This window comes from Periplaneta americana, chromosome 17, assembly GCF_040183065.1.
Source record: "Periplaneta americana isolate PAMFEO1 chromosome 17, P.americana_PAMFEO1_priV1, whole genome shotgun sequence".
Lineage (NCBI taxonomy): Eukaryota > Metazoa > Arthropoda > Insecta > Blattodea > Blattidae > Periplaneta > Periplaneta americana.
In genome coordinates this window covers 105,132,175-105,252,336 of record NC_091133.1, presented here as the reverse complement: position 1 = coordinate 105,252,336, position 120,162 = coordinate 105,132,175, and the positions used below count along the sequence as shown (strand labels likewise).

Here is a 120,162-nt window from a genome sequence, read left to right as displayed (position 1 = left end):
ACCAGGGCCAACTCGCTCGGTTTGACAATGTCTGTTACCGTACACTGAAATATTTATATTTGCTGTACATGCTATAACTATTTTAGTAAACAAAATTATATTTGCTAACAAAACACTGAAAACTACGCCAATAAGCACACAGGACACCTGACTTTTTAACTGTAAAAAATCAAGAAAATAACTACCTGTAAATGTACATATAACAATTTATTTTAGTTATTGAAAAGTCATATCAAATTGAAATATAATATTATGTAAATAAATTATATTTTTTTTTTTAGTTTAAAAATCTATGAAATGTCTGAGGGGGCATCCTGGAACCCAGGGTGGAATCCCCTCCACGGTGACCCCATGAATTCATAACTGGTCGTTATGGAATTTGTGAACAAAGCAGAGTTTTCTCGGGGTACTCCCATTTTCCTCTACCACTCCACCTCTCCCTCATTTCATCTATCTACAATATTAAAAGTAGACTAGGGTGAAGTCATGGGGGTAGTACGAGTTTCTGATGCTGATATAGGAAGGACTTGGGGCTTATCAGACTACTCGTGTGTGAACAGGACCTAACTCTCGCAGGGCTGAGGCAGGATGTCGGCCAATGATAACAGGAAGAGCTTGGAGATGCGGGCCCCTGGGGCTCATAAGGCTACTCGTCTGTGAAACGAGACCTGGCTCTATCAGGGGCTGAGGCAGGATGGCCCACCTGTCTACATCAGATTCACAAATGCCACCCAGACCAGCTGTCGGACTTGAACGACCATCACATATATACACTAACGTTTGTGAAAATTGCAACACCAAAAAGGATACATGTGACTGAAATGAAATTGATACCACAGATTAGGTACATGACAATATTTATTTATTTATTTATTTACTAGCCGTACCCGTGCGCTCCGCTGCACCCGTTAGAAATAAATATAGATTAATTACATAATTAAAATAGGACATTTGACCCAGGGAACATTCGTGTTTGATAGAAGGATAAATCGTTTAATATGTTACTTAATTTAAATTGCATCCAAATAATTAAAATGCGATCATTTTGGTCCATTTAGATTTAATGTGTATATTTTATTTTACTTGTTATAGGTTTCCATTGAATTATGGTACCGGTAATAACTTAATTTGAACCCTTGTTTTCTACGTATTCAGTAAATGGCGCTTGGCCCACTATGGTTCTGAAACCTTCAAATAATTTAAATTATATTACATAATATTACATATTATATTATATTATATATCAGAAGTTACTGTAATAACATTATGTCCATCTAGAGAAACTACACTTTCCAATGGTGAAATAATAATTAATTATACAAATCGGTTAATTTAGCTTCCGATATTACTTCATACAAACACAGAAACATTCTCTGTAGGCTATCTTTCATAGCTTTCGATTGTTGCTGTCCAAGGCCCCTTACAGACGAAGTCATTTGTTTTTTAATTCATTACACGGCCTTAGATGGCAGTTATTTTAATTTTAAAACTCATTTATCTCATTAAATATTAGTCCTATCAAAATTTTTCAAGGAATAAAACTTATCGCAAATTATTTTTAAAGAAACTTTTGTTATGTAACATTTTTCACAAAAATCAATAATAAGCGAGGTATTTCGATTTATTTAATTCAGACCCCCTTATAACTCCCCTTTTAAATAATGTATTTTGAATGCCATATAGCCTAAAATTTAAGTTACAACGAACTTAATTTATATTCCAATTTTCATCGAAATCCGTTCAGTTATTATCGCGTGAAAAGGTAACAAACATACAGACAGACATACAAACAAAAATTAAAAAAAATGCGATTTTCGGTTTCAGGGTGGTTAATTATATATGTTAGGACCAATTATTTTTGGAAAATCGAAAATTACCAGAAAAATTTCGGCTACAGATTTATTATTAGTATAGATTTAACCTGGTAGAGATAAGACCATCAGGCCCTCTCTTTCCCTTCCTTTCTGACAATACACAAATGATTAGAATTACAGAACTGTACCTGGTCTGTGACTGTGAGATTTCAGTATGGTGTGAAGCCTTCATGTGCTGCAATCAGAGCCTCTAAGCGTTGTGGCATGGAATCAAAGAGGGCCTGGATATATTCCTGGGGAATCTCCTTCCATGCAGTTTGTATGCGAGTCCACAAAGCGTCAAGAGTGGGTGCTGGAGGACCATGAAGAACAAGTTGCCGACCAACCATATCCCAGACATGTTCGATGGGAGACATGTCTGCCGAACGTGCAGGCCAGGGAAGCAGTGTTACCCGTCATTCTTCGAAGAAGTCTCGCACAATCCTCGCCACATGTGGCTGGGCATTGTCCTGCTGAAATATGGCATGTGGAGTTGCCTGAAGGAGGAGCAGTACCTCGGGCTCTAAAACATCCCTAATGTAGCGGTTGCTGTTCAGATTGCTCTGAATAGGTAGGAGGCGAGAACGTATATTGTATCCAATGGTGCCCCAAACCATCACACTAGGCGTTTGTCCACTATGCTGCTCAACAATGCAGGCTCTCAGATTGCCTTCACCACGGTAGCGTCTAACACATATGCGGCCATCATTATAGGACAAGTTGAAGTGGGACTCATCCGAAAACACTACATTTTGCCACTCAGCACGCCAGTGAAGGCGTTCACGTGCCCATTGCAGTCTGAGGCATTGGTGGTCCACACCCGTTGCAGTACTCCAATGTCGACTCAACACTGTGGATGAAGCTGTACAGTCCGTCACGACCATGTGGACAAGATGGCCATCATCCTGTGCTGTGGTCACATTACATGGTCCAGTACCCGCTCGTCTCTTCTATCTGCTGGTTCCACACACGCATCACTGTAGTAGCAGGATGCCCTGTACAAGCCGAAATGTCACAGTATGACAAACCTGCTTCCCGGAAACCAAACATTCTGCCCTGTTCGAACTCACTCATGTGCTGATATTGCGCCCTTCCACGTCGACGAGGCATACCTGCACTAGCTTTCACGTTTCCACTTCGTTTGCAAGCTCTGCACTGACTGATTAAGGCATAACACTGACCTTGTTGGTGACACAAGAGACGTCACTGTTGGGTCTATGTGTACACCATCTCTCTGGAAACGTAATCAATTATTGGTGGTACACTGTACTACACATCTCCCGAGTTTGGAGTCGTTCGGGCCATTCTTTCTGGCTGTTGCACTTTTCACAAACAGTAGTGTATGTACCCTCATAAAGCCAAGTGAAGCTAAAGGAATCTAATGTGGAGGTGACTCATTACATCTTGTGATATTATTATTATTATTACACTAAGAATTAAGTTCGAAGAACTTACGTAATTAACTCGTGTTTTTATAACAGATGCAGCTCCAGACTACTGAGGTTGATAAAATTCTCTTTCTCCCCTCAAGTCAAAAAAATTATCTTCAAGTAGAGTTTTCCTTATTCAGTTGAGTTCATAATCGGTGTTTACTCATGAAAGAATATTCTGTGTCTGAAACTGTAAGGAGTTAGTTATAAAATGTCTGTAACAGTTAAATATTGAATAATGTTCCTTCCCATCACACTATCATAGTTCTTTAATAAAGTATATGATAAAATATTTTACCAATAAACCATATAAGATGGTTTATCAAAGATGAACTAAAATTAAGGAAAAAGAACCATTAGCCTCCATTTATAGTAAAATAAAATAAAATCTTTTTTCATCACAGATATGGTATGCATAAATGAATCAAGAATAGTACCGTTCTCTGCTTGTTTAGCTACAATTAGTTCAGAATATTACAATATGTATATTGCTGAAAAAGAAACAGAAAAGGAAATGCCTGTGGGTTAAACCATTGATTGCAAGATGAAACAAGAAAAGTATCCGTCAAAACTTACTAAAAGAGCTATAATGTGAGGACTTTTATAAAAGATCTTTGAGGTTATCTTTGATCATATGCCGGTATTTTATATAATGTAATATACTACAAATCCTATCTTTTATCACAGATCTTTGATAAAATATTTTATCATATGCTCTGTCAAAGAACTGTCATACCAGCCTTACACACTATAACAGCTGTGTGGAAGTGCATGGAGGTCAATTCTTTGCTAGTTTAACGAAACAGCACAGCTTCTCAAAGCAACAGCCTCATTATTTTCTACTTTGTAATCTAGTATGTTCTACTGTAAAGTGGGCAGAGGAAGAGCATACACACAACTGGTTCAGCGATACATTAAAGGGGTGACTAAAGGATATCATTCTGCAGGTCTTGGCTCTGAGAAGAGCATTCCACTCATGTAAGAATTATTTGTTAAAAACATAATGGTTTTATGGGCAAGAATAAAAGGCAGCCTAACATGTAATCTATGAATGTGATGAATTAACTTCAGAAGGTATGAATTTTTGGTATCACAAATCTAAAGTAAAGCATAGTACCAAACTGGAACTGATTTCAGGTCTATTTAATTAAAACGACTCCTTTAAGGGGAGAGGATGGTATTTTTTGGTGAAAAATGAGTAAATTAAAAAAAAAAAATCTTTAAAATACTCTGTGATGTGTGGAATGCATAGCATAACATTTTGTGGGTATTTGTGCCCTTATCAGATGTTGAGACGCCATTGTTAAACTTCCTCCGTTATGGATTTTTAAATCACTCGCCCCATTTTATTGTTGTTTCCGGTAAATTGAATTAAAAAAAAAAATCTTTAAAATACTCTTTGATATGTGTGGAATGCATTGCACAACATTTCGTGGGTATTTGTGCCCTTATCGGATGTTGAGACGCCATTGTTAAACTTCCTCCGCTATGGATTTTTAAATCACTTGCCCCCTTTTATCAGTTTACGTTAACTTCATTTTTTTGCTACGTTGCCAGACAAAAATGGACATAATTTCTGAACTATTAAAGACACATGTATGAAATTTAGAACACACATTCTTTAGACTATTAGGAAACTTTTCTCTGTAACAGCATTTTGTTAACTGATTTCATTTTAAAACTACGTCCGTTTGTTTGCAAGAAAGTGTTATTAAATTTTTGTTGTTTATTTTACAAACGTAGGGACTAATATAAACATTCTGTTACAGACAGTTTGTAGAGCATGCTTTTGCAAGTACATTGCAAAAAACTGGATGAATCTACCTTTAAAAATGGTTTAGATATATCGGTTTTAGTAAAATACTGCATTGGGTATATTTTTTTTAAATCTGGGCCCCCAATAATTTTTTTTTCAAAATATTTATTTTTGGTTGAGTTGCTACAGCTATGAGCTCTCTATATACAAAAAATTAATATTTTACACCAAATAGGAAAAAGGTTTAAAAAAATACCATCCTCTCCCCTTAATGCTGAGGAAATCGACACAATAAGATCATTGGGTTTAAATTGCTATAGGCTAATCATAGTGTGGAGATAGAATGATTTCCTTGGGGATGGGAGAGCAGAAGAGGATGATAAAATAAGCTAGGCATATGAATGAATCCACATGTATAACAAAGACAAATACACAATTTTTTTTTTAATCACTGCTGCTTTACAATCTGTTCCCAAAGGAACATTTAGTAAATGTGTTGCAAGACTGGGCATTAAATTCACAAAACAAAATGTCAAATCAAGAATGTGAATGTGTTTGAGGCAATACATTCTTTCACTGTTGTCTAGTAGGTTGATGGCCAGAGGATTAGGACGCAAGTTGAGTTGCTGTTGATATCGACAACTGTAGATGATTTCTTCCTTGGTGGTGGGAATTCCCAGGTCACGATGTATGTTAATATTGGACATGAACCATATACAGCAAAGGGATTTAACTTCGAATCTTCTTAAGATATCTATGTTGGAACTGCTGGCAGAACCGCACAATTGTATTCCATATGTCCATATTGGTCTAACTGCTGTTTTATAAATAATAATTTTGTTGTAGAGAGACAGCTGAGAGTGCATATTTAACAGCCATGATAGTCAATTGAACTTGAGTTTAGCTTCCATTCTCTTTGTTTTCATGTGATGTTTCCAGGTTAGATGTTAATCTAAATGGAGGCCAAGGTATTTTACAGTTGTCTAGTTGGACTTTGGGACATTTCTTCTTGTGCAAAGTGAACGTTGTTGTTGTTGTTCTTTTCTAATGCCAGGCGTTTGACAATAAAGTCATTTGACCTCTTGCACTCCAATATTTTTCAAAGATATTATCATGACCAGCCACTGAAGCACAGATTTTGAGGTGTTCCGAATCCATTTCTTGGTTTGAGTTGCACAATGGGCAGTTAGGTGACTGATATATTCCAATTCTATGCAGGTGTTTGGCCAAACAATCACGGCCTGTTGCCAATCTAAATGCAGCTACAGACGATTTTCGTGGTAAATCGGGAATTAACTGTGGATTTTGATGCAGAGAGTTCCATTTTTTCCCTTGGGATTGAGTTATCAAATTTTGTTTGTTGAAGTCTAAGTATGTAGATTTAATAAATCTTTTCGCAGAGTATTTCCGACAGATGGCAGCAAGCACTAGGCGTGAAGGAATAAGTCAACAGGTGAATGGCAGGTGTCAGCAGGAGGATGCACACGGAGAAGCTGGAGCCATCTTTCTTCCACTTGCTTCTGAGGAGTGCTATGGGCTGAACTTGCACGTGTGTGAGAGCTGTGGCAATCATTGTTCAGCGACACAGACGAGCAGCAGAAGCAGAGTTCTTTTAAATCAAAATAAGGCGGAACTCAAAAGGTGTCTTAACACATTATGCCTTCGGAAACCTATACCTTGCTTAGCAAATCGTTAACAAAATCCTAAGATCCTCGTGTGAACTAGAGCTGTGCTATCACTGATTCTGTAGGATGCTTCATACTTGTCCACTTCACTTGTATGGTCACTAGTTGTATGTAGAATGTCACCACCTGCAATATAACAGAAGCACTAACATTTACATTATTATCCATAGTACAGTAGGCTCTTCATTATTACTAATGCATTTACTTCCACTTTATTTTACAATACTTCTAAAAGTGGCTATCTTGCGAACTCGTTGCCACATGAAGTGAACTGAAAGAACTATCTCTAAAAAATGTTACAGGCTTGTACCAGTTCTTTCTTACCAATGCTACAATATGTCACATAATGAATGCCTGTAATGTAGAATGATTATCCGTGGTAATGAAGGGGAGGGAAGGAACGGTTAATCGAAAAAGATGGTTAATTCATTCTGCTTTTTCTTACTTCTATGTTCTTTTAAAGAATCCCATCACTTTTTTCTGAACTTTACTACCAGTAATTTTTCTGATCTCAGTTCTAATTCTCTGAAGTAAAACAATGTCCGGAAATAAAGTGTAATCTTCCTACTCCAAAAACCGCATGAGAGTCTCAGCTTAGACACTACCTCTTCTTCCTCACCACTACCGTCATTGGCACTAACACTTATAGCTTCACAGGCAGGATCAGCAATAGTCATCACTTTCATTTCCAGCCACAATGATTAATGGTTTCTTCATCCACAGCAAAGAATTTGATCATTTTCCTCCACCAACATTTGAATGTCTTCCATTAATATTCTTCCATTCTAATCATTCTCTTCAAACTCTTGAAATTCGTCTGCAAATTCTATATCAGAATACAGCTTCCTCAGTGATCGTATAATATTCTCGTATTTAATCATGTTCTATGCATTCTTTATTAACAAGATAGCCTTGCAAAACTGAAGCAATGGAATGTTTAACGTGCTAACATAAAGTTTTTTTTTTTTTAATTAATGGTGGATGCTTGTGTGTTTATCATTCATCAGTATGATGCCAGTTGTGTAGACCAATTTACCGAGTCTTGCCTAGGGTGTACCATAGGAAGCTTAAAAGAGTAATTGTACACATTTCCATTTGAAGTCTGTGCACAGCTAATACCGTGTATACAGTTGAGTAGTAGCCTCGCACAGAGTCTCTTGACACACTTATATTCAAGCATGCAGACGAATTTTATCTGGGTTTTCGTGAGGAAATAGCAGACAGACTGTTGGATAAATCCAATGATTGGTTGATCAAGAGATGGAAAAACGAGGTTATACTTTCAGAATTACACTTTCTTCACATCTAATGCCCCCTCTCTCACTTTCTTCACCTATGTAGAAATATTCTTTTCTAAATTTTCTTCTTTCTCCTCCTCTTCAGGGCTGTTTGTTACCACTGTCATGAATGTGATGTAAAGCTACTAAAACCATTTGCTGTAATTAAATACTGGTAAGGACAGAAGGAAATGAAGATTCAGCAGAGGGGTTCAAAATAACTTGCACAACTTCCAACATTCAAAGTTGTTTAATACCGATTGTAAGGGGCAGTGACAGTCAACCAGCCATACATCTTACTCCCCCACCCCTCCAGCATGGGGGGGACACAACAATGAAACAACCATCACTTCCAATAATTTAAACATACAGTGCAACAGGCCCCAACCACATGGTTCAAAGTGCGTTAGGACAGCCGAGAAGTGGACCAGGCACCACCGCCCCACCCTCAAAAGACCACGCATTGACACCACCCACTGCTCCATGGCTGCCAACTGTGCCATCTTGTATGCTCACTATAATACCATTATTTGAGGCTAGAGACTTTGAGCATATTTGAGAGTCCAATCTACAAAGGAAATTATTACCAAGAATGCACCAGATCATGGGAGCACTAACATCATCAAAGTGAAATAATCGAAGATTATCCCTTTTCTTCGTTTAATTTTTTTTAAGTAATCGCTTAAATTAAAAGACACCCACATGTCTGAGATCAAGATGTAGAAATCCAAGGTTATGCTGTTACCTGAATTTCACAGGATGTAACAAATAACACCTTTATATGATTCAAATTTCTCACCGAGAATCTGTAGGTCCTCTAGCTATGATGTAACAGTGGGAAAAGATGATGTATGAAAGCTATAGTCTCGGAAATCAGATTTCATGTTCATAAAGAGCCCAGATGTCATGATAAAGTTGGTTTATGTTGCACTGGATGAATGTAATTACTTTATGAAATAAATTTCAATATTCAATAAAAGCCCTGAGAAACTATGAAGACTCGTCATATATCCGAAACTTTCTATCAACATCAGAATTGCCAAAAATTAATGGAGAGAGCAGATAGAAATTTTCAGCTATAATTAGGGGAGATTGCGGTAAATGAATTGCTATTAAACCACGGTTTGAGTACAAATTCTTGAAGAATGAGGTAACTTGAAACAATTTTTAGATACTCTGGATAGTAAGTAACAAACCAAGACCCACTGCTTTGACCTGTAGTAACTTTTTCCTTTCGTATACACTTCTGATGCAATCATTCACTCTAATAGCACCTGACATTTTATCGAAAATACTTTACAGGCATTCAAAATTCGCTTCAGAATGGCACCACAATTTCTACGCTCGCAGTCATGGAGTTTAAAGCCACTTTAATCTGTTGGCTAAGACAATATATAATTCCAATTTGTTAACACAAACAGCAGGAAGACAAATACGTATTCAATCTACATTCGAGATTGGAAAACATTAGCAGGTTGGAGCATGGTGCATGGTTTCTTCTGAATAGTTATGCTTTGTACATAAGAACAGGGCATCCAATCCAACCAGCTACAGAAGTGCAAGACATATTCACAACTGACAGCTATGGGCGTTATGAAAGAGAAATTTTAAATCTTATGTGCGTAAAAATTTCCCCATCTACTGAATCAAACCCACACTCAAATGGAAATGTAAGGTCGAGTTTCTAAAGCGTAAACAGAGAAAAACAGTAAAAATGCAGTTATTTTCAAGAGCTTTAGGATTGCCAGTCGATCTGGACTGTCCCACTTAACAATTATACTGGTTATATTAAAAAGAATTAACGTGATTTCGAACTACTTTTATTTTACCAATAACAAAAATTTCACACACACGTTTTGACATATTTTGTCATATCACTCGTAATTGATTTGACTTTGTATTTCCATACATAAACGTACTTCCTTTTATATACAGTCGAAGATATTATGATGTATAGTCGTTTATATTCACTCGGAATATATCAACACCAAATTCGACTACTTACAGCTATTTTGTACTGCAGATATTCAAATAAACTAAGTCTGTTATTATGGTTGCAGATATAATGGTTAATAGTCAAAGAACAGGAAAGGAAAAGCTCATTTTTAAGAACAGAAATGAAATCATAAAAACAAACCCTTTTCTCTGAGTATAAGCCATTTCAGAGTCTTCAATAAAGGCAGAATTGGAATATTAAATATAACGAAAAATTGTAGAAATCACTTTAATTTAAAGTTGTGAATATTTAATTACAACTAAGAATGCAGAATGAACTTTCCTTTCTCTAAGAAGGGTCATTGGTTTGCCTATGAGGAGTGTGCGAGTCGTCTTTGTGCTCGAAACATGGACCTGTCAAATTCAAAGAATGTGTGAATGTACTGTACTGGACCAATCCTGCTCCATGAATGATGAAGTTTCAACATCACATCTTAAACGTAAATGTTACCTTACAACATATAGGAAATATATCTTCTTCAAGGGGAAAAGTTTTGTACTTAACAGAACAATTATTATTTCTCCCACTAATATCAACAAAACCACAGAAACGTGATCTATGAACTGCAAGTTAATAATCTTTTGCAAAATATACATCACGTCCATGAAAAACTGTCGATTCCATTATATTAAGTAAACAACAGATTATTGTTTAACATCGCTACTTCCAATTTAATGTAAAGTAGACACATCAATTACTTTGAAATTAAATTTGTTATAAAATCTTTTTCTTGTATTTTCTCTGTAACATTCTCAAGAAATCCGATATCTCTCTTAAAATATAATTATGAGAATAAGTTCTAATTGTTTCCCACCCATGAGATGAGCATCTAACACAATGGGCAAGATAACTATCGTACTGCATTATTATTATAATTATTTATACAATACTACCACTACTATCACTATTATTTTCTCTACACTGCCGCTGATCATATCTACCAAAGTCTTGTAAATTTATGCATACAGTTTTGTACACTTATTTATAAATCAGTATTTTCACTAGCCTTTGAAAGAAATATACATAAGAAATTATGAATGTTATATGACAAAATACAAACAATATAATTACAGTCCTCATGGTGTCCGAGGTGAATCATTAACTGAATGAGTTGCAGCAATGATTTTCCGAACCAAAAAGTGTCAGATTTAAGTCTATTGAAGGCAGAATTTTTTAATAAACAAACACAAATGATGGCAGTCTTTCTACAGTACTCCAGTTTCCACTGCCGCTATTACACTTGTTTTCCAACATTTATTCTCAACAATCTTGACAACCAGCATAACAGGACCTCCAACATATGACAGAGATCGACACTAGCAGAATATAGATTACGAAATAAACAGAAATGGCTAACTTAGATGCAAAAATTATGGGATGAGATGATGTTATGCTGCAACATACACAAAGAAGCATGACTTATCAAATTTGATTATGATCTGATGTGGTAGCTTTACAATAAAATAGCTGATGCACGAGATGCTTGGAATCTTAAAGACAAAACACTCACGGCAATGTAAAGCATGTTATGCATGTTGGTACAATTTCAACACAGCTGCAAAACGGTATCTGTCGAATATAGGGGGGGGGGGGGAGCCATTAATCCTTCCCATTGAAGGCTTTAAGGAACCAACCTGGACAAATACCCAATGTCCCACCCCTACCTTCCCGTGGTGCAGCTGTTAGTAAGCATAATTTTACAAGCTGAACTAAAGGGAGGGGCTACTCATCAATTAGCACTGGTCAGCTTGATGAGTTAATGACCGAATTTGGTATAATTTTCCTCTATTCAATACCTAATTCTCTCTTTACCCTTTCCTATCCAGTCCTCTGACTGAACTCTTACTTTCTTTGACCCCGACAGTATTAGAGCATTGGAGGCCTAGGGGTTCATTTCACTTTCCTTCCTACCCTTCCTACTTTTCTGTTCCTAGTGCTGACCTGCTATGGCACTAAAATCGTCCTTCAGTGGCTTAAGGAGGGAAAGTTGGTGATCAACAAGATCTCCCAACTAGGTCCAGTGGACTCTTCGACCAACAGCAGGTGTGGTCCTCCAGACATTCTGGGGGTTGTGTGTGAATGAAGTAGCCACCAAAACATTAAAATATGGTGTTCACTTAAATCGGCTACAACTTGCCATTTAACAACTATCTGTGAAAAATATTGGAGTGCAAGAGGTCAAATTACTTTATTATCAAATGCCAGGCATTAGAAAACAACAACAACAATTTCAACACATTTGACAGATGCCATTAGTGGCTAACAGTGGCTTACACACCGCTGTGATTTTCTTAATTTGAAGATTGCTTTAAAGTCAAATTCAACATTAAAAATACGTTCTCTCTCGCACATAAAATTCTGGTTATTATTAAAGTGATCAATGTTCATTTCAAGAGAGATGTTATATTTGAATAAAAAGAAAAGATAATTCCATCACTTTAATGACTTGGAAGAGGTAAGAATGTAAGTGTGGCACACAAAATGCATTGATGAAATTAGATCACAGACGTGAATAACTGGCCTCAAAAGTGTGCCATGACAGAACATAAAAGCAATGGAGGCAGCAAATTTTGAAGCCAACAGACGAGGAGAACAGCTGACATCCTCACTGCAGCAATTAAGCAGTATCTACAATCTAGGACCACTGGAATTGAGATTCAGCCGTGGCACAAAAGGGTGTCAGAGGACATTGTGCACCAGAACTCCTACGCCTATGCCAAGAGCATGCAGAGAGGCAGCATCAGGCAGAAATCCTGTCATCACCTGTGACTGAAGCTAACAACTACTGAGGTCATCGGACTACAGGAAGGCTTAGAAATGACCACGTCACCAATTCTGAAGTTGATGTGCCGGTGAAGGAGAACCAGAGACATTTTAACGACCATCATCAATGGATTGCAACATTTAGAAGAAACTGTACTCACAATTTAGATTCCAAAAGGATTTAAGATCAATAGAGAAGAGAGTCCCTTTCTTTTTATAGATGATGCTTCTATAATCTTTTCGCTGTAAGAAAAATCCTAATATAAACATTTACATATGAGTGAAGTTATATGTTTCATTGTATTTAACAACTAGAATTCAATTTTTTATTTTCAAATAATACAAGATGATAGTTTCCAAATATGGACTATATTTTCCTGCGTCGTGCTTGTGTTTCGACTGTGAGCCAATCACGGGTATGTCAGCCACGTGCTTGTGTTTACATTAGGATTTTTCTTACACCGAAAACAGTATATTGAGTTACGAAATGCGGAAACAACCAATCTGCTATTAGATCAGGGATTAGTTATAATACACAATCAACCGCATGAAGCATTCCCAACTACACCAGTTCTTCTATCTGCTGAAACCTACCAAACGTATCACAAAAGATTCTGTTCGGAAAGACTCAGGAACTTCCTGAAGCAAGAAGTATACAATAGAATTGGAACTGAGTTCACAGGAAGTGAATCAATTGAGACTTATGTTAACATGGTTCTGATCGTTGTGGTACCACAAGTAGCAGCATCTGTTCTAGAAGTCAGACCCGAAGTGAGAGCCAGAACAAACCAGTAATCGCAACATAGTGAACCACGTTTCAAGTGCCACCTCCCAATCCCCAAATAAAAATGATGGGCTGTTTGGAGGTCCATGTTGGCAGGCATGTCTCAAGATTTTGCATCTGAATGTCATTTTTTTAAATATAACAAATATGACTTTAAGGTGTTTGTAAATAAAACATTTTTGTGAAAGGTTTTCAAATAAAGAAAAAAAAAAATCAAAATAACAACATAAAATACATTTTTTATAAAAAATAATTTATAAAATTTTATGATGTGATATAGTTATATCATAGCCTTTAATTATGATATAAAAATCAGAAATTACTTTTAATGTTTTCATTAAAAAAAAAAAATTCATTTCAGTTAATAGCAGTTTAAATTCAAGAAAATTAGATAACGAGTTAAAAATTACAATTTGATTAACCTTATTTGGTAAAGACAGTTTGCACTATATACAAAACACCTACTAATAACTCACTCTTTAAAATGCTTGTTGTCTAGTGATCATTTTAACATTCTCCTTACGCTTCGTATTCTTATGACTGTCAACCTGTTCAGATAATAAGCTGTTACACCTTTCAAACACTCTTTACAAGTCTTGCGACTTCAGTGATTAACCTTGTAGGCAGTACAAGCAATCACATGTGCCACATCAACTGGAACACGTGTTCCACACAAATATATGATAATGACTTGGTACTTTGTCTACAGGTTTCTAAAACTGTAGCCAGACGAGAAGAATGCAATGCTAATTCTATAAAATATGTCAATTCTAATAAAATGCAAAATCGACTCTGAAGTCTTGTCAAAGTGGAGACGGAATACATCAAACCTAATACCGCCTTTCCCTCGTTCAAACATGGCTGTCAGTGTGAACAGGCCCAACAATAGGTCAGATGCCCCGTGTTGGTGGTGCCTAGTCCCTGGCAGTTACACCACTCCACTTCTCAGGCTGATGGCGAGGAGGGGTGTGGGGAGGACACGAGGGGGGATGACATGACATGAAGACAAGAGAAATTTATAACATGTGGCACACACACACACGCACACGCGCACGCCATGTTGCTATGTTAGCAAATGTAAAAATGAGCAAAACACGTTTATACAGCACTTACATTTAACACTCTCTCTCTTACTGTCTCTTCGAACACACGCCAACTGTTACAAATAAAAAAAGTAACATCCCTAATTGCACTTCCACTACCAGTTTCATTATTATTATTATAATTATTATAATCATTGAACTTTTATGTACTTCTAACATTTACATTAAAAAACTGAGAATTCCACTTGTTTTGGGTCTACATGTTCGAGGGTGGGAAAAGGGGCGAGTTCACTGGCGTCCACATCATGATCATAACCCGGCAGCATTCGTCCGTCGCAGTTATAAAATCTGTTAAGTAACGACGACAAAAGGAACCGACACTGAACAGAGGGATCTACAAACACCGAGATATCCAGAACAGGAAGGAGTCTGCCCCACATACGAGTATAGAACATTGATCACGATATTACAAAAAAATCAAGAAGAGGTACAATCTGAAGAGGTTGGTAGCATCGCTACGAGTGGAGAGGGAACGAACTGTTCATATTTACAGGAAGCTGCACCAGATGGTGAGGCTAGTTCGGGAAATGCGTGGGGGTCTACTGGCTAGTGCCAACACAAATGCTGGCAACAATGTGGACGTTATTTCCATACTGAATGGGGGGAGTAAACGACTGTAGACCATCGACATCATCACACTGACATAATACTGGTCTGCTGGGTATTGCTGCGTATACAACAAGCACCGTCGGTTGAGCAATGACAGCAGGCGTCCCCCCCAGCATTTCCCAGTGCTCCACCCCACTAGTTGAGGTTATCCCAGCTCGGGAACCCTTGCTGCTGCTGCTGCTGCTGTTGTTGCTGGCATCATGTTTTCCAGTTGTTGAGGGAATGCGGATGGGAGCGTGAAGGCGAGGGCTGGGGCGAAGGGATCATGTCGAGCAGGTACTGTCGCTGGAGGTCTGCTGCCTGCCGCTGGAGCTCAACCAGGTTGGCTGCCGCGGCCGCCACTGAACCCTTGCCACTCGCCGCCTGTGCCATGGCCAGCTGGTAGGGGTACAGCAGCGGAGAGAATGGGATCATGTGCGCGGGGAGGGGCTGGTGCTGAGGAATACCTCGCAGCAGCTGCTGGTGCAATGCTGCTGACGCTGCCGCCGCAGCATGGTGCGAGTTGAACTTGCTTGACTCTACCGCCAACTTGGCTAGTGGATGGTCGCGGTGTGGCAGAGGTGGCGTAGGGGCTGGAGGGGGTGCTGGGGCCGGAGGAGTGGGAGCGTGACGCGGCGGAAGAGTGGGGGTGGCGGGCTTGGGAGCTGCAGGAGCAGACATAATAACAGGAGAAGGGGCTGGGGGTGCGTGGATTGTGGGCTCTGGTACCGGTGGCGGTGGCGGCTGTTGAGTAGTCGGTGACGAACATGATGACACCTGTGCCAACCGCTGCTCTATCTCCTGTTCCTGCTGCAGTGCCTTCACGAATGCCGTCTTCAAGCGATTTGTGTGCTCTGCCTTCAGCGCCTTCTTCACATTGGTTGTCACACATTGCTCACATATCACCTTGGGCTCTTTGCCTGCAACATACATGTATAGTTTGCTTAATGAAATAACGATTGCTCGTAGAAAGCACTGCAAGAAGGATTACTTGGTTCCAATGCCTTCAAATGTGATTAACATGAGCTTTCTGGATGCTGCTGGTCTGAAATTCGATGCCAATTCATTTGGAGGCCCCTGTAAGGCAGAATTTATTACACTCAATGAAGGATAGATGAATTTGATAACTGAGGCGTTTCCTAGAATAACAACTTAACGTATGTTACACTGTTTCCAGCATATATTGAATCCTTAGTAACGCATCTTCCTCCTGACAAAACTACCAGTATTATTTCCCTGCAACAAACATAGCACCTTCTAGAAACATTTGAATATCATTCTGTGCAAAGATCTAAAATGTTTGATGCTCTATATAAAAAAAGTAGAAATTTTGTCTTTGAGACCTTTCATTCAAAAATAGAATCTTTCAGCATGTTGTAAATATAGGACAAACCACACTCAATTCAGGTTTCCACATAAAAACAGATATACAGGATTAGACTAAATGATCTTCCCAATTATAAATACGATTTAATGCAACTCAAAATGCATAAAACTGGTATAGATGGAAATAGAAACTCTCAAATTATAATACAGACCTAGGAACAAAATTTGGACACCTGAATTTTATTTCTGGGTCTATATATCACAAGTGTACTATGTGAGCCCTTCTTAGTAACTCGACACACATCTATAGTCTAGTTCTTGCCAGACACAACGCCATATAGCATGATTGTTTGTTGCTACAGTTGCTGTGATATGTGCTCACAAATCAAGCATGTGGTAATGGTGGTACCTAGATTCGATCTCTGACAAAACCCTAAAAAATCACAGTTTGCCAGCTCGAGTGAAAGTGGAGGTTAATATACACGTTCATTATATAAGTATGAAAGACAGTTTGAAGATGACCCACAATTAGTGATTAAAATTTTCCTGAGTTTTATAACTGTACTGACATATTTATCACTTACTTATCCTGACAGATAAATGAACTAATTGCTGCTAAAATAGTCACTATTTACAGAACACATTTTGTGTATTACCTAATCACACGAAAACTGCGTCACAATTCAAAACAGATCAGGATTTAAACATAAATTTTACACTTTTAACACTTTATATCACTTAGGAATATAGTTACAATAACCATTTTGTTGTGCTAATGTAACACAAATTTTATCTAGAAATTAAATACACGAAACAATTTTCTCAGGCAGTCACAGACCACATATAATACAACGCAGAAATTCACACTTGTTCTGACTCATTCAGCTGTGAATGCGTAGTAGAAAATAAAAGGGGAAGTACACAGATATAACAAAGTCGGGTAATCACAAACCACACACCACATTAATGATTTTCTTAACAAATAATATCTAATTATTTTAAAATGAACGTACAGACCGATTATTTAGTCCTGATAGCTCAGCGATGTGAAAGAAGGGCAGTAATAGAAGGAGTGGGGAGAGTTCCAGAGTAGAGATAAGGGTGAGCGGTCGGTAAAAGAATGCAGTATAGCTTAATTGTACTGGAAATATACTGCTCTACCGCACACATGACATCCGATCGCTCCGAAGGCAAGCAAGTGAATAACCCAAATACCCCTTGGTGTAACTAAATGGACTCACCTGTCCCAGGTGCACATCTCCGGCGACTGTCAGGACTAAATAATCGTACTTTATATGAGCTCCACAGGGAGAAAATATTATTGCCACAATTTAGAATAAATAATAAAAGTTCTCAGAAAAATATATTCATCAGGATTTGTTTCTTAATCACTATGACTGTTATAGTAAAACATACATGACAAAGATTAGACGACTTACAAGTTACGTTAGTTAAGCTGGTGGCTAATGGGGATAAGGGATGAGCAATATAAGTGCAGATCTCAAGGTTGTATGTTAAGATAGTGAAGAAAGCAACAATTTGATCATGCTGAAAATTTTCCAGAAAAATACATATTCTGCAGAAAATCATTCTCACATTCCTATCCACAATAATGGCATAGTCTTTGAATATGATGATGACCATAGCACTGAGAGTATCAATAATAGGACATCACCTTTGGTTGGGTTCTTCTCCCACTTCCAGACAGGAGTGAAATCTGTCTGACACTGCGAACATTTGAATGCGTCTGGTGGAGGTGGCGTTTTCTGGTCCTTGGTGATATAGTCCACTACGTGCTCCAGTCCCAGTAGATAGATGAATTCCGTGTTGGAAGGATTTGGAATGAAGTGCATCTCTGGTGGGGGAGGTTTTGGAGGTGGGATCTGAAACATATTAGTGAAATACAAAGATGTCATTCCTATACTGTATAAAGCAGCAGCATTCATCAAACTTTAATATAAGGTTACCAGACGTTCCCAATTTCAGGGGTCAGTCACCGAATTTTCCTTTTTGTCTCCGAACAAAATTCGTCACCAGAATGTCTCTGAATTTAATAATTTGACCCCAGGCATTCGCGGATTTTAAGTGTTGATTATTATAATTTTATGAACATATTGTTGAATATCACTATGCCTTTGATATTCATTCATAAGATAAAATATCTGTGGAATGTATATTCCTGAGATGTCCTACAGAAAGAGAAAAATTTGGAGACACACTCCATTATTTTTCTTCCAATGTAGATGGACTTGACATGGATGAAATAATTTATTTTATGAAATTTCTTGCTTGAATAAATATGTGACTTCAGAGAAAATAGCAAAGTGAAATGAAGAAAATGCTACTCTTTGCTCAAAATGAAGTGAATTTTTTTAAATTTTCTCCGAGAAAATGATTTTCTATGTACAATTCCAGATGTTGATCGAAATATCTCTATATCTTCCTGGAAGTAATGTACAATGAAGAATTTTTTTTCTTTTATCAAAATGTTGTAGAGATCCAAAAAATTCAGAATGAGTTTAGAAACTATTCGAGCCATGCTTCTATCTTAACCAACTTCAACATGACCTGCCAGGAATTTGCTGCAAAACTGGGATCCAGAGAAGATCTGCTTTGAAAATACCAAGAGTTTAAGTAGTAGTTAATAGAATGAATATTTGTAATGTGTACATAGAATGCGTATTTTAATTCTGTAAGGTACGTAAAAATAATAAGTGAATAGCAAACAGAAAATATGTTAAAGGTAGTTTTTTTTCATATATTGATATCTGTCCCCAGAAACTGTGAAAAAAAATCTGGTAACCTTACTTTAATAAGATACACAAACCAATTACTCAAAATCCAAATTACTTTGTTACGCCTAGGGAAAAGATTTCAAGGAGACTCCTTAATCAGCAATGTTGCATCAATTTATACTTCCCCCCATGTACAGTTTAAAAATGGTGTCTTGAGTTGTATTCCTTTGGGACGGCTAAGGTCTGATTACAAATAAGGTACAACACACGATTATTGCTCTCATAACAAAAATAGTGTAACTCTCACTTCTTGTTGAAAAGTCTATGTTCATCTTCAATTGATTCGATTTTTACTGGAGCTTGGCTTACATATTAAGAATTCCATTTATATGTCTGCAAATTGGACAGTCTTTCAATGGAATTCCACTCGGGTATAATTTTTTCCTTCAATTTTAAAACTAAATCATTCCAAGTTTCGCCACATTTAAAATTTTCTGCTAATTTTCTTTCAGATAAACCATTTTCACTTTTACGAATTACTCTGACTCGATCCTCCAACGATAATATATTATTCCTCATTTCACTGACCATATTTTTACTTGTAACAATTTTACACAATGTCAGAAGAAATGAAACTGTTAAACAAGAAAGCAAATACCATACAGGTAATCTGTGGTCAGATCCTGAAGGACGTGTGCATCGGTCAATCTTTAACAACCACCTCTTTCTTCCTAGAAATTCTCACATTCCTTGAATGATTAAAGGAATAGATGGACATTCAGCATAAATAGTTAAGAACATTGTCAAATTTCATTTTAATCTTGGAAGAGACAGTAAAGTACTCTTATGAAGTTCTCAGAATGTATTTAATGCATTAAACTACTTTATTGTAAAATTAAATACTATACTTCAATCTTTAAATCTAGTCTCTTAAAAGGGGGATAATTAAGAAAACGGCTATTCAATGACTGGGGAGTGGGGTTGGTCCTTAAATGGAGGTAAAAAAAATACATTTGCTTTAAGAGTTTTCAGATTGGTTCCAAGAAAAATTAGTCACTAACAGTGATGATCTCTTAACAGAAGTAGTCTTTCAGAGAGGATGCATTGTACATAAAAACACCACTTCTGAAACATGAAATCTCATTGCCACTGAACTTTGTGATATCATTTCTTTTTTCCTTCCGATATTGCATCAGAAAAGAAATATATATTTTTTTTGTTTTACTTTTCCAATAATTGTGTCTAGTTGTTCGGCATTCTTTTCCATTCCATCTTTTTTTTCTTTCTTTAATTTGCTTCTGTATTCCATGTCTTTATTATCCCAAAGAACTATTTTCTCTTTAGTCCAAAATTCTTACTAAATTTAGAAAAGAAGACAATAAAATAGCTTCAGCATGCACTATAATTTGTTTGTTGAAACATCTACACAAAACGAACAATGCACATTGTTTTTACGTGTTCATCAAATACTTCAATGGTCACCAGAATTTACTGAACTGTTGAGCGAACATTTTCACCTAACTCTTTCACCACGAATGACATAGATTTACACACACACACATACAGGTCGTATTACGGAACAAGTCTCCCACCTGTAGTAGAGTTTTCTCCAACTGCTTGCGCAATGCCAGTTTCGCAGCTGCCTGGCGTTGGGCCGGTGTCTGCGTCTCTTCCACACGCACCCGCTCCTGCACAATGCAGACATCACAATTCTGACTTATGTAAATGTTTTGTGAAAGTTAATTTTAATTATACTGTATACTTTTCGCGGAAATATATCTAAAATTTGTAAAATTAGTTCTGCCTTTTACTTGATGGACATACAACTCTATCGCAACCCATAATCTGGAGAACCACATAAAAATGATATAAAACTATAGTACTCCCAATCTTCTTGTACAGAAGTTAGCCTTAAGGTAATTAAAATATGTGACAAAAACAGAAAACAGACCGTAGAAATGAGATAAGTGAGAAAGATAAAGATTTATATTCATTATAAATGAAGACATTAACTATAGAGTTACTCTAGCAAAAAGAGAAGACAATGAAAATAAATGGACAGAATTTATATGCATTATGGCCAATGAAAGAATATCTAAATGTATCATTCTATACATACACAAAAGATGACGATATCAAGGAAAACCTAAGAAAAGAATAAATGGGTGAAATAAATAGGCCATAGCTTAAACTACGATAAGAAAAAAAGACGACAGAAAGAAGAAAAAGGAAAAAAGGAAATGAGGGGTGGGGAGATGAGATAAGAGGAAAGAACAGAAGAGAGGACGGGATGGGAGAGTAGAGTAGAGGGAAGGGTAAGGAAGGGAGACAAGACGAAGAGAGGAGAGAAAAAAGAAAAGAGTGGGGTGGAGAGGAAAAGTGTTTCATAATTTTAAGTATTTAAAATAGTTTATTGCTGTATTTACAACTACTGTTGTTAGGCCTTGAAAGTTAGAATTCCCACACAGAAACTTGTTGCTAGGGAAACCATTGTTCATAACATAAAACTATACTGAAATAGACCATTACATTGTACTTATTGTTACTTAGTTATCATTACAGTACAATTTTGCGAAGGCTATGGAATAATTTTGCTCTGATCAATATTAAAAAAGATTTGTCAAAGACTTTCATTATCTAAAGATTTGACAAGATTTTAAAACATGTGTTTCAAGTTCATTGTAACCTATGTAGAACTACTACCAAATATTACAATTTACTGTAAACATGTAAATTCTTTGGAGAATAACTAGACTATACGAAATAATATTTGTATCACTTAACTGTACGGTACCCTACAATGAAGAATATTACGATTACATATTGTTTTAAAACAAAATATTTACGAATAGTATTTTGCCTAGGATATAGGCTAGAATCTTCAATATAAAATATGTATTGGTACTTAACTCGAGACATCTGCCTTGCAATTTCTTCATAGGCATTACTTTTCTTCATTTTATTGTGATATTGCTCAGAAACCAAGACATACAGACACGGATTTAATTTATACACTGTAACTGAATTAGCTCGCAAATATTTCTCTTGGATAGGACACCATGTTTTTGTGATTCTTGGCACCATAATATTTTCGAATCTCATTGGTCAATTCCTTCAAAGAATTTTAACGTATTCATAAAATTTGTGAAGTATTGCCAAGTCTTGGAAGAGTCCTGTGAATTGTTGAATTTGACGAAAATTGTACAAGCAGCTTTATATTGAAACTAATCAACATTAGCAACAACAGATAGGGCTCAAAATTGCAATTGCCATTTAGGCCTAATATTACCAGCAATATTGGATTTATGTGTGTGTGTGAGAAAGAGAAAGACACAGATAAAGACAGAAAGAGGGAAAGAGAGAAGGATAATTTATCTAATTTTGTAGTTACAGTGAAGATCTGTATCCATAAATCCTCAATTTCGTTGTTAGGAGTAAAACAGACATGAGGAAACTTGACTTACGTAAGTCAGTATGCTTCACAATATTCATTTAAGACAATAAAGCTTAAAGCTTAATACAACCCTTTGTTTGCACTGTCAGCAGTATCAATGTGCTTCGGCAAAAGTTTCGAGTCAGCCCATCCTTGGAGTAAAACCTGGATTTACTGAATTTATAGTCACAATTTGAGCAAGTGTTGAAGACAAAAATTATTATTTTGAGAAAAAGGATGCGACACAAAACTTATAAAAAATAATTACAATTACAATTTTACGGATTCCTTTCATTTGCTAAGGCTAAACATTCTCATTGCCAGAAACCTGTATCTACTTAAATACCTACTCTAGATATCTACAATAAACAAGGCTGATACACTTCTAGTCTACACCTCAATCTTTAACTATGCTTGCTGATGCAGCAATCCAAGACTTCAAAGAATGTCTACTAAATTCAAATAAATCAATCTATAACTACTATAAACCAAACATTTTTGGGACTGTGCAGCTTAAAATATATATATTTTTTTCAATCAATGTTCCCCCCCCCCCACAAGAAGACAAAATATCAGCCCAGAGCAAGAAGACTGCATAATCCTGTAGACGGCATTCTAAATGGGTATGAAGTATTAAACAATCACTAAGGGGGGACAAAATTTCTCATTATACATTTTATACTTAGACTTCAACAAACAAATCTCAAGGGAAAAAATGGAACCCTCTGCATCATAATACACGGTTAATTCCCGATTTACCACGAAAATCGTCTGTAGCTGCATTTAGATTGGCAACAGGCCATGATTGTTTGGCCAAACACCTGCATAGAATTGGAATATATCAGTCCCCTAACTGCCCATTGTGCAACTCAAACCAAGAAATGGATTCGGAACACCTCAAAATCTGTGCTTCAGTGGCTGGCCATGATAATATCTTTGAAAAATATTGGAGTGCAAGCGGTCAAATGACTTTATTGTCAAACGCCTGGTATTAGAAAACAATAACAACATTTTAAGTAAGAGGTGTGTTTGAAAAGTTCGTGGCCTGACACATTAGATGGCATTGGAAATGTGTCAACAATGCCGCCATTGTTAGTAGCCATTTCACATTAGTTCAAGCACGAAAAATCACAATTTTCTGTTGACTACATTTTGTGTAGTTTAATTTAAGTTAGTGCGCTGAACAGATTGGCAAAAATTGAAAATATCGAGCTTCGTCCTGTCATTAAATATTTCGTAAAAAAGCAAATGAGTCCAACAGAAATTAAAGCAGACATGAATGCTACACTGGAGGAATCTGATTCAGTGTTTTCGACTGTGAAAAAATGGGCGGCACTGTTTAAACATGGTTGAGAGAGTGTGGAAGACAACTCCTGCAGTGGACGTCCAGTAACAGCAACAAGTAAAAAATTGTAGAAAAATACTGCTTGTATTTAAATTTGACATGGTGGAGCCTTATTACTTCATAATTGCTTCCCCATTCCGTGAGGTCTATTCTCGAGAAAACAATGCAATTTTTAGTCAAAACGATTCAAACATCAATATGACGCCACTGGGTTGCTTGAAACTAAAGTGAATAATGTCAATACAGAGAATTGGATTAATTTGGAAATTAATATCACAGTTAAGAGTTATGTACCTTAGAATTAGACTATTTTAATTTTTTTAGTGGATTTTGTAAGTAATCTTTACTATTTTAAATTGACTATTTGTCTTTATATTCCCCGCATTTATTAATCACTCCCATTTGTGTACGAATAATAACGAATTCATTTTGTCACATATTTCGTATGTTTCCTCTTTATATTTTATCACATCATAATTTCACCCATCCAAGACCTACTATAATTAATTACATTGCCGTATTAATGGAGAGTGTGATCAGATTTCTTTAATGGTAAGTACATAAATGTTTTATGTAAAAAAAAATCAATAAAAGATTGCACCCAAATAAACTCACGAACTTTCGTTTTCTGGATTGCACATAAAAAGAATTTTTTACAATTCCAAATGTAAAACATTTCACTTTATTTAGAAAATCTTCAGGCTAAGTAGATGTATGCAACTAATTTTGCGCAAAATTACATAAAATAATTTTCAACTACTTATGAAAATCGTTTTAAAATGAACTAGTGCTTTATAACGAGACAATAATAGATAACAATAAGCAACCCTTAACTACCTCTTTCTTACCAGAGGAAGTACAAAGGTAGACTAAAATTGCTACAGAAAGTAGAAATAATTCTATACATGATAATTAAGTTTTCTTAGAAAATTTTTTTTCCACTGATATCAACTTTACTGTCTCGTTTGCCAGTTTATTCTATGAAATACAGAATAATAATATAAAACCATATAATGATTCTTGAACTGAATTGCCATTGTGTTTTTTTATTTCAAATAAAGACAAATTATTTTTAGTACTAAACATTATTACATTTACGTGAATCATTCCTCAGCAAATTTGACTTGCAGATACTGAATATGAGCAAAATCGTCCACTGGTTTAGGAGAAATTGCTGTGCATAGACAATATGTTCAAAACTACTGTTTTGGTATCAAAAACATTGGAGAGGTGTATTTCCATGAAAATCTTGTAATAGATTTATTGGCAGAAGCACAATATTTTCTTATTTATATTTTTTATAATTGGAAAATGTAATAATTTTTTATTAACTGGATAATTTAACAAGGCAAGTAAAAGAAACGAACATTATCAAGAAACAACAAAATGTACAGTTGACTCCCAATAATTCACAGTAATTAATGTACGACCTTCCGTGAAATATATCATTTAGAGTCCAGTAAAAGTTATTCTGACATTACTAAAGTACACTTCAAAATTAAGTGCAAAATATGAAACAGTGAAAAAAATTTTGAAACATTACAATATTATACAGTTCTACAGTTCTAAAATCTTAAAACAAGAAACACAAGTTTTACAAAATATCATAAGCACTAGTTTAACAAAAATAAGGCCACCGGGTAGCTCATTTGGCTAAGGCACTTGCCTGCCAATCAAGAGTTGCACTTGGGCACGGGCTCGATTCCCACTTGGGCTGATTACCTGGTTGAGTTTTTCCCGAGGTTTTCCCAACCATGCGGCAAATGTCAGGTAATCTATGGCGAATCCTCGGCCTCATCTCGCCAAATATCATCAAGCTATCACGAATTCCATCGACGCTAAATAACCTTGTAGTTGATACAGCATCGTTAAATAACCAAGTTAAAAAAAAAACTGTATTATAGGCCTACATCAGGAAAAACTGCAGCCTGTGAGTTGAGACTAATGGTTCATAATGTTACATTTGCCACGCTCTCCTTAACATTCCTTGCTCTTCTCTGACAGGAACTCTAATAAACCCAAATATTTCGCATCATGTTGAACATCATAATGTGCGTTAAAATACAGCACTATCCTTTCTTTATATTTCGTATAATTAGGAAGTAAAAATTCAATAACAAAAGCACAGGAATAAACTACATAGAGTATAAACATCAATAATAGTCTCCTGTACTATCATTCGAAGTTTTGGTGCACAAATGCATGCACAAATTGATACAAATATTCATCTGCATATAAATCCAATGTTCAGTGATGAATCAATCACCTTTAAAATATGTTAACTATGGGAACTCAGGCATCAATATACCAAGTAACAGAAGTAAGTGTAACAGATTGTATAAGCAATCCAAACTACGTATGACATGGCTGAGTGACTGCATTCCTATAATTTTGAAATCTATGGTTGGCAACATAATCTTCAATCATGAACGGGTGCAATAAAATGTCTATTCAGAATGAGCTCTTGGTATAACTTCAAAATTTTCAAATACTAATCTAATACACACTTCTCTACAACAAAATAAAGCCAAAACATTGTAGTATGCAAGGAAGCCCAACAAAAACAAATGCAAACAGATGCAGGAATCATTTTAACCCTTTAACTGCTATTGGTACTAATAATTAATTTAATTTTGACTCACATTGTGTTTTTGAACTGAGAAGATTTTAAAAAATTATCGACTGTTGTAACATTTAAAAAAATACATGATGCTTCTTATTCAAGAAGGAAGGAAATCTACTCGTTGGTAATGTCTGAATCATCAATCTGGATCTCAAGCATAGTACGAGTATGACTAAAAGACCCTTTATGTACATCAATAAGCACGTCTTGGCCCCAATGATAACTATCTTAAGGAATGTGTTGGGTTTACTGACAGATCATTATATAACACATGTACAACAGCAGTCTTGCAAATAAGCACAGAATATTTAGAGGCCCACTTTCTTACCTGATTTATTGCTTCTTAAAGGCAGACCACAATATTTCAATTCTATTCAATACCTAATTCCCTCTTTACCCTTTCCTACCCAGTCCTCTGACTGAACTCTTACTTTCTTCGATCCCGACGGCATTAGAGCATTTGAGACCTAGGGGTTCATCTCCCTGTCCTTCCTCCTCTTTCTACTTTTCTGTTCCTAGTGCTAACCTGCTATGGCACTAAAATCGTCCTCCAGTGGCTTAAGGAGGGACCCGTCGACCAACAGCAGGTATGGTCCTCCAGACATTCTGGGGGTTGTGCGTGAATGAAGTAGCCACCAAAACGTTAAAATATGGTGTTCACTTAAATCGGCTACAACTTGCCATTTTCACTCCAATAGTGGCTGACCATGATAATATCTTTGAAAAATATTGGAGTGCAAGAGGTCAAATGACTTTATTGTCAAACGCCTGGCATTAGAAAACAACAACAACAATATTTCAATGTAAAGAAATATATATTTTTTATCTAAATTCCCGTATCGACAATAATACTAAATGTTACTTATTTTTTTTTCCCTCTAAATAATAACTTAACTAAAATAAGCTATCTCTGGGGGGAGGGGGAAAAAGCCAAGTTGGCAACACTGCTCAATCAGCATCAGTCCCATTTCTTTCTAATACAATTTAAATGCCATCAAAAACGCTGTTTGTAGAATCTGTGAAATTACACTGAAAAAAATAAGCCTTCTGTGCATGTAGCATATAGATGGTTGAGTCCATTGGGTTGTCAGGGCACAAAAGGAATTGCATGGAAAAGAAGGAACACAAATCAGTTGGAAAAAGAGAAAGGAAGGTATCAGACACTGTGAGCTGCACCCTCTCCTGAGTGACATCATGCGCAACCATACACTTCACAGATTCCAGGGACAGTGTTTAGTGATAGTGGCAAATGTTGTAGCTATGCACTTATCCCGTTATAACACTGTATAACGCTGAAAGAAATTCTCGACGAAATATGCTCTAAGAACAAATATAATATAAGAGAAAATGTAACAGACATTGCAAAATAATAAAACGTTTTAAAAATCTGAAATATTAATTGCATACAAATAACGTAAATTTTTCGGCGATTTTCTTTTAAATTGCAGTGCCTGCAAAAATAATTTAGACATCCGAAGTGTGTGGGCAGCATCTGCTTATTTGCAAGTCTGATGTACAGGATGTGCTCATGTCTAGACAGACTTACTGGGCTACATGGCATGTAATCCATGAATGTAATTAATAAAAAGCTCAGAAGGTACGAAATAGCAAAGAATGGTTAGCAGAGATGACAATAGTCAAAGGTGACGATAATCAAAGTTTCACTGTATTTACAACAATTATTCGGCACACTGAATAGATCTAAGAAGAATGCAAGTCAGCTTCTGGAATAGATTAACATTTAATTAACTCTATCCTGTTGATGAAAAGACAAACACAAAGAAACCAGTGAGACTGAAATGCTCAGGACTATCCAAACTCATATCTAATTCTACTCCCGTTTTATTTCTATTCTATTTCCATAATAGCAACAAATGAAGATGTGCACCACACTTTAGTACGACGATAACTTCAGAAGACGATGCTCTTTCTTGTAGAAAGTTGGGCTAAGGGCCAATTTTGTAGTTCCTACAGCAGGATGAAGGACAGTGGTACAAAGAGCAGGAAGAAAGTATGAAATGCTTCAGGACAGCTACATGAAAATTCCACAAGCAGTATGCTTACACATAAAGCATCACCTTCTTTTGAGGGTCACACATTCTTTGCTAACACACAATTAAAGCTAGCAGTGTAAGGGTTGACTGAATTGCCCTGTTTGCTTGATGTCGAGTGGATGAAATTCCAACACGAGGGAATGTTTTTGTGGGCACCCTACTGCAGCAGTGACACATCCTAATCAAGCAGGTGGCAGTCAAAAGAGAGGAACTTGCCCCACAGTATGTGCACGGTACATGTGGAAGTGTTTGTATAATAGTGTTGTTCATTTTTAATACGAGCACTAAATCTGCTCTTCAGTAATATCTATCACAAATTCATCTTAATTTTGTATAACATTCAATGTCCAATTTTTGTGTGTAGTGTAGAATTATTCATTTTAAAATGTGACAGCTCCTTGCATGATTTTAGTTTAAAGCAAACAATTTCACCTTCATTTTTTCAGGAGTACAGATGATATCAATATTTAGTACTTACGTAACTACCATACATGTAAAATATATACTTAAGTTATATCAAATTTAAATCTCAGAATTAAAATATATTATTTTTATTGTTAATGCCCTATAAATTATAACTGTCCTTGTTTGGAAGAAATTTCACAAGTCAGGTATTATCACTGATCAATATGTAAGATGGAACAAACATATAGCTTAGTTATGTAATAGGCTCTATAAAACTATTTATAAATTTGTTATTCTTCGAAATTATCTACCTATTCATATTTTAAGAATAATATTTTTATTATTATTACTTTTTTTTTACTACTGGCAGGTATTTGACTTGGGTCATTCATCCAAACATCCCCATCTAGTTGATGATGTGCCAAAGCTTGTAATTGCCCTTGATGTACCACACGAGGAGAACTATGTAACACCATATTGTGATGATTATCATTAATGGAGCACTGGTGGAATGCTGGTACGGGAAACATGAGTACCCCGCAAAACCTACCACCAAACATCATCTTTGTCCAAGACAAACTCCTGTTGGACCCACTAGGATTTGAACCTAGGCTACCAGTGAGGAAAGCAGACACACTAGCCATTCGGCTAACAGTGCTCCTTTTAAGAATAATATATTTAGTAATATTTTAAGTATGTACTTAAATATGGTGTAATTGATTGGGAAGTGCTAATTCATATCTTATTCCGTTGCCTTTGTTTCAAAAAAGAATATTGAAAATTTGTTTGTCACAATCTGTTGCTTACCCAACACACTTGTTCCCCCCCAGAATTTTGTGTACATAATATTGAACAAAGTCACAGTTTAACTCTCTTGAACTTTTTTTATAAAAATCATTTTAAGTATAAAGATGACATAGAAACTTTTCATAATACTAGGCGACATATATTATCTCTTTTACATGAACCGAAATACAATACAAAATCTGGGCGAATTCATTCTTCATATTACAGACCAAGATTATAGGCCTACAATGAGTTTATTAAAATAAATCCCAAATTAAGTAACTTTATGTTTGTTCCAGCATGATTCAGAATCGATTCTGAAGTGCCTGCTTATGCACAGTATCCTAAGGGGCGTTCCAACAAGACTTCTGATTCTGAACTCCCAGTTCCTTGTTCTGTGCTTTGGAACTCGTGAAATTGGTTCTCGATTAAAAGCAGGAACTGGGAATTCTAAACTGCTAAAATATGTGCAAATGGCTTAATCTCAAGTTGAAGTTAAAATGCTTCGAGACTAGGCACATTAAAATTAAAAAATAGTCGATCATGAGTGACTTGAAAGGTGACAGTGATGTATTTTATGACGAATTTATTTTGCTAATAATTATAACATAAAATATAATATAAACAGAAAAAAACTTTAGCTCACCCCTGAAAGAAAAGAACTCATGCTCAGGGGCGGATTCCTGAATTGAAAATTAAGAAATATATACTAATACAATTTGTCTTATGTCTAATACGCAATAAGAATATATAAATTTAAATTTACAACTTTTCATTATTTATAAAATCCATACATAACTTTTTAAATTTAATAGTAGCACTATTAGAATTGACAAGATTAGGATACTGAAATATAAATTTGTTATATATTTTTGGACCTAAATTACTACTATGATTAAATACGAATTAAGGTCGGAAGATGAATATAACTTTAATATGAGAAGAAACTCCAAAGGACGTGAAAGGACAGTTCAAGAAACGTTCCAAGAACGTAAAATCCCGAACTAATTTTGAGAACGTACTCAACTAGCATATGTGTCCAAAGATGTTCGGTATTAGTTTGTAACAGGTTCTGAATTGCTTGTTGGAACAAACCTTTTAATAACATTTTTATTAAGAGAATTAAATATTATATTTCTTTAAATTAACTGTCTATTATCTAACTTTTTCCTTATAGACATTTTTACTTTTCTTTTTTCGACTAGTGTTTTCCCCCTCAATTATTCCAAATTAAAATTTTAATTACGATATATCACTCAATTTCTAGTACCGGTATATTATGAAACTGGAACTGCACGAGCACTTGCTCTTCTGGGTGCAAACTGTGTATGTGAATACGTACATGTTGCCTAATTTATATAGATAAATTTAATTTAATTTTTTTTAATACTGTAGAGCACATAAGTTTCCTCTCTTTGTCTGCCCACAGAACAACACAAACAACAACAACGGCTACCACAACGTCTATGTCTGGCACTACTGTACCTGCTCTGGCATCTGCATGGGGGCTGAGTTCAGAGGAGCTTTGTTCTCCACATTGCCGAGGATCTACAAGCACAATACACGTGTTCCCTCAACACGGTTATCACGATTCTGGTGGACTTTCTGTGCTGTGAACTGTCTTTAAGGCTTCGGAACTCCTTACTAGTTTCATCTCCAGGCAGAGACATATGCTACATACAGCTCATGCATTTTGTCAAGACACTCGCAATGAGCAGTAGGGGAACAACGTTTCTGTGAAGGGGGTAGGAATAGAAGGGAAGGTCGGACGTGTGACTACCGAGTTCAAGACAAAGGCTAACCCATTCCCCTATAATTCATAAGTAGACTCATCCATGCGCAGCTCTGTAGGAAGAGTAGGGTGTGTCTGGACATAATGCATGAGTTGTACAAGATAATGACAAGTTGGCCAACTCGTGACATAGATGCCAGTACACCGCACAGTGCTGAGCTGGAGTGCAGTATTTCTATTCAGAGTGGTCCTCTTACCAGGACTTGGGAAAGAAATACAGAGTGGACGAGACGAAATACCACCATTCAACAAAGGTCTACTGGCTTCCGCATGCTACAGGAGTAGTATCCCCGACAAGCTGTGATCATAATTTGTAGCAACATAAACTCAAACAAAAGTGCTTTTTTTTCTTATCACTGTAAATGCTGGAACTGGTGACTTTCCACATTTAAGTATGCTTCAATCTCTTCAGCACTTTTCCAACACTTTCTGTAGTCCATTTTGACTTATGTTCTGTATTTCTTGTTAGGCATTTTTCTTTATCCTAGCCGAATTGTCTGGGAGCAAAAGTACTACACAGGGTTTGTATGGTTTTAATTTCAACAATTTAGCAGCATGTTGAACTGAGGTTTTAGACATCCCTACATTCTGAGTTAATCAAGGCAAAGATTTTCAAGGGCTTTGTTCTAATCAGAAACCTATTCCCTTAAATTTTTCCTCTGTTAAGACCTGTTAATTCACTTGAGGCTTCTTATTTTGAACCGAGCCTCTGTTGTTAATCATTTTAATTTTATTTTTCTTCTTCTTTCTCTTTCCCTTCTGCCTCACAGCGTCGGGTCTGCATCGATCCGTCTCCTTCATTCCTCTCTATCCCTCTCCATTCTTTAAGTTATTTTATAAGTCTGTATATTGTTGTCTTAAGTATATGATTATGTCTTGTGACCAGAATATTGTACGAAATGGAAATATAAAAATTGGAGATTTATCGTTCGAAGAGGTGGAAAAATTCAAATATCTTGGAGCAACAGTAACAAATATAAATGACACTCGGGAGGAAATTAAACGCAGAATAAATATGGGAAATGCGTGTTATTATTCGGTTGAGAAGCTCTTATCATCTAGTCTGCTGTCCAAAAATCTGAAAGTTAGAATTTATAAAACAGTTATATTACCGGTTGTTCTGTATGGTTGTGAAACTTCGACTCTCACTTTGAGAGAGGAACAGAGATTAAGGGTGTTTGAGAATAATGTGCTTAGGAAAATATTTGGGGCTAAGCGGGATGAAATTACAGGAGAATGGAGAAAGTTACACAACGCAGAACTGCACGCATTGTATTCTTCACCTGACATAATTAGGAACATTAAATCCAGACGTTTGAGATGGGCAGGGCATATAGCACGCATGGGTGAATCCAGAAATGCATATAGAGTGTTAGTTGGGAGACCGGAGGGAAAAATACCTTTAGGGAGGCCGAGACGTAGATGGGAGGATAATATTAAAATGGATTTGAGGGAGGTGGGATATGATGATAGAGATTGGATTAATCTTGCACAGGATAGGGACCGATGGCGGGCTTATGTGAGGGCGGCAATGAACCTTCGGGTTCCTTAAAAGCCATTTGTAAGTAAGTAAGTAAGTAAGTATATTGTTGTCTTATTCACTATAAGAAAATCGAAAAATTTAAGACAAAATTTTCCATTACAGTTTCATCCATCAAAGTATTCCAAATAAAAATGCGTTGTTCTCCAGCTAAAAAGCAGAAGCAGTATCCATTACCAAGCTAAAAAGAACCATAAAACCCGAGATAATGTAGGGGCTTGTACCTAACATTTCCTTGAACTGAGGTGGTGTTTTGTTTTGTCCACTCTGTATTTTAAGGTGGTGCTGCCACAGTGGTCTAGCAGCTAGGGTGCTGGACTTATAATCCCGTAGACTGGATTCGATCACTGGTATACCTCCAATTTATAACGTGTTCTGCAAGCTCGTGGTTCAGGAAACACAATGATTTTTTCCGGGAGCTCCGGTTCCCTTGTAGCATTCCAACAAATCTCCATCATCTCATCTCATCTCGTGTAGCATAAACCAGCCTCGTATGGCGCACCATGGCAACAACTCTGTCAGTAAATTGGTCTACACGATTGGCTTCTTATGGGTGAATGACAATAGACTAGAACTCCAATTAAACAAAAAAAGTATTTTAAGGCGAATTTATGGACCTACACATGATACCAAGATTAAACTGGACTGTACATGTTGTCAGGATGAATGAAGAAACTACGATGAAAAATCTTTGAAGGAAAATTAGAAGAAAAAACTTAGATTATGATGGACTAATGATATGGAGGATGAGCTGGGAATTAAAAGATGGAGGAATAAGGCTCTGGACAGTGAGCAATGGACATCAATCATAAAAGATTCCAATATTAAATTTAAAGGATCATACAGCTACAGGAGATAGAGCATTTCTTAAAAATTTGTAACAATTTCCAAACTCACTGTGTGTTATGGCTCTTAAAAATATTGTCAAAAAACTATCTTAACACATGACATTATTTCTGTTGAATTTGTGGATTACATACAAAGATCATTATTTATAATCCCAAAAAGTATTATATTTCATTTATAAATTGTATGGCTTAAGTACATTATGTTATAGTGGAATTAAAACAACAACTGACTTGTTACATTTGAAGGCAACTAAAGGTTTCCATGAACCATTTATCATCAAACCATAAATTCTTTCAGCAACTTGGACTTGAGGGGGAATATTTACGCACTCTGGCAGAAATCATTATTTTTGATTGTGTACCCAGCATTCACCATCATATTGATAAAATATTTACATTTAAAGTTGTTGTTTACTATATTTTGTAAATACGTGTTATTCATTTTGTTTTCATTATTTACACATTTATCCACTCAAGATTGAATAGGTACGCAGACTGTGTTATATGGTAACTTCTAATGATGTAAGCAACACTGTTTGTTCAATAAAATATATTATTGTTATTATTATTATTATTATTATTATTATTATTATTATGTGATTTCTGATAGGATGGAAGAGAGAAGACCCTATGGCCTCAATTTTGTCAGATTAAATAAATAGTGTACATTTTTCTTAACTAACACTGTGCATATTGACATGTAACCATTTGCGTCTCTGTCTACTTTTTGGCAACTATGATAAGAATCCTGCCTGTTAAGTCTCAGGACAGGAAGCCTTACGTTCTTAAATTCTCTATCACCATTAGACACCCATACTACCCCAAGGCTTCACACAAGCCTACCTTTTACTGCAGGTAATGAATAAAATGAGCTGAGATGGAGAGTGTTGGCAGAATGAAAGAAGGAAATGGAAATACCTCGAGAAAAATTCTCTGCAACATATGCTTTGTTCACCACAAATTCCATCACGACCAGGACGGAAATCGAACCTGGGCCACATGGATAGAATACCAGCATAGACGAAGCTATGTTTCGATTTATGTAGAATAATAACATCTACTTAAGTTGCGAAATATCCTTGCTTCGTATAATTAGAAAATAAATTATGGAAACTTTTTTTCGCAAATAATCTGAACAGAATGGAGTTATTGAATATATAGTGTCAATCTGTCAATAAGGGTTTTTATTGTTACAATGCTTTACGGTCCACACCTGTGAAGTAACGGTTAGCACATCTGATCATGAAACCAAGTGGTCCAGGTTCGCTCAGGGAAAGTTACCTGGTTGAAGGACTCATTTCACCAGCATTATCACCATTTCATTCAGACACTAAATAACCAGATATTGGTACAGCGTCATAGAAAAAAGCTTTAAGATGGTTGTTCATTTTACGTTTGTTTTTAAAGTTATTATTAATTTTAATATACCTAAGGAAAAATAATGCCGAGACAAAAGAAGCTTTTAATAGAAACCTCTGTGGACCTCTGGAAAAAGAAGTAAGGAAGAGCCTAGTGAACTGCTTTGTGTGGAGTGTGGCATTGTATGGGCAGAAACATGGACATTATGACAAAATGAAGAGAAACGAATAGAAGCATTTGAAATGTGGATATGGAGAAGAATGGAACATGTGAAGTGGACAAACAGAATAAGAAATGAAATTGTTTGAAAGAGTGGGTGAAGAAAGAATGATGCTGAAACTGCCTACTGAAGGATGCACTGGAAGGAATGATAAACGGAAGAAGAGTTCAGGACAGAAGAAGATATCATATGATAGACAACATTAAGATATATGGATCATAAGCAGAGACTAAGAGGAAGGCAGAAAATACGAAAGATTGGAGAATGATGGGCTTGCAGTGAAAGATCTGCCCATGAGCAGAACACGTATGTATGTATGTATGTATGTATGTATAATGCTGAGGTTTGTGTATGTTTAATTACTGCTCCCTTTCTATTCTAGTCCGTTTGCTCTCAAATTCACATTAACCCCACTATGTGCTGGGATCCATTATGTAGCTATAGTTTTCTGCATTGATGATTTTATTTTTATTAATTTCCTGAATATCAGTGTTACTGCCCATTGAGGGTTAGGAGGTTATTATGCAGACTGAAAAAAATTTACAGTATCCTCAGTGGACCACTCTGAAGGGGGATCAATCACTCCAGCTCAGTGATAAGGCATGTATCAGTGCCTATGATGGGAGTTCACAAACTTAAAATCATCTCTCTTAAGCTGCAATCATCAAGAATATTAGACCATTCAGATGGATCCATTACGCAAATTTAATCGTAACAGCTTCACCAATAAGAAGTTCCGAAAAGACGCAAATATTCAATTATGTTATACTCAATGTGAATGAATGGCTGAATGTGGTTGGTTATCTTCTGTGCAAGGAGAAAATGGATACAAAACTTTCTATTCAAGAAGGCAACTGGTACGTGAATCTTGGCAAGTATAGAAGATGGTTTGTTAGTTTAACTTTTTCCACATTCAGGTTGGGCACAGAAGTCAGTCTGTTATAACGCAGTTCACATCACTTCATATTTAAATCAAATTCTTGGTAAAATATTCTTACCATTGTCTTATAAAAAAGATCTTAAAATCTTACACAAATTAATGTAAGACATATCCAATGTCTGCTTAATGGATAAAAGTCAATATGATATATGCATGATTAGTAACAGTGACTGTTAATATAGATTCAATGTTTCTGCAGTCTTAAACACTTAATTTTTCATCTCCACTTTCGTACAAATTTAGATTACACTTCAGCTCTTTGTACTTAAGATGCCTTACACAATTAACCCAGATCTGTTCTCTTTACAATTTCTAATATTTTTGTTGAAGTTTCCAGAACCTGCAGATCAATGCCGTGAACTAATTTACGATTCCCTTGTTTGGGTAGCAGACACTGCTGTAGTCTTACAGAGTTGCAGTTATCATTCTGCAAACCAGGTAATCTGGGCAAGAAATGACTAGTAAATTTTATCCAGAGTCTTTATTTAAGGCCAGGGCTATTTTACATGTTTTCTAGCTTTACTTCCCCTCTAAAGAAACCCCTGCTGATGATTTCTATCACTGCTTAAAAATGCAATGATTGAGTTTGAAGCCATGAACTTCAGATCTAACAACATTTACATATTTACTCACTTTTAGTACAGTTAACTAAGAACAGATGTTATAGATATCTAGTGACGAAACTGAGGACTACATGCTTCATGACAATGGGCCATTTTTCAGGGCCAAAATGCAGGATTGCTCTGATCTAAGCTCAGACAAACATTTAACAATAACGATTTGTTATGTCGGTTTAGATAGTTTAGGCTGTCAAAGAATATGTTTATAGCCATTTTGTGCATTCAACTGGACATTTATGGTAGTGCCAATCTCGTGGAATTTGTGTAACTGATTATTGGCAGTGTTATTGGCTTGCTCCAAATAAAGAGTTAAATAGCTAATAGAATGATAACAGTCTGTTAAATGACACTTAAGAAACACTCTATAATTTAGTTGCTCACCAACTTTAAAGATTCGTTATCTAATCGAAGAATAATTTATTTATTATTTAATTTTTTGCAACCCAGCATATGTTATGTGGACAGTTTAAGTTCTGTTTTCTTAATTATTTGCACATTTACCAGATACTTCTGCAAAATAATAGTCTGAGAGACACTCAGGTATGTGAAGTGGAGGTATGGTTGAACTCATACAATTTTGCAATTCATTTTTTTTTTTTCTTTTCCAGAGAAGTCTGTATTGTATATTAAAAGTATTTCAGTCACTGACTTCACATCATATGTTTAAGATGTTAAACCTTTGCATTACATGTTTAAAAGACGTATGAACGTTTTCGTTGGACTACGCCAACATCATCAGATACGACGTACATTTCAGCAATATCAATAATCTCTACAAATACAAAACATAAAACATACTAAAAACCAACATGGTTATGATACGCATTGACATTCTTGTATGACATGATATAAAAGGAATAAAAAATAATAAAATTATTGGATATCGACCATATATTGCCATGTAAGTTTCTATCTATTTAACATAGTTCACAAATTAAATTTAAAATTGTTTAAAATTGGGTCATCAACTTACTGATTGCAATTATTTCCAGATTGGATGAACAGCATCATCGTCAAATTAAATATACTGTGACAGCTGCAACGGGGTTCGAACACGTGTCCGACGAAACGCTGGTACGGGGAGCATCTGCATGCTGAAGGGCAGAGGGGGTGTATTACGTCAACGCAGGGAGGGGAGGGTGCACGCGCAGCTGCTACTTGCAGAGTGAAGGGGGACGGACCCTCCCGAATCTTCTAGAGAAGTCCGTCGAAGTGGAGATATCCAGATAATTCGAGAGGACACCCGTAGAAATTTCTCGTAACTATGATTTTGCTATAAAAGAAGAAACGCGAGCGAACTTGAGCAGTTTTCAGTTTATTCAGCCATTCAGTGAGTAAGCCAGAGCAAGCAAGCCAGTCTTGTGTACCGGAGTTCGACTCGAGTGTGCGTCCGCAACTGTGTCAGCATCCAAAGGCCTGAGTTCGAGTGCAGTGGACCGCAGTTGGAGGGACCTGAGTTCGAGTACAGTGGACTGTCTCTGAAGGTCTGTGGTTCGAGATACTGTGAACTCGAGTGACTGAGCTAGAAGAACTGTGAACTGAGAACTGACAGTTCTGATTTGTAAATAGTGCTTTGTAAATATTAGTTAAGATTAACAGTTCATTGTTGTTCGTAATAGTCCAAGTAAATTGTCATTGTCGTTTGTGGAGTGCAATAACGAACGCTGTGTTGCTGTGCGGAGAGCAAATCCCATTGTTGACGGGAGTGAAGTTAAATTGTAGAGAGTGAAGAGTTTTATTGTTGTGACAATAAAATTACATTGTTGAGTTGAAATAAATTTATAATACATTACATTACTATCAACATTAAACAACCCAACTTATAATATATTGGCATTTGTAAGACAACCATATTAATTTGAAAAACATTCAAGACAAATTACGAGACACACACTATGATACACACGTTCTGAATGGTTGAAATATGTGCATTATTGGGAAACAGAAATATGAATATAATAAATGTAATTAAATACTGTAATTTGCAACTCTTCACACTCATAATACATAATTACCTTGGTTTTATATTTTATTATTTTTATTCCTTTCATATCATGTTACTTCATTATTCCATGTGTGAAGACTTGCAAACATATATATTTTGTAACTTACACGTGTATTTTAATTAACTGACAATAAGGGCAGTCATACAAGAATGTCAATGCGTATCACAACCATGTTGGTTTTTAGTATGTTTTATCTTGCATACCACTAAATATGTTTTGTATTTGTAGAGATTATTGATATTGCTGAAACGTACGTCGTATCTGATGATGTTGGCGTAGTTGAACGAGAACGTTCATACGTCTTTTAAACATGTAATGCAAAGGTTTAACACCTTAAATATATGCTGTGAAGTCAGTGACTGAAATAAATACTTTTAATATATCATACAATTTTGCTTACAACACGCCTTCGCTTACAATGTAAGGTTCATATCATGCAGTAAACTGATATTACACGAGATCTTCACTTTTATTCTTTTCACTCGACAAAATCTTTGGTCCAAAGAAAACTATTTCCTCGCTCTAGATCAATTGTTGTTACTTTACACTTTACAAGAAGAACCACAATGTTTATAACAGCTTGCCTTACCTGCTGTTGTTGCTGTTGTTGTTGCTGCTGCTGTTGCTGCTGTGTCTGAGATATTGGCTGTGGGGCAGGTGAATGATGCGACTCTTTAGGGACATTACGGTCCTGCGAGCCGACAGGGTAGCCCATTACCACGTTGGGAGGTGTGTTTACTGGAGGTCTGCCTAGATTGCCGCTTCCACCTTTGGAGACATGAAACATTTCACATGCTTTAAATGATCTGTAACACTTCCTACCATAAGGGTAACTTAATTTACCACGTACAGTTAAAAGGAATAACATGAGGTTGGCTACCAATGTATGTTCAATTAACTCTTCTGTATATTATCACCATTAAATCGAGAAAAATTCGTTCCGGCACCGGGAATCGAACCCAGGACCTCTCAGCTCTGCGCGCTGAGGGCTCTTTCCAACTGAGCTATGCCAGGACACGATCCACGGTGCCGGTCGAACTCCTCTCATAGTACTGTTTTACGGCCTACTACCTGCATTTAAACCTATGTAAGTCAATATGCAGGAGCGCATATTTAAATGACTTTATGGCCATATTCAACAACAGTTTGTGATAACTGTAAACATTTAATACATCACATATTCATTATATGAGGTCTCACCATCCTCATTGAATATTAACACGACTCCTATGAAGTAGTCAATGTGTATTACCACCATTAAATCGAGAAAAATTCGTGTGGATCGTGTTCCGGCATAGCTCAGTTGGAAAGAGCCCTCAGCGCGCAGAGCTGAGAGGTCCCGGGTTCGATTCCCGGTGCTGGAACGAATTTTTCTCGAATTAATGGTGATAACACACATTGACTACTTCATAGTAGTCGTGTTAATATTCAATGAGGATTGCGAGACCTCATATAATGAATATGTGATGTATCTTCTGTATATAATTCAACTAGACTGTGACTATAATTAAGACCTTGTACTACTATTGAAATTATTTGACATGTTCCATATTTTAGCTGTGAAGCGATGTATGAATATCATGAAATGTAAATAAATACAATACAAAACAAGAGAGATACACTTTGGGATAGACATATTTATGAACTTATTAGATGTACTAAAACATAAAATAAAGAAAGTTTTTTTGGGTTTATTTATTAGATTTAGAAACATTCCTCATGGCAATAACTAGTAATCAGGAATATAATTATTTCATCAATAAATCATAAATAATTAACTATACACAATTACTTTCTTTGTTACATTTAGACTTCCCTTTCAGATACCCAAAACCCGTATTTAAACAAAACAAACTCGCGAAATAACGCGAAATTTGAATCACTGTGAGAAATTTCAATAGTCACGAAATGTACCTCCTCTATCGTAAAAACTACAAAATATGCACAAAAATGTTATTCAATATTGTTGATTGCTTGGTAATGCCAATATCTTATTTTCTCGAATATGCCACTGACTTCCCCCCCCCCCCGAAATATACTAGTAAAAATACAGGGGTGTGACTTATTCCAAATGAAGTTGCAACAGTGCCCAATTTTCCACCTGCGCAACTCCTAAGGTGGTAGCACATGCCATTATCTTCATATGTGGTTATTTCAATTGTTAATATTGTTAAATGGCATTTGGATTAGCAGTACATGTTTCAGAATCAAGTTCAAATGTGACAAGTATATAGTTTGTGCATCTTATTGCATCTTATATTTTCAATTCTGAAAATGTGTATCACTAAAGGTAGAAGACTGCATCCTTTACTTGCAGTGAAAATCTTAAAATTATCAAAGATGTGGAGGAACATGGAAATCATTAGGCCTACACGTGTTATTAACGTTGCAGGATATCGTGCAAATGACAACTTATTAAGCAACACAACTGACATGCATGCATTACATGCACATAGGATGGGTTTGAAATGCGTCCTGTTCTAGGATAAAATTTATTGTTAACTGAACTGTTTTTGTGTTTAATTGTTTTTAATTTGTCGTTAATATTTGTTGAAGCTTTTTATTTTTTAATTTGAGTTTTTTCCCCTCTTTCAAAAGCGGATGCATTGCTCAATGTTATGAGTGACTAATCTATATGTACCCATTATGAATAAACTTACTGAAGCGAATTACTATTTCTTTTTCTTTCACTTCTCCACTGAGTAACCTAATCTCTCAATATTTGCACATTGTAGGAAATTCCACTTCTGATTTTCCAAAGTTATGGGTACACTGAAAAACATATTTTCAATCTATTCTCTGGAAGAAGCAAGAGAATACTACTAGGGTTACTCACCCCGCTGATGTGACTGCTGTGCCATCATCATGTTGGGTGGTAAACCTGTAGAAGAGCCCCGCCCTGGTTGTGGCGCCATCATCAGAGGAGGAGGGTGATGGATGTTCTGGCCTCTTGAAGGTGGCGGTTGCTACAAAACATTCAAGTTTCAACATAGTAAAAATCTCTTTACATATAAAACTCAAGTGTGTCCTCTTCAAAAAATGAAGTAAAATGTCATAGGGAAAATTTGTTATGAATGAAATTCTGTATTCTGGAGAAGTAATAGGTATAATTGTCAATTCTTTGCAAACTCAGAATATGAAGAACTGATAAGTGTGTGTGTGTGTGTATCCAATGCCTACCCACTTCACTTGTGTGATTCGGGTTCCGCATATTGTGGATAGATGGCAGAACTGTGACCCATTTTCTAGTTGTACACCACTTCGGCGGGTCACACTGTACATCAGGGTTGAGCAGAATTATGCACTCTGTGCTAGCACGGTGTACTACAGGAGGAGTGTTCTTATAGAGTGCACGAAAACCGGTTTATTCAAGTTGCGGTACGTACTGTATGTTTCAAAAGAAAATGTTATTCTACCACACTAAATAAGAACACAAAGTAATGAAACACTTCCTTACACACAAACCATATCTGTTGCACATTAATTCATATTACTCAGTTTCTCAAGATTTCGAGAAATTTTATTAGCACAAGCTATGCGAAGAACTGCCGTTAAAAGTCCATCTGCAAGCCGATTTCTTGTTTGAGATTTGTTTATTTTCATAATAAAAAATAACTGTTCACATCTACAAGTGGAACCAAGTAAACACAGAACTTTCGCACACAGCTTATGCAGATTTGGAAAGTGTCCTCTTGGGAATCCGTCATAAAACTGCATAAGACTCGACCTTGAATCATAATATTTCGCTCGCAATCTCTCGATCACATCGCAGTTCAATCAATTCACACTGTAATGAAGGGGGGACGTTATCAATAATCGATTTGGAATCAAAACATGTAGCAAAAATACGCAAATCCATTTCCAGGCAATCTACATCGTGGAACCTTGATGTAAATTCCTCTAATAGACCAGATAGAACACATGCGTACATTTCGAATTTTTCATTGTTCAACAATTCCATGCTCTTAGATAAGGACGGGAAATGATATATTTCGCCCTTTTGCATTTGACATATCCATAGCAACAATTTCTCCTTAAAAGCTGCAATTCTATCTGCAAATTGTATAATAAGAATTTCTTTTCCCTGAAGTCCTAGATTTAGCTCATTTAAACGCTGTGTAAAATTGTTAGAAATGTCAAATAGAAATCCAATCCGAATCACTCAACTCGGGAACAGGTTGATTGATGTTTCACTTCCATGTATGCTTTTATTTCTTCAATTAGTTTCAGGAAGCAATGCAACATTTTCCCCCTGCTCAACCATCGAAATTCAATAAAGTAAGGTATATTTCCATATGCAGTATCTACCTCAGTAAGGAAAGTTTTTAAATTGCCTGTGATTTAACGCTCGAAATCTGATGAAATTCACTATTCTCACAACAGTTGCCATAACATCTTTCATTACAATACTCTTTACACAGAGGTTCTCTTGATGAACAATGTAGTGAATCGGAATAAAATTGGGACTTTGATCTCCCAACTTAGCTTTCAGACGTCCTACAAAGCTAGTGATAGCCATCCTACAACAGACTGACTAGCTGCTAGCGTGCTGCAGTGCACGCACTTAGAATTCCCTGTGAGCACGGAGGGCAAATGCACTCAAACGCCCATCGCTGCTGTACATGATGTGTATCTGTGGAGAGTTATGTCGTGTACTAGGGTGAGTGTATGTGTAAGTCTTTGTGTAAGTGTAGTGTCTGGAATGAGTGATGATGAAGATGAAGGGAGAATGGGAAACCTGGTGCCGGCACGTAGCCTACTCCTGTCAAATAGCACCAAGAGGGCCACCAGGCTTAACGTCCCCATCCGACGGATAAATCACTATCAACAGTGACATATGCCTTCTCTTCATATGCACTGCGAAGAGATTTGGGATTTAACCCAGGCATATTGGTGCACTATCTAGTGATTAGAAGTTGTGCACAGCCATCTCTCCTAGTCCCGAGGTAGAAATTTTACATGAAAATTTCTGACCCCGCCGGGAATCGAACCTGGGCCGGCTAGTCTGGAGGCAGACATGCTACCACAGAGCTAACTCGGCAGACAGAACTGATTAGTATAGCGACCCATTTGAAATTTTATTTGTCACGCACACGCACGCACATCCCCCCCCCCCCCCGCAGTAAACAACAATACTGCAACCTCTATCTGGCTAATGTTTTCAAGTATGATCCTGTTCTCAGGTACCTACCCAATCCTTAATTTTACACATCTTCCTATACTGTAGAAATACCTCGCCTCTGGAATTCGTTACCTAATGATGTCAGGGACTGCCGGACTTTATCACAATTCAAAATTAAATTGGAAAATTTTGTCTTAGTTAATGTTTTTTAGGTATTGCTAGAAGTATTGATTTGTGTTTTTTTTTCTTTTTCTTTTTTAACCTAGATTAAAATTGCAAGTTTCTTGTTTATGTTAGTTAATTAGTTAGGATGGAATTAATTATGATACTTAATCACTCATTTAAAGTTTGTGTGATTGCAACCTGTATATTTTTGTGTGGCTTTATTTTGTTTATAGTGTTTTTTTCTCTCTCTTTATTTCTTGAGTAGCTTTACATTGTATATTATAGTGTATTTTTTCTGTTTATTTCTATTATTGTATTTGTAGTCCTGGTGTTGTGGAAGAGAAGGCCTGATGACCTTAACTACACCAGAATAAATAAATAAATAATAAATAAATAAACAATCTGGTCTAAATGTATATCACAATATTAATGAAATTTTAACAAATGTTATGTATTAACTAACACTCACCCCTCGTAGAAGAGGTGGGATGATGTTGGGAATGGGCTGTTTTGTGTGGTTGGCTCGCACAAGTGGAGGAGGTGGCTGCTGCTGTGGTGGGGGTGGCAGCTTGCCAGGGGGTGGCACCTTAGATGAGGGTTGTTGACTGGGTGGCACCACTGCGATGTTCTCCTTCATCTGCTGCGATTGCCTAAGCTTCTTGAGCAACACCAGTTTCATCTCCTCATTACGAAGCTCCTCACGCAGTTTCCGTAGTCCTCGCTCACGTTCTGCCAGCTCTGCAGGTGACAGTTCCTGTACAAACAAACAATAGCTGCAGGATCAGTGAGAGTCTTGTAGTTAGTTGTGCTGATATGGGAAGACTCTCCATAATAATATAGCATTTCATTGTGCTCAATGATATCAATACTATTCAATAAAACAAAAAATAAACAGAGGATTTAAGGAAATTCAAATGATCGCATGAAATATATATACTCAAATTAAAGTAATAAAATACAATATGTACTTTCTTTAACACTGTACGATGGTGTGTTTTATTTGATATTCCTGTATATGTCTATAACGTCATCATCATCTTCATGGTAGGCTGTCTCATGGCCTGTTCCGACTCAGAGAATCTCTCCATCTGGTTACCGGACGTCCTACGTCACGATAACCTTTTGGATTATAATTTAAAACCTGTTTTGTTATAGAATTATGGTCCATTCTTTGTATATGATTATACCAATTAATTTTATTTGTATATATTTTCTCTTTTAAGTCTATAACGTATATATCCAAAATTTTCATGACTGGTACGTGGAAAACTACGAGACTTGAAGTTCATCTTAACTGAAATTTCTAAAATCCACAATTTTTGAGCCAAAGAATTGAAAATTTTACTGAATATGCCTATCAACATCACAATCACACATTGTAAATTTCAGTCTTTTCTCATACTTACTCACTTTCTTACAAACGGTTTTCAGAGAACCCGGACGTTTATTGCCGCCCTCACATAAATCCGCCATCTGTCCCTATCCTCAACAAAATTGATCCAGTTCCTAGCATCATACCCCACCTCCCTCAAATCCATTTTAATATTATCCTCTCATCTACGTCTCAGTCTCCCCAAAGGTCTTTTTCCCCTCAGGTCTCCCAACTAACATACTATATGCATTTCTGGATTCAACCATATGTGCTACATACCCTGCTCCATTTCAAATGTCTGGATTTAACATTCCAAATTATGTTAGCTGATGAATACAATGTGTGCAAGATCTTTCCTCGTATACACATAAAAAAATTAAGCTTATTTTGTTTTCTTTTTCTTTTCTTTTCTTAGTTTTTGTAGTGAAAATCCCATTTCTAGGTGGGGGGGGGGGGAATATATATATATATATGTATATACACAGTATATATATATATATATATATATATAATTTAACCTAATTTTTTCTTAAAGGTAACAGTGCATATTGTGCACCGGAGCATTAGTAATGCCTTACTCTAATTTGTTCATTTGTAAAAATATATATAATTTCTTCAATGTTCAAACACTAATAAAAAAAATGCTACTTTATGTATAATTCTCTAGCAATAAAACTATGCTGAATACAGCCAACCAAATGCTCCATTTCACAACACAGATATTAATGAATAAGTATGCCAAGCTTCATCTCATGATGATGAAAGAACATATTTCAACTTTAAGGCGGTCAGGGCCGACAAACATGGAGCGTATCTGCGAGCAGCTTTCTCGGGATAACGCTTGACTGTCGCCAGACATTCATTGGATAGCCCTAAAGCACCGGACTCACATATGGATTAGAAATCATATGGGAATAACTATCACGCAGACAGCTAAAAGAGCTCGAAAGCCTGAAACCAAGGTACCTGAAAAGGGTGCTAGGAGTTTCAAAATTCTCTCTATCAAGATATGCATATGTCTTAGCCAGGGAAACTTTCTTGGTTGAAGACCTGAGACTGTGAATGCTACTGCCATCTACACCAGCATGTGAGGAACTGCTATGAGAGTTCCGAATGAAGAGGGACTCCATAAGTGAAAGCTTCTACAATACTGACGCCATGGTAAATAAGGAATGGATGCGAGCAGAATATGAACTGAGGCACGTAGTGACGCGTTTTGCAATCCATGGTTTCCACCATCGCATCTGCACCAGGAAGTCTTTCCACCAGGCCTGCCACGAATGTATATGTGTTCTGTGTAGTAAACAGTGTGACACTTACCATGCCTTGTATTGTAACAAGAGATCAGTATCGTTGATTGAATTTTGTAAACTAGAATCAGTGTAGTGTACAGTGTGACACTGTACATCTCAACAACCTTCTAAACTATTTCCAACTGAAGATTGAAGTAGACGTAAACAAAACCGAAATGTATTATTCTGCAATCACAAGATAGCTACCAAAGCAGCCACCAGGGCGCATTATTTTCAGCAAGTGAGCATGCAGGGCAGCCACCATCTGATATATTGCAAACATTTCAACACATTCATTGAACTAACCCGTAAAGTGCTCACAGAGGGTTAATATTTATTATTTCTCTACTGGGAATAGTGGATTTTCATTTTCTGTAGATTCGCGATTAAATGTTATTCTTTGAAGAGTGGAGAATTTCTTTAATTCTACAGAAATTTATTTGAGGTTGACAACACTGAATCTCGCACTGTGTTATACCAGCCGTGCTGATGTGCTCTGTGAAGCTGCAGGTCACCTTGGGAGGGATTTAATACCTATTACGCATGCGTGTTGCCATAATACAAGTTACAATGATTTAACACGCAATGTTTGAAACTGCTAATATAAACATGTTTAAATCGTAAGAAAGTGTTCTTATAAGCATGTTTAATTCACTCGTATTCCATGTATATTATACATTTTATTATTTTAGAAGGAACTATTTTAATATGAGGAAAAAGATGACAAGCATGAGTTTGGAGGCATTGTGCGTCCAATAGCCAATCAGGAACAATTATGCCACGTGCATTTATTTACATTCACTTCAATCTTTAGCTGGAAAGAGAGTTGACTAGAGTCATATGGACTTTTGTCCATTGGGCGCTTTACATTTTATTATATTTCAACTTACCTTGATTGGGGGCAACGGTGGCATCTCCCCTTCATCTGTGTCGCTGTCGAAGCCATTGGTTGCAAACCCGTTGAGACGAGGCTCCTCATCAGACAACACAATGATGTCAGGACTCTCTGCATAGTTTCGGTCAGTTCGGGGCCGGAGGTTACGCCGTGGGTAGCGGTCGTCGAACTCCTTAATACTCCGAGGAATCAAGCCGCGTGTTATTGTTTCAGTCACTCCACCAACATCATCCAAGATGGGCCTGTGTGAACGGGAGAGATCCTGTGGCACCTCACTTGCACCCACCACATTCCTCACTGCCGGCGTCGGCTGAACATCCCTGTCTCGCCTGCACACCATATTTCATTCACACACTTTGCTGTGATGCTTCTCACAGTCACAAAACTAAGAGGTCTACTTTAATGAAGAACTAAACAAATGAAAGGCAGAAACCAAAATTGTAAGAAAATAAAAGCTAGATCATACTAATCCCTCATACCACCACCTAAATCTATGCTACAGAATAGATAGCAGTTTTGAAGTTATACTTCCCTTCTCCAAATCATGATACAGATAGGTTTACTCCCCTTCTACTTTTAAAACTACTGTATATACATGTGTTACATGCTATGATATCACTAGGGAATTTTTCATATTGTCCCTATGTTCCTATATTTCAGAATAGGGTTGCCAGATTGTACAGTATGTCCAGTATTTGAGGCCTGAAAAACTTTTTTTTCTAATGGTGGTACTTGATTGTTCGTCATTCACCCACAAGAAGCCAGTTGTGTAAGATCAATTTATTGACAGAGTCATTCCCCAGCTGCACCATGCAAGGCTGGTCTATGCTATACCCAGAATGAGATGAGATGATAAAAATTTGTTGGGATGCTACAGGAGAATCAGAGCTCATGGAGGAAATCCCTGTGTTACCTGGATCACGGACTTGCCCAACAGAAGTCATTAGTCGGGGGTATGCTGGAGATCAAATCCAGGCACATAGGATTATTAGTCCAGCATTCTAGTCACTAGACCACTGTGGCAGCAGTGTCTGAAATATTTGCCCCAGATGAAATCTATATAGGACACCAAAAATTCCGTACTAATTTTTATTCCCTTTTATTTTTTTCCCTGTTTGTATGGATATTGTGTTGTAGAATTATGATAAGAAACAAGTCACTTTCTTTCATTAACATCAATGTCCTTAGAAACGTGACAATGAAACAAATAAATTTAAAACTGTAACTGTCCCTGTTTCAGTTAAAAGTAATTTTATTCCCAAGCAATAGCTGTGCATGGTTACTGATATAGTAATTTTTGTTTGATTGTGTACAGTAGACCTATGAATGAAGATGTGATAAATGTTTCAAACCAAAATAAGCGTTTCTCCTTCACATTAAACAAATAAAATGTGATGCATTTAGAAGAATAGAACACTATTTACTAGTTCGTATAAAGAAACCCGTTGCAATTATCTCTTCCTAACCTGTAACATTAATATTCCTTCGAAATTTTATTAATATATATAAATAAACTAATGGTTAGTAACATAAGAGATTCAACGATGTAAGGCTAAAGTATTTTTTCCTTATACTGTACTTTAACGTGCCGGTATATGTTCTGATAAGGCAATGACAGATCGTTGCGCCTCAAAAATCTGCTATGTGCATTTAAAGAGATTTTCCAGTAGAAAGAAAAGAACATTATCACTTTTAATTTCCTTGAAATAAAAGTTTAGTGATAACCCTTTCTTCTTTCTCCTGAAAAATCTGTTTAAATAAAAGCGGATTTTGGAGGCGCAGTGACGAGATTAATCTCTCTCTCTCTTAAGGTGCATCTACACGGTTCAACTTGTATTTCAATTTTAAGCATTCAAGCAATGCATGCAACAGTGCACGAAACGCATTCAATTGTGCATGTCTTTTTCCACAAAATGATAGCGCTTGTGGCAATTGAAAGCTTCTCATCGCTGGTGGGTATCTTTTGCATTATTTCGTTCAACAGTAGCATGTAGCGAGCAGGTGATTTTTTTAGGTGGTCGTAGTATACTGAAAATTGTTTTGTTTTGTGATGGTGGACCTTTCTACCCAGATTTTCCCACCGTCCTTTTTTAAGGACAGTTGCAGTGCCTTCGGATATTATGTCATTGTTGGTGTTAGGGACATTTTATAAGTTGTGCGATAATGTTGGTAGTATTTGTTAGCTTTAGAAAATATACGTTCCTTGTTTCAGTTTATTTCAACATCATTTAACCGATTTTTGAGAGTAACTAAAGTGCTACTGTATTTTTATCACAAAAAATATTTGGGCTTATCTAGGTTAAGCTGAATTTGGTGGCAAGAGCGATTAGATTTATTGAAGATTATGGCAAATACAAGTGCCTAAGGAGTGTTCAACTACAATTTTAAGAATTAATTAGCCCTAATTATTGGACTGATATTTAATATTTATATATATATATATATGTATGTGAAGATGACATTGAACACTGCACACTATGTAGAAACAAGATCTGCATGCATCTTAACTGAACGTGTATTTGAATCTTTCAATATTCTCCCCAGATTGCATGCATACACGTATGGAAAATTTAGCCATGTAGATGCAGCTTTAGAAGTTCCTCTTATTTTCGAGTTAAATGTTGCAACTGTCCCTTATTTGCACTGGCAACCCTATTCCAGAGACTATCATTGGGGATTGGTTAGCAGAGTCAATGTGCACATGAAATATTAACTGCTGCCAAATGACATGAAGGCAAAAAGAAAGAAAAGGGAAAATGAAAAATGACAGAAGATACGCTCACAAAATTCTATGACATTATGTTATTGCCCCTGCTTCTATAATGTTCTTAGAATTGGGTCATGGATAAAAATATTAGAAACTATAGTTATGAAATTTCTAAAAAAACGTTTTTGGCAATAGGCCTACTTAGATAATCGAGTAGGCTAGATATGGATAATGAGCACTGTCAGCAAATGTAAACGTATATATTATTGCTCATATTTATATATGCTTCTTACAATTGGGCCATGGGTAAAAAATATAAAAAAAAACATAGTTATGAAAAAAAAAAAGGTAAAGGTATCCCCGTAACATGCCATGAAGGCACTTGGGGGGCATGGAGGTAGAGCCCCATGCTTTCCATGACCTCGGCACTAGAATGAGGTGGTGTGGCCGGCACCACGCTCTGACCGCCTTTTACCCCCGGGAAAGACCCGGTACTCAATTTTATAGAAGGCTGAGTGAACCTTGGGGCCGTTCTGAAAGTTTGGCAACGAGAAAAAATCCTGTCACCACCTGGCATCGAACCCCGGGCCTTCCAGTCTGTAGCCAGCTGCTCTACCAACTGAGCTACCCGGCCGCCCCATAGTTATGAAATTTCTAAAAAAAAATTAATCTGGCAGTAGTTGATACAGATAATGTACAATTGTGAACATCATCTTATTCTTCCTTACAAGTATTAGGCCATATGCCCTATTACGATCTCACTGTTGAATTTTCATTCCAGCATTTCATTGGGTGGTCCTGAAATCACTTTTTCTCTGGATGAGAATGAAACATGGCTTTTGGGAATCTATTTGATTGCATGTGATGTAGATGATTTATCCAATTCTGGTAATGTATGTGATTCACTACAAGTTGTAATTGTGGTTATTCCATTACTTCATCATTATGTTTATGATCCACAGTAATTTTGAATATAAACAACAAAAATATTACAATTAAAAATAACTGATTCAATCACATTTTACTAATGACAGCTAACTGATTGAAACCATACACATCTAATTACTACGCAAAATATCAATAAGACTTCGAAAGAGCACAAAGACATTGAGAAGTATTAATTTCGAGGTTGAACATATCAATTTGTCCACTTTTAAGTTAATTTGATGAATTAATTTAATTCTGAGATAATTCTCATATAGGCCTATACGACAGTATGGTCAGTTTGCTTGCATATATTTCAGAATTCGAGGTTGGTTAAGTTGGGGTTTAGTTTTAGAAGAGTTTTACAATTAATAATAACAGACACCTGGACGTGTGTATATTGTAATTACGGTACCATAAGAAGTGAATGGTAATATTTTTTAGAAATTGTAACCAACGAAGAATTCGAAACATTTAGACATAATTCCCTCCACAACGAAGTTCAAGTATTTTAATACTACACCAAAATATTACAATACTTTAATACGACTGAACACTTTGTCTCTTATGTAGGCTAATAAAATGTAAAGTGAATATGAAGGCACGTGACGAAATTTTAACACCATTTTTCGAAGTATACATTTCTAACCAAGTTAACGTGGTTGATATCCGAAATTCAGGACTTTGTTACTCAATAATGCAATTTCACACGAGAGCCTACAATTTTTTAATTAGATAACCTACGGTGCATATATCGTAATTATAATTAAAGCGTAATGATTTCTTTTGGTTATTACTGGACGTAAGTTTCTTATTTGGGAAATAAAAATTCGGCTAATAGAAAATCATGGTTATTGATATGTCAATATTTTGCATTTGTTTGACGTAAATAAACATTGTGCATGGTAAGATTGAGGTTATGTTCGGACAAACATTACATCACACAGCAAATTAAAACTTGTTTATATAATAATTGGCTCCAAATTTCAACACTTTACCATCACTCTTTACAGAGGAGGGCGAAGAGCATATAAATTCAATGACATTTTTAACAACTATACCAAACCAATAAAATCTAGCGAACTGAAAATCGATAATTGCGATACATACAGATCAAAATCTCGGCTATCATCTTCCTTTTAAAAATGCATTAAAAAGCAGCTTGGCTTCCATAATATCCACTCTTGAAACGTAGTATAAAAGTGGGAGGTTTATTACTTGTTAACTGGAAGGAAAGTTAATAAGCAAGTTCTATATATAAAAAAAAAAAAATACACATAAACTACCACAGCTAACAGAAAGTACCTATGCTGATATTATAGTAACCAAGATCAAGAGTTTTGTGATTTTCAATCCAATCTTACGTATGTTTCATGAACATTTTACGAAGACTTTCTTCACAACGGATAATAATTATTTGGCGAAGACAAATTCAACAATAATGCTATCTCTCTCAAGATTCTCTGACGTACTGAATAAAGGCCCACAGGCGACAATGTACTTGCCTCATCATGATTAATCCAAACAGAGGCACAAATATTGGCTAACGCCAGGAATGGCTTATCTATAAAAATGCAAGCTAAAATTTCGGTACCGGTATGCAAAGTTTCTAGTCCTAACCCCAACCTGTATTGAAACATGCCACTGATAAAGGTCTCAGTAGAAAAGTTTGTTATAAGAGGTCATTGGACTCCGTTTAAGAGGCAAGGCTTTGTTATGTTATCGCAACTTTCACCCCAGTATATAAGACAACGTTACTTAATTATCTCACTCTAGTTGGTGCTATCAATATTGTTGTTTAAAATTTCAGTAGTAAAAATTATTTTGAACAAAACTGCAATCGGACAATTTTCTTTTTCTAAGAACACCAGGAAGTTCTAATACTTCTAATGATTTCATATAAAAATGGACTAATAATCCGTGGCACTACAGCCTCCGAAGGGCCAAGACAGACCAGCTGGCTGCTGGCCTCACATAAGAATGAACTACCTATTTTAAATTGTTATGCAGCATAAAAATTGTGCTACAGCAAAAAAAGACACTTATAAAATGATGGCTGTAGGCTACCTATCAGAAATAAAAATATGAATCAAAATTTTGATTCTGACAAAACCAATCTGTATATAATTTACAAAAATATGATTCTTTCGAGAAATTAATGGGTACCGAAGAACAGATTACCAGTTAAAATGGCTTGACCACACAAACAGAAAGGAATCTGGAAGGTGTCCGAAATTATTTCAACACAAATCCAATGATCAAGATGATGATTTAAAGACTAGAAGAAAACAATATTATGATTTGTCTCTGGGAAAGAATGACCTGCTCAAAAATACTTCTAAATGATAACTGCGAAGATTTCAGTAGGGTATCACAAACAGGAAACGTGATTCAGACTATAAAAATCGGCTACAACTTCTTCCCTCCCCCCCCTGTCGACATCATACTTATATTTCAGAATACTGATCTATTTACACTGGAGATTCAATGACCTTATTCATAATTAAGTCGTCATGTTCACTTCAGGCTTCAATTCTGAGTTTTTTACTGAAGGATTTTTATTAACCTCTTATTTATGTCAAATTAAATTTTTCATACGAAATATTTTCTCTGTAAACTTTATACTTTACGAATTTGTGTAGCAGTCTATGTTCCATCATTCTTTGCATGTGGGATATATTCCAGCATATGTGAAGTCAAGACGTTTTATTTTTTTCTCTGTTGTTTTGGTTTCTTTTGTAATCTGTTGCTTTATTTCTTCAAATGTTTCTCAGAAATTTTATTTAATTTGTCTATCAATGAATGAAATTCGTCTGTTTCTCTCATTGTTGAATTTTTTCTTCAAATGGGTGTTACATAAGGTTTGTTCCAACAAGCAATTCAGAATGCGTTACGAACTAATAATGAACATCTTTCGACACATGTGCCAGTTGAGTACGTTCTCAGAACTAATTCAGGATTTTACATTATTGGAACGTTCCTTGAACCGTTCTTTCACAGCCTTATGAGTTTCTTCTTATAAAATAAAATTTTATTCATCTTCCAAGCTTAATTCATCATAAAATATATCAATATCAACTTCCAAATCACTCATGATCCATTTTTAATTTTAACCTGTCCAATGTAGAACTGTTTCAACAGTGGTTTTAATCTTAACTTGAGATTAAACCATGTGCACATGTGTGAGCAGTATGGAATTTCCTGCTCTTAATGGAGAACCAATTTCACTCATTCTGAACTAGTTCCAAAACACGTTTGAACAAGAAACTGGGAGTTCAGAATCAGTTCAAGTCTTGTTGGAAAGAAAATTGAGCTACTGCACATGAGCAGGCAGTTCAGAATCGATTCTGAACCATGCTGGAACAAACCTATAATTTTATAAAATTTTATGAATGTGCTCTTTCTCAGTTTGTTTTGGTAAGATATTTGGATTATTTTATTTATGGTAATTTTTTAAAATTGTATATTTTACAGTCTCATTGGAGAAACTACACTGAATAATTAATCATTTTCCATCACTACATCAAACATCTAAATTACACATCTTTGTCCATATGGAGTACTACTTCAATTCACTCAATAAATTTTCTTAAAAATGTATTGTGTAAATTACTTCATTATGAGTTTTACTGCCAGTTTGGATTGTTTTACAATTTTTTGAAATTATAAAACAATTTTAACTGTAACCATTAAATAAGTTTTCTTTAGGACGTTCTATTTGATTCTTTACTTCGACATAACCTTCAATTAAAGATTTTGGCATCACCATTTTTTATTTTTCCCACTCAAAATGACAAAAATGATTTTGCATACATTTCCCCCCTCTTCTCCCTCCCCACATGTCATGTATTTCAGTTTATAATGCTATTAACACAAAGATTATTCATAACTATAAGGTGGCAGAGTTCTTATGAATTCACAAATAGGAAAAAGCTTTGAAGAAAACAATCACAAACTATCAGACTGTAATTACCCTTGTATTTTCCTGGGAGTACAACTGAAAACCAAGAAAAATCTGTATCAAGACAGGTGTCCTTAGTGTTCGAACATCAAAGCTCCTGAATATTAAGCTGATGTATTTAACACAAGTCTACTCCGTGTTTCTCATTTAAATTTGAAGCATTTTATTACCAAATGGTACTATTTAATAGCTACTTCATACAAATGAAACAAATTTTACTACAGTATAACCCCGTTAATATGCTCGTCAAGGGACTGTGGCCTTCAAGCACAATAAGCTGGACAGAGCTATAGACGAGAGATGATTTATGAAATGAGGAAAACAATTTAGACACCACTTCATAGGAAACATATTTTACTGTGCATTAGTTACAGTGCAAAATCCAAATAAAAGAGCTCATTTCATATGCAAAAATCTTTGTTGTACTTGTACTAGTATTATGAATGATAACATTTTCTATGCAGTTCAAGGAACTGCAGATAACTTCATTTGATACACCACTAGGAGCAACACTAACGCATTTTCGAAGCACATTTAATGCTCTGAGGACCATGTCTGGTGTGAGGACATTTTCCTCTGCAGATTCAATTTCCTCACCACTGTCTTCATCTTGGGTGGTAGTGGCAGCATGATCTACAATCATGTTGCCAACACCACGGATTTCTGAAGTCATTAGACCATTACCAACTGACACAAAATCCTCTATGTTAATTTCCCTCAACTTCTCCTGTACAGGAGCCTGATCCTCGTCATCATCCATTATGAAAAGGGCATTCATTTCACAGGTTGTTATGCCATTCTGCACTGCAAACTTAGTGCACATTCCACAGAATTCAAAGAATGACTAAATTTTACAGGAATGTATTGACAGAGAGACTTTTGAGCGTTAAAATCCTTCCATACAAAGGAAAGTATGGGTAAGTGCAACTTCTGACAGTGCCCACTGGAGGTTTTTTTCAGGTAGAGTGAAATGTTTTCTTGCACTGGAGGTGCAATTACCCTCAGTACATTCACAGGAACATTTCTTTTCACCATGATTTTACATTACAAGCTTCGCAATTTATATGGAATTTTTTTACTCATTTACAATCTGAAAAAAGTGCTACAAGTGATATTTGGAAGCGTTATAACTAAGAAGGTAAAATTATGCAGTCCTGATTATGTATAAATGTACAGGGATTGTATAAAAAGGGAGTAATGAACGGGATTATGTTGTAGCATGAGCGTATTAACGAGGTTTTACTGTATCCATGCGTTTTTTTTTTAAGCAAGACGTAAAGCGCTGCAGCAAGACTGTTCTTTTATTACATTTGCTTCACCGTCGCTGCAGCAGCGCTGTAGCAAACGTGCAGCAAATCAAAACTTCGCTTTACGAGTCTGCTGCACGATCCATCATGGCGGAATGTGTGTTTTGGTCTTTTGTAACGTTTATTATTGTCAAAATCGTCTAGTAATAATAATTCCATGTCATTATCATGGAAGTCGAAATTATTTAACAGGTTTGGTTCTTTTAGGGTTAAATTTATTACGGCAGAAATAGAAGCCAATATTAATTGTCCACCATTTTGCAGTCAGTTGACCTACTTACGTTTTTTTTCGACCCTCATTTTGCTGCAGCAAAGGCATCAAGCGCTTTACTGAAATGCTTTAAAAAAAAAACGCACGGTATATATTATTTATCCTAGGGCAATGATAGGGTGCTTATGACACATTTTTGTCTTTTCTGAGGTGAACAACTGGCATTATGCTGATTACACATAGTGGAGTTCAACTTGTCGAGAAAAGAACGTTAGATGAGTTTAGGGTAATGAAAACATTACATAAATATTTAAGTGTACAGGGCAGAAGACATTCTGCATCAAGATCATACAAGAAAGGTTATATTTCAGTATTGTACTCCTAGGAAAATATAATCACTCCCCAAGACTTCCAATCAAAAAAAATTAATAACCAAATAAAACTAAAAAGAACATAAAATACATAAAGAAACAAAATGAAATAAGACGTAGAAGTAGTATACTACTCAGAGTTTGCTACGGTAAATACCTGTCAACTTGCACACACGCACACTCATGCACTCATTCAAACTTGAACTATTTCACTAGCAAATATCTAAACAACACTTTGTAACTGATGTGGGAATGAAGGCAAATGCAATCGAATAGCAATCTCAACTCATTGTTCTGTGTTATTTCTTATATCCTTATTTAACAACTACCAGTACTTCACAATACAGCAACTAGACACAGATATGGTGTAACAAGAATAACTGGGGAAATAGAATTGGTTAGTTGATTTCTGAACACTAGCCTACAAATTACATAGTGGAAGTGGTTTAACTGTGCAAATTAAAGAGGACATCAATCTGAACAGCAGAGTTCCATCCCTCAGTCACTGCAGTAGGGTTGCTAGATTTCCTAATGGCAGGAAATAATGATACATGTTGTTTAAGTAAATGTCCAAAGATAGGTTTTTGTTGATGTTTTTATTTGACATTTGCAAGAAAACCGTTCATTTAAAAACTGCAAAATCATTACTAATCAATTTCTCTAAAGATAAGAGTAAAAATCAGAATCATACGAATAGTAATTATCGAATAAAATAATGTTAACATTTAGGGCGAAATTATTTTTTTCCGAGAAAAGTATTCATTTGGTATTAGAATCTTTTGTCGCACTCTATCCAAGGAATAAGCTGTTAAAATCTACAGTTATATTACTTGCACCCTGCATGGCTGATTAAGATCTTCCTGGTCTCTGAGAGTCTGGCAGGGTTGAATTTCATGTCTGTGGTGGGGAATCTGAAGGCATAATTAATTATCCAAGTTGAATTTTGACAGAAACGAGAAAAGACCACATATTTTTCTGAAATTCTCTCATTCAGAAACAACATTCTTTTATATTTCGTAAAGTTAGAGCTAAAGTATGGGATCCCGAGCTTCCGAAGAAAACTACAGGAAGGATTTTTACTATCCCTAGAAATCTATTGCCCTGGACTAGATCTAACTTCGGATCTGTTGGGAAATATGGTGTGACTAGATCATTGGAAATGGCATGCTTTGTCCACCACTAATAACACAGAATATGCCGTGGATCAAATCCTGATCTCTTTGGAGAGAGCAATGTATTGTTTCTATCATGCATCATAGACTGTAAATACCTTATTCCCTCTTCAGTTGACGCTAAATAAAGCAGAAAAATCCTATACTTATTAAAACTGCAAAATTACAATCAGGAAGCAGCATTAGGGCAGGCTTTCATGGGCTTTTCCCATTTCCTTTGCTACCATATGATAGAGTGCCCAGCCTTACAGGCAGTATGACTTTCTTTGGCACATCATAGCAGAGACTGTTTATCTGGCCAGCTACTGAAGCTTAATACAGAACAAGAGGGGAAGATCATAACAGGGTGGACTGAAATATTAAACTATTGTACGTACTTGACACTCAGGTCTACAGCAGCGTCATCATCTACCTCCATTTTCTCCATGACAGTGAGATTAATACCGCCACCTAAAAAAAATAAAAATAATATTGTCAGTTCTGTTAACATATGCTAAATTTACAATATTGGTAGAAATAATTCCTTCTTAATTACAGGTGACACACCGAGATTTTTAATTCTATGAGTAAAATCTTACCTTCTATCATCAATAAGCTTTCTTTTAACACATATAGTGTAAATATAAATTTAAGCAATGTATCCTTTTTTCTATTTCCATGATACTTTAATGTTTAAGGACCCTGAAGAAGAGATCATATAAAAACTATGATTTTAGCAACTTAATTAAAAATGTAGCACTTTAAAAATCAAATTTAGCATTCTATAGCACTTTCAATGTTACAATTTAGCATTCTGTAGCATTTTTGGATGGAACATTTTCTATAAAAAATTTAGTGGTAGAAATTCAATGTCATCAACACGTTAACTGGTGCATTTTCTAGATTTTCCAGTTAAAATTCTTGAAAATTATAAATGAGTAAAACAACATAAAACATTACAGTGAAATTGTGAACATCAAGAAACAAGCCAAAAGATATGGTGTGATTTTATCCTGAGCCATTTTATTACTCAGTGCTTGTTACCGAGTACTCTATCACAATCACCCACTACCACACTACCACTTGTTTGTTAGTGTACACTGGACCTAAAGATATGACATATATAGTCAGCCAATAAGGTGGCCAAACTACTTGAAAAAATATAAGAACCTGTATATTATGGGGCCATTAGATAGATTAATTTTTTTTTAATGTTTCATAAAATGTAATTTCGCTCTTATTTCACAGAAACATGCATTTTGTATTCAATTTCACATTTTATCATGGATTAAAAACCACAGTAATGTAAGTAGATCTACTTAATATGCCTTTTGATACACCACTGTGAAGTAATGGTTGGCCTGCCTGTCCATGAAACGAGCGGACCTTGGTTAAAATTCTGGTTGGGACAATTTAGCTTATCTGGTTGAGATTTTTTCCGGGGTTTTCTCTCAACCCATTAAGAGCAATGCTGGGTAACTTTTCCCTCAACCCGGACTCATTTTGCTGGCATTATCACCTTCATCTCATTCAGACACTAGATAACCACAGTGGTTGATAAAGTGTCGTAAAATAACCAATTAAAAACATTCATTTTAAACATAAAATTACGTATTTTGACAGCATTCGGGCACATTTCGCATTTATCGTGACTGCGAAAATCTACCATCTCTAGCTACAGGGTGCGGCAGTGGGATATGACGGTTTTTATAGCCCTGTTGTGGGACACTCAGCATGAATTAAAAGAAAATATATATACTGGAAGTAATCTAGTACAATGCAATTTATTAATGTCTGATTACTTTTTAAAAACCACATTTCATAAGTAACCTCCACACCAACGAATATATTCCTGCAATCTGCTATGAATTGTATTGTATTGGGTTATTTTACGACGCTGTATCAACATCTCAGGTTATTTAGCGTCTGAATGAAATGAAGGTGATAATGCCAGTGAAATGAATCCGGGGTCCAGCACCGAAAGTTACCCAGCATTTGCTCGTATTGGGTTGAGGGAAAACCCTGGAAAAAACCTCAACCAGGTAACTTGCCCCGACCGGGAATCGAACCCGGGCCACCTGATTTCGCGGCCAGACGCGCTGACCGTTACTCCACAGGTGTGGACAATCTGCTATGAAAGTTATGCATAACTCGCCCCAATAAAACAGGTTCGATGGCACTAATTTCGTTTCTTATGTTTTGTTTCAGCTGGATGATGGTGCGAGGCTTGTTGCGATACACCCTACTTTTGAGATAAACCCATAAGAAGTAATCAGCTGCAGTCAGGTCAGGAGATCTTGGCGGCCAGGCAATGTTTCCAAATCGTGAAATTGTTCGTCCTGTAAACACGTTTCGCAGACAGTTCAATGAACCATGAGCAGTGTTAGCTGATTACTTCCTATCTACAATCTCTAATTAATCAGAAGTTGACAGGAAATTAAAGTGAACTAAGTTAATTGTGTAACAGTCTGAAATTAACAAGTGAGCAAAAATCTGCAAGTTTTTGTAATTTACAATAAACTAATATGTCTAATTCCTTCACTCTTTTAAAACACAGAAACTATTCAGAGATGACGAAATGATAATACAGGTAACAATAAGAAATAACAGCAAAGACCAATATAATACTGGTACTTAGAGAAAACCATTCTTTCAGTAATTGTATCCAACCCAAATCTCGTAAGATGTTAGAGAATCAAATTTCTGAAATTAATAAGCTTCTGGATTGGGCACTAAAATCGAATTCACTTATCCATTCATTCATGTTTAACTTATGTCGATAGCACAGTATCCCCAGCACAGTTTGTATCCAAAAGCCAAACACTGGGTTGTGTAACAATTGTCTGCGGGTTAAATGGCTTCTTTATAATGTCTGTAGATGTCATGGTTCAGGATCTTTTAGAATTTGTTTCAAGATTTTCGCCAGTTATTCATTTCGTCAGGCAACAGTGACTGGGAATCCAATGAAGAAAATGATAATAAAATACACAGAAATAGGGCCTACAATGATCAAGAAAACAGAGATCGGACAAAACTATGTAAGAAATCAGGATTGCTGGGTCTCGTTCATATTATCATCATACAGATAAAATAAAAATTATGATGCAATAACTTTCAAGAATGGACTTTATTTTTGGGAAACTGGCAACCCAAAATCAGTTTTTCATGTTTTTATTTTATAATCTCATCACAGAAATAATATCACATACCGGTAGCCTATTAGTATCAAATCAATTTCCCCCAAATAGTTTGTTTTGTCAGTCATACACAGTTTTTAAAATGAAAGCAGACTATAAAGAAATTAAATTACTTGGTCCCTAATTTAGTTAAATGCAGCCTGTTTGCAAAACTCAAGACCTTTTTTGCTACGAAATTGGTAGCCACATTGTTGTTGTATATGCGTAGATCAGTCAGCTATTTAACACAATGGCTCCTTTTACGTCACAAGAGAAGATTCAGTTTTGTTACTGTCTAACAGAATAAACAGTAAATGTTGCTGGAACATTTTTCTATTCCACAGATTTCTGATGGGTACACATTCCAACAGAACGGACTCCCTCCCAATACCAGGGGCTAATAATTTAATCTCTGAATACTCACGATGCCCCTACTTCATGGCCCCCATGAACTCCCGACTTAATCCTCCCCTGGACTTCCTCTGAGGTTATATTACAATAGCGAAGTGGCAGTAATATAGATGCAGTAGCATCAGTAACTCTACAGATGTTAATAACACTTAAAGGGAGACTGAATATCTGTTGGATGTCTGTCATGCCACGAAGAGGGCACATATTCAGATCTACTGACTATGCAATAAACTTGAGTTACTCAATGTTCTTTGACATACTTCTTTTGTGTAGTATCACAATTACCAGTACAGGTAGCTAATGAATTATTTTATTGGCTGTTTTCATTTCGGACACCCTATATATTCCTCTGATACAGTACTGAACAAATAAAGCATTTAATAAAGCTCTATGTTGCAGGATCAGCATCCCACCCCACAGCCTCATCATGCCTGGACTCGTGTTACGGAATGACAGATGAGAGTCCTCAAAAGGAAAGAATTTCCTCATGAAATTTCGGGAAGCTACGCTCTGTAGCAAAATCCGGTTTCGAAAACCAGCTGTAACAGCTGACGGGATCGCCGTACTGATCACACATTACACTCCAGACTGGTTGGATGATCGTTCACCTCTGCTGATGCATATGAACGTGAGACCAGCAGTCGGCCTTGACACATATACATTTGGCAATTATTTACTTTAGTGATACCATAGTTGTAGACATGTCCAATGTGCCCACAACAGAAATTAACAAAATGTCGGAGGGAAAAGTGATTTTTATTGTGACATGGTAATGTTTAACATATAAGTTACCGACCTAACCTAACTTTCGAGGAGTGAGGGATAATCTAAGAAAGCACAGCTGGATAGAAGTTACACAGGAAGAAGTAGAGAAATAGTTACGACATCTTTTATTTCTTACATAATTTGAATGTATGCAGTGAAATAAGCCTACATATGCAACTTAAAATATGTAATTTGCACGCAAAAGAGCAAATTTCATGCTTGGAATGTTCCAGTTCGTAGATAATACAATCTCAGAAGTTAAATAAAAGGCCTACAATTAAAATTTTGGTAATTAGCAAGGGATCACCACTCTTTTACAAGGTAGGTCAATATAACAAAGTTAGTGGATTATTTGATAGATATCTAAGTGACATAATTTCAATGATTTAAGATCATTGAAATCTTTTCACATATTCCTTGGCCTCAAGTCACTTAGATATTCTCTCAACTAATCCACTAACCTTGTCACAAAGGTACCTTGTAAAAGACTGGTGGTCCTTTGCTAATTACTAAAATTGTAAGTAGAAATAAAAAAAAAAAAACATCAATTTAGTTGAAAAAAGAAAGGAACAAATATTTACATGGCAAAAGTTAAATAATGCAGAGTTTAAATTTAAAGAAATATATTTAATTCTTTTAACTTACTGAAAATATTATTAAAGTTATTTTACTCTGGATTAGTTTTAATGAACTGATTGTAAAATCTTGGTCCCTAACACGAAGAATGAATTTGTCCAGATTTTGTAGACCTATTGTATTCTGGTTCAAGTAAAATAAGTAACATACTTCGCCTAGTAGCCTATTATGAAATATTTCTATGTCATCTTTACACTTACAACGATTTTATGACAAAAAAAGTGCAAAGAAAATCGAAGCAAAGCAAAAAAGGCCTGGCTTCTCGGCAGGGGCAGTTGCTCTTGGTAGTGATACGATAATATTATACAGGCCTACAACTTGCAAAGTTTATTTTTATATCAGTTACACTTCGATATAGGCCTATAGCCTATAAAGTCAATGGGATCTTGATTTTTGAGGTTATGTCAATATGAATACTAATTTCATAATTGCATATTATGTAACCTATTGTTTTCGCGAAATCAAATAGATAGGTGAAATATAACCTATTCAAGGACTTTCATGTAACATGAAAACAATAATTTCGTTACGTTAATGTTTGCAAACGCCGCCCTACATTTTCGTTCTGTTAGACAAAAAACTAAGTCGGAAAATCAAGATCAAAACATTAGACTCTTGCATTTTCCTATCAGTACTACATGGATTAATAAATATAAAATACAACATTATAAATACATTGCACCCTGACACAGATAGGTTACACATCTATACAGACAGCTCCAAATATCAAAATGATGAACCAGCTGGGGGTTGGAATATATTCCAAATTATTCAGTTTTTATTTGTCTACAGGAGTTCTTCTACTCACTTTGATGGAGAAATTACAGCAAGCAATAGGGCATTAACACAACTTATTTATCAAATTAATATGTTTAAAAATGCTGTTATATTTAGCAACTCAATTTCTGCAATCCAAGCCATAGCTTCATTCAATGTTCCTACAAATTCCAAAATCGCAGTAATTCAATCATTCTTATATAATGATGCATTTTATATTTTATTTGAATTTTTCCTTAAAGGGGATTATTCCTGTGTTCGTCCATGGTCTGGAATTTAGGTTAAGTTTAGATTTAAGACCTCTCCTGGCACCACATTATCATAATCATCCTATCACATCAGCAGGGTAATGTAACTTCGCCTTACAGGTGCCCCAACCTCAGAAGTGGGTTACAAAGCCACGGCCAGGAGAGAAGACCAGAAATGTAGAAAAGACAACCTGGTGGCATTGGATATAAAAAAAAAATATTTTCTTTCATGAAGGGAGACCAAATTCTTGAAGCTGATGAGGTTATTATATTAACAAACTCGTACAGTACAAAAATATGGAATTGTAACATATGCATATAATACTAATTTACAAGTTCTAATCCTATATAATATCGAGCCGATATAGTTTTTCATAATATGGTTAAAAATAAGAAATTTATATCATAACCTAAATAAGAATTTTATGGGATGGAAATGGCCAATATTACATAAAACTGTAGTAGTAAGTCTATGTAAGCCTATAAAAATAGTTACAAGTTTGCAAATGGTTGATTTACGTATTTAATATGCCTAATATGTATGTACAATAGTTAGGTAGAATATAGACCTATTTAATAATACATAGCCTAGGCTATATATAAAGAAGAAATGAGCGGAAGAACGCAATTACGTTACTGACGATTTGAAATAATAATTTCTAAGAATAAAATATTAAATTGTGACAGCCATAATGGGTGAAAGAATACGTGACAAATTGGAATAAGGACGTGCAAAATAAAATAGACAATGAAACTGGCAAAATAAAAAAAAAAAAATTAAAGGAAAGCTAAGCATCTATAACTGTACATTGTCAAATAGGCCTAATATACGTTGCCTGCCTTGCCCTGAAACTTAACTATAAGAACATGCTGACGGTCCATGAAGAAAAAGAAGTGGCAAAATTGAAAAAAAGTAAAAAAGGAATTAGCAAAAGGAAACAAATACGAGTACATGACAATATGAACCAACAATTTCCAACAATGTATTTGTTAAATTCTGGTAATCAAATTTAAAACAAAATAAGCATTCAGAACTTCAGAAATCAATAGGTAAAAAACAGAACTTGATAAAACCTAAAATGAGAAAATAAAAGGACGTGCTTAGTGTTCAGCCGATATCACTATTCTGTTGAACATATTCTTCAGACAAATCCGATTGGGAAGTTAGAAAAGTAGCTATTTCCTTGCATGTACTTAAATATTAGATCAATTTTGGTAGGTACATAAGGTGCCTACTCAAACACGTTTCCTATCTATCTCTTTAATTTATAAAATAATTTTAAATGCAAGCAATATTTTTATAATAAGATTGTTTTCTTTCCTCAATAGGCCATCTTTTGGTAAATAAAACTGAATAATTAATTACAGTGTCCACACCTGTGGAGTAACGGTCAGCGTGTCTGGCTGCAAAACCAGGTGGCCCGGGTCCGAATTCCGGTTGGGGCAAGTTACCTGGATGAGGTTTTTTCCGGGGGTTTCCCTCAACCTAATACGAGCAAATGCTGGGTAACTTTCGGTGCTGGACCTTGGACTCTCTTCACCGGCATTATCACCTTCACATCATTCAGACGCTAAATAACCTAGATGTTAATACAGCGTCGTAAAATAACCCAATAAAATAAAAAAAATTAATTACAGTAAACTCTGTCAATCAGTACTGAACATGAATAAAAAATCAGTACCGGGACTAGTTTGTAAGTATTTGAACCATAATAACAATAAAACATCTTATGATTTTTACAAAAGGGTCACAAGTGGAAACAGAACAATTTCAAAAACAGCTGGGAAATAAAACTTAAAAAAAAAAAAAAAAAAAAAAACATAATATTTTGAATAGGCTACAAAAGAAATGAACACAAACAATGACAATTTATTCTTTCCACAAATGCAGCTAAGAAATATTTTAAAATTAATAATGAAATTATCTTACTCCTGTAATTTCAGTGTGCAACTTTGGTGCATTTGTATCAAGCAAAGAGAAATTTGAATTGATTTATTTATAGTCATGTTACTTAATTTAGAAATAAGTAGGCCTAACCTATAGGCTACTTGCTACAAATTAAGACATAAAATATTCAAATATCAATAGATAGATATGTGTATTTCCTCATAAGTGCAAGCCTAAATACACATTTCATTTTAACATCGCATGGGTCTTCGACCATACATGCTATTGCATAACACAATTGACACCGGCACTATAAAATTAAGTACACAACAAATTGCCAAAGAAATTTAGATCTTGTATTTCTAACTTTACCAAGAAATATCCCTAGCCTCAGCCAAATATTCATACAAACATATAGGGTGGTATTCATAGACATTTCGCAGCACACGCTACGAACGTACTAAGCTAGCCCCGGCTATCCACTGGTTACTAGTACAGAATTCAAATCGTATCCTATCGCTAACACTTGTTTATGAATACGAAAAACGCTGGTAATCCACCGAAAGCCCGCGCTAAAAATGTCTATGAATAAGGCCCTTAAATTTTACATAGGCCTACTTCACTTTCACACATGTAGACCACATTTAGAACTATACAATCAGGCAACATTGCTAGACTGACTGTCCTATCATTGGGTATTGGTACAAAGATTTTAAAATAAGTACTTTATGACTAAACTGATCAAACAAATGTAAAAAAATTGTATTACGTGCTGCACTATTTCAGACAATGCTAACAACCTTAGAGTGTGCCAATGATTAATATTCTGTATATCTATGCCTAGTAACTTATTGAGGTTAGGAAGCACACAATCTGAATAGGTAAAGCATTAATAACTTCAGCCTACTGTTTCATGAATTATTGAACTAAATTAAAGAAAAAGAAACAGCCTACTGTTTCACGAATTATTGAACTAACTTAAAGAAAAAGAAACATTGTAACTTATCAAGTTGAGCTGAGATTTTTACACAATGAACTGCATAAGCCACAAAACGTAAACTCCATTAAATGTTTTTTATACACATATTATATTGTACCCGACCAAGTGATAGGTTAAACGACCAATATTGAAAATTAAAAACTGCATCAAATGTTAAAAAATACAACACAAGGTTATGTATATATGCCTATTCACCTATAAGTTATAAGTAGAGAAAGTAGAATTCGATTAACTTCCTTCAATATATCTGTATGGACCTACTTACTGGCTATAGAAACAAAAACACAATGTGTACTTATGATATAGGCCTAATTGTAAAGAAAATTATCCTCGACAAATGCTATTCAAATGAATTAACTTCGTGTAAGATTAAAGCTACTGTCGAATGTAAGGACTGCATTCTCTTGGGAGTTTTAATAACTGTCAATGAATCAATGTTTTTCTAGTTTACTCGGTAAGTGAATACACTAACTTCGGATTTTAATCACTGATGTATGTTGGGCTGCTAGCTTTATAATGTAAACATTTCCACAACTCACATGTTAATAGTTTCAACAACTATTCCGCAACTAGTATCAACAACTAGGTTATTTATTTTATTTTCGAAACTGACCTTATCAATATTTTAAAGCAATGGATATGGTTAATTGTCAACATCCTTAGGGCCTAATTATTATTTTCAATTATGAACTACTAGCTATAATAATAATAATTGTATGCGACAGCTCGCAATTAAATGAAACTTGTAACAACTTCAGTCTAGAGCTGCAAAATATTGGTTATTAAAAATTTAAATTGAGCTATCATTAGGCCTACTTTCTTATATGGACTAGCTATTACTAATCTCATTAAATTCACAAAATATGAAAACTGCATGCTCGATTGCTACATAACCAAGAATGTAGCCATTACATCACCAATCACCTTTTCATTATGTTACTTTTACTTCAGGTAAAAAGTATAATTGCCTAAATATATGATTAGTATCACTTTCCAATTTTGTTTGTCAAAATATTCGCATGGGTCTAATCTAGTGTTATGATGACCTTTGGTATTGTTGATTGACATGAATTCACTTGGCCCATTTCCCAATCACATCAAACGACATACAAGCTTACACGTTTACATAACACATACACCATCCTATGGCCACATACTAGCATCAGGTCACAACATGATAACCCTTATTTCCAAAAATCAACTTTGAGAAACTGTCAAACTTGAGGTACTTGAATCACTATGTTGATTTTATAGAAAACAACAAAGTTGAAAAGCACACGACGGAGGCAAAATTAAGATAAAAAGCTCGAATTATCCCTGCCATCGGCCTCGGGCTGTCACCCACAATCCTTTATGACTCCATTGTGTTATATCCGATGAATGTCCGTCGGCGATGAGCTTAATAGGCCTAAGAATAATTAGGCCTTTTTCTCCATGGAGACGTTATATTTCACCTTTATACCATCATAACTGATCTGTAGGTGACTAGACGTTTTAATAGATACCCAACAACCAATATTTCTAATCACAAGTGGACATACCTGGCGGTCAATCAAGGACGTTCCAAATTTGTTAACTGCCTGACAAATCGATTTCAAAAGTACCGACAAGGTGTTAATTATTCCAAACACAAACACTAGTCCGTGACAGAAAACACTTCATTAATGAAAACCATCATTACAAACACTTGAATGACACAATATAAACTTATTTCACATATCTGAAATGTCTTGAATCTGAAGGAAAAAATTAACGCATCCACGCAAAAATTAACCACTGATCCAATATGGCGTTGTCTCTACTTGTATGCTACGGGGCTTCCTTCTGTATTACAAGGATTCCGTAAACAAGTTGACATAAACAAATGCACGTGGTTTCATTGGTCATTTGAAAGTTGAGCTTTTAAAGAATTGGAATAGCGAAAGCTGAAATCGGAGTTATTGTCACAGCGGAGACGCGAGCGGAACGCTTGGAACCGAAACAAACGCACATTCAGAGTGAATGACCGCTACTGGTAATGAGGAGCACAGGAAAGACAAACAAATAGGAAGCATCCCCCAGCGTGCGGTGTAAAAGAGAGATAGTATTGTGACGTCATAGCACGATAATCTGTCGCCAACCTCGTCCAGAGGAGCGAGGTTACTGAAAGCAGTCGAAGTGTCTCGGCCGCCGCCGGTTTCGCAACTGTCACTATCCAGCTGATCGGAATAATGTCATTGGGTTGCGAAGTCTTTTCGGTTCCAAATTCGTTCCTATTTTTTTTATTGCGAAAAACGATATGGTCCACAGTTTTTCTCAGATACTCCAAATATTACCACTTTGTCACCTGTTGGAACAATCGCGCTTTAGTTCTTTTTCTGCGATTAATTTAAGCGCGAAATGACAATTTTGCGCGGAAAAAAAATTGAGTTGCATAAATATTTTTCTAACGCAACCTAAGCCATCAAGTTACGCCAAAGTTTTGACGTGGTTGCGTACAATTTCAGCCAGACTTTTTCTTTTTTCGGTTAATGAATTGTTCTGTGTTTTCAATGTCTCAATAATTTATATCTTCTTTTGGAACTACTTCTATTGAAAACATATTATTTGTAGAAACTACTGTAGACGCTATTCGTTTCAAAAAAATTAAATTACGATAGGCCTACATAAATTTATTTTTTAATCCACTTAAACGCTTCACATTATAATCTAAAATGTGCCTATTATGTATGTTAACAAATACAAAAGAGTAACAAACAACTCTCATTTTTTAAAATATCGATATTACACTTATTAAAATTCGTCAATTAATTTTGTACTTTTAACGCTGTAGGGAAGTAAATATTTCACTATTTGATTTTTATTGGCAAATTTATGGTCAATGGAACTTAACAAATTTGATATTTCTTTGCCGAATTCCTTAGATGTACAAATTAGTTACTTTTAAAAGTAAATTCAAAATAATTTCTACAATGTTCACTAAATGACATTCTATTCTTTTATAGTTTATATACAATCATCGCGGCTGTGATAATTAGAGCAAATAAACATTGTTTTAATAATAAATACTTTATATTTGTATATTATCGTTCAGAGACCCAGACTTTATTGCCAGAAATGTTACGGTCCCCTCTCAATATTTTTCGGGCTTAAGACTGCGCCAGTCTGTTTCCTGTTCTATCTGTTAAAATATATTTGAATCATGATATATTATTGGTTTCAATAAAAAAAATAATCCTTGCAGGCATTAGTTCTAATTTGACAAATTGGGGGCGTTAACGGTAGTTCACCGATGCTACCGCACGAGACAAACATTTGAAAAGCGCAGACGTAGCTCCGTCCGATAACTGAAAGCCTATCATAAAAGTGGATCGAAGTTGGAACCTTGGTAAATCTTGCGGGATTTGTGGTGAAAAAGCGACAGATGCAGGTTTTATGAGTATTTTGAGTCATTTTATTTTACATTTGTTTTATTATCGTCTGTGTTCACATCATAATTTCTCAACAGTCTATGTAGAATTTCAATTGGAAATTTGATGTCTTAAATCTTAAAAAAAAAAAAAAAGAATAATAATAATAAATAAAGATAGCATCGCTAACCAGAACGCGGATACAATTCCAAAGTTACTCCACACACATAGTACAAAGCAGCTCACCAAATATTTTGTGACTATCTTGTAGAACTTGTTTTCGTGTTACGGAAATCCGGGTTACGTAATTTCACCCTTACGAAAGAGACAAGAGTTTGCAGTGTATAACCACGTTCCGGGCAGCAAACACACAATCTGACGGAACCATGTACGCGCGGCATTCGTAGCAACAACAAACCGTTTAAAAGCAATGCTAGGTCACGCAATACGCATGCGCAGGGTGATGTGGGTGTACAGGAGGCTTTGTTTGCATCTATTATTGAGTTCTTTACGACTCTCAGCGGTTACCATTCTCATCTTATTTTAGATTCTGCGATGCATAATACCTACTCATATAGGATCTGAAAAGGGACTGAGGAGTTCACACGCATCTGTAAGATATTACGGAGTGCGAGAGACGGGAAAAACTTTATCAACACGAATGAACTAAGTCATGGATGTTCGTAACTCTCACGTATTCTATTCATTGAGATAAAAATGTTTTCACGTCAAAATCAATGTTGACATTCATTAGGAAGCATTGAAGTACCGCAAGATTCCATAAAGCCATAATGTCATGAATAATACGTGCCGGTATCGGATTATTCTTTAGCCAAATAGGTTCACTATTTTTTATAGTGTCTCAGTGTTCTTTTTAAATGTTGAATAAAGTTCTTATTCGAGGGTTAGTAGAAAGACGGATACTGTTCTCCAACCAGATCAACCGTGAAAGGAATGTGCTTATTGCGTCATCTATTGGAACGAAGTAGATAGATAATATTACCGTTATAACGTCAGTTTAAAACCATGCGCTCTCCTGCATATGTTATTTCCTGTATGGAGAGATTAAAAGAGCAGGAGATTAACCTTGATCTAATTTTGTAACTAGGATAGTATCAATATGTGTGTATCAATGTTATTGTGAGAGCTAGCCAATACACATACGAGTACCCACGTGTGCGACCTTATGACATCAACATTCATTCACAGCATTACTCCGCTTCGTCTCATTCCCCAAAGACTTTCTCGTGGTTGGAGTATAGTAACACTGATGGAACTCCGTCTTTGGATGCTAATAAGTAACTTAACTTCATACTTGAGACGTATTTATAGGAATATGTTATAAGTCTTTGTAAATGGAAGAATAAAGACTGATCTATCCAAAAATGATGTTCACTTTATTCTCAAAATAAAATTCTACATTTTAAAACAATAAACATGTAATATAGGCCTACCTGTTTTGCCTAAATTTTCAGACTAAATCGCAAAAAATGGATCAGAACATACTGCGAGTGAAATACGTCAATAAATACGACTTTTTAAGTAATGTAACTGAATCGGTCGGAGCTGAAAGACATTAAGTCAGTTTTTGCAACTTTTCAAAAGGGGGAAAAAAAAAACATTATATCGTGAAGAAAACCAAGTAAATTTATTGAATGTTTATGTTAAGCTGTATAATAATTCCCTAGCATATGTGTACTACAATAAAAAGATAAGTTCAATGCCTCATACACATTTCAAATATTATTTAGAAAAAGTGACAATGCTTTTTAGCACCGTTGTTGCTTTACAAATTTAAATATACAGAATCCGCCAAAAAAAGTATACACTCTGTCAGACTCTATCGGGATATTGCTATTGTCAATTGATTTTAATTACGAGTATGTTGTAGTATGGTTTTCGTTCAACAGATGTCGGTACTTTCATCACAATAATGAAAAAACAAAATGGCTGGAGCACGCTTGACGTTCGAGCAGCGAAAATGCATTCTGAAGTGGTTTATGAGGTTTGATAATGCTGTTGAAGTGCAGCGTTAGTGGAGGCGGGAGTAAGAAACAGAACCCCCCAACCCGTCTAACAATTAAACGCATTATTGACAAGTTTGAGGCGCATGGAACGATTTGTGATATTCACGAAGGAAGATCGGGAAGACCGCGTACAACTAAAGGTCCTGCTTCGTCGATCCTCGTGTTGGAAAGGTACCTCGAAATGTTACGCACATCAATTTTACCAGGTGTACGTGCGCTTTATGGAGCTGATGATGAGGTCTTCTACCAACAGGACGGGGCGCCACACACTACCACCTAGCCGTAGGAGCTTTCCTGGATGACAATCTGCAGGGACATTGGATTGGACGAAGAAGACCCATTGAGTTCCCCCCACGGTCGCCAGATCTAACCCCTTTGGATTTTTACTTGTAGGGAACTGTGAAAGATCAAGTCTATCGACGTAAGCCGCGCACGCTGAAAGACCTTCGCCAGGAAATTACAGCGGCATGAGCAGCGATCTCTATTGAAACATTGACCGACGTAACTGCGGCGACCGCTCGTCGTTGCGTTATGTGTCTGGCCGCCAACGGCGATCGTTTTAAATCATGTGCTTAACTGAGGACCGTACTACATGTATGATCAGTATTTAAATGTAAAGCAAACACATAATAAATAGTTTTCGTTCCTTAAAGAGTGTATACATTTTCTTTGGCTGACTCTGTATTTTAGTTATACAGAGTGTATACAATGATTCATCAGATTTTGACATCGTATAGCTTAAAATTTATAATATCCACCCATTTGTACTCATAGCCAATAGAAAGAGCATATTCTTAAATTTGGTATCTCTCATTTCAGATTAATTCTGACTCTTCAGTGACTCACTAGTGGCGGTTGGTAAAATGGTGTCTGATCAGCAGAAAGCATTTTGTGTTCTGGAATATCAGAGTACTCAATCCATCATCATTGTGCAGCATGCGTTCCGGAGACAGTACAGAGGAGACCCACCAACCCACCAAAGCATTCTGCGGTGGTATCGACAGTTGAAAGACAAAGGGCGCTTGTATAAAGGAAAAAGCTCAGGACGACCAGGTGTTTCAGCTGAAAAGGTGGAGAGAATCCGAGAGGCATTCGCTCGTAGCCCACAAAAATCAACACGTCAACCAAGTCGCGAACTGGACATTCCTCACGACCTCGTCATCAGAAACGAATTTTGTTATCGTTTCCAGGCAGCGTTGGAAGATGACGAATTTTCCTCTCGATTCGTGTTCAGTGATGAGGCGACCGGTGAATTGGGCGATGTGCTCAGGATGATTTGGCACCCCTCAGGTGGCCCCCACGGCCTCCTGACCTCACAGTTTGTGATTTTTTTCTTTGGGGGTACGTGAAAGAGAATGTTTACATGCCACCTATGCCGACAACATTGGCTGAACTCCGGGATCGCAACACTGCTGGGCTGAGGAACATCGACAATGACATGCTCCAACGTGTATGGGTCGAACTGGACTACCGCATAGATGTGTGTTGGGTAACACGAGGAGGGCACATAGAATATTTGTAATGATATGTACAGAACTTGAAAATGTGCTCTTTCGAGTGGCTATTAGTATAAATGGGTGGACATTATACATTTGAAGATATACGATGTCAAAACCCGATGAATCATTTGAATACACTCTGTATTTGTTTGTAGCATTGTAAAACATACTGCCACTTTTGGCAGCTGAACTTACAAGGATTTCCCTTCACTTTTTGTTGCTGGCAATTTCAAAACTAAGATCTAAATCGAGGCTTACGAGAAATAGAGTAATGCAAGTAGGAGATAATTCAGGAAGCAGTGATGAAGGAAGAGAGAAAAACGAGGTGAAAAAGCAGTATGACTTAAGGAAATGATGTGGAGGGGAAATAATTCGAGAGAAAAGAAAAATAAGACCTAAAATAAAGTAGCAGTGTGGAAAAGTTAGCAGTGAAAAGCGCAAATAGAGATCTGAATTGAGGGGAAATGTGCCATACAGGAGGGGGGGTCAAGAATTAGAAGTACCGGTATAGTATTTTTGGTATAATGATGGGTAGGGAGTAGGGTAAGTGGAAGAATCGATGACGGACAAGAAGAGACTAGTGGATGAATTGCAATAATAAATTAAACTAAATAACGATCTAAATGACTTATACGAGAGGCGTTGTAAAACGTGGAGAGGGCATTGTATACAATAATGTGAAGTACCGCCTCACCGAAAGGCTATTGCTTAAAGACAAATTCATTCATTCATTCATTCATTCATTCATTCATTCATTCATTCATTCCATCCGTTCATTCATTCCATTCGTTCATTCATTCCATTCGTTCACTCGTTCCTTCGTTCGTTCATTCATTCATTCATTCCATTCATTAATTCATTCCATCCATTCATTCATTCCATTCGTTCATTAATTCGTTCATTCCATTCGTTCCTTCGTTCGTTCATTCATTCATTCATTCATTCATTCATTCATTCATTCATTCATTCATTCATTCATTCCATCCATCCATTAATTAATTAATTAATTCATTCATTCATTCCATTCGTTCATTCATTCGTTCCTTCGTTCGTTCATTCATTAATTCATTAATTCATTCATTCCATCCATTCATTCATTCCATCCATTCATTCATTCCATTCGTTCCTTCGTTCATTCATTCCATTCATTAATTCATTCCATCCATTCATTCATTCATTCATTCATTCATTCATTCATTCATTCATTCATTCATTCATTCATTCAAGTTTGGTACAACAAAATTCTGCAGCATGTCAAAATAACGTTGTCCAGTAACCGTAAATTCTGAATTTTCGTATTCCGTTTGTTAAACTTCTTTTACATTTATAATTACACTGAACAAGACCAATTCGATCTTCTAAAGTCAAAACCATTTTAAAACACAATGATAGTGATTTAAAAATTCAATAAAAAGTAAATTTACTTTTGACACATTATAAACAAAACCTGTTACCATGTTAACCAAAACAAATGAGTGTGATAAATTAACAAATCCCGTTTTCGATACATAAAAATGTTACCATTTTGTGTATACGTTAATTTTAAAAAATGTTATATCTATTTCAAAATGTAACTTACCCTTTAATCCACAGAATTTACATACATAAGCCATTGTTACTCTTCGAAAATATATTTTCAAATATTTCCGAGCTTGGTTACGTAATGCTTCTAGTTATTGTGCACACGAGCGTAACCCGTAAATGCATTAATTATGACTTAAACTTTCATGAAACAAAGTATTAAAACTGCAGACATTCATCGGAATTCGATCAGCTACGATATAGGTAGGGCAATAAATATTGTAATTGTTTAATTTATAGGTAAATTTTAATTTTCGTGTCCATGAAATTTAGGTCCTTCACGTAGCCTACACCAAAATAGGAATGCTGTTTTAAATTGTTTTATGTCAGAAATACTGAAATTATTTTTATTCTTCTTACTTTTATCTAGGTTATCCTATTCATACTGGTAAATAACTGAGCCATCTCTGGCGTGGCCCTCTCGGGCTCCTTCATCCTTTTGAAATGTCTTTAAAATTCTGAATTTTTATTTTGATATAACTATGAAATGATGCAAGCATGCAACTTAAAGGACTGCTCTCTTCCCTAATATATCACACTTGCGTGTAAACCTGACTTCGTCTAATGAAGTTATGCTATCTAGTGACAATATTTTATTTCATTACGTATCTACCAGTGGCGTAGCGTCAATGTAAGCTAAAAAGCTTAGCATCCCCAGTTAATAATAATTTCATAATAAACCTGCAGTTTATGGACAAAATTATTTATTAATTTTAATAGAATTTATATTTACGCGTTAAATATTGTGATGCGGCAGCTCAGGATGATTTGTGATGCAGCAGTAAACAAGAAGCCTGCACACACCAGCTTCCAAGCAGACCGGTTTCTTCTGTGTAATCCACCCCGCAGATTTTCCATCCCTTTCTAACAAAGCTACCCTAGTCGCAAGGCTCGCAAAGAAGCTAGCTTTAACATTTAAAATAAGTAGTTTCCGAGTTATCCCATTTCGTCAGTTGTGTTCAGTTGAAGTGTTAGTGTGCATTGTGGCTGATATAATAAATAATGAGTGAAATGTCAGTTCCTGACACTAATTTACTTGAATTTTTTAGGACAATTGTATTATCAAAACTGACTTACGAACAAAAGTGTGATTTAAAAAACAAATGACCGACTCCCTTGCTGTCAAAGAAGGACACAACCAAAAGACAGACGCATACTTACGTAATGATACTAATATTGTGATTTCTCTAAGTATGACAGGGAGTGAGCTAATGTTATACGTATACGTGTCTATTTGTTAGAGATATGTATAAACCGTGAAATCATATTTTATTACGTATCATTTGAGGTCATGCCTTATTGGTGTTACTTACGATGTTCCAACCAATCTTCGACTGCTGACTTGAAATTGACTACTATTTATTTTAAGACTGTATTTTTGTAATACGCTTTCTCATATTGCATGAAAGACAACTTGAGTTAACTTCCCCTGCTCAAAATTTCATGCTACGCCACTGGTATCTACCTACTTCTTTTTCTTTATTCCTTGCTCCTGTTATTTCTTTCTGTCTTAATTTATTTCATTCTTTCCTCCTTTCCTTCAACATTTAATTCATAATCTCTTCCTTAGACAATACACTCTTGTCAAGGTTCCTGATAATTTTCAACCTTACAACAAGACGTACACGTGTCGATACCATCGTGACGATGATACAAACTGGTTCCACCTCGCCTACGTCAATACTGTAAATAAAGTACGTACTGCAAATAGTCTATTAGGTAGAGGTAGACTTTTAATTGAACGAATTTTCTTTGCGCAAAATATGCACAAAGAAGATTCAATTTTAACGTAAAGCGTTTATGCTCGAGGTTCAATAGAAAAAAAAATGCTACGGAAATTTCAACTTCTGACGTCTTGTGCTTAGAAACAGCAATGAGTTACGTAACACTATTCCGACGTCACTTGCTTAGAAACGAATCAGACTCTTGCATTGACATGATGTTTGCTAGAGGGACGGACTCACTTTCTTGCATGGATTATGCAGGGACATCATTTTATTTTTACTAACATTTTTAATATTAACCTGGCTATACCTTTGGATTAATGACTGAGACCCGGAAACACCGTTTGCTACCCCCTTCCACGACTGGAGTTCGATGATACTGGCGTAAAATACAAACAGATCACTTTACTAGGTACAGGAGGGAAGAAAAATAGTTCATCCATTTACGTAAAGTAGGAAATATTGCGATTTTGAGTTTGATAATTTTCATTAGGTTTTGTTTAATCAAAATACAGTACAGTATTAACAATAAGTGTTTTTACTCACGAACTGAGTTATCCATGCGAACGTATTCATTATGCAGTGTATATTATACTGTCTACAACACATTAGCGTACAATATAGAGAATGAAGTTAAAATGAAAAATAATCATAATATGGATATTTAAACACTTTTTGAAACTGGTGGCCGTTCATTTCGATACAGGCTTCAGTTCTTTTGTGCCTATTATCGCACTATAGACTATTGCATAATTCCAATTACCAGTTTCGTCCTTCATACTTAGTAACTCATGTTGAAATAATTCTGTACCTACTCTATAAAAGAGTACCTTACGTACTGTAAATTCAGTCTCTACTTCTGCCCGACCCGCACATATAAAATTACTCAGACATGCTATCTACTGTCCGTCCAAGTGGTTATGTCGCAGGATCGTAGAAAGGGGGGGGGGAATCAAGTGATAGTTAATTACTTAACGAGGCCCTTTTATTTAAGTTATTTTAAACAGTTGCATCATATTACGCAGACGTCCAATTAATTCCTAACAGAAATTCATGTTTTCAGAAAAGAGCTAAAAAAGCCCAGCCACTAGTCTTTACAGTGAAGCGAGCAGAAGCATGTGGGGGAAATCGGGATGCGATGTAGGCAAACGGACGACAGTACCTGTGCGAAAATATGATTCAATATTGGAAGTTTTCGTCACTGGAGAACGCGAACACATCTCTGAAACGTACTATACTCACTCAGTACTGCGGCCTTGGTTCTGTGTGGAGGACAGTTGGAAATTCTTTAGTAGGAGGGGTGGGTGTGAAGTACATTAAAAAACTCAGGTACAATAAAAGTTGAAGTAAAAATAAAATGATGTCCCTGTATTTCTTATTTCTCTTGTCATACACCCATAGGCCTACCAATGGCTCTCCAACAAACCAATTCAGATGAGAGACAGTAATTCTATTGTAAATACTTGTACATATATATATATATATATATGGAGGTTCTGGATGTTATGTTCATCTATTATTATCAGGCAGTACATCTCACTTCACGATATGTGTCAGAGGAATAACAATTGTTTGTATGCATCTGAAGTCTGACTATTGTAACATGTAGGCCTATAGTCCGTTCCAGATATCTGTAGAGTAGAAAGACGAAATAAGACCTCTGCGCAAGTGATATGTGGGAGGGCTAGGGCCAATGACCGCTCTGGGGGAAGGCATTTGTTGAAAGAAGTTACCAATCGCTTGCAGGGAGGGAATCATTTGAAGAGTCCACTGCAAGAATGATGGATGTCACTTTCTTGTCGAAAATGAACCAAGACTGTCAATGCATAGCTTAAAACATATAGAATGTACATACAGAGTTATATGGCATTAACATTGATCAGTGGCGGTTCCTCGGGGGAGGGAAAGGAGGAACGTCCTCCTCACATTTTCTTCTTTTGAAAGTAAAAACCAAATAAAATATGTGCCTTGAAATTCGAGGAAGATTCGATAATTTTTAAGTTCACAGCTATAAGAAAAACTCGGTTGATCAAGTTTTCAACTACGCGCGCTCATGTGCTGTAGAAAACTGTGAGAAAGATGCGAGATTGTCTGTGTAGAGGAAAGGCACTCCATTCCTCCTCTACTGCAGTTAACACACACAGACAACAGCGCACTAGCGGCCAGAGAAAGAAGCAGAGTTTTAAAGCAAGTAAATGAACGGAGAGGGAGGAGATCCTCCTCTGAATCAGTTATGGGCGGGAAATAGAAACCGACTGGTCGTGCAGCAAGCTCGCTACCCCTGCCACCTAACGATGTTGCATTCAACCGGACTATAACACATCTAGGAGGAGGCACAACAAAAACAGTTTTAACGCAACGCCATGAAAGACACCGTGTAAACTTTTTTTAAAAATTATAAATCAAAAATATTATTCATTGCACTTTATATAGTCTACTATTCATGGTTTGAAACTTTCGTGGATATTTGAAAGTCAAAGTCGGGTTTATGTAAAACAAAGAAGAAGTAGTTTTACGTAGTTGGCCCCTGAAATTCACTTCTATTCATTGTTTACTAGACAGGGCAACAGCCAAGTAGTCAGTTTTGTACAAATATATTTGAAACTGAAAGTAGGTACTCCAAACTACATCATTTTTAACATAAAAAAATCGGCCACCGGCAGCTTTGAACAATAATGATAGTATGACTTTACGAGAACTGACATTCTTCAAAAGTATGTGATACTGAACTTTTAAAATGTACATGTGGCAACACAGACCAGTGTTCTCGCTTTCCTCAGATTATTTCCCATTCCCATTTCCGTACAACAGTTCCGGTTACGTGTTAGTAGCTACAGTCTCTTCCAACACGTGTGAAGCTACAGTGTGCTCGAAAAATGCTGCGAGGTTGTGAATTTCCTTGTAATTGTTAATTTGTGCAATTATTCAACATTGAATGGAAGTGAAATCATAATATATTTTGGACAATTTAGGAAACTCAGTTTACAAGAACAGATTATTGCTATACAGAAGGGAAGGCCAACCCCAACACTACCTGGTCTTACATGTATGCATGTAGGCTAATTTGTAGCATGTTTCATTGAAGAAGGTGTCATTTAGTGCTGTTAATTTCTTTCCTCCTCTTAAGAAATATGCAGGAGCCGCCAGTGACATTGATAGTCATTGTCCAATAATGATCGGAAAATCTCAGTTAAGCTTTGAGCGCTAAGCATTTCAAACTTTCAATTGCGTCTCCTGCAAAATGTGTTCCAAATGACATCCATCATTCTTGCAGTGGACTCTTCATTTCTATCTAAACTCTTACCACGAGCATCTTACCCCTTAGCGGGCTCGAGCTGTTGCTGCCCGCAATACACTCCGACACATAGACTCCGCTCCCATATGCGCCAAGTCATCCTACAGATTCCTGGGACGGACCAGAGCTAGTGAGCGATGTATACAATGGAGAGGGAAAGGAATTGGCCACCCTACCTCATTATCCCCTGGGACGGACCATAGCTAGTGAGCGATGTATAATTACAATAGAGAGGAAAAGGAACTGGCCACCCTACCCCATTATTTATTTTTTCCTGGTTTCGCGGCCAGACGCGCTAACCGTTACTCCACAGGTGTGGACTACCCCATTATCTCCTGGCCTAGTTGCCTCATAAGTGGTGTCTTCTTTGTATCACTTATGAGGTTCAGACCTGTCTTCGGACATTTGACTAAACAACAACATAAGCTTATTACATATATATATATATATATATATATATATATATATATATATATATATATATATATATAGGGTGATTCACGAGAATTTACCGCCACTTACGGAGCTTATTTCCGAAGACATTCTGAGAAAAAGATGTTATATGAACATGTGTCCTAATATAAATATTTTCAAAGTTACACTAATTTGAAGTTGTTAGTAAAATACATTTTTCCTTTAGTTTTAAGGATGAAATAATATTACAAATAGAGAATGAACTATTCAGAAGCGTAATTTATTGAATTGTTTAGTGTTCTGAAACTAAAAATGTGTTGTTAATTGCTTTGTAGAGATGTTGTTTTACAATTTTTAACTAAAAATTACATACTTATTAAGTACATATCACAAAAATTGTTACAAATCATACAAAATTTAGGAACTTGAGTATTTACAGTTTAATTCTGCATCCTAATATACAGTGTTAAAGAATTTACAAGAGTGGAGTGATTCGTAACAATTGTTGTGTTAAGTGCGTAAGAAAAATGTAATTTTGTAGTTAAAAATCGAAAAAAAAAAATGGATACTTGGCTTAAGTCATTGTTGATAATTTTTTTATATTGCAACTAATCTGGATTAATTAATTTAACTTGTCTGTTTGGAAATACTTCAGGTTAATTGGACCTTACATTATATCCATGTTACTGTATTCTGATCTTGTTGCGTAACAAATTTTTTGTCTCATATTGCCTTCTAACTATTTTAACATTCTCCATGAAGATGAACTGTACAATCTGCATCATATTTCTTTGATGAATGAATTTGCTCTAGAAGTGTTGGCCTTTTCTTCAGGAAACTATAGAAATCCATGCAAGACATATTATTGAAAAGACATTTTGTGGATTAACATGGCCTTTATGGTTTCACCTGAAAACTGATTCCTTTCATCAGACCAAATTGAATTCATCAATGAAAACACTCTTTGTGATGATGCATTGGTGCGAGATATTCCTAACACAAAACTTACAATCTGAACTTGTTTGTAATACTAATGTCTTTGTCTTTTATAATTTGTAATGTTTTAGTTCACCTCTCTGTAATTTTAACATCGCAGTCCTTCCAATGTTCAATTTTTGCTCCATATTTATGTTCTTCACAGGATTCACTTCACTGAATAGGTCATCTTCATCTATCACTTTTTAAATATTAGTGTCAATTTGGCAATAACTTGAAGACATTTTTGAACTTTAGATCAAAAAGCTAAGCTCTGAGGTATCGATTATCGAATTGAATTAATTACAGTGACATCTGTTGGAAATAGTATAGAATTATTAATAAATATTTTATGCTCGACCATGCCGAAATATAGTAATTATACACATGATAGCAACCCTTTAATGGATGTCATTAAAGTACACCTATTCATTAAAAGTTCAGGTGTTCCACCAATCAGGAAATACCATTGTAGCAATATGAAAGCGCAAGTATCGATTATTCTCGGATATGCAATCGAAAGACAACAATAAATCAATAAATCACCTATATTTGAAATAAAGTCAGTTCTGTTACTATAACAATTAGCGTTAATTGTAAATAATATTCAAATAAATTCAATTTGTCATCTTGTTTTTCAATGTCAAGGTCAATGTCGACATCTGTTTCTCGGAAAAAATCAATACTTTCGCGTCTGCGCACATCTCACAATTTACGAGGTATTGCACAAGGTCAGTTCCGCTCCTGTCAGATAAGAATAACATGAATACTTATGAATAATTTCAAGTTAGAAATATGGTTGAGCATAAAAAGTCGTATGAAACTAGACTATAATGGTAATTAAGACGCTCGTATGAAAATTATGAAACTCGCTTGCGCTCGTTTCATAAACATACTCGCGTCTTCATTACTACCATTATAGGCTCGTTGCATAATGTACTATTATGTGATTATTAAATAAAATAAAAGAAAAAAGAAGTATTTTAACAATAATTTAGGGAAACGGGACGCCAAACATACTTTTCTTGGGACAGGGGACAAGTGGCTGAAAAAAAGGGACAATCTCGTAAAAAACGGGACGTCTGGTCACCCTATTATAAGCGTAAATGTTATGAAACAGACGTAGTGAGTGTAGTGATTGTATAATATTATAAATGAGTTTCATGAGCTATTTTTTGTAAGACAGTATTATAAAACAATTAATAAAGAAATAACATCATTTATAATGATGGCTAGTTTGATATTCATGATTTATGAAGAAAGAGGTTACTATGACAACAATGATGTATTAATTATTGTAGATTGACAAATTGTTTCATAATGTTAATTTTATGATACAAGTTATGCCTTCTTAATATAAATTATGTCGTTTTAGTTGGCATGATAATATATTTGTGCGAGATCGTGCGTATTTGCTTGGTTTCCGCACAAAACCAATCCGCAGAAAGTCTAAAATTCCACATTCAGTATTCCCAACATAACACACACAACAATTTCCCTCTTCTTACCGCTTAAGTGATATATTGATTTTACTGCTTTAGGCTTTTAACATATTATTTTTAGAGACGTTCAATATAGTAATAATTATAAATTGGAAACTTACCACTGCAATTTCACCTAAATTGCACTGTTAATTATTGTTTTTAAATATCTGCAAAAATTAAATAAACTCTACAACTCCACTAAAGTTAATGCAATCGTGATGCAAGTAACATTAAGGAAGCCGTGAAAAAATCAACAAGATTCCAGACTCATCATAGACTGGGGGGAAAAAAAGACAGACGTATATCACGGCCTGCTGGAGTATAGTAAACACAGAAAACATTTTAAAACAACAATGTTGAAGATAGATATTTTTGTTTTGCAAATTTGCCGTCATTGAACAGAAACCAAGATGGAGATTTCATTGCAACTAATTAGAAATTCCTCTTTCAGGTATGTAATAAACGATCTTTGCACAAAATATTGTACGATACACGAGCGGTATGTTTTCTTTCAATTCTCGGAAATTAAAAAAGCTCAACTACGTTTCGCTTTTTCACACTTTTCCTCGAACATGAAAACTTCAACATACCGCTCTTGTAACGCATATTACTATTATGATACAAGTTACGCCTTCTTAATAGAAATTATGACTTTTAGTAGGCATGGCAATATTTTTACGGCACTTGTACGATAATGTGGCATATTATGCAAGATTTTCACCTATGATAAAGACTGTTTATAATGCTGAGGTACAACAAGTATCTTTGTATCTGCTAGCTGTGCCTCTGCAAGGATTTGGCGCAATAAAAATTCCTGCTGTTCTCTTAATTGAACGCCCAGGCTTTGCACAATAAACGAATGCTACAGGAAGCACGCCGATGTTTCGTAGGCCTACGTATTTATTGATTTAGAGAATACATGGACAACTTTTCCAATAAACGGTCACATCCGCTTGGTTCCTGCAGTGTTCATATCGCACTCAAGTGCTCGCATTAACATGAGACGGGAATGAAAGCACAGACGACACGCGGTTATCGTAATCCACACATCCATCAGGACTGCAACTTCTCCTCTTAATGTGCAACCAAGCTGCACAGCTACATAATTAACGCATTGGCTGCCCGCGCAGGAGATCGAGCTTCAAATCTCGACGATTGTAAGCTGCAATAAATTTTATTTATGTTGCATTTGGTTTTTCTCGAGACAATTCCGTTTCTTTTACCAACACCCCAAGAACTGATCATTATTTACTGTATCCCTATGATCAGTACGGGCAATAATAATAATAATAATAATAATAATAATAATAATAATAATAATAATAATAATAATAATAATAATAATAATAATAATAATATATTTTTAGTACATCAATCACAATCTCTTGCTAATTCTTATGTAATTGCAATGCAATTTGGGGGTGAAAATATATTTTGGGCAAAAAAGATTGAATACCACTATACACCGATTTACCGACAGGGTCGTTGTCCATGGTGCGCCATAGGGGGCTGGTCTACCTATTCCCGTGATGACATGAGATGATGATGGATGCCACCGGAACCGGAGATCTCGGAAGAAACTCATGGGCTTGCGCAACACAAGTTATAAATCGAGGATAGGGGACACTGTTGTACCTTTAAACACTTTTCACATTTTATTTTTTTTTAATTTTGGGAAATGAAATCTTTTAAATGAAAAAATGCTTGAAATAATTACTGAAGATTCCTTTACAACTTCCTGTATGTATTTTCCTGTTTTACAGATCTATTAAAGATGGAAAAAATAAAATGAAATGGATAAGTAATGTGTTCAAAGGTACAACAGGATCATGTACCTTGGAACATACCCTCTTGTAAGTTGGAACACATGGAATATAGGTGGGAATATAGCTGTAATAACTGACAATCATATTTACAATGTATTTGCCATCATAAACCAGAGCAGGCTTCTCTGATTGAGATTTTATTTCCTAGAGGAGCAATAACTGCTTCAACAGCTTTCTTCAAGGCATCCGAATCAATTGGGGACCTCTTTAATTCCAGACTTACTTCGTGACATGACCTTAAAATAAAAGAAAAACAAAAACCGACAGTATCGTGTAATTTGGAACATGTTCCATGGTACAAGATGTTTTGTGTTCAAAGGTACAAGAGGGTGCACGTTTAAACAAATATGGCTCCGAAAACTAGAGTGTCAAATAAATAATGGAAATTAAAATATGTTATTACTTATTACTCACCAGATGATAGGGAACACACCGCACTTGAAAGATATTAACAAATACAATCTGATTTCATGTTAGAAAACATACATCAATGAACGAAATGTTTACTTTTGGTACTAAAAAAATTCTTTTGTCCACGGAACTCACACTTTGCAATAAATCAAACTGAAACTACGACCAGAGTTACTTAGCGGCTTTCTCTACAATCTACTTCATTTTGAGTCCTCTAGGTAGCAGCAAAAATTAAAAAACAAAAAATGTTCAAAGGTACACTATGCTAAATGTACAACAGTCTCCCCTACACGTGATTCGAACCCGGGTCCGCAAGAATATAAGTCCAGCCACTAGATCACCGTGGAGGCTTTAATCCGTAGATATCAATTTGGTTATTTAACCCCATAAACGAATTTTCTCAAAGTAGAAACCTAGGAGAATCGCATTCTGGCACACAAAAAAACGGTACATTCACCCCTTTTAATTACGATCTTTAGACGTGTTTTCACGACAAAATTTACAAATATAACCTACAGCACCTCTGACTGAGGTTCTGGCTGAAGTGTACACCTATTATCAGGCAGTAGGCCTACATCTCACTTGACGATATCTGCAAGAGGAATTCGTTAATATATTAGCCTTGTTAATTAACTAGGGTATAATTATGATATGTAATCACTCATTTAAAGCTTGTGTGGCTGTAGCCTGTATATATCTTCGTGTTATTTTACTTTGTTTATAGTTTTATTTATTTATTATTATTATTATTATTATTATTATTATTATTATTATTATTATTATTATTATTACTACTACTATTAATGTACGTAGTTGTATTTCTGGTGGTGTGGAGGGGAGGCCTGAAGGGCTTAACTACATCAGAATAAATAAATAAATAAATAAATAAATAAATAAATAAATAAATAAATAAACAAGTAAACAAGTAAATAAATGAATAAATAAATAAATAAATAAATAAATAAACAAACAAAACAAAACAAAACAAAACAAAACAAAACAAAACAAAACAAAACAAAACAAAACAAAACAAAACAAAACAAAACAAAACAAAACAAAACAAAACAAAACAAAACAAAACAAAACAAAACAAACAAACAAATAGGTAAATAAATAAATAAATAAATAAATAAATAAATAAATAAATAAATAACTTGTTTGTATATATCTGAATCTGATTAGTGTACCGTAATTTCCCATAACTATGGTCCAAAACGCATTATGTACTACTTAGTCCCCCAAGAGTTCGGTGTTTGCCATTTAAGGCGCCACTGTGATAGAATTATGTTCCCCATAGATGCTTCTTTCTATCATTACACGTGGCAATGATATGGATGCTTAACAAGGTCAGTGTGCATCGTTCTATTGAATGTGTGAAGACACGAAATCATTCAGTTTATGATTTTCTGTTTTATTAAGCTCCCCTCTGTAGAATTGGTACGTTATAAATATATGATTTTTTTACAATTAAACCTGGCTATGTAGTGTTTACTTTCATGTAATAATTACACTGGCAGAGGTTAAGGACTCTGCGTGAAAAATGTTTAACCTCAAGACTAGAAGTCAGTCCTCAACTATGTACCACAACTTTTCGTGGACCTTAGTTGTATTTTATTTTGAAATATTTGTTTCAATAAAATGTGATCAATGTGATTATTTACTTCTGCAAATACGGTATCTCAGTATATTCTAAAATACCATTTAACATTATAGTCAAGTAAACAAAGAAACAGGCTGTTCCAGATGGTCCGGTAAAACGAAAACTTCAAGGTAGAAGGAAAAGAACCGTCCCTGTAAGTGACTATGAGAGCGATGAAATTGGATTGGATACAGATTATGATATTTCCGGTGTTCTCTCCATATTTACAGACAGTGAGTAAGATGTGGAAAAGAAGACGAAATCTGTTAAATTAATGCTAAAGGCACATAGTTATATGGTAGTTACTTATGAGGAGGAATTGTGGCCAGGGAATGTTTTGGAAGTGAAGAACAATGGAGCTGTAGTTTCATGTACCTATGGTAAGAAGCGGCAATTACTGAGGTGGCGAGAAATGGAAGACATTTTATCCTATAAAAAGGAAAACATAATAAAACAAATTGAAGACCTCAAATGTGTCTCGAAAGAGAGAGATCTATTTTCAATTTCAGAATTACAAGAGAAGTGGAGATTCAAAGGATCGAAATAAGCCTACTGAATGTAGTCTCAGTATGGTAAATAAACATTATCAGTGAATTTATGTGCATAATATTTTACCAAGAATGTGTTAGTTTATTTTGATACCGTACTTTTGTTCTTTAATATACTGTAGTTGTTCATTATTGCAGGAAAATGACTTTCAGATTTCACTTGTTTATTGTGTGTTTATGCAATGTGTACTAATAAAAAGAACCACGTACTTTTAATTTATTTGTAATATTTCTGTGCTAGATTATGTTTCTACGCTTAAATTAGAACTCAATGTATTGACTTACGAATAATTACAGCTCCAGCTACAGTCCATTCATGCTTTCAAGCATGAATACATGAGTGGACCATAGTTGGGCAACTCAGAATACAACTATGTACCAATGCTTATTATTTTTTTAAGACTTGTAATTAAATAATTTCAAACACATATGTCAATATTTATTTAATATACACTTACAAGAGTCCGAAGCCAAAATTTCACTTAATCTGGATGAATAGTACTGAATATACAAAGAAAAATGTGGAAAATGTGGACCATAGTTAGGGGAAACTACGGTAATGTATTATAGTCAGTGATGCATGCAATAAAGGGAGGAAGGAACTGGCCATCCTACCCCATAATCTCCTGGTTTATTTGCCTCATGTCTTATTGGTGTCACGTATGAGGTTCAAACCTTTCTTCGGACTGTTGAATAAACAACAAGAATAAAATATTGCTCGATTTACTTTGAATATTCTCATAACGGACATCTCTCACTTTTAGTTGACGGAGTTTAACAATAAATTATCGGACAGATTTACACATGCTCCTGTAACACAATTAATTCCTACTAGCAAAAATTATCATTAACTTACGAGAACACCGACATGCGCTGGCAAAAGTTTTGACATTTCTGAGAGGTGATGTTTGGGGATTTTGTGAAGCAAATATTGTACCAACAAAAGTATATATATATTTTTTTTGCGTAACATTATCTGTTTGGCCGTAATTTCATTGAAGATCGGTAACAAAGTGTGTGGCAGGAAGATGTGGAAACAGTGCATTCAGTGACGGTACAAGCAAGTCGGAAGCAATCCCATAGCGGGAAGGAGGAATGTACAGCCAATAAAGTCCCTCTGTGACGCTTTAGGTTACTGATCATTTCGTGCAGTTAAATAATAATAATAATAATAATAATAATAATAATAATAATAATGTGAGGGCGGCAGTGAACCTCCGGATTTCTTAAAAGCCATAAGTAAGTAAGTAAGCCTAAGTAAGTAAGGAATAATAATAACAATAATAATGTGAGGGCGGCAGTGAACCTCCGGATTTCTTAAAAGCCATAAGTAAGTAAGTAAGCCTAAGTAAGTAAGGAATAATAATAATAATAATAATAATAATAATAATAATAATAATAATAATAATAATAATAATAACAATAACAATAATAATGTGAGGGCGGCAGTGAACCTCCGGATTTCTTAAAAGCCATAAGTAAGTAAGTAGGCCTAAGTAAGTAAGGAATAATAATAATAATAATAATAATAATAATAATAATAATAATAATAATAATAATAATAATAATAATAATGTGAGGGCGGCAGTGAACCTCCGGATTTCTTAAAAGCCATAAGTAAGTAAGTAGGCCTAAGTAAGTAAGGAATAATAATAATAATAATAATAATAATAATAATAATAATAATAATAATGTGAGGGCGGCAGTGAACCTCCGGGTTTCTTAAAAGCCGTAAGTAAGTAAGTAGGCCTAAGTAAGTAAGGAATAATAATAATAATAATAATAATAATAATAATAATAATAATAATAATAATAATAATAATAATAATAATAATAATTTATTCTGGCGAAGTTAAAGTCATCAGGCCTTCTCCTCCACTTAGCCAGAAACAAAAGAAACTGATACAATTTTACAGACTAATATTTAAAGAACACTAATAAAAATTTATAACAAGTAATAATAATAATAATAATAATAATAATAATAATAATAATAATAATAATAATAATAATGTGAGGGCGGCAGTGAACCTCCGGATTTCTTAAAAGCCATAAGTAAGTAAGTAGGCCTAAGTAAGTAAGGAATAATAATAATAATAATAATAATAATAATAATAATAATAATAATAATAATAATAATAATAATAATAATGTGAGGGCGGCAGTGAACCTCCGGGTTTCTTAAAAGCCGTAAGTAAGTAAGTAGGCCTAAGTAAGTAAGGAATAATAATAATAATAATAATAATAATAATAATAATAATAATTTATTCTGGCGAAGTTAAAGTCATCAGGCCTTCTCCTCCACTTAGCCAGAAACAAAAGAAACTGATACAATTTTACAGACTAATATTTAAAGAACACTAATAAAAATTTATAACAAGTAATAATAATAATAATAATAATAATAATAATAATAATAATAATAATAATGTGAGGGCGGCAGTGAACCTCCGGGTTTCTTAAAAGCCGTAACTAATAGTAATAATGATAATAATAATAATAATAATAATAATAATAATAATAATAATAATAATAATAATAATAATAATAATAATGATTTATTCTAGCGTTGTTAAAGTCATCAGGCCTTCTCTTCCACTTAGCCAGAAACAAAAGAAACTGATACAATTTTACAGACTAATATTTCAAGAACACCAATAAAAATTTATAAATAATAATAATAATAAAAATAATAATAATAATAATAATTTATTCTGGCGATGTTAAGGTCATCAGGCCTTCTCTTCAACTTAGCCAGAAACAAAAGCAACTGATACAATTTTACAGACTAATATTTAAAGAACACCAATAAAAATGTATAAGTAATAATAATAATAATAATAATTTATTCTGGCGATGTTAAGATCATCAGGCCTTCTCTTCCACTTAGCCAGAAACAAAAGCAACTGATACAATTTTACAGACTAATATTTAAAGAACACAAATAAAAAATTTATAAGAAGTAATAATAATAATAATAATAATAATAATAATAATTCATCATCATAATACATTTTACAAGTGAATCATGTAGCCTATTTTATTGATGAACATGCGTAGATGCGTGTTTAGATTCGTAGTCCATAGGTATTAAACATTCACAAGTGTGGCATTGTCATTGCATGGTCAGTATGGAGGGTGAATACAAGCCAAAGGGCATACATTATAACCCTAGAAGAAAAATAAATTACTATATTATTTTGTACAGTGATAGCAGAAACAACGTTTGTAGATTGTGACGCGTCTCTAGTGTAAAACAAGGCCACAGCGATGTCCACTCGGGATCCATCTCCGGGTTCGATTGGATCGTAGCGTTAATGCAGGGGGCCGGGGACATTGTAAGCGATTGTAACGCAATTTTAAGTTAAGCCTCGACAAATCAATAATTGCAACAGCAACAAGATGGCGGCCGATATCGCTCGACCACTCCAGAATAATTAAAACATTTGAAAGTGTGTATGTGCTCGTAAAACTGGGAAGATGTCCTCCGCATCGTTACGATTGCAAATAGGGGCGAATGAGTGGAGAGAGACAGAATTCGAGGGGAAAATATTATCAAAACCAATTGAGCGACTGTGAATATGAAATTTGGCAATTAATAACAGGATTAGCCCTCAGTGGTGTAAGACGTTATCATGTTTATTGTAGTATTTGATCCAAGGTTCGCGATTCCTAACCTCATAGGACAGTAGATTTCAAGGGGGTATGTACAGCTTTGAGCACTGAAGAATTGATCATATGAAATAGTTCTTCTCAGTGTAACTGTTACAGATCAATACACAGAAAACACTATCTTTCTTCAACATATTACACAACTTATAATTTTTAATATGAATTGTAAGCAACATTCAATTATTCAAAATGGCGGCTACTCGCTTTGTCAGAATCGAGATTTTTGCTCTTAAGGGGAGAGGATGGTACAGTATTTTTGATGAAAAATGACTAGATTTAAAAAAAAAGATATTCTTTAAAATACTCTGTGATATGTATTGATCGCCATTTTTAAACTTCCTGCATTATGGATTTTTAAATCACTCGCCCACTTTTATTGTTTTTTCCGGTAAATTAAATTTTCAAAAATTGTTTTTTTCTTTAAAATACTCTTTGATATGTGTGGAATGCATTGCATAACATTTTGTGGGTATTTGTGCCCTTATAAGATGTTGAGACGTCATTTTTAAACTTCCTGCGATATGGATTTTTAAATCACACGCCCGCTTTTAACGGTTTCCAGTAACTTCATTTTTTTTTTGCTACATTGCCAGACAAAATGGATATAATTTCTGAACTATTAAAGATACATGCATGAAATTTAGAACACACATTCTTTAGACTATTAGGAAACTTTTCTCTGTAACAGAATTTCGTTAATTGATATCATTTTAAAAATAAGTCTGTTTGTTTGCAAGAAAGGAAATCAGAAAATTGTTACTAAATTTTAAGTGTTTATTTTACAAACGTAGGGACTAATATCAAAATTCTGTTACAGACAGTTTGTAGAACATACTTTTGCAAATACATTGCAAAAACTGTTTCAATCTATCTTTAAAAACGGTTTAGATATATCGGTTTTAGTACAATCCTGCATTGGGTATATTTTTTTTTTCAAATTTGGGCCCCAAAATAATTTTTTTAAATATTTTATTTGGTTGAGTTGCCACAGCTATGAGCTCTCTACATACAAAAATTAATAATTTACACCAAATAGGAAAAAAGTTTTAAAAAATACCATCCTCTCCCCTTAACTCCAACTTTCAACATTTCCACGTTCTGTTATTTAAATTTTTAAGCTAAAATATACAAGACTGACCAGTCAAATTTCCAAGTAAATATTATTTTTTTATTTGAACAATATCAGACCAATAAAATTGGCAGACCACATGGATCCTGAATTCTAGAAAATTGAAATTTCTGAGTTTTGAAAAGTAGTGAATGATGTACGAATTTTGAAACATCGTAGTTATCTATTAAAACTGATCATTTTGGATCGTGCCCATAAAATATTAATCAAATAAACACCATATTATTACAATAATAATATAGAGGGCTTTCATTTCAAAATTTCCCATTCTAAATTGAATTCAATTTAAACAAAAAATACGTCAATTTAGATATTGAGGGGGAAGTCTGAAACCAAGCTTAATTGCATTTTAGATTTGACTCCCCCAACCCCAGCCGCCCCCACTTTGAAATTTAAAAAAGCACCCGTATATTTTTATACTTAAATATGAAAGAGCATTCAATTGTTTATACACCACATTCATTTGCTTTCGCGTCTTTTGTTTTCTATCGTCGCCTAGCAACCTGTATTTTTGTTATTATCAGTTGAGTATAGGATGAAAAAACGTTGCACAGGATAGAGACAGATGGCAACGCCTACTGAGGGAGGCCAGGGCTCATAGCGAGCTGTAGTGCCAATGATGATGATGACAGGATGAAAACAGCTTATTTTGTGTAATTTCCTGAATTTAATCAATAAGGATTATTTATGTTCTCTCTTGAAGGGTATACACTATTTTACAATAATTTAATATACAAATACAATTATTACATGAAATGCTCAATAAGTTTTTGTAGCTTTATTTTCTTCAGCTCTGATCAACAATAACAACAATCCAGGTTGCCAAGCGACGATAGAAAACAAAAGATGCGAAAACAAATGAATGAGGCGTATAAACAATTGAATACTCTTTCATATTTAAGTATACAAATATGGGGGTGCCATTTGAAATTTCAATGTCGGGGTGGCTGGGGGGATGAAATCTAAAATGCAATTAAGCCTGGTTTCAGACTTCCCCTTCAATATCTAAATTGACGTGTTTTTTGTTTAAATAGAATTCAATTTAAATAATTAGTTATTTAGACTGGCAAGTTTTGAAATGAAAGCCCTGTATAATCTGTATATACACAACTCGGCGTCATATTGATGTGTGAATCGTTTCGACTATCAATTACATTGGTCTCATGGAAGAAGTAAATAATTATGAAGCAACTGACGAGAAGGCTCCGACTTGTTAAATTTAAATATGGGAAGTAGGCTATAAAGACATCCTGACAATCCCAATCATGCTTACAATAATAATCACGAACAACGTAAACGTTTCACGAAATTATAGGGATCCCATGAATCCCCTGTCGCTTTTCTCGGTTATTTAAGGATATTTTATCAACTGCACGGTTATTTAGTGTCGATGGAATTGGAAGTAGCGAGATATTCGTCTTATAGTTCAGGAAAAACTCCAATGTAGGCGATACGTAATGTGACCAGACATCCCGTTTTGAACGGGACATTCCCATTTTTAGAATTTTCGTCCAGATGTCCCGACAGTTTTTTGGGACGCCTATTTGTACCGTTTTGCTGGAAAATACAAAATAAGACACATTTTAGGTTTTTTTAGATGTAGACAATATAAATATTTTTTTACTTGTATTGTAGCATCTTATGCAATTGTTTTAACGCAACGAGAATAGGAACTCTCGGTTGCAAGAAAACCAACTGTGACCATTGTTAAGACGGAAGGTTATCGGTGGTCAAGATATTTTCTTCTTTCACCAAACTGTCATTCACAAAAATTACTAACAATGTAGAATTTGGCTCATCTCTGCCTGCAACCAACGGTCCTGTACAAAGGATTTTTCTAAAGTGAAGAAAATGTGGTCATCGGAGAAAGCACATTGAAGGTGAAGGCATTGTTAGTTACCGAAGTTAATTTGAAATACAGTTGCCTCAGCGTCTTTAGTTTCTTAAAAAAATCCTCAAAACCTTTCATATAAATTCATTCATAAGGAAAAGTATTGTTATTGGTAGGCTAAAATGAATGAATGAATGAATGAATGAATGAATGAATGAATGAATGAATGAATAAATGAATAAATAAATAAATAAATGAATAAACAGATTTAAATAAATAAATAAAATTAAATTCATATAATTCAATAAATATGTTAAATTAAATAGATGAATTAAATAAAATTAAGTCAATACCGGTACAGTCAATTACATAAATAAATTAAATACATTTAAGTACATGAAATAATTAAAATATTTAAGTATATGAATAAATAAATAAATAAATAAATAAAATTAATAAATTGATTTAAGTAAATAAATTAAATTAATTCAATTCCATAAGTATATTATATTAAATAGATGAATTAATAAAATTAAATCAATATCGATACATTAAATTACGTAAATAAATTGAATACATTTAAGTACATAAAATAATTTAAATACATAAGTATATGAATAAATAAAATAATTAATGTAGGACTAAATAAATTATACATAAATACATCATACAAAAATAAATAAATAAATAAATAAATAAATAAATAAATAAATAAATAAATAAATAAATAAATAAATAAATAAATAAATACGTAGGTAGACAGACAGACAGACAGACAGACAGACAGACAGACAGACAGAGAGATAGATAGATAGATAGATAGATAGATAGATAGATAGATAGATAGATAGATAGATAGATAGATAGATAGATAGATAGATAGATAGATAGATAGATAGATAGATAGATAGATAGATAGATAGATAGATAGATAGATAGATAGATAGATAGATAGATAGATAGATAGATAGATAGATAGATAGATAGATAGATAGATAGATAAATAACGAAGTGAATTAAAAATAATTGAATGAACATATCAGAAATTTAAGGGCCTTTCTAATTCCTTCCAAGAGTTGGGTGGACGGCTAACGCGACATCACTGACAGTAGCAAGAATTTATCGGACACTGCCGCCTCTGGAAACATACTATTGTTAGAGATGAAGGATCCCATTAGCAACCGCCACCACATTGGATTGAACCCGTGCCCTTCCAGTCCGCAGCCAGTTGCCACACTACTGGTAGTGGTGTACAGTATTATAGTGAGAAATTCATGTGTAGAGTATGGTCGGTGTAATAGCTGTCCACGTTACATTAAACTGCGAAGCGTTAGGACGTGGGAGAATGCAAATACTAGGACTAACGTGAACTAAACTGGGAATTACACAGCAACCCAGTGGAAACCACACGGATTTCATTCAGCGAATGAGATTTGCAGGAACCTAGTGGAACTGTGAGCAACAGAAGGTTGCAATAGACCAGTATACGATAACCTTTTGTGAGCGAAGTGTCAAATGAATAAGTTACTATAGTCCTAAACCATAACGTGATCCTACATGCCAGCATCACCTTTATTTTATTAGAGGATGTATTAAACTGGAAGTTTTGCATTGCCTATTCACTCAAACATCCACCCACCGACTCATCCATCCAGAGATCCACCCAACAACCCAATTACTCATCCACCCAACACCCCAGTCCGTCCAACCATTCACCGAGCCATCCACCCGATCCATTCACACATGAAGAGTCCACTGCAAGAATGATGGATGTCACTTTCTTGTCGAAAATGAACCAAGTCTGTCAATGCATAGCTTAAGACATATAGAATGTACATAGAGAGTTATATGGCATTAACACTGATAGTCATTGTCCAGTAATGATCGGAAAATCTAAGTTAAGCTTTGAGCGCTAAGCATTTCAAACTTTCAATTGCTTCCCCTGCAAAATGTATTCCAAATGACATCCATCATTCTTGCAGTGGAGTCTTGACATACACTCATCCACCCACCTACCCATCCTTCCATCAATCCATATCTATCCATCCATCCATCCATCCATCCATCCTATTCATCCCATATAACCATATCCGCCCGTCCGACCATCCGTCCATCCATCCATACATCCATCCATCCACCTTTCCATTCATCTTCAGATAATCTACCTACCCACCTACTGTATAGATAACATATCTATTTATAGATTACTTACCTACCTATAGGTAACTTACATACCTACTTATCTATAGATAATTTACCTACTTACCTATAGACATCTTACATACCTATCTATAGATAACTTACTTTCCTAGTTACAGATTACCTCCTATCTATAGATGATTTACTTACCTACCTACAGATTACCTCCTATCTATAGATAATTTATCTCCCTACCTATAGATATCGTACCTACCTATCTATGGATTAGCTACTACCTATATATTATCTACACATCTATAGATAACTTGCCTATCTACAGATATCTTACCTACCTATCTATAGATTGCCTACCTAACTATAAATAACTTACCTATATATAAATTGCCTACCTACGTATAGATAACTTACCTACCTATAGATAACTTTTTTTAACTATAGATAACTTTCCTACTTATAGATAACTCCTACCTATAGATAACTTACCTACCTACAAATAACTCACCTACCTACCTATATATAACTTGTCTATCTATCTGTACAATTCCTACCTATAGATAACTTAGGGGCCTACTACCTATAGATTAACTACCTACCTTTAGAAATAAATAATGGTTTATTTAACGACGCTCGCAATTGCCGAGATTATATCAGCGTCGCCGGTGTGCCGGAATTTTGTCCAAGCAGGAGTTCTTTTACATGCTACTAAATCTAATGACATGAGCCTGTCGCATTTAAGCACACATAAATGCCATCGACATAGGCCGGGATCGACCCGCAACATCAAGCACAGAAGACCAGCGCTATACCGATTATGCTACCCAGGCCGTTCCCTACCTTTAGATAACCTATCTATCATCTATATATTATCTATCTACATATTGATAACTTACATAGTTTTTTTATAGATCACCACCTACTGACCTATAGATAACCTACCTACCTACCCATCCAACCACCAGCCCGCCCGCCCATTCTTCAATCCATCCATCTGCTATATCTATCGTCTGTGCAGAGATTTATTTTAAATTGCTGGATGGGTTTTATTCATATTCAGTATACGAGTCAATCCAGCGGGGAATAATACACATGTTGTATTATAATTGCTAGTAAAAAATTAATGGATCGCTATTTCAAAGCAAAAACACACAATAACGATTCGGTCCAAACCAAACATAACGATTTTATTCCTGATCATTTAATTATGTGGAATAACCTGACAAGTGGAACTGTACAGTATTCCCACAGAAAAATTAACTTTAAACGATCTGAATGATAGCATAGCTGTATTTGAAAAGAAATGTATATGCTTAGTGACTTGTTATGGCAGTGACACATTCAGAATTTCACATCACTTTTAAGCAGAACTTCTTAAAGTAACTAACAATTTCATAAGAAGGTGTCAACAGTGTGTAGCAGTTGGTGGGGGATATTTTCAACACCTACTTTGAGCTGGGTAAGTACAAATTCCTATATTAAATGTTTCAGTGCCGGCAGATCGGGTGGCCGCTTGGCCGCAGATAAGCTCCTAGCGGCGGGCGACGGGAAAATGAAAACCGCGCGGCTAAACAAAACAGGTCATTGCAGATATACAGGGTGTTTCCGAGGTGGTGTTACAAACTTTCAGGGATGATGGCGAAGGTCACATGTATCAATTTGAGGTAAGGAACCCTGGTCCGGAAATGACCGAATCGAAAGTTACAAGCAAAAATAGTTCTGTGGAAACGAAATAATTTTATTCCTCTGTACACCTTATTTATGTGTATTTGTCTGTACATCTTACACATGCTGTATTCATCTGACGTTGTTTACGTTGTCTACTTACAGTATTCCATTCAGTGCGCTGAGGGATGGGGGACAGGAAACTACACTAAAGCAATGCAGATAGCGTAATGTGTAACGGACATGGTCGGTCCTGATATGCACGTCTGTAGACAGCAGTGTATGTGTACAAGTTGCAGTGTCCAGTCGATCAGTCCTAGTGATGGAGGAGTAGGGCCTACAGGAGAGCGGAATAAGCAGACCTGATTTTCGAATACAGATGAGCCAATGGGAACAATAAACAAGCTCACAGATTGTATCGGTACAAGTACCCACGTAGGAGACATCCGGCCCATATCATTTTTCCACGACTGTTCCAAAAGTTAAGGGAAGGAGGGCATGTGGTGCGAAATTACAGTTCCATTTCCACACAACTATTTTTGCTTATAACTTTCGACTCAGTCATTTCAGGAACATGGTTTCTTGTCTGAAATTGATACATGTGCCTTTCGCCATCATCCCTGAAAGTTTGTAACACCACCTCGGTAACACCCTGTAGATATAGGGATAGATGGATGGATGGATGGATGGATGGATGGACGGACGGACGGACGGACAGACAGACAGATAAATGATAGATATTACCATAAAAGTAATCACAGTAAAAATGCAATTACTCATTACTACGGAAAGATTCACATTTCATTTGTGGAAGATCGAATTGAAATGGAAGAAAAGCTGCAAGACTTTTTCATTGAAAATTTCACTATAGTCGCGACGCTGTTATTTCCGGTGTGACTCCTCCTCTTTGCTTACGTCTTAGAAAGTGAAGGCTCTATAAAGTCTAGGTAGGTAGTATCGTTCGCTATTTTTGTTCTTTCGTTGTCGAGCTACCATACGAGGAATCTAACTGCCACACCGTTAAACATTATCATGTCGTAGCTCCTATGATAATAAATTAAACGCACGGTAATTCAGCAAATAATTGCGCGGCAAATAACGTCTTCGTGTGCTTTCCGCGAACGCCAACGAAAGAGCCAAGATGGCGGGCGATTATATTAAGTATTTATCGAGCCTTAAGAAATGAATAACGTCTTCCTCAGCGAGTCACAAGACGGATACGTTTAAATGTAGCCGACCTGCAACGCGATTGGCTGCCGGAAATTAGAGCGACGGGACTATAGCTCATACCATCTTAATGACAATTCACCAAAGTTTGCAGAAAACAGGGAGTCTGTAACAAAACTTGATTTCGATGCTTACTGGTTACACTGAATACACATATCAAGGCTACTGAAACTACCAAATAGAACGTTTCCAGACACGGGTTCCTATCGAATGTTGTTCATACTGATCAACTCTACCAGCCAAAAACTTTGTAACAAAATCACTGTAACACCCTGTATATTCTGAAAATATTATTGGAAAAACCTTAGACGCTTCTTCAAAAGATTTAAATCTAAATAAAACTGTGAAAATGTGAATAATTTAAGATATATCGACGATATTGTTCTAACAGCTGACAGCTAACAAGGTATTCAATCAGTTACATATCGAGTATGCATTATTTTGTATAGCTGAAAAATTCAACATGACAGATTAAATAAAAATTACGGTTTTGTTAGGAAAATCAATATTGCGAACCACGCGTAACAATAAATAATGAAAGCCCAGAAACTGTTACACAGTTCAAATATTTAGATTGCTGGATAAATTACAAGCCGCATCCAACACCTGACGTATGATGCCGCAGTGAACTAGCCAGACCAGAATTTTTAAAACTACGACCACCGCCCACTCGCTCAGTAACATTAACATTAAGGTACAGACTAGTCCAATGTTACATCTGGCTGGTTTATAAGAAGCAGAATCATCAACTTAAGTTAAATTGAAAAATAGGCATAATATGGATATTTAAACACATTTTTTAAAATGGTAGCCGTTCTTTTCAATACAAGCTTCAGCTCTTTTGTGCATATTATCGCAATATAGACTATTGTACCTAATTCCAATTACCAGTTTCGTCCTTCGTACTAGTAACTCATGTTGAAATAATTCTGTACCTAGTCCATAAAAGAGTACCTTACGTACTGTAAATTCAATCTTCACGTCTGCCCGACCTGCACTGATAAAATTACTCACAAGCAAACGTTCTGATGGGGGCAGATAAAAAAGTTAAATTCTTTTCTTCATCCATGTTAACAATGTCAAAATAAGTGCTTATACAAATTTTGGCCACTCGACCGCAATTACGAGGGCCGTAAAAAAATTAATTTGCCAGGGGCCGTTAACAGAAAGAAAAAACACAATTTCATTGGACAAATTTATTTGAACGGACACAGCTTGTTGAGCTATTTTTCAACATATTTTCCATCGGAATGGAGATATTTCTCTTATCATGGGATCGACAGAGAGAGGTGCAGACGCAGTCAAACGCTGGTTCCGCACTGAGGCGGCTGACTTCTACAACACAAAATTTGATCCCATGGCATGAAAAACGTCTCAATTCCAGTGGTGGATATGTTGACAAATAGTGCAACAATGGTTGTATCTGTTTCAATAAATATTTCCATGAAATTGTGCTTTTTTCTATAAACGACCCCAAGGAAAATCACGTTCTGGACGGCCTCGTAATTGCGGTCGAGTGGCCAAAATTTGTATAAGCACTTCTTTTGACATTATTAACATGGTGGAAGAAAAAAAAATAACTTTTTTATCTGCCCCCATCAGAATGTTTGCTTGTCAGATATGCTATCTACTGTCCGTCCAAGTGTTTACGTCGCAGGGTCGTAGAAAGGGAGGAATTACGTGACAGTTAATTACTTAACAAGGCCCTTTTATTTAAGTTATTTTAAACACTTGTGCAACACAGTATTACGTAGACGTCCAATTCTTAACAAAAATTAATGTTTTCAGAAAAGAGCTAAGACAGCTCAGCCACTAGCCTTTACAGAGGGGCGAGCAGAAGCGGGTGGGGGAAACCAGGATGCAATGTAGACAAACGAACGACAGTACCCGTGCGAAAATATGATTCAATATTGAAAGCTATTTCGTCACTGAAAAACGCGAACATATTTCTGGAACGTACTATATTCACTAACTCAGTACTGTTTACTATGACCGTAAGGTGACTTCGACTGCATATGCTGTTTTGATTCTGTGTGGAGGACGGTTGGAAGTTACTAGTAGAAGGGGTGGGAGTACAGGTACAATACAAATTGAAGTAAAAATAAAATGATGTCTGTGTATTTCCTCCTGCCGTTTCATCCCGCGCTCTTCATATCGAAACAAACAATAGCTGCCAAGGATGTCCCAGAATCCCAGACCTCTACGTGTAAGTGGAATTAATTACAACTTGATCCAAAATGGTTGCTCTGATTTTAATAGGGATTATTTCGGAAAGTAGCCTATGTGAGTTGTAGAAACGCAGTCTCAGTAGACAGCTAATAGCATATCTCCCAGTTTATGAAGCATATGGCTGCATGCACTGGCTCTCGCTGAAAAATATCGTCACAAAATGAAGCTATCAAAACCTTGTGAATTTCGTTGTTGTGACTGCAAGAAGAGGAAGACGAGTTCATTTTTCAGCAAAATGGTGCACTACCCCAATTCCACCATCACGTGCGTGAGTAGGCCTACGTCAACGTTGGATTAACTGTTGCACTGCCGCAGACCAAAACTTAGACGAGGCGTCCGCCGTACTCACCTAACCTAACCTAACCTAACCTAACCTAACCTAACCTAACCTAACCTAACCTAACCTAAACTAACCTAACCCGCTGCGATTATTTCCTTCCAAATAAATACTTTTCTAAAAAAAATAATTTTCCCCTAAATGTTAACATATTTCTGCTTGATATCTAGACTACTATCCGAATTTTACTCTTATCATTAGAGAAATTGATAAGGAATGAGTTATCCCTTTGCAATTTCTAATAAAATGGACGATTTTCTTGGTTTTTAAAATCATAATTGGTTATTTGACAACACTTTATCAACTTTTGTGAATGAGATGGTGATAGCGGCAGCGAAATGAGTCCAGAGTCCAGTGTCGAAAGTTACCCAGCATTTGCTCTTAATTGGTTGAGGGAAATTTTTTTTTACTTTGTTATTTAACGACGCTGTATCAACTACGAGGTTATTTAATATTGATGAGATTGGTGATAGTGAGATGATACTTGGCGAGATGAGGCCGAAGATTCGCCATACATTACCTGACATTTGCCTTACCGTTGGGAAAAACCTCGAAAAAACCCAACCAGGTAATCAGCCCAAGCGGGAATCGAACCCGCGCCCGAGCGCAACTCCGAATCGGCAGGCAAGCGCCTTAGCCGACAGAGCTACGCCGGTGGCTTTGAGGGAAAACTCTGGAAAAAACCTCAACCAGGTAACTTGTCCCAACCAGGATTGGAACCTTGGCCCCTTTGTTTCACGGTTATGCTAGCCGGATTTTCTTGGAAATTAAAGAAGAAGATTAACACGTTTGCCATCAGGAAGTTTGCAACCCTACTGCAGTGACTATGGGACGGAACTCTGCTGTTCAGACAGAGTGCACGTGTTTTTCTTACGTAAGCTTGCGATGCGCTGTACGCAGAATTTCAGACTAATTTTCTCATCAACCATGCTCTTAATTACAAAATGCATAACAAGTTTTTTTATTTTTATTTTTATGTATTTTTTGCCGCCTTCAATCGGCACGGTTATATCACGTCCATTCAGTATACAAGAAGAAAGAAAGAAAGAAAAAGAGGAAGAAACAAAGAAAGAAAGAAAAGAAGAAAAAAGCTAGAAATAAAGAAAGAAAGAAAGGAAGAAAGGAAGGAAGGAAAAAGCTAGAAATAAAGAAAGAATAAATAAAGAAAAAAGAAAGAAAGGAAGAAAGAAAGAAAGAAAAATCTAGAAATAAAGAAAGAAAGAAAGAAAGGAAGGAAGGGAAAAAGCTAGAAATAAAGAAAGAAAGAAAGAAAGGAAGAAAAAAAGCTAGAAATAAAGAAAGGAAGGAAGAAAAAAGCTAGAAATAAAGAAAGAATAAATAAAGAAAAAAGAAAGAAAGAAAAAAGCTAGAAATAAATAAATAAAGAAAGAAAGAAAGAAAGAAAGAAAGCTAGAAATAAAGAAAGAATAAATAAAGAAAAAAGAAAGAAAGGAAGAAACAAAGAAAGGAAGAAAAAAGCTAGAAATAAAGAAAAGAGAAAGAAAGGAAGAAAGAAAGAAAAGATAAATGAATAGACTATGGACCAAATCCAAGAAAGAGAAAGTATACAAGAAATTGCTGCTCACAGACAAATGGCATATTCAGAAACACTTTTTCTATCTGAGGGATGGTGGAAATTTCGAAGTCAATTCTTTTACAGAATGATTTGTTTTTACTTTTCGTATAACGCCGAGTTGCGAAGTGTTTGGATGCCGGAGGGAACATTCTTAGCATCATCTGTGAGAGAGATCTGTTTTGAAAGGTTCAAGGTGTGTGTGTATACGTTTCAGTTTCGAGCTAAAAATATATAATGTCTCTATAGCAAAAAGTTGGGAGGTTCTAGCAAGTGAATCACTCTGTGTTCCTTTCAACATTGATGGAAAGAGAACTCTGTGTTTTGTACATCTTGGCAACACATCAGAAATCATGCATTGAACATGTTCAAGAGAGCTTGTGGGTGGATAATACTGTGTCCCGAACATCATGTGTCCGTAAAATGTAAAATTAATGCAAATAATAATAATAATAATAATAATAATAATAATAATAATAATAATAATAATAATAATAAATGAAGAACTTGGGCTGATGATTATAATGCAAATTGCGGCTTCAAATTAATAAAAAATGGTTCGATTTAAGTTCACTTGTAATTAATAAAGATAAAACAATAGCTATCCCATTTTCTTTAAATAATAAAGATAATAAATCAATTTCATCTACTCTACAAATTAAAATGCATAATTTTGGTTGTTCCCATATAAATTGCAATTGTTCAGTTATTAATAAAGTTAAGGAGGCTACATTCTTAGGTATAATTATTGATAATAATTTAAAATGGAATAATCATATCATGCTCTTTCAACTACATTCCTTAATAAATAATATATATATTTTTTTATTTTATGTTAGAAGAAAATACTGATATTTGACCATTTTTTAAAATCAATTTATTTTTATCAGACAATCTATCAAAGGTAGAGAAGTGATTTTGCATCATATTGTAAATATGACATGCATAAATACGCACAAAAAATTTCATCACAAAATGTTGGATAGTTTTTGAGTTATATGGTAAACGTTTCATCATCGCACAGTGAACTGAATTTTGAAAAAAAAAAAAAAAAAAAAAAAAAAAATGTAAATAATTTTTTTTCAAATCGTAAAAATATTTTTTTCATATAGCAGAAGGACAGTGTTTTACACATAATAATTTTCATTATTGTACAAGACAAAGTAATGGAGGAAAAAAATGTTGAATATTTCCAAAATTTTACTGCTGTATGCTGTACCTAATCCCTTAACTGAATGCTTAATTCTTGAATTTCAGTGTACGGGCAACCGCTCTCATCAGTGCCGCGTCGTAAAATCCTAGAACTCTTCCTTTCCTCAGTCACTTCTAGGTGTCCCTTGAGCAATGAAGAAATACTTTCACGCAAGTCGTTCTTATATTCTGTAGAATAATATCAGTTACACAGTTATCCCGGAAATAAATGGATTTTTTCTAAGGAGGGTCTGTCTTCTTCTGAATGGCGGGACGCAATTAAGATGAATGCTAACGTAGCACCAGTGAGAAGTCTTCATGAGAGATCCTTGGACGGTTTCCGTTGTAGATACTGCAACGAGACTGAAACCTTAGCACACGTCCTAGGATCCTGTCAGCATGGAGAACTGAGTCATTCCACGTCAAATCGCACAGCAATAAAACACGATCTTCTCTTAAATGGTCGAATTTTTTTTTATGAATTCCAGACATCAAACAAGGAGACCCGTATTGTTTTATTTTCACAATTATTAATTATTTGTGTAGTTACGACTATTTGAAGTTACGCAAATTATGCGCGCACTGTTACATAAACTCACTTGGAACTCTTTGTCTACATATAATTGAGATTTGCGGTTTGGCGCATTTGAAAGACTAAATACAACACTTTTTATTACTTTAGGCTTATCACAAATAAATTTAAAATTTGGCCTAATTTTTTAATCATTTATTTTTCAAATCAAATTTACTATATTATATAGCCAAGTTAAAAATCTGAAAAAAATATAGACTTGTTCCCTGATGTATTATCTGTAAACTACTTCATTTAGAAATATGGGATCTGCACACATACATTTGTAACAATTTATTTTCCGGAGGCATGCACGCGCTCGCGAACCCCAGCTAATGAACTGCTTGTGGCCGTGGGCTAGAAGGCTGCCCACGGAGAGTTTCACGAAACCCCCCCATTGCATAGGATATGCCACATTAAAATACAAATGCATTCATTCATCAAATGATTAATACCTTAAGGAACAGTAAATATCTTATCTAAAGTTATTTTATTATTGTCAGCTAAGCTGAGAGGGGGAGCCCTTCACAATGCAATATGTTTATACTGTAATATTGCCAAGTGTTTAACGATAGCAAGGCTGGGTAAGGCAGTAAACTTTATGACAGTAAACAGATGGCAGGAGAGAAAATATAGAAGAGAAAAATAATCAGTCAGGGTTTGAATTTCATGGAGTGGTGTGACTTTTATACAACATTAGTGACAGCAAAGATCGCGTAATATATAAGAAGTGTTTAATTCCATTTGACCTTCCTAATCACGCTTTTAAAAAGAAAAATACACTAAGACGCGTAAGTCGCGATTTATTGATAAAGCTCAATTTAAAGGAGTCTTTGAATGTGCGAATATGTGGTTCTTTCCGTAAAAAATCTATCAACTTCCGGATAGGTCAGGTGAAATTATGTGAAGCCGGTAGTTCTTGTGATATTAATAAACATGAATCAAATGAAAATGCGGACAGAGAAAGTGATTATGCCAGTTCTTCTTCTAGCAGTTATATGGATAAAGCGCTAGAAATCAGTAATATTGAGGAATTATACAAGAGTTTGATGTCAATACAATCCCTTGTCAAGAAAAGAAAACTACAACGAAAACGATACCCCCGTGGAAAGTTTAAAAATGTAAAAGGCTCCCTAGCAAGTAAAATTTTTCGTGTAGAAGATGCATCGTCATCCCTTCAAAAGTCAGCCATATTTTATTTTTGACGGAATGAAAAGAAAATATACAACCTGAAAATTACATAGTTATTGCAGACTTTTCTGAAAATTATTCATTTGTAATACAAGATTCAGTACAAGGTGTGCATTGGAACAAATGCCAAGCCACAATATATCCTTTCGTAGTATATTTCAAAGAAGATACAGAAATTCGTCACAAAAGCATTGTTGTCATCTCAGAAAGCATGAAACATGACACCGATTCCTTTCACTTTTTTCAATCCGAAGTAATCAATTTCTTAAACCAAGAATTCAACGATATGAAAAAAAAAAATCATCTACTTTTCAGATGGATCAAGTTCACTATACAAAAACAAAAATAATTTTTAAAATAATTTTTTACATGAAGACGATTACGGAATTAGCGCCGAATGACACTTCTTTGCAACGTCGCATGGTAAAGGTCCATGTGATGGCATTGGAGGAACTGTTAAAAGATTTGCCACGAGAGCCAGTCTATACAAGATCCTATAACAACACAAAAAAAAAAAAAAATGTTTGATTGGTCACAAAAAACATTTCTAACGTGTCATTTATATTTTGTCCATTGAATAAGCACAAAAACCACACTGAAAATTTGCAGGCCAGATACCACAATCTAAAACCAATAACTGGTACATTAAAATTACATTCTTTCACTCCGTTGTCAGAAACTGAAGATTTAGTAAAACAATTTTCTTTCGAGAAAGAAAGTAGGCGAATGAAAATTTAAAATGTAGTGTGAATGAAAACAAATGTTTAAAAAGCATAATGTACAAATATTTGAAGATATAACAAGTAAATTAGCAGTGTTTTCTCGAGTGACTTGATCCATACTGGGTGTAATGTTGCAACGTTCACTTGATCATCCAGCGCCGATAAACCTCCCAGCGCGCTTCAACGCTTCCCGTCCACTGCTGCTGCACCGACCGCTACACATTGCGTCGTAAGTAATTAAATTTCCATTAAACTATTGGAGATCCCATTGTGATTTTTTCTTGAATTATTAAGAATACTTCAGTGCACCTAGTAGGCATTTTTTTTTAGATTTTTAATAGGGCTATTTCACATTGATATCTAACTTCTAATAATTGAATCATAAAAAATATTTGTAATAATTATATTAAAATAGTTAGTAAATATTTAACAAAAGACAGTACTTTAAGCTTTTAAATGCATTAAAAAAAATTAACATCAATATCCTCAGAAATATGACCCTTTAAATGTGGCATTGTGCGACATTTTTAAAGAATTTTAGCATGCAATATTTTAAAAACATGTGGACTTAGGAGGAAATAAAAACACACTTGTTGGTTTATTAGACCCATAGAGTTGGTAAAAAAATATAAACGCAATCAGAAATATGAAGGTCAAAATTTGTATAATTTTGTGCGATTTGACATGGAATGACTCTCCTGAGAAATTCACGCCATCATAACATCCGAAAACTAATAGCACAAGCCCTCAGAAAAAGATCCTTCGAGGTCCATGAAGAGGTGCACTGCGTTGCGTCTGAAGGCGGCGGAATTAGAAGAGCGGACATCGTGGCTCTAGACAAGACTAATAGTAAAGGCTTTATACTGGACCCAACTGTTAGATTTGAGATGAGCCAGACCCAACCATCTGAGCTCAACAAAGAGAAACAACAAATTGATGAGCCTACTATTCCGTATTTTCGAGAAAAATATCAGATGAAAGGCACCTGGGAAGTACATGGTTTAATGATCGGAGCGAGGGGAACCATCCCACGATCAACTGTAAACACTATCAAAACATTTGGAATCCATGACATCATTCCAAAAATAATTACTTCTAGCATTAAAGGGTCTGTAGCGATTCTGAAAACTCATTTATATGGAATATCATAATCCCCTCTCTTTCTATCCGTTAGTGTGTGATTGTTACAATATATGTACAAATTTATTATTTCTTAAATTTAAGCTCCTAGTTCACATTTAAATTTGACTCATCTATTTTACTGTAATCGTTATTATCCTTATATGTGTGTTATTCTGTGTTTTTGGCAACCCAGGATGCCTGGGCTGACTATTTCTTGGAAATAAATTATATATTATATACAAAAAAATGTGAGAAATTAAATAAGTATATTTGAGTTAAATATCTCGGAAATTTAGGAGCCCTTCTCAAACTTTACAGCACTTACGAAAGCTGTATCGACACCACTTTAAATTGCACTGACCACATTGTCTTTTCTCATCTATAATAATAGTCATATACGTTACAAGAGCGGTATGTTGACGTTTTCATGGTCGAGGAAAAGATTGAAAAAGCGAAACGTAGTTGAGCTTTTTTAATTTCCGAGAACATGAAAACAAACATACCGCTCGTGTATCGTACATTATTTTGTGCGAAGATCGTTTATTACATACCTGAAAGACGAATTTCTAATTAGTTGCAATGAAATCTCCATCTTGGTTTCTGTTTAATGACGGCAACTTCGGAAAACCAAAATATCTTTCTTCAACATTGTTGCTATAAAATGTTTTCTTTGTTTACTATACTCCAGCAGGCCGTGATATACGTCTGTCCTTTCCCCCCCCCCCCCAGTCTATAAATGCGAACTTAAAACAAACGGTAAGGTTATGTAAGGATTTATTTTTCATTTTAATATTTTAACAATATTATTTATATAACATATTGCAGTAATAACATCGGCATCTGGAATCTTGTTGATTTTTTCACGGCTTCCTTAATGCTACTTGTATCAGGAATGCAATAAGTTTCGTGGAATAGTAGACTTTACTTAATTTTTGCAAATATTTAAAAACAATAATTAACATTGCAATTTAGGTGAAATTGCAGTGGTAAGTTTCCAATTTATAATTATTACTATGTTAAACGTCTCTAAAAATAATATGTTAAAAGCCTAAAGCAGTAAAATGAATGTCGCGCTTAAGCGGTAGGAAGAGGGAAATTGTTATGTGTGTTACGTTGGGAATACTGAATGTGGTATTTCACACTTACCGCTTATTGGTTCTGTGCGGAAAACAAGCAAATACGCACGATCTCGCACAAAATATTTTATATATTGTACGGTATTTTTATATGAGTATTCCTGGCCCTAGCGGCTGACAGTGTGATGATTTTGAATACAGCTAACTTTTTCTGCGATATTCTGATATTATTGATTTTCAGGCACAAAATATTTCATACAGTGTGGATATTTGCTGACTCCCAACGACATTACGATCAAAATGCCGAAAAGAGCCTTCTAAAAACCGTGGGAAAATTAATTAGTGTGAGCAGGAAAAGTGCTGACGGTAATCATTATGTGAGTTGCACTCTACGCTTTTGTAACACTGCAATTACTATTAAAGCTAAAAGCGATTCGATGAAGCATAGGGTAGCAGTAAAACATAAACAGAATATTAGATGCGTCCTGAGTCCATGGAACTCGAGTTCTGCCTTCACAGAGAAATTTTCTGCTGGAAGGGAACAATAATATAGATTCTAAATACTCTATATCCACTTCCACAAACTGAATTTAACAGTAACCGATGCCAAATAGAGAGAATTTTCAACCTAACAGTGACTTTTAACAAACCTTTTACTTTAAATTTAGTGACTTTTTTAATTCGAACTATATAAATCATTCGAATTAATTCTTATACTTGTTTTTTTTTTAAAGATGGGACATGACAGTTATCAGCCGAGCTTGGAACTACAGTGCCATGTTGCCAACACGGACTACCAGTTGCCAGCTGATGGAAGCTAGAAATTGTCGTTAAGATGGCTGACGTTAAAGCATTCATTGACAATTGACGCGAAGGTAAGAAAACAATACAAACATCGACAGAGAATCAAAGACGAAACGTACTTATGCTAACATTGTGTGCACAATAAATGTCGCCAAGAGAGCTATTAAGCACTGGCCATGTGGGACCTGTAAGTTTGGCACCTCAACCGTTGTTACCATAGCAACAGGCCTACCACGCTATGTGATATTCAGTTACTTTTCCGATCGCAACGCTCCTGTAATGTTCCATCTTTAAAAAAAAAACAAGTATAGCAAGCAATATGTGGGCATAAATCAGTTGTGAACAAAATGGTCTTTAGAGCCACGCTCTAGAGAAGATGCGAATAAGGACTCTGACATTAATAATAATAATAATAATAATAATAATAATAATAATAATAATAATAATAGGTAAAGGTATCCCCGTAACATGCCATGAAGGCACTTGGGGGGCATGGAGGTAGAGTCCCATGCTTTCCATGACCTCGGCACTAGAATGAAGTGGTGTGGTCGGCACCACGCTCTGACCGCCTTTTACCCCCGGGAAAGACCTGGTACTCAATTTTATAGGAGGCTGAGTGAACCTCGGGGCCGTTCTGAAAGTTTGGCAACGAGAAAAAATCCTGTTACCACCTGGGATCGAACCCCGGACCTTCCAGTCCGTAGCCAGCTGCTCTACTAACTGAGCTACCCGGCCGCCCAATAATAATAATAATAATAATAATAATAATAATAATAATAATAATAATAATAATAATAATAATCCGACGCACGACAGCCCATGAAGGACCATGACCGACCAGCCGGCTCCTGGCCTCACGTCCACATGCCAAAGCAGACGTGGACGATCATCCAACCAGAATGGAGGTATCGTGTGGTTAGCACGATGATCCCACCAACCGTTATAACTGGCTTTCGTAACCGGATTGCGCTACTCAAAGTAGGGCTGGGAGGGTATTCGAAAATAACCGGTTATTTTAAAATTAATTTAACCTGAAGGAAATTAACCGATCAAAAATAACCGTTTATTTTCCGGTTATTATTATTTTTTTAATTTTAAAGTCAGCAAATTAGTCAGGAAAACAAAAATGAGAATTTATTTACAATATAACTTAAGTAACAATTAGCAATCAACTGTAAACTAATAAGAAGATAGTTGAAAGAATATCATTAGATGCTAGAGATCATCAATGACATCCCTAAACAAAGTATAAAAAATAATAAGAGGTTATGAAATTGCATTTAGTTAATTACTTCACTCACATTTGCGTTATAGGCAAGATAAAAAAATAACACAAATTGTATAATTTGTACAATAATCTTGATTATCACACATTCCGACGGGCAATTTATTCTTCTGTAACCATAGTGAAGTCAAAATGTCTCGCCGTTTGAATTGCTCCAATTCCGCAGATATACGAGTAGATACATAGTTGATAGCCGTCCAAACCAGGGTTTAATAATCGGCCTACTAATCAATTCTGAATGAATATTTATATTTAATTCATTTTTCTCTTTAATAGAAACCCTAGTTAGGTAGGCTATCATTGAGAAATTTATTGGAATTTAGGCTACAAGACAAATTATACTTTATAAAGAATATAATTAATTATGCTAATCGATGACTTCAGTGCAGTGGAGGATATCATGTCCAGGGTGCTATCAGGAACTTTTAATTTTCGGAAGACTTCTAAGGACTCCCGTGGGATTGTGCCTCTAGCCCCAATCATAATTCCTACAACGTCCCATGTCTTGATGTTATATTTGGTCCCCAAATCGCTGCTGCCCGTTTTTCTTTGCAGACACTCTAGGTTGTTCCTTGCTGTTCTCAAAACGGACTGTGGGATCGAGAATGAGTCCACAATTTTTTTTCGGCCAATCAGGGGAAGTCAGTAATTAAGATAGGCATAGATTGACATTAAATTGAAGTCAAATTTCATTTTGCCATCTATGTGCAGATGAAGAAAGTAACCCAGAGCCTATTTAGGAATGGCCTACGAGACAGTTTGTATGCAGAGTTGATTACATAGAGTACAAAATAATAAGAAGAAACAATGTTCGATTAACATTAAATTTGAAATATATCTAAAATACATTTGATTCGGTATATATTTTTAAAATAACCAGTTGTTCCGTTAGTAACCGGCAAACAAAAATAACCGGTAATTAACCGGTTAACCGTATGAAAATAACCGGTTATTTTCCCCATCCCTAATTCAAAGTGCATCACGATTCTGGGTGGGCACCAGTCCCATACACCGGCCGAAATTTCATGGAAAAATTTCTTCTTCCATGAGGACTTCAACCAGCGCTCATTTCGTAAGGAGAGTCCTAGGCAAGATACCTTAGACCACGACGCCACGGCGCGGTACAGGACTCTGTCATTGAAAGAAAAAAATATGATTGCCAAATATACTTCTGAAATACGTAATAGAGTCAACTGTTTTGATATTCTGAAGGACGTTCCACGTGTCACGCTTACGTCCAAACGTATTAACATGCGAGCCAAACGGCGAGAGCTTTTGTGTTCGCGTGAAAAGCCGACAGCTGACGGAACAGCTCGAAACGCTTGGCTAACATTACGCGTAATGATTGCAGTAACGTCTTATTCCTGCTACATTGCAAGTTACGTTTCACGTAAAAATGGATATAAGTGATATAACCATGCAGCTAACAATACAATTACAACGCGAACATACTCTGAACACGGCCAACTACACATTTTTGTAGATATACTCAACATTATTAGTGGTACCTATACCAGATTAGATAACTTTATTATATTTAAGGAAGTGTTATTTTAATTTCAGTTTGGTCAATTTTATTGAGAAAGCATCAATTGTATTCAAGTTTAGTTAATTGTATTTAAGAAAGTGTCAAATGTGTTCCGCCCCTGAGCACGAGTTCTACTGTTTCAGGGACGAGCTAAAGTTTTTCAGTTTATATTATATTTTATACATCTTGATACACAACTTTTAACACTATCACTTCGGAATATGTATGATAAGACTTTCTTGTGTTCTGAGGATGACCCATAAAAGGTCGAAACATGTAAACAAGGTACCGGTACGTTAGAATTTAACACAAGAATGTCTTATCATACATATTCCTAAGTTATATTTTATGTTACAATTATTAGCAAAATGAATAAATAATTTCAAAAATCGTCTTCTGTATTTTCGAAATTGCTTTTAAGAAAAGGGGAATTGTAGGCTATTATTTCAGATAAGTTTATATAATTTTAAAACAAGTAAAATAAAGTAGGAACAACGAAAACACAATTGCATTGTTTAATTATATAAATTAAAAGGCTGTAAGTGCATGTTATCCCTTATTACAGGGCAACTAACCCTTTCGAACACAGTCTAGTATATACAGTCGCGAAGCTCAATACGTAGTAAATATGCAAACATTAGATAGTTGCTCACCACTTACTTACTTACTTACTTACAAATGGCTTTTAAGGAACCCGAAGGTTCATTGCCGCCCTCACATAAGCCCGCCAGCGGTCCCTATCCTGTGCAAGATTAATCCAGTCTCTATCATCATACCCCACCTCCCTCAAATCCATTTTAATATTATCCTCCCATCTACGTCTCGGCCTCCCTAAAGGTCTTTTTCCCTCCGGTCTCCCAACTAACACTCTATATGCATTTCTGGATTCGCCCATACGTGCTACATGCCCTGCCCATCTCAAACGTCTGGATTTAATGTTCCTAATTATGTCAGGTGAAGAATACAAATGCGTGCAGTTCTGTGTTGTGTAACTTTCTCCATTCTCCTGTAACTTCATCCCGCTTAGCCCCAAATATTTTCCTAAGCACCTTATTCTCAAACACCCTGAACCTATGTTCCTCTCTCAGAGTGAGAGTCCAAGTTTCACAACCATACAGAAGAACCGGTAATATAACTGTTTTATAAATTCTAACTTTCAGATTTTTGGACAACAGACTGGATGATAAGAGCTTCTCAACCGAATAATAACACGCATTTCCCATATTTATTCTGCGTTTAATTTCCTCCCGAGTGTCATTTATATTTCTTTGCTCTGGTCGTGCCAGAGAATCAGTCCTATTCCGAGGCTTATTATAGGGATACGTAACAAGCTGTTTTTTACGGTGATGGGTTGTTAGCCCTTCGCCCAACCCCCAAGCTGGAGGACTACCCCTTATCGGCTGTCCACGACTGCTTATTCAATATATTCGCAGCTACCCTCCATATCTGGAGGCCGTCTCCTCTATCCGCAACCTGAGGACGCGTCATGCCGTGGAGTTGCTCACCACTAGGATCGCTAATATCGCCTCATTACAGGCAATGCAAAATAGTACCGTCACAGTCTATTGTTTCTAGCACCCTCAAAACTCAAGCTTCGTGACAGTATATAGTAGGCTGTGCTTTCGAACTTTCTCTTTCTCTCTTTCTCTTATATATTATTATAATGTACCGAAGTAATATGATATTTCCATGCAGATATTCTGCGTCATCATACGATGAAATAGTAATGGAACGAAGAAAAATTCTCTCCGGCGCCGGGATTTGAACCCGGGTTTTCAGCTCTACGTGCTGATGCTTTATCCACTAAGGACTTCGGTCCTAGGGTCATAGATATCTATGACGTAGTGCAGAGGGCGGCCACTAGAGGGAACCCAAGAGTTGGAACTTAAAACTGAGACGATTCTTCCGACGCCGGGGTGGAATCCGGTGTGGCTTAGTGGATAAAGCGTCAGCACGTAGAGCTGAAAACCCGGGTTCAAATCCCGGCGCCGGAGAGAATTTTTCTCCGTTCCATTACTCTTTCATCTCTTTCTCTTGTTAGAATGGAACACATTTCCATTTATACTGCCGTTTCTGGAATTTATTTAACTAATTTGAAATATAAATTAAATTTGCTGAAATTAAATCGACCAATTCTGAAATATATCTTGAAAAGGTGTAGATGGCTATGATATTTAATGAAACCATGTACCTATCATGCTTAATCAAAGACAATAAAGTTGGTTTAAAAGTAAAAAAGAAAATATATACACACCACCACCACCACCACCACTTCCGCGGGAATATTTATGGAATGTCGGAAGAAAATATATGGGTTCGAATTTAGATGTAGAGGTTGTTAGGTCTGCAGAGTAGAGCTCATTATGAAATTGCTTAAATATGAATAAAATATTACTTTTTATAAAATGTAAAATTTGACAAAACGAAAATTATAAAAGTGCCCTGGGGCCGCCTAGTCTCGAAAAATAGTACCCTGGCGCCGCCAGGCCTGAAATACACCCCTGGACATAAATTAATTAAAAAGAGAACCGGAAAGCACAGGAATGGAACCCCACAAGGAGAACGAAGAATAGAAAGGCCAAGAATAACCTGGAAAAGGACAAGAGAGAACTTATACATGAAAAATCATGAAATGAAGCAAAGACCATGGCTAAGAATAGAGCTCTACGGCAAAGATATGTTGTGACCCTATGTTCCACTTAAGAACTCAAGGAAGATGGTGATGATGATGTTTAATCAACTGTCCGAAGATAGGTTTGAATCTCATAAGTGACACCAATAAGGCATCACTCATGAGGCAATTACGCCAGTAAACAAATGGCCAGTTCCTTTCTCCCTGATGATGATTAGTTTAACATCCATATTTCCATTATAATATAATTTTATACATTCAGTAATTCTTAAAATTTTCATTTCAATAGCAAAGATTATTTCTCTGTCGCACTTTCGTATGGTCCACCTTCTTTACCACGTGACAGCACTAGTCTTGTAAAGGTGATGTAGGATTTCTTAGCTATAGCCTAGAGCAGTGGTCGTCAGCACTCGCTGAAATGTGTAAAGGGTAAGCGGAGCCGTCCCGTGTGCCCCGTGGTGCAGCAGGAAGAGGTAGAGAGCATACCCGCTAGCAGCTACGAATTGCACCATGGTGCAGTGTGTTCTCCGCGGGTATGAGACGCTAGCCTCAGGATGCTCTGTGCTGACGACCGCTGGCCTAGACGATTTCTACCGATATTACAAGTTAGACTTTCTGCTGGTATTTAAAATGAAGCTACTGGAATTTTTTTGCGGACTTTATTTCAAATGACCATAACTTAATATGAGAAATGAAAATATTCGAATGGAATTAGAAACTAGTAACGGCTAGAGCGTCAGCTTTCAACGTTGGTAATCCGGATTCGAATCCCGGTGGATCTAAGTGGAATTTGTGATGGATAAAGACGATGAATGGTGGTAGGTTTTCACGGGGTACTTCCATTTACCCTATCGGCATCAATAATAATGCGATGTTACGTAGTTAGTCTCCTATGGTGCACCAAGGGCAACACATTCATGGTGGCTGAAAGAACTAAAACTTTCAACGCGTCGCGTTGCCCACTAGGTGAGGATACTTGGTTGAAAGACGTAAGCCCATTAGTTAAAAAAAACATTTATATGTATAATTAAATATGTTACTAAAAACGGGTACTTTATTTTTGAGTCGATTATTTAACGACGTTGTATCAACTACTAGGTTATTTAACTTCGGTGAAATTGATGAGGTGATATTTGGCGAGATGAAGCCGAGGATTCGTCTTACAGTTGTTGAAAACCTCGAAATACCCCAACCAGAGAAAATCAGACCAAGCAGAAATCGAATCCCCGGATACAAACGGGTACGAAAATTATTACGATTTTTACTTTCTCTTTATATCAAGTACAAAAAGGTTTGGAAGTAAATCCCGAAATTACGAAGTAAATGATTATGTCTCGTGAACAGAACATAGTACGAAATGGCAATATAAAAATTGAAAATGTTTCCCTTGAAATTGTTCAAGCCTGCTTCACAGAGAGCTTCTACCTGAAAGCCAGATTTGCATAAAATTCAACTTTGTCTGCCAGCTTCTCCGACGTTTGTACAGCTTATATTTTATTTACCACATTGCCCTGGAGATCATTCTCAAAACTGAAGCTAATTAAGAGCTATCTTAGAGGTACAATGTCACTCAATGGACTTTCTATTTTGAGCATTGAGAACGACACAGTTCGGGAGACAGATTTTAATCTGATTATCGATTCATTTGCAGCATCAAAGTCCCGTGTAAAGAAGTTTTGGAATATTTCATAGAAAATAATAATTTTTTAAGTATTTCTTTATTTTTGTAAAAAGTTATGTAATATGTTATACTATTTATAGATGCATTACGCATTTAATCTTTTGTATTAAAACAATACTTATATATAAAATAAATAATATAACCCTTCACATTAAAAAAGAAGTATAAATTTCTTAACAATGAAGTGCCATGATAACCTGAGGGCTAATTTGAGGGGGGAGCTAAAGGTGGCGTAATGTTTAAGCAGCGGGGGGGGGGGGGGGCGCAACGAAACCAAGCTCCGCCACTGAGTGCCAAATACTGTCAAGAGTGTAAAGTAACGTAAGTAGACAAGAATAAACAATATTTAAAGGTAATAGTGTTCTTTCTTTTGTAAATTCCCTCGTTTAAGATTTACTTAATAAATTTTTCACTAACTTTTAACTTCAGTCGATAGTAAAAGTGTCCAGTATTTTCATGAGAAATTTATGGCAGGCTTAATAAACACGTGTCCACACCTGTGAAGTAACGGTTTGCGCATCTGGCCGCGAAACCAGGTGGCCCGAGTTCGATTCCCGGTCGGGGCAAGTTACCTTGTTGAGGTTTTTTCCGGGGTTTTCCCTCAACCCAATATGAGCAAACGTTGGGTAACTTTCGGTGCTGGATCCCCGACTCATTTCACCGGCATTATAACCTTCATCTCATTCAGACGCTAAATAACCTAAGCTGTTGATAAAGCGTCGTAAAATAACCTACTAAAATAAAAATAAAAATGAATAAACATGTAGGCGAAAGAACAACTCTCAAAGAATAATAATTCCTACATTTGTCTCACGTTTTTAAAAACATGAATTAGGACATAAATCAGGAATCTTACGTTGCTACGACAGATAGGCCTACATGTTTTACTTCTCCATTGTCTGTTACTTCCCGTTATATTCACGAAATGACCTTCAGTTCATTTGACACGGACAGCTTATCATGATATGCGAAAGGAAGGCACAACAAAGAAAACGTTACGATATCCTGGTGGCTACCGCAGCCGTTATGAGTAGGGGGGGGGCGGAGTTTAGCATATTTGGATGTTTTATTCCTTAGTTCAAAATCATATGCTACCATTATATAAATATATTTCTAGTTGTTTGTAACTAAAGGTTATGATTTCATAGTGCATATTTAAGGGGTCAATGCATATTTCAGATTTTAGCGCATACGAAATCATATTTTGTTATTTTTAGCAATTTTGTGTTTAAATCAAGATTAAGAACGCGGAAAATCTGAAAATGGAATACAGCAAAACGCGCAGGCATTGAAACATATTACAGTAGTTACTCATATATTTTATTTATTGCAATCTGACAACATGCAGATAGTGCACTGTTGTCGGTGAATCTTTGTGGACAAATACGCTGCAAAAAACAAAATACTCCATAATTAAATGCATGGCTGACTCTGAGCAAATGTATTAACATAATGTGACTTTTAACTCAACAATAATGTTACTTTTATTTACAACAACCACACACCCGTCAACAATGGGTATTCCACTCAACACTGCAACACAGTAGTCGTTATTGCACTCCACAGAACAATGACTATTCACGTTTATTATTGAGAAGAACAACAATGCACTCCTAATTTCAACTAATGTTCACAAAGCACTATTTACAAAACAAAACTGTCAGTTCTCAGTTCGTTCGCCTTGGTTAGTTCTTCTAGCTCTCATTCAAGTTCACGGTACGTCGAACCCAAGACTTCCAGAGTCAGTTCACTGCACTTCGAACCCAAGACTTCCGGACGCGTTGCCCTCTCCTGGACGCTGCCACAGTACTCACTTAAGTTCACTGTACTTCGAACCCAAGACTTTCACTGGATACGTCTCCGCTCGCTAGCTTTCTCGTAGCCGACTGTCTAACTAGACTGGCTCCACAGACTCGAAGGCTGCTCGCTTTTATTTGTTACATCACACATTCTCGAATGTACTGTTTCCCGAAGTTTCTACAACAATCGGTCTCGAGACGTTTCTTTACTTCCGCCGCAGTCGGTTTCCTTCCCCCCTCTCTGCCTCGCACGGCGGCTATCGTCTCGTAGTTTTCCCTCCCCTC

At 35.6% G+C, this 120,162-nt stretch overlaps 1 protein-coding gene and 1 non-coding gene across 6 annotated transcripts; one reads left to right on the top strand and one right to left on the bottom strand.

Annotated features, from left to right (window-relative positions):
- Positions 1 to 8,232: 8,232 nt before the first annotated feature.
- On the bottom strand, positions 8,233 to 69,664 carry simj (simjang). Of its 5 annotated transcripts, none has more exons than XM_069816110.1 (10): positions 69,188 to 69,664; positions 59,144 to 59,216; positions 48,109 to 48,523; positions 45,024 to 45,308; positions 42,104 to 42,233; positions 39,857 to 40,035; positions 31,428 to 31,490; positions 20,889 to 20,984; positions 18,237 to 18,444; positions 8,233 to 16,155 (listed from the first exon to the last, which is right to left on the bottom strand). In XM_069816110.1, exons 3-10 carry the CDS (start codon positions 48,451 to 48,453, stop codon positions 15,455 to 15,457), a joined length of 2,007 nt encoding a protein of 668 aa, XP_069672211.1. In that variant the 5' UTR covers positions 48,454 to 48,523; positions 59,144 to 59,216; positions 69,188 to 69,664; the 3' UTR covers positions 8,233 to 15,454. The 5 variants fall into 5 exon arrangements, with proteins under 5 accessions (XP_069672211.1, XP_069672213.1, XP_069672210.1 ...); XM_069816112.1 differs by having other exon boundaries at positions 48,109 to 48,355; XM_069816109.1 differs by having other exon boundaries at positions 48,109 to 48,442; positions 69,188 to 69,663.
- Positions 40,556 to 40,631, top strand: TRNAC-GCA (transfer RNA cysteine (anticodon GCA)). Its single transcript has one exon. It is a non-coding gene; the product is annotated as a tRNA-Cys (tRNA).
- Positions 69,665 to 120,162: the final 50,498 nt, after the last annotated feature.

Bases quoted from the DNA above. Each gene is read 5' to 3' on its own strand.
- simj (XM_069816109.1), bottom strand. From the start codon at position 59,193: ATGGAGAAAATGGAGGTAGATGATGACGCTGCTGTAGACCTGAGTGTC. The intron at 40,036-42,103 runs GTGAGTAACCCT...ATGTCTCCAAAG, and splicing joins ACAGCAGTCACATCAGCGGG to GTGGAAGCGGCAATCTAGGC. The intron at 20,985-31,427 runs GTACAGTAGTGC...TGCATTGTGCAG, and splicing joins CCATGCAGATGCCAGAGCAG to GAGCGGGTGCGTGTGGAAGA.